Here is a 144179-nt window from a genome sequence, read left to right as displayed (position 1 = left end):
AAGCTTTCATCAATCTAAATAGTGTTTCAGTTAACTTATACTTGACAAATCAATTGGTTGTTTGATTGAACATTGTTTTGGCCATTTGTGTTGTAGTTGTGGATTGAATTTTGTTTTTAAATATTTATTGTGTATTTGATAAAATAACAAGAAAACAAGAATTCTTTAAAAAGACTTGAAAAAGGTTAAGGATTCTTGAAGAGAATTAAAAGAAATTTTAAAACTCAATTCACCCACCCCCCCCCCCCCTCTTGGGACTACACCTTGCTTTTCAATTGGTATCAGTGAGGGGTTATAGCAAATCTTAATCAGTAGCTATAAAAAGATCCTAATGGCTCACTTAGGCATAGCTCCCTTTGGAGAGGGTCAATCCTCAACCTGGCCATCCATCTTTTATGGTTTGAACTATACTTTTTGGAAAAAGAGAATGCAAATCTATCTTCAAACTATGAATTGGAAAGTTTGGGAGGTTTTCATGGAAGGTGACAAAATTCCTTTTAAACTAGTCAATGGAAAACAAGTTCCCTAGGAGAAAAATGATATGATAGACTTAGATTATAAGATGTTGCAAGTTAACTCTAGTGCCATGAATGTCTTATATTGTGCTTTAGATGCCAATGAATTTAATAGAATAATGGCTTGCAAATTAGCTAAGGAAATATAAGACAAGCTAGAAGTCACTTATGAAGGCACCATAGATGTTAGGGATAATAGGATCGATATGCTCACGAGTGAATATGAAGCTTTTAGGATGAACCCAAATGAATCCATAACTAATATGTTCACTAGATTCACTCACATAATAAATTCCCTAAATGCACTAGGAAAAACCTACACTACTTATGAGATGACAAAGAAAATTTTTAGAGGGCTGCCAACTATATGGAACCCAAAAGCCACTGCCATAACAGAAGGAAGAAATTTGAAAATCACTTCCTTAGATAAACTTATAAGTTCTCTCCTAACATATGAAATGATAATAAATGATAGGAGTGGAAAACTAAAGCCCAAGAATCAATAGCCTTCAAAACTTCAAAAGAAAACTCTAGTAGTGAAGAAGAGATGGATGAAGATGAAGTAGCCTTCATATCTAAGAAGCTAGCCAAAATTCTAAGAAAGAAAAATAAATTCAAAAGAAAATCCAAATCCAAATCAGATGAAGAATATATTAGCACAAAGAAATCAAAGAATAAAACCCCTACAAGTTATAATTGCAACAAAGTTTGACATACAAAAACGGAATGTCCAGTACTACTAAAGAAAAGTCTAAAAATAAAAACAAAAAGGCCATGAAAGCCACTACTTGGGACATGATGAGTACAAGTAGTTCGAAAAATGAATCAAGTGACCAAGAGGTTGCTTATACGTGCTTTATGGCTTGGGACGATGAGGAAAGCTTCTCATCTAAATCTTTAAATAATTCTTGTAGTGATGAATCCAATGATGAGTATATGTCATCTTATGATGAATTACAAAATGATCTATTCAAAGTTCATAAGATATTAATCAAAATAACCAACCAAAACACATCTTTGGAAAACAAGAATGAAGGTATAATGAAAGAGTTAGAATCCCTTAAAACAGCTGAAAGAGAAAAGGATTCAAGAATCAAGAAAAAAGAAAGTAAGAATAAAGCTATGACAAAGGAGTTAGAATACAAAAATCTTACTGAAAAAGAAAAAGACTTGAAAATTAAAGAATTAGAATGCAAGAATGAAAAGATGATAGAAGACCTTTGATCCCTATCCTCTACAGTATATAAGAAATATATATATATATATATATATATATGTATATATTTCTGAATTAGAGGATAAAATAAGAAAATTATCTCTAGAGTTAGAGAAATCACAAAAGAAGGATAATAACAAGAAAGACATTGAAATAAATGATCTCAAAAATCGTATTAAAGATAAAGAAAATAACATTTATAACTTTACAAAAGGAAAAGCAAACTTTGACAAAATGATAGGCTCACAAAGAATGTCTCTAAACAAAAAAGGCATTGGTTTTAATGGATTTTAAAATATAAGGAAAAAGAATCTTTATATGGGCTATTTTTCAAAAGAATCCAAAATTATGTTAGCACATCCTCTAATATCTACACTAATACTATATGCTATCAATGCAATGAAAAGGGACATATAAAGTTTGAATATCCATTCAAGAGAAAGGGTGTGAAAACTAAACAAGTATGGAGAATTAAGGAAATGTCCTTTATTAAACCAACCAGACCCAAGAAAGTATGAGTATCAAGATGAAAGACTAGTTCATAAACGAAAAACTCCATGGATTAAGTCATTCCCCTTTTAAAATTGAGAAAGTAACTTAATTCATGATCAACAAACAAACTAGTTGAAATAGAAAAACTTAAAGATGAGTTTAAGAGCTTATTATAACAAATTCAAAATGGCATTGTTGGCCAAAATCATAGGATGATTTTTACAAGGCTTAACTTAAGAAAATATTAAGAAAATATCAAATTGAGCTTATCACATAAGTACCTTGATTAAGAAAAAGATATTTGAGAATGAAAGTCTATATGCTACATGCTTACATGCCTATATGATATGCTATATGCTTCATATGTATGACTTGACTTGACTTGACTTATATTGATATTTTATGGCTCACTATGTTGAAAAATTGAGCATGAGATTATTAAGAAGAAGCATGAATTTTGATATAAGATTAATTCTTAACCATGCATGCTATTAATGAATCACATGGATAAACTTACTGCTCTTTATATTGATATCTATGAGCTATGAAAGATATAATAGTTATATTGGAATCCATGAGCCATGCATAATGTGAATATGACTTTGGTATCTATAAATTACTTTGGTATCCATGAACATTTTAATTGATATCAAAATTTAAAAGCTCACTTGGTATAACAATCTAAAAGTTCAATTTGTTTTTGAGCATGACAAGTATGATTATATCTATGAGCATGGTATGACATTGATGATATTAGCATGATATTGATATTTGATACATGATGTGAATCAATGTTTTGAAACATAGGATGATAAAAGCATAATTGGTAACAAAACTAAATGTATTGAATGTTTTGCTTATATTATGATCGTTTCTCTATTAATCAATTGATATCATGAATTAATAAAATTTAAATTAATATCATGAATTAAATTTTAAAGTGGTTTTATAAAATCAACAATTGGTATCTTGAATAATGTCAAAGGGGGAAAAAGCTGTTAGTAAAGATGTTACAACTCATATACATGACTATTAAAACACACTACAAATGCTATATTCAAAAATAATAAATTGAGTGTGTACATATTTTTGATATACATGTTTGATGATATGCTCAAAATGTGATTTTATTTGAACTTAATCATTTTTTTTTCTCTTTTTGATTGATGTCAAAAGGGGGAGAAGTTTTAAGCAAAGATTGAGCATGATATTGCAAAAATTGAGCGTGAACATAATATATATCAAAAGGAGCTGAAGTACTTGATATTGATTGATAAACTTGAACTTGGATGAAGTGATGAGTATGATTATAAAAATGAAGTGATGAGCATGATTGTAAAAGAGTTTTTGAAATTGATATTGATCTTGCAAATATTATTAAGATGATGCTTATTGAAAAGGAGTCTTTTTAAGGCTCACTTCAATTTTTGCTTCTTGTTTGTTAACATAAAAAATGGGAGATTGTTGGCCTTACAAGGTTTAATATCCCTTAATATCCTATTTTGATGCTAACAAACAAATAGAACTTAACATGCTTGGTTTAAGTGATGTATTTTCAAGACTCAATGATGAATGCAAGGTTAAAAAATTCATAAAAGATTATATTTCAAAGAAGGATGATCAATATGAAGCTTAAAGCATGGTTTCAAAAATGGATTTAAAGATAAAACTTGAAAATCATGAGAGCATAAGGATTAAAAAGAACTTGATGAAAGCTCAAAGAAATATGAAACAAGTATAAAAGCCTCAAGGAATTCAAGAATTGAAAATTCGAAAGAGTCTAGGAAATTTCATGTAAGTACTTCAAAGAATTTCAATATGGATCCATGACACTCTTAGGTTAATTTATTGGACCATTTTGGAAAAAATTTTATAAGGTCAAAAATTGTTTCAAAAAGGTTAGGATCATTTTTGGAATGAAAAGCACCGAAAAGAGGATTTCTCAATTGCTGTCAATTTTTCTACATCTGCATTGATGTACATTTTTATCCATCAAATAATATTTATTTTAAAATGTAGTCAACATGAAAGTTTAAGGATTTTCTCTTAGCTTTCATTTGAAACCAAGAATGTCAAATTTGGAGTTACACAGGAAAATTTAGACAGAAATACTGAAGGGTGCTCGAAGCTGACAGCATGACAGACAACTGTCTGTGCATTTTGAGACGCATATCCATGTTTAGACAGGCGACTGCCACCTTGCTGTCCCTTTAATTTAATTAGACAGACGACTTCCAAAAATGGATAGTCAATTGCCACGCGGCTGTTTTGAAATTTTCATAACGGTCAAATTTTTTAAATTAGGTTGCTTGGGGTTCAAACTTTATGAAAACTTGGGGAATACTCCAAGTCACTTGGGGAACAAGTTAAATACTTGTCTACATCTATAAATAAGCCTAAAAGATCACTAAATTAATCAACTAAGAACCAAGAATCAAATTCAGCACTCAATACTAACTCAATTGTTCTCATCATTCAAAGGATCTCAAGCTCACATATTGTGCACGAATTCAACTGAGTTTTGCTGATCTTCTTCCACCGGAATTGTGCTACAACTTCTAGATCTTTCAATCAGTGAAAGAATTAATTGGTGATATACTCCATTGAGCTTCAAGTTAAATTCCATATTGTTATTTACTTTGAAGTATATAGTTCTAAATTGTTGTACTACTCAGCTCTTTGTCTAAGCAATTCTTTGTATATAAATATTTTATTTGTATTTCTTAGAGAGGCAGACTCTAGCCTAATTGAAGGAGTGACCGAACGAGGGTACATTGTTTGGAGAGGCAAACTCTAGCCTACCGAAGGAGTGTGTAAATGGTATTGTTCTACCCGGAAAAGGAACTAAATTTAGTAATCCTCTGGTGGTTTGCCAAAGGCGAGGACGTAGGCTGGGTATAAGCCGAACCTCGTAAAAATATTTTCTCACTCTCTTTCCCTTACTCTTTTTATTTTCAATACATATTTAAAATTACGTGGACGATTTAATTGGTAATCATACAAACTACATAATTTAGAAGTTAAATAAACTTAAGGTTTAATTTTTGATTTGGGATGGCAAAAACCGAAAGGGAGTATGTTCGTTAAAGCATTCTTTGCGGAAACCATATGGGAGTACGTTACTTGGTTAAACACCCAAAGAAAATTAACCAAGAGGTTATTTAAATTATGAGTTGTTTAGGATGTGAGTTGTGGATTGCGTTGAAGAAACCATTTCATATATGCAAGGTTTGATTCAAATTTATATACCCAGGGCTAACAACAAAAGCTGAAAGTTGAAACTAATATATTGATTAAATTGTGGTTGAAATGTTTAAAGTTTGATTTTGATTGGAATGTGTTTATATTTCAAAGAGTGCTGAATCTTGCAAGCTTTCATCAATCTAAATTGTGCTGCACTTAACTTATACTTAGCAAATCAATTGGTTGTTTGATTTAACCTTGTTTTGGTCATTTTTGTTTTAGTTGTGGATTGAATTTTTTTAAAAAAAATTTATTGTGTATTTGATAAAATAACAAGAAAACAAGAATTCATTAAAAAGACTTAAAAGAGGTTAAAGATTATTGAAGAGAATTAAAAGAAATTTTAAAACCTAATTCACCCCCCCCCCCCCTCCCTCTTAGGACTACACCTTGCATTTCAAAGATGTTCCTATGTTCCAAGTTCGTTTAAGGACTGGCTAAAAAGTGAAGCTTGGAGTCAAGAAAAATTAGCAAGAAAACTAAACATTGTTGTATATGGGAAGGAATCCAGAAAAAATAATAAAAAAACTAAACTTTTAGGATTTATCTACAAAATAAAAAAATAAAAAAGAAAAACATATTTTGTGCATGAACAATATTTGATTTTAGGTCACAAAAAGCGAGATTGCTTTACTTCTCAAAATCCACTTAAAAATGATTCTTTTTTGGTAAAATTTTTTAATAAGTACTTTTTTTGGGAACATGCTAAACAACATTCCTTGTAGAAGCACTAATTTAAGTCAGAAGTAGCATAAGCATTATTTTTTAAGTAGTACCAAATAGTATCTTTAATGAGAGAAAATATCCTATGATTCGTTGCTTCGCAAAATCAATTAAAAAACAGTCACTTTTTGACAAAATTATTTAATAGGTTTTTTTTTTTTTTTTTTTTTTTGTGAACATGCAAACCAACACTTTTGCACAAGTACTATGTTAAGTCATAAGTACCATACATACTTTTTTTAGGGCTACCAAAGTAATGAAAGGAAATATCCTAAACTTCTATATCACTTTTTGGGATACGAGTCAAAGAAATCCTTCACCAAGGTGAAACAGTGATCGAAAAATGATTTATAATCCCATTTAAAGAGTCATATGGACATGAATGTAATGAGATGATGAGAGCATTTAATTTAAAGAATTATGAAGATGATGCTCCCTCTGAGTTATATATATATTCAACTTATGGTGAATATATTATTTGAAGAAATTTTCTTATTTTTTGAAGAAATAATATGTGATGTTTTTCCATAAGTTCCACAACACAGAAGCAGAAGTAAGCAATAGAAAACCAAATTAAGGAAAAAAAAAAAAAAAACAGCATAAGCAACAGCAGTATTGTAGCTCTGATATGCCGAAAAATCCAGATAACAGAAGTAGAAATGCCAAGAAAAAGAAATATGCCTAGGAAAAGAATAGCTCAGTATCCAAACAAAACAACCAAGAATCAAATTACGTTTTACATACCTTCTAATGAGAGGAGCCACCCGCATCATCTGGTCGAGATTGGCGCATCATTTGCTCGAGCTGCGCTTGCCTATTCATCATGTCTTGCAGCTGGGCTTGAAAGGTGGACACTTTGTCTTTCAATTGTTGGTTCTCCTTTTACACCATCTTCATTCGTCGAGCCATCTTCTCCGCATGAGACTCGGTGTCTCGATGCTCTCATTCCATGTTTGCACGAGCCGCCACACCCATGGATGATGATGCTTTTGGGGCGATGTATCCACTTCCAAGACCTTTCACCTAGCCCCTCCTATTCCCCAAGCACTTGGGAAGTTATTTGGAAATCTGTCATTTGCTAATTCCCTTCTGAAACAAGTGCATCCCTCAGCTCGACCATCAATGCCTAATTTCAATCTTGAAAATGATAAAAAGGAATTAGTAAAGAATACAACTTTGATGTTTTGAATCAAGTAATAAACTAAATATTTTCTTTCACTTACATGTTTTCCCTACGCACCCTCGTACCACTCCCCCAATCGCCGTTGGTGTGTTCTCTAATAAAGATCCAATAGCGGTTCCTCTATGCTAGTCTCGAGATCACGCTACATTATCATATAAGACATCATTAGTATTAAGTCATGTAAAGGTCAGATAGTTTTATATATAGTAATTACCTGTCGATGATTTATGAATAACCTTGATCCACCGTAATGCATCGTAGGGAGTTTGCTGTGGTTTGCAGCAATTGTTTCACATATGGCCTACAAGGAAGATGTAATAACGGTTTATTAGCAACACCAATGTGAAAAATTAGTGATTATAATACAAACACATCACTTGATAATGTGCGTCTCGGAAATGGCGACACACCACCTCATAATCCTCTTCGAATATCTTATCGTATGGTCACGCTTTTGCTTGATCTCCCATCGCCCGAAAATGCTTGCGCATTTTCAAGTAATAACTCTTAAATTTACTGCACAATTGGACGTTCACCGCCCTCTTCACATGGTCAGCCTCGAGGATGTCCATATCAAACTCCTCCTACATAGGTAATACAATTATAATGTTAGACAGTTGTTAATTGGCTAGTATATTAAAAGTAAAAAAAAAAACAAATAAAAAAAAAAGGGTTTGGGATTACTTACCAAAATGTGCATGTAAAGAACCATGCGCTGCTCCTGAGTCACCTGTGACCAGCTGAAGGCCGTGAATGGAGCATACTGTCAGCATATAATGCCGACCTCCCAGGTCCACGAGGTGCACCAATCGTTAAGTGGGGCTTTGTAGCCTAGAGGAATGTCGATTTGAATCCGCTGCTTTGTCCTCTCCAAGTGCTTCTTCAACGACATGTTCTTCACTACACCATGGCCTGACCTCACCGTGGATGTAGATGCTAAAAGCAGAGTTAAATTAAGAACAACATTATAATCATACACGTGAATAACTAACATCAATAGTTGAAATGTAAATAAATTAATCGTATCCTTACCAACACTACTCATCATGGTCGGCAACTCACCCTGCGTATCATTTGCATCTATGGTATCCATGTCTGGCCGAAGTCCGGATGGCTCAGACAATGATGGTGTCGCAGCATCACCGGCGTACTCGGCTGGTCTCAAGGTTGTCGGATAAACCTCGTGCGATGACGTAGTCGATAGCGTGGAAGGAAGTCAGCCACGACGGCCTCTTGGTGCCATGTCTGCAAAATATTAGACAAGTAAATATAAAAAGAACGAATATTAAATGGATGCATAATAAATGTATTTTTTGTTATTTACACATGTCAGATACATGGCGACAACCTTCACTTGCTTACCCCCTACACGTCCTCAATATCGGTATCATCCTCACTTTCTAAAGTTTCTTCCTCTTCACTACAGTACTTGACCCCTATTTCATCTTCCCCATCAGTTTTCTCATCGTCGATGAAGTGAACGTCTACAAAAGGTTCAATTGTAATGTCAACAGTCTCTATGACTTCTGCCGTGTCACCAACCCTATGCAATGGTATAAGATTGGGGCCATCTTCAACAACATTGAAAGCAGATTGCTGTGCTACACTGACAGATGGCTCAACTTCTTGAAATGCAGCCTTATTGGCACTTATCTCCCCATCTGCAACTTCTATAATAGCGTACAAACTTCGGGGAGGAATCTTTTGGGCCACATGCCATTCACCCTTCAATTTTGTGTCTTTAAGGTAAACCACTTGTTTTGCTTGCGTCGCTAACACAAAAGGGTCATTTTGATACCATGTCTTACTAAAATTGACGCTAGTAAAGTAGGCATCAATATTTATCCCAGACTTTTTATTGCCAATGTCCCACCAGGTACACTTGAACAGGTGGATGAGTGTGTTGGCTCAATAGCTAAGCTCTATAATGTCATCCAAGGCACCAAAGTAATCAATTTTTTCATCTTCTTCTATGCCTAGAACAGCAACCCCACAATTTTTTGTTCTTTTATGCAGTTCAAGGGACTTTGTATGAAATCGTAACACATTGACAAGGCAACTGCTATAGCGGTTAACTCGTTGATCGGGGCCACATGCCATTGCATACAAATCTTTACTTGCCATTGGTTCCTTATTGAAATACATGACTTTCATCTATTAAATAAATAGGAGTTTAGAAGAATAAACCATCAATAGTGAAAACGTACATTACTTCGTACTCAGGCAGTATTTGTTACTTACACGACTCCCAAACCAATTGATAAATTCCTTCTTATGTCTTTCGTCAACATTCCTTTTATTTTGGGCCAAAAGTTCAGTTTTATGTTTGCTATACGCCATAGTAGTACAAGTTAATGTCAACTAAGTATATAAGTATGCATATGTCAATATAATGCAAAGTAAGGAGTTTGGAACCACATACTCGATATATGGAACAGTTTCATCACAATTATTGAGGATGTAAAATTGAGCCTTTTGTAGGTCGTCCATATCAATGAAATCGTAAACTCGTGCACCGAAAGGCCAAACATTTTCTTGAAATATAGAGCTCCTCGGTTCTTCATCTTCAGCATTAATAGCATGGATGTCTACATTTCACTCCTCACGAGTGAACCTTGTGTCAATATCATGTAGATACATTGAGCAAAATGCAAGATATTCACTGTCAATGTATGCCTTAATGATTGAACCTTCAGGCCGTGCCTTATTGCGCACATACCCCTTCAAAGTGGACAAGAACCTGTGCATTTTACATAGCATTATATACTTGTAGACACAGAAAGAAAAAAAAAAAAAAAAAGGAAATCATGTGACCATTATAGAAGGACTTTAAAATTTACCTCTCAATATGATACATCCAACGATATTGAACTGGTCCTCCAATTATGGCCTCCCTTGGTAAATGGACGGTTAGGTGGACCATCACATCGAAGAATGCTGCTGAAAATATTTTCTCCATCTTGCATAGTATGATCATGATGTCATCCTCTAACCATTCAAGTACATTTATGCTCAATTTTTTGGAGCACAATTGTCAAAAAAAGGTCCCCAATTCAATCAGCATCGAGTGAACATCTTCAGTCAAGTGTCCACGAAAGAAAATTGGTAGAACCCGTTGTAGAATGACGTGACACTCATGACTCTTCATTCCTAACATCTTCCCTATGTTCGATGGATATTCATCAGGGAAGTTCACTGATTTCAACCATTCAAAGAATTTATTGTTCTCATCCTTTGAAAATGTGTACAAGCTGATGGCATGAGAATTTTGTCCCCATCATGAAACAGGTGCAACTCAGGTCGTATTCCCATATCTTCCAAATCCCGACGAGCATTTGTGGTTTCCTTTGTCTTCCTATTTATATCTAGAAATGTACCAATGACATTCTCACAAATGTTATTTTCAATGTGCATGACCTCCAAGTTGTGGCGTAGTGAAAGATTTTTCTAGTATGGCAACTCGAAGAAGATGTTTTTCTTTATCTAATTCAACTACCACTCAACGCATTTTCCTTTTCTACTGGTCGGTAGTTTCCCAAATTTCACATCTCTAATCAACCTTAACTGGTTTAATATCTCTTCCTCACTTAGTCACTTTGGCTATGACCTTCGTTTAGGTTTTCCATTAAAGCTTCTAACGCCATGAGTCCTCCAAGGATGTCCAGTTTGTAGAAAACGACAATGACACATAAAGCATAACTTGCAACCATGTTTCAAGGATAAGGACCCAGCATCCTTATTACATACTGGGCATGCTAAGTAACCTTTTGTGCTCCAACCTGACAAGTTGTCGTAAGCGGGAAAATCACTAATTTTCCATAAAATTGCAGCATGCATCCGAAATGTTGTCCCGGTTTCCACATCGAATGTATCCACTCCTTTTTAACATAGTTCTTTCAACTCACCAATTAACGGACGCAGGTAAACATTAATATCATTTCCAGATGCTCTCGGTCCAGGAATGAGTAGAGACATATAAATGAAAGGTTTTTTCAGACATCGCCATGGCGACATATTGTATGACATCATCATAATTGGCGACATGTTATACGGGTTGTTCATGTTACCGAAAGGATTGAACGCATCTAAAGCAAGGCCAAGTATGATGTTCTGAGGATCACTAGCAAACCATGGATGCATTTTATCAAAATCAACCCAAGATTCAGAGTCCACTGGATGGCTAAGGGTGCTTCCATCTTGAAGACGTTTCTCTTGATGTCATCTCATATCTGTAGCAGTCTTTTCCCACATATACAATCGTTGCAGTCACGGGATTAATAGACAATATCGCAAAAAAATTTTGGGGATCTTTTTACCCTTCTTCTGATTAGTTGTATACCTCAGTTCACCACATTCTAGGCACTCGTTCACATTTTCACGTTTACTATAAAAGAGTGCACAATCATACCTACATGCATGTATTAGAGTGTAACCGAGACCCAATTCACCCATGTATGTCTTCGTCTCATAAAAAAACTTCAGAAGTGTTTCACCATCAGGCAATGCCGCCTTAATGAGGCTTAAATGCATGTTGAATGCGCTATGAAAAAACCCATGTATTGTATTTGCATGAAGCAACTTTATCAGAAAACTCTACTTTTGAGAACTTTTTATAGTTTGGATATAGGGGCACCCGTGCATCCCTCATGACATTAGAAAATGGTTTACCAAGTTGATTCAACGTACTAGGATCACAAGGTATGGTACCTGCTAAAGTAGATTCATCACTAGTACGCGACACACCGACATCGCCCGTGTCCATTGCAATCCCTTTTTGCAAGTCACCTAACATTTCAATTACCCCTTCCGAACATGTATCACCACCTACTATATTTGCCCTTTCATCCTCATCATTATCATCATCCCTCTAAACTGCGTAATCTTCACCGTGGAACACCCATGTTGTGTAGCATTTCTCCATTCCAAAGTTTAATAAATGTGAATGGACCAAATCAATGTGTTTGAATGTTATGTTATGACATTTCTTGCAAGGACACCTTATTCTACTGGCTTTGTCTGCACAAGGACGTGCGAACTCTATGAAATCATGTACCCCTTTCACGTATTCTGGAAAAAACCTACCCGAGCGTTCATCCAACTCTTATCCATGTTTATTAATTACCCTATAACATGTTCAAGAAAATGGTATTATTATTTTAGTTCTCATAATGTTTATAACGCATGCATTGTGAATCCTATAATCAACCATCATAGTCTAAAGGGCACGGATCCTATCTCATTCAAGAATGTTGCATTTACATTGTGATCAATCGCTCAAATTCCTTCCTTGTAGTCATTATAAATTTTGGTAGCATCTCCCCATGTCTCTCCAAGTACACGAGATGGGGGAAGTAAACATGTTGCTAGTTTTCTATCACTAACAAATTGTCATGACACCCCACTATGCACCCAGAGAACACAATAAGAGACGAGCTCGAAATATATAATGACAATTGACAAAGCGTGAACGATGACAACAATGTGAATACAATTTCCTGAACTGTCCACATTGGACAATCCATGAATGGTTGAAATACAAACATTACTAATCGTAAGTGAAACAAATAATTAACATGTTCAAGTGATCATTAGTCAACATAGTATGACTTATAATTAATTAAATTATAACAACTGATTTGTCTCACATGTACGATTAGGTATGAATGTATAATAACCATTCTTGGACAGGTCTAAGTTTCAATGAATACATAAAATGACAGTAACTAATTTAGCATTTTTCTTCATATGGCATTTAGTTTTTGACTTTTCACTGTACACCTAAGATTGTTGCTCTTAGCAAAGTGTTTTAGATTTTCAATTATAAGTCTAAGATCGCCTCTTTTCTTACCAATTTCAACACGTGACAAGTGCAAGTTAGAATGACTTTAAGCTTTAACTAGTCATGCATACATTTCTTTGTACATAGTTTTATTGGAAAAACTTTAATGAAATTTTGGCAGCATGCCATCTGTAAATTGGACATATCCCAAAAAATTCCTATACTAAAACTTGATAGATTCAAGCAAACAAATCACAATAATATGCATCATGCAAATACCATTTAGTTTGAGCATGCGAGAATCTAAATCCACTACTAGCATTCAATTTACAATGTACTGAATCCGCCATGCAGTTGGCGTTCAACACAAGCATGTATTTCAGTAGTTCAATTTACAATGGAGATTAAATTAAATAAACTTATTTCAAATTGAAAATTGTAAGAATAAATTCACTTAAAATATTAAGGGTCCATTTTATTAGACGGTAAATATTTAATAATGAACAGCTACCAAAACAATCACATTCACAATCTGAAATTGCATGTGAACTTTGAATCTATAAGCCATGTTGGATCATTGAAAGCTTGTTCAAAACAAGCATGAGGCCTTGATTACATGCATGAAGTAGATTATGTTCCAGGAGACGTCTAGTTCCTTAAACCAAAAATCTTCAGGTCACAAATCCATGCTATGTCTAAGATAAGACAAGTATCCCTTAAACCTCTTGAAGATCACTAGCGAGACAATTGACCATTTTGTTTGAAATTTCATATGATGTAGTTGGTATTATACTATAACTTTGTGAGTGCAGTGGTCATGGTATTAAGTAGGAGTATTCATAGGTTAGGTGAGTGGGTTGGGCTTAAAATTCTTGTCAATCTAATTTTTTTTGTTTTGGAAGAAGCCAATCTTAAGTTGAGTTGTTGAGGATACAGTTTTGGTCGGTTTGGGTTGGCTTGAATATTGGGCGGTTTGGTTTAGCTTGATAGTTTAACTTTTTTTAAGGCAAAGTAAATAATAATAATAATAATAATAATAATAATAATAATAATAATAATAATAATAATAATAATAAAACACACACACACACACACACACACACACACACACAAAGGACACAAAGGAATATGTGTGATAACTTTTATCAAATTTAATAGAATATGTTACATTGAAAACACTAAGTAAAATAGTGTCATTCAAGTTAAATATATTAAATTAATAGGCTTTTACTAAAAAAAATCAAAAGTATTAATAGAACAACATGAGTAACACACTAAGTACCTTATAATTTTTAATTATAGGATAATCTCACACCCTCCATCCCTCCTATTCCTATCATAGGATGCACCTCCCTATCTCTCATACATTGCTATTCTCAAAAAAATTTCAACCACTTTGGTTACTATTTTTTTCAAAGCTTTCTCTCTCCCTCCCTATGGCTAGTGGTTTTAATTTTTGTTTGTTTTATAATATAATTTTTTTTGGTCCCTAATGGGTAGTTTGTCACACTGAAAATTATTGCAAGTTGGGTAATGGCTAATATTAAATAATATCAATGCTCATAAATATAGTGTTTAATGGAAACTATAATTTCTTTAATGATACAAAATATAAATTAAAATTTTTTTGACATTCAAAAAATAAGTATTAAAATAAAGATTTGCACTTGAGATTATAACACTCATTAACACCAATAATAATAAAAAAAAAAAAAACCATACTTGACTAGGGGGAGGGCAGCCGGAGGCGGGGTTGGGTGGCAAAAGACTCGACGGCGACGGTAGCGGCGGCGGCAATTGCGAGCCCAATGGCTTAGCCAGCTAGGGCTCTTGGGCGAGGATTGGGAGGCAGAGGACTTGACGATGATGGTGGCTGCGGCTCTGAGGGCTTAGCTAGCTGGGGCTCTTGGGCAAGGGTTGGGAGGCATAGGTGGTGATGTGCTTGAAGAAGGAAGGAGGGAGGAGGAAAGAAGGGAGGAGGGAAAGGAGGGGGAACGAAAATAGGAGAATCCGGAGGGGAGGATGGGGAAAGGAGAGGGAAAGATATGGGAAAGGAGGGAAGAAAGGAAGATTGAGGCAAAATTAATAAAAGAACTAGTAGTAACGAATCCAAGACTGTCACTACTAGTGGGGTAATAGTGACAAATAAATAAATTTGCCACTAATACTCTGAAACAAAAATTTTTATTTATTTTAAAATACGGGAAGTAGTAGTGACGGTTCTCAAATTCGCCACAACTAGTGGGGCAATAGGGACGAATAAATAAATTCGTCACTAATACTCTGAAACAAAAATTTTTATTTATTTTAAAATACAGGAAGTATTAGTGACGGTTCTCAAATCCGTTACTATTAGTGGGGCAATAGTGACAAATAAATAAATTCGTCACTAATACTCTGAAACAAAAAAAAATTTAAAAAATACGGGAAGTATTATTGACGGTTTTCAAATCCATCACTACTAGTGGGGCAATAGTGACGAATATATAAATAACTTCGTCACTAATACTCTAAAACAAAAGTATTGAGATTATTTTTAAATACGAGAAGTATTAGTGACGGTTCTCCAATCCGTCACTAATATTGGATCAATAGTGACGAATATATAAATTCGTCACTATTAATTTGAAACAAAAATTTTTATTTATTTTCACATAAGGGAACTATTAGTGACGATTCTCAAATCTATTACTAATATTGGGGCAATAGTGACAAATATATAAATTCGTCATTAATACTCTGAAACAAAATTTTTTATTTATTTTTACATACGGAAAGTATCAGTGATGGTTCTCAAATCAGTCACTACTAGTGGGGCAATAATGATGAATATATAAATAAATTCGTCATTAATACTCTAAAACAAAAATATTGAGATTATTTTTAAATACAGGAAGTATGAGTGACGGTTCTCCAATCCGTCACTAATATTTGATCAATAGTGACGAATATATAAATTCGTCACTATTACTTTGAAACAAAAATGTTTATTTATTTTAACATATGGGAAGTATTAGTGACGGTTCTCAAATCCTTCACTAATACTGGGGCAATAGTGATAGATATATAAATTCGTCACTAATACTCTGAAACAAAATTTTTTATTTAATTTTACATGCTGAAAGTATTAGTGATAGTTCTCAGATCCATCACTACTAGTAGGGCAATAGTGACGAATATATAAATTCATCACTAATACTCTGAAATCAAAATTTTTATTCATTTTTAAATACAGGAAGTACTAGTGATGGTGGTCAAATCCGTCACTAATAATGGACAAATAGTGACGAATGTATATATTCGTCACTAATATTCTAAAACAAAAATTTTTATTTATTTTTAAAATAATAGTAATGGTGGTTATTTATTCGTCAGTAATGAATATCTTTTAGTGACAGATCTAGTTGGTCACTAATATCGTACAAATCGTAGCAAATATTTTCCCGAGATAATTTCTACACGAAAAACTATTTCCTGCGATTTTTTTGGTTTTTAGTGATGAAATTATTAGTGACGAATTCAATTTCGTCGCTAATAGTTTTGTATTAGTGACGGTTCTCAAATCCGTCACTAATACCCACCTTTAGTGACGAAATTGAACCCGTCACTAGTAATTTTGTCACTAAAAACTAGTTTTTTTGTAGTGAATAAAAAAAAAACCATTTGTAACTTATAAACCTTGAGTTTCACATTTTCTATTTAGTTTTGGTTTTGAAGTACGATTAGTGATTTAAATTGTACAACTTGCTCTGTGTTTGAGAGCTTTTTATCCGCAAATATCCATTCCTTTCTACTAGATCTTTAACGGTTCAAGATATAGTTGGATCATTGCACCAAGCATAAGTTGTTGCTTAGAGGTTTCTCGTCCTGAAAAAGAGGTTGGTTGTTGTAAAGGTTTTTGTTCCACCCATAAGAAACAAGGTATACTGAAATCCTTAGGTTGTTGACCTAAGGCGAGGACGTAGGCTGGGGTAAACCAAACCTCGTAAAAACAGCGACGTCAATCTCTTTCCCTTTGTCTCTTTAAATTCGAGCAAAAAATATAAACTGTGTGGATTTTGTAATTCTTTCAATCATAAAAACAACATATATTGGAAATTAAATAAATCAAAGCCTAATTTGTTCTTGGGCTTGTGGAAATAGAAAGGGAGTACGTTGGTTAATCAATATTTTGTGAAAACCGTAAGGGAGTACGTTGATTGGTTAACAACCCAAAATTTATTAGTTGAAAGTTTATTTGAATTTTGATTTTGGGAAAAGTGATTGAATGTTATTCTAATCTTCAGTTCAAAGGCCAACTACAGTACTTGCACATTCATATACAGGGCTGCTAAATATTATAAAGCTAATATTGATTACTTGTACGGTGCTTGTTTGGTTTAAATAATTAATCAATTGGTTATGTATGTTTTGGGTGGATTGAATAGAAGAAGTAAGTGTTTGTGTGGATTGCCTAATCAACAAGAATATAAGAAGTCTTTAAAAGATTGTAAGAAGTCAAGAACTCGTAAAAGACTCTAAAGAATTTTAAAAAACCCAATTTACCCCACCCCTTAGGACTGGACCTTAGGTTTTAGGAAGATATGGGAATACGGCTTGAGTTGCACCTATTTCGTGATGGGGACAAACTTTTCATGCCATCAACTTGTTACACATTTTCGAAGGATGAGAAGAATAAATTCTTCGAATGGTTTAAATGAATGAAGTTCCCTGATGGTTATGCATCAAACATAGCTCGATGCATAAACATGAAGGAAAGGAAGATGTTAGTTATGAAAAGTCATGACTGTCATGTCATTCTACAACGGGTTCTACCTGTTTTCCTTTGTGGACACTTGAGCGAAGATGTTCGCTCGGTTTGTAATTAAGCTGGGGAACTTTTTTCTACAGTTGTGCTCCAAAAAATTGAGCGTAAACGTATTTGAATGGTTAGAGGATGACATCGTGATCATACTATGCAAGTTGGAGAAAATATTTTCCCCAGCATTCTTTAATGTGATGGTCCACTTAGGCGTCCATTTACCAAGGGAGGCCATAATTGGAGGACCGGTCCAATATCGTTGGATGTATCCTATTGAGAGGTAAATTTTTAAGTCCTTCTAAAATGGTCACGTGATTTCCTCGATTTTTTTTCCCCTTTTTGTGTCCACAGGTCAATAATGCTACGTAAAAATGCACACGTTCTTGTCCACTTTGAAGGGGTATGTGCACAATAAGGCGCGTCCGGAAGGTTCAATCATTGAGGCATACATTGACAATGAATGTCTTGAATTTTGCTCAATGTACCTACATGACATTGACACAAGGTTCACTCGCGAGGAGCGAAATGCAAACGTTCGTGTTATTAATGCCGAAGATGAGGGGAACTGAGGAGCTTTATGTTTCAAGAAAATGTTCGGCCGTTTGGTGCACGAGTTTACGATTTCATGGATATGCACGACCTACAAAAGGCCTATTTTTACATCATCAATAATTGTGATGAAACTATTCCATATATCGAGTACGTGGTTCGAAACTCCTTAATTTGCATTGTATTTACATATGCTTATTTATATACTTACTTGACATGAACATGTACTATTGTTGCATATAGCGAACATAAAGCTGAACTTCTGGCCCAAAATGAAAAGAATGTCAACGAAAGACATAAGAAGGAATTTGTCAATTTGTTTGGGAACCGTGTAAGTAACAAATACTGCCTAAGTACAAAGCAATGTACATTGTCAATGTTGACGGTTTACTCATCTAAACTCCTGTTTATTTAATAGATTAAAGTCATGTATTAAAATAAAGAACCAATGGCAAGTAAATATTTGTACGCATTGGCATGTGACCCCGATCAATGAGTTAACCACTACAGCGGTTGCATTGTCAATGGGTTATGATCTCATACAAAGTCTCTCGAACTGAATAGAAGAACCCAAAATTGTGGGATTGGGGTGCTATGCACAAAAGGACATGAAGAAATTGACCACTTTGGTATCTTAGATAACATTATAGAGCTTAACTATAGAGCCAACAGACTCGTCCACCTATTCAAGTGTACCTGGTGGGACATTGGTAGTAAAAAGACTAGGATAAACATGGATGCCTACTTTACCAATGTCAATTTTAGTAAGACATAGTATAAAAATGACCCTTTTGTGCTAGCGACGCAAACAGAACAAGTGTTTTACCTTAAAGACACAAAATTGAAGGGTGAATGACATGTGGCCCAAAGTTTGTACGCTATCACAGAAGTTGCAGATGGGGAGAAGAGTGCTAGTAAGGCTGCATTTCAAGAAGATGAGCCATCTGTTAGTGTAGCAGCGCAATTTGCTTTTAATGTTGTCGATGAACGAGCCGATCCTATACCATTGAATAGGGTTGGTATCACGACAGAACACGTAAGGACTGCTGATATTACAATTAAACCTTTTGTAGACGTTCACTTCATCAACGATGAGGAAACTGATGGAGAAGATGAAATAGGGGTCGAGTACTGTAGTGAAGAAGAAGACACTTTAGAAAGTGAGGATGATACCGATATTGAGGATGTATAGGGGGTAAGCATATTATGTTTGTCACTATGTATTTGACATGTGTAAATAACTAAAAATATATTTATTATGCACCAATCTAATATGCATACTTCTTATATTTACTTGTCTAATATTTTGCAGACATGACATCAGGCACTCAACCACATCGCATAAGGATGATCCGACATCCAAGAGACCAGCGGAGCCTGTCGATTCTGATGTGGCTGCACCATTGTCTGAACTATCGGCACCTCGACCATATTTGGAAACCTTAGCTCGGGATGACACACAGGGTGAGTTGCCTACTATAATCAGCAACGTTGGTAAGGTTTTCTTTTATTTATTTCGATATAAACTATTGATTTTTATTCACGTGTATGATTAAAATATTGTTCTCAATTTAACTCTTCTTTCAGCATCAATATTCATGGCTAGGTCATGCCATGGAGTCGCGAAGAACACCGCCCAGAAGAAGCACCGGTAGAGGACGGGGCAGCGCATTAAGATCAACATTCCTCCAAAGTTCACTGCCCCGCGTGACGATTGGTGTCCAGTATGGACACAATAGCTTGGCATTATATTCTGATAGTATGCTCTAGTCACCGCCTTCAGCTGGCCGCAAGTGACTGAGGCAGAGCGCTTGGTTATTTACATGCGCATCTTGGTAAGTAATCTCAAACCTTCTTTTTTTTTTTTTTTTCTTTTTTTTACTCTTAATATACTAGCCTAAAAACTGTCTAATATTCCAAATGTATTACCTGTGTAGGAGGAGTTCAATATGTCCATTCTCTACACGGACCATGTGAGGAGGGCGGTGGATGTCAAACTTTGCAATAAATTTAAGTCCTATCATTCGAAAATGTGCGAACATTTTCGTGCGATGGTAGATGAAGCATAAACCCACCCATACAATAAGATATCCCAAGAGGATTGGGAGATGGTGTGTCGCCATTTCCGAGACCTACACTATCAGGTGATGTTTTTGCATTATAATATCTACTTTAAGCTTTGTTGTGGCTAATAAGAAGTCTTGACATCTTTCTTTGTAGGCTATATGCGTAAAAAATGCTGCGAACTGCATCAAACTCCCTACGATGCATTGTGGTGGGTCGAAATTATTCATAAATCATTGATGGGTAATTGCTATATATAACACTATTTGATGATTACCTCAATTAATATTAATGATGTTTTATATGATAATGTAGCGTGATCCCACGACTGGCGCCAAGGAGCCGCTGCCAGATCTTTATTAGAGAACGCACCAATGGCGATCGAGGGAGTGGTGCGACGGTGCGCAGAGTAAACATGTAAGCCATATTAAATATGTAGTTTTTAATTTGATTCAAAACATTGAAGTTGTATTCTCATTTCTTCTTTTTTATCATTTTCATGACTGAAAATAGGCGCGGATGGTCGAGCTGAGAGATGCACCTATTGAAGAGGGGAGCCAGCAAATGACGGATTACCAGATAACCGCTTAGGTGCTTCGGGAATGAGCGGGGGGCTGGGTGAAAGGGCTTGGAAGTGGATACATCTCCCCCATAACATTGTCTTTGATGGGTGCGGCAGCTCGTGCTGAGGTAGAATGAGCGGGTCGAGAGGCCGATGTTCGGGCAGACAAGATTGATCAGCAGGTGCAAACGGTGGAGCTAGAGAACCAGGAGTTAAGAGACATGGTGTCTAACGTCACATTGGAGAACTAGAGTTTAAAATAAAATGTGTCCACCTTTGAAGCCATGCTCACAGCTATGATGAGCAGGCAAATGCAATTCGAAGAACTAATGTGCCAATCTTGATCATATGATGTAGGTGGCTCCTCTCATTAGAAGATATGTCATTGTTCTATTCTTGTGCATTGAAAATTCAGCATCTATACCGCACAGAGTAGGAATCTTTAGATAATGCTGGAAAATATGGATGCTTGAACTGATAGGTAAATCCATCCAAAAGCATGTTTGAACTGATAGGTCAAAAAAGTTTATTTCATGATATACAACATATTCTTGCTGCATACTAATTTCAAAGATTAACTTAATTTTGTATGCATGTTGCTGCATATTCTCCTACACATTAATTAGGCATCTCACTATACATAAATATATTCATCATCACATAAAGATTTGGAATCACACTACACATAATTTATTTGTATATATATGTAGAAGCGGCCTTAAACTTTTAACTATTTTATGACAAGGAGATTCAAACTCACACATGAAATACATGGGTATGCTATTATGCGTGTCCTTGCAAAACAATATTAGATAATTAAAAAAAAAATTCATTTCAAATATGTTGTGTATGCTTTAAAAAATGAATAAATTTTGTTGGTTTTCAAAACAGAGATGAAAATTATTTTGTGTTTTTTGAGTAAATAAAGAAATGAATAATAGGTAAAAGTTATATCCTTTGTTAGATGGTAATATTTATATCCTTTATTAGATTACTTCATCGGATGTTATAAATGAGTCCATTGTAAACTCACTATTAGACACATCCTTAGATGCATTTTCTTATTAGATGTGCAAGTCTTACGAGTAATAATAAATTGTGTTCTAACATTTTCCTAGTAATATTTTCTTGATGGATGGTATTTATGTTATATGAATTGTATATTGAACTGCTGGAATACATGCTTGTGTTGAATGGCAACTGCATGGCTGATGCAGTACATTATGAATTGCATGCTGGTAGTGGATTTGGGTTCTCACATGCTCAACCTCACTGATATCTGCATGATTCGTATTATTGTGATTTTTTTGCTTGAATCTATCAAGTTTTAGTGTAGGAATTTTTGGGAAATGTTCCATTAACAAACGACATGCTGCCGAAATTTCGTTAAAGTTTTTCCAGAATAAAACCATGTACAAAGAAACGTATGCATGATCAATTAAAACTTAAAGTCATTCTAACTCGCACCTCTCACGTGTTGATATTCGTAAGAAAAGAGGCGATCTTAGGCTTATCATTGAAAATCTAAAACACTTGGCTAAAAACAACAATGTATATAATGTAGTGAAAGGTCAAGAACTAAATGGCATATAAGTGAAAGCCACTTATGAACATTAAAACCCATCAAAGAATCACAACTTGAAGCCTCCTATATATTGAAAACTTTTATAGTCAAACTCAAGTTGGCAGATTAAATCCTAAGGACCAAAGACAAGCTCAAAAATCTCCAACAAAGCAAAGGCATTCTTAAAACCTTCTAAAAATCATTAGCAAAGTGTACATGAGAAACATACTTCATTCCTATGAAGCAACAAACCTTCCACAAGACCACAAGCCTCACACCCAATTAGCATTCTAATTAAGACACTTACCACCAAACTGTACGAAAAATGAAATAACAGACTACCATAAAGAAAACGGGAGATGTAAACCAAGATTCCACCACAATCATTGAATAGAAGAAAAAAAAACCATAATCCATTTCTTCAATCTATAACCACAATTTTTTATGTCCATAATTGAATCCAAGAAGCCCCAACTCAATCCATCAAAAGCCTTCTCACAATCTAAGTAACAACTTCATGCACAACCCAAGCTACATCAAGAATGCTTGAGAACCAACCTTCTGGACAAAACTAGAAAACCTTATTTGAATTGTTTTTTGACATTTTCCTGGTAATATTTTTTTTATTGATGGTATTATGTTATATGAATCGTATATTGAACTACTGGAATACATGCTTGTATTGAACGCCAATTGCATGGCTGATGCAGTACATTGTGAATTGCATATTGGTAGTTGATTTAGGTTCTCGCATGCTCAAACTCACCGCTATCTACCTGATGCATATTATTGTGATTTGTTTGCTTGAATCTATCAAGTTTTAGTGCATGAATTTTTTGCGAAATGTCCAATTTACAGATGACATGCTGCCAAAATTTCATTAAAGTTTTTTCCAGAATAAAACCATGTACAAAGAAACGTATGCATGGTCAGTTAAAACTTAAAGTATTCTAACTCGCGCCTCTCACGTGTTGATATTCACAAGAAAATAGGCAATCTTAGGCTTAACATTGAAAATCTAAAACACTTGGCTAAGAACAACAATGTATACAATACAGGGAAAGGTTAAGAACTAAATGTCATATAAGTGAAAGCCACTTATGAACATTAAAACCCATTAAAGAATCACAACTCAAAATCTCCTATATATTGAAAACTTTTATAGTCAAACTCAAGTTAGCAAATGAAATCCTAAGGACCAAAGACAAGCTCAAAAATCTTTAACAAAGCAAAGACAATCTTAAAACCTTCAAAAAATCATCAGCAAAGTGTACATGAGAAACATACTTCATTCTTGCCAAGCAACGAACCTTCCACAAGACCACAAACCTCACACCTAATTAGAACTCTAATTAAGACATTTACCACCAAATTGAACAAAAAATGAAATAACTGACTGCCATGAAGAAAACGGAAGATGCAAAACCAGGATTCCACCACTATCATTAAATAGAAGAAAAATAAACCATAATCCATTTCCTTAATCTATAACCAAAGCTTTTTATGTCCATAACTAAATCCAAGAAACCCCAACTCAATCTATGACAATCCTTCTACAATCTGAGTAACAACTGCATGCACAACCCAAATTGGATAAAAAATGCTTGAGAAGCAACCTTCATGATAAAACTAGAAAACCTTAGTTGAATTGTGTTTTAATGTTTTCCTCGTATTATTTTCCTGATTGATGGTATTATGTTATATGAATTGTATATTGAACTATTGGAATAAATGGTTGTGTTGAACGCCAATTGCATGGCTGATGCAGTATATTATAAATTGCATGCTAGTACTGGATTTATGTTGTTGCATGCTTGAAATATTTTATTTTGTGAAAACAACCATGTTTCAGGTACAGGTTTTATAGGAAAATGTCTAATTTACAAACTGCATGCTACCAAAATTTCGTTAAAATTTTTCAAAAAAAGAAAAACCATGTACAAAGATAATTGTGATAAAATGAATGTAAAAATATTTTTGAAAGGATAAGTGAAAGTTAAACGAAAAGTAATTTCATTAAGCCTTAAATTTGCATCTATTAACATACATGGCATATAATTTGCTTTTAACTATGGATAAGCATTATTATTTGTCCACAACAAGGGATACTCTGTTTTGAGAATGAGTAAAAGTTTTTACATGCGTGGTTTGACGCATGCAACTGTATATATTCATACGTACGTCATTTACATTCATTTCAGTTATTTGTTTAGGGTTAAAAATTATTGTACGGTGCATTCTCTATATATATTTTTTTTTTCTGATTTTATTGAGCGCCAGCTCTCCATTCTATTCTCCATTTATATACTAATTTTTTTATGATTGTTAATTTATAGGGTTCGCGGCTGCCATAACATCAGCACGATGTCATGCATGCACTACAGTCGTCAGATGCAACTTTTGATTATTTCATTGTAATTTTTATTATTATTTGAACAAATGGAATTTCTGTATTTGAATTTGAATTTGTATAATGTACTTGTATTTGAATTTTGAATTTTAAAATTTTTTTTTCCTTATCTGAACGGATGTTATTTTTTTTATTTTAATTGAATTTGAATTTGAATTCGAAATTTTGAATAATTTATGAATTTTGTAGTAATTATGGTTTCATGTTATGTATCCGAAAAATGTAATTACAGATTTTTACAGGAATTGATGATTCAAAAAAATTAGTATTCAATTTTTTTTTTAATTTCTTAATTATTAGTGAAAGATTCAAATTCGTCACTAATAGGAAGGTATTATTAGGGACGAATTAAATATTCGTCACTAACAGTACAGTATTAGTGAATGATTCAAATTCGTCACTAATAGTAGGGTATTAGTGACGAATTTGAGCTGAGCCGATGTAGAATTTATAGTGATGATATTAGGATTTCAGTGATGGTTATAATCAACCACTAATACTCTATTATTAGTGGCAAATTTAAAATTTGTCACTAATAGGTAGTAATAATGGTAGATATAGCAACTAATTTAAAACTGTCACTAATACTTATAAATTCCTCACCAATACTATTAGTGACGAATTTATAAGTATTAGTGACAGATTTGATCATTCACTAATACCCTTATTTTTTGTAGCGATTTATGGCCATTGAGCTTATTTTACCTATGATGCATGCAATGTATCAATTATTATAGACCATTTTAAAATTACAGACCTAAAATAAAAATGCAATTTACAGTAAATAAATGGTCTTCATTTCTTTTTGGTTCTTCAACCTCATTGCTCTTCAAATGCCATAGTTGATGCTGTCTTTGCATTCCTTATGGCTTCCTTGTGTTCCTACCCTTAGTGCATGCAACGGATGATCATGCTTAAAGAACTCAGTGCACAGGTAAGAACCATTGGATTTGTCATTATCAAAATGGGAATAACTCATAGAGTCAACATTCTCCCTTTTTTTGATGATGACAAATACAATAAGTAAAAGTGGGAAAAGCCTAATAGGCTCCCCATGAGAATATGCATAATAAAAATTTATAATAAAGTTCAAACATATGTGGAAGAAAGACACCCAAAAAACTCATTATGCAATTTTAAATTTTTGATTGTTATAGCACAACCCAATTTGATTTATTTGATTTACCCAGTGCATCACCAAAAGGACTAAGGTAGAAAAGATATAAACATTTGAAAATAACCTTGGACAGAGAGCCTTATAAGCGTGCTATGGATAATGGTCATTCAACTACAAGATATAGTTTTGGGAAGATTTTTAGAAATTTTAGCAGCATGTCATTTGAAAGTAGATTATTTCCCAAAAAAATATGTAAATCAAAGACCTGATTGATTTCAACAAATAGTTTACATTATTCCACATCAATCAGCTCACGCAGTCCAGTAGGGATAAAAGTAGTTTATACAATAAATACATTAGTTCCAACATCCAAAAGATAGTATAATCATGTAGTGCAAAATGGATAACACAAGTGATCTCATAAAATATGAAATATACAAATAATTGATATGAGAGAATGTTTAAATTTTCAAAGCTGAAATTTTCTATGTTAAGTGGCTCCCCCTCAGTTTGTGCACTCAATCATACTTCTAGGTGGCATCTATACTGTGCATTAGACCTAATTCATGTCTAATCTATATAAATCTATCCTCTTGTAGAGGTTTTGTGAATATGTCAGCCCATTGTTCATTAGTGCACACGAACTCAAGTGCCACATCCCTCATTTGCACACGATCATGAACGAAATGATGTCTAATTTCAATGTGTTTGGTTCGTGAATGTGAGATGGGATTCTTTGAGATATTTATTGCACTAGTGTTATGACATTTCATTGGATATGTATCATAGTGCAAACCAAAATCCATGTGTTGTTGCTTCATATAAAGCATTTGAGCACAACAACTTCCAACAACAATATATTCAGCTTCGACTGTGGATAAGGAAACTGAGTATTGTTTCTTGGAGAACCAAAAAACCAGAGATTGTCTTAAATAATGATAAGTGCGGCTAGTTCTTTTTCGATCTACTTCACTACAGTCAAAGTTAGCATCCGTGTAACTAACAATCTCAAATGAAGTATGCTTAGGGTGCCATAATCATAATTCAATAGTCCCAACAAGGTGCCTATGTATCCTCTTAGCTGCTAACAAGTGAGACTCCTTGTGTGCAGCCTGAAATCTAGCACGCATACAAACACTAAACATAATATCAGGCCTGCTAGCTATAAGATAGAAGAGACTACCAGTCATGCCACGATAAAGTTTGACATCAATAGGAATACCTTGCTCATCTTTGTCAATTTTAGTGGAAGAGCTCATAGGAGTTCCTAGAATTTTACCATCTTCCATATTAAATTTCTTGAGCAAGTCCCTAACACATTTTGATTGGCATATGAAAGTCCCATGTTTGGCTTGTTTAATCTAGAGTCCTAGGAAGAAGCTTAGTTCACCCATTATGCTCATTTCAAATTTTTTTTGCATGCATTTGGCAAACTCATTGCACAATTCATCATTTGTAGTTCCAAAGATAATATCATTAACATATATTTGCACAAGGAGCATGTAATCATTTTTAGATTTAATGAAAAGTTTAATGTCAATCTTGCCTTTGGTAAATTCATTTTCTAGAAGAAAACCACTAAGCCTCTCATACCAAACTCTAGGAGCTTGTTACAATCCATACAAGGCTTTAGACAATTGATAGACATTATTAGGATATTTATGGTTTTCAAATCCTGATGGTTGTTCTACATAGACCTCCTTATTTATATAGCCATTTAAAAAGGCACTTTTAAAATCCATTTGATATATATTAAAATCCTCACAAGTGGCATACGCAAGTAACATGTGAATGACTTCCATCCTAGCCACGAGAGCATATGTTTACTTAAAGTCTATTCCTTCCTGCTGACTATACCCCTAGGCTACTAGCCTAGCTTTGTTTCTAGTCACTACTCCATTTTGATCCTTTTTGTTTCTATAAACCCATTTGGTTCCAATATTAGTGTAATCATCAGGTCTAGGAACTAGGGACCATACTTTATTTCTTTCAAATTGATTTAGCTCTTCTTGCATAGATAGTACCCATGATTCATCCTTTATTATGGCTTCATTAATATTGTTATCTTCCTGAGATAAAAATATAAAATGACTAACCAGGTTACTTAAGGAAGAATGTGTGGCAACTTCACGTGAGAGTTCACCTATGATTTGTTCCAAAGGATGGTTCCTAATGAATTTCTAGTATCTAAGTAGTTTCTGAACTTCATTTTCAGCTTTATTATCTTTAATTGATTTATCATTAATCTCTAAATTCTTATCTACATTATTTTCAATGGAAATCTTCTTTAATCATGATCTAATTTCAATATCATCTTCATCAGCTCTTTTAGAAAAAGGATTAGATTCATCAAAGACTACATGGATGGACTCAATAATAGATAAGGTTCTTTTATTAAATACCCGGTAAACCTTGCTGTCAAGTGAGTAACCTAGAAAAATTCCTTCATCAGATTTCGAGTCAAACTTTCCTAGGTGCTCATTATCCCTGAGCACAAAGCATTTACAGTCATAGACATGAAAATAAAAGATGTTTGGTCTATGGTCATTCCATAATTCATAAGGAGTTTTATTAAGAGAGGGCTTGATCAAAACTCCATTCATTATAGAGCAAGCAGTGCTCACTGCTTCGGTCTAGAAATATTTGGGTAATTTATTTCATTAAGCATTGTTCTACCCATTTCTTGGAAGGACCTATTTTTTCTTTCTATAACACCATTTTTCTGTGGAGTCCTAAGTGCAAAGAAATTGTGAGATATGCCCTCTAAGTCACAGCAGTTTTCTATGCCTTCATTTTTAAATTTAGTTCCCCTATCACTCCTAATGTGTGTTATTTTGTACCCTTTTTCATTTTGGATTCTTCTACAAAGTATAGTGAATTGTTCACATGAATCATCTTTATGTGTAAGAAATAGTACCCATGTGAATCTAGAATACTCATTTACGATTACAAATGGATACAACTTTCCTTCTAGACTCTAAACTTGATTAGGACCGAATAATTCTAAGTGTAGCATTTGAGGTGACCTAGTAGTATATATGATTTTCTTTGTCTCAAAACATGATCTCATTTGCTTACCCATTTAACATGCATCACAAATTTTATTTTTCACAAAATGTGATTTTGGTAAGCCTTTAATAAGATCCTTTTTCACAAGTTTTGATAGTATATCCATACTAGCATGGCCCATGCCACAACCAACTTGCTTCATTTATAGCAGAAAAACATGTTACATGATGTGAAGAAAGTTGTCAAAACTAGTGGTGTAAACATATTTGTGACGATCAGCAGTAAAAAACAGTTTTGTTATCAGATTTTTTTTCAACAATGCATTTGTCATTTTCAAAGGACACTCTGTAACCTTTATCACACAATTGACTTAAGCTCAGTAGGTTATGTTTTAAACCATCAACTAATAGTATATTATCAATAACAAGGGAAGGTTCCTTACCAACCTTACCAACTCAGATGATTCTGCCCTTTGCATTGTCCCCAAAGGTCACAAACCCTCCTTCCTTGGGCTATATTGAACGTGATGGTTCAGGTGCCCGAGTTGGTGTGAAAGGTCCTGACACAGGTTCATTCACCCATGGAAGATACATTCATTTTGGTTCAATTTTTTGAACTCAGGTCAACATTTTGACCCCTCCACGGTTCGGTCAACCGAGGCAGTTTGAACTGCCATGTTCGGTCGCCCAAATGCATTCTAATTTTTACCTAAGGTCATTTTCTTTGCACTAATTTTTCTATGATAATATAATAACTATGTTAGGGGTTTGTGCACCTAAGTGTGGGAACCTAAGGTCCATCTAAGGTAATTTTGAAATGGTCCCAAAAATCTGGCGTTGGTTGACCTTCACTCGACTGAAGAGTAATCCCTAAGGTCAATCTATGGTCTTGAGCTTATAAGTTCCTACGAGCATGATGCACATCAATTATTATAGACCAATCCTACTTTACTATTACAGACCCAAATTAAATATGATATGAATTACAACACAAAATAAATCTTTTGGGTCTTGAGTTTTCAAGTCTTCATGTGTCATCAAATTATCTTGCTAATATGAGTGTGCACACAAAATTGACAGACATTCAATACCAAAGTATTTGTCATAATCAAAATAGGGTATGACCCGTAGGGTCAACAATCTTCCCCTTTTTTGATGATGACAAATACTTGCCTACTTCTCCCCCTTTTGGCCATAGCAAAAAGGGCCTAGATAAATCATTTAAGTATATATAGGAAAATAAGAGGAAAATTATCATTCAAATACAAATATGATTTTGGGAAAGCTTTTAAAAATTTTGACAGCATGCCATTTGGAAATAGAACATTTCCTCAAAGCAATATGTATTCCAACAACTTGATTAAGTATGAGAATACAATTTTGCCATGATAAGCAACTCAATCAATCCAATATGATCAAGATATAAAATAGAGATACAACTTTCAATCATTCAAGAGATAGAATAGTCATACAATGCAAAAAGAATGACAAAGATAATCACAGCAATTAAGCACACAAATAATAAAACTTGTCATTTAAATGATTTAAATGACATGAAAACAATGCTAGACCCTAAATATACACAAGCCATTACAATTGAAACATATCATAAGACTCGTGAAAGATTTGAGTTTAAAGCACACGATATATGATAGCAAATAGTTGGTTTGAGCATAGACATAGTCTAACAAGTTCGCATGCTTTTACATGTGAAATTATTGAACCAGTTATGCAATTTATAAAAAATATATATGTATATAATGAATATATATTGCCCTTATGATGTTTGCAAAAGGGTACTGGGGGTTGCTTGCTGAAAAGAGATCTTTTAAAATAAGGCACAAACAAGCATCAATGTTCTGGTTTAGCATTTAGGCATAATTTCATAAGATAACCAAAATATGACAACCATATGGATCCAAAAAATTTCAGATAATTTAAATGAAGGATCACTGGCAAACACAAACAACTTGTGGCAAATCAATATATTTTCATTTTAAAATATTCAATAAAATCCTAACAATTAAGCGTATGCCACAACGAGTTCAAGCCAAATCTAAGCTGAAGATATTGGTGAGCATAACAAGATAGACATTTTAATATTTGGATGCTCCCCCTATCAATTTGAATTCTAGCTTAGATGCAATAAACCACTTATACTAGATAGAGAACTATTTAATTATGCCTAGTAGTATAAGTCATCATTATGAAACTTTTAAACCAACCATACTGATTATTAATCAACTATATTTATCCTTATCAGTATAGTTGTCCCTATAGACCATAGATGCATCAGAGGATATATATTAAAGCATGCAATAATGTTCACGACCCAAAAACATTCCATATCAAATCATAAAATTTCAAGTGCAGGATATAATGTTCAAGGATATCAGAAGAGCCTCAATATTTTGATAAGCGAATTGATGCATATGTGTCCTTTGAGCCTTTTCTATAGGAATGGGTCTGAGCTCCTCTAAATGTCTTATGATTATGTCAGGATGAAGTTTAATTATTTAATTCATTTTCACTCATCCTTTCCAAAATATTTTAACTTTAATTTTATTATAATCATCTTTGGACAAGATTTTATGTTGGGAAAAGTCTATATACCCGTCCACGGTTCGGTCGATCGATGCAATTTGAACTGCTAGGTTCTATCACCCGAATGCCTTCTGATTTTTACCTAAGGTCATTTTCTTTACACTAATTTTTCCCTGATCATATGAGAGCTATGTTAGGGCTTTGTGCACTTAAGCATTGGAACCTAAGGTCCATCTAAGGTCATTTTCAAACAGTTCCAAAAATCTGGTGTTGGTCGACCTTTGGTCAACTGAAGGGTGATCCCTAAGGTCTGTCTACGGTCTTGAGCTTATAAGTTCCTACATGCATGATGCTCATCAATTATTACAGACCATTCTTACTTTACTATTACAGACCCAAAGTAAACATGATATGAATTACAACACAAAATAAATCTTTTGGGTTTTAGTCTTCAAGTCTTCACGTGTCATCAAATGATCTTACTAATATAAGCGTGCACACAAATTTGACAGACATTAAATACCAGAGTATTTGTAATGATCAAAATAGGGTATGACCCGTAGGGTCAACAGCAACCTCAGAGTCACTAGAGTTCGTGTTTGAATCATTGCTATTATGTTTGTCCCATGATGTGCCGGCTTTCATTGCTTTCTTCTTTTTCTTTGATTCCTTTTTCAACAGTAGGCATTTTGGTTTGATATTCCTGAATTTGTTATAGTTGTAGCATGTGGGAGCATTTGATTTTTCTTTTATTTTGCTTGATTCTCACTTTTTTAGATACTAAGCTCTGGAATCTTTTATATGGTTTACTATTCTTTCTAAAGAACTTATTGAATTTCCTGGTAAGCATAGCCATATCTTCTCTTGATTTTGGTTCACTACATTCATTAGAGGCATTAGCAGATATCTTTAAGGGAGTTACCTTCTTTATTCTATTTTACTCATTCAAACTCTCATTAATAGCCATCTCGTATGTGATAAGTGACCCTATTAGTTCATCTATAGACATTGTCTTTAGGTCTCTACCCTCCGCTATAGTAGTAGCCTTTGCTTTCCAAATAGATGGCAATCCCCTAAGATTTTTCCTAATCATTTCATATGTGGGATATGTTTCACCTAATGCATGTAATGAGTTAGTGATGTGAGTGAAAGGATTGTACATGCTCTGTATGGATTTACTAGTGTTCATCTTGAATGCCTCGTACACACTAGTCAACATGTCAATTCTACTATCCTTAACATCTCTAGTGCCTTCACAAATAATCTCTAATTTATCCCATATTTCCTTAGCTGTTGTGCATGCCATAACCCTGTTGAATTCATTTGCATCAAGTGCACAATATAAATTATTCATAGCAGTTGCATTTACATTTATTGCTTTTATGTCATCATCAGTGTATTCCTCCTGAGTCTTAGGTACTCTAGCCTCCTCTATAGTTTTCATGGGAATATAATTTCCTCTAGAGACAACTCTCCACACCTTCTAATCAATGTTTTGAAGGTAAATGAGCATCCTTTGTTTCTAGAAAGACGTGAAATCAGATAAATGTGAAATCAGTATTTTGGAATGATTTTCTAAAGAAGAGATCTAAATCAATTAGTCACTTGGATATGTGAAGAAGGGCAATGAAGATAAAGTTTACAAGTTGAAAAAAGCACTCTATCGCTTGAAACAAGCACCTCATGCGTGGAACATGAGGATTGATGGCTATTTCCAAGAGAATGGATTTGAGAAGTGTCCCTAAAAGTATGCGTTGTACATAAAGATGGAGATATACGAAAGCATGGTAATTGCTTGCCTATATGTTGATGATCTAATTTTCATCGGCAACAATCCAGAGATGTTTTTTGCTTTCAAAAGGAGCATGATCAAAGAATTTGAAATGACAGATATTGGCCAAATGGCTCATTTCCTTGGCATGGAAATCGTGAAAAGCGAGAAGGGAATCTTCATCTTCCAAAGCCACTATGTAAAAGAAGTACTGAAGAAGTTTGGGATAGAAAAATGCAATCCTGTGACAACTCCAGTTGAAATAGGATTAGAGTTGAGAAAGAATGAGCAAGGAGATGTTAACCCCACATATTTCAAGTGTTTGGTTCAAAGCTTGAGGTATTTGATGTGCACCATACCAAACATACTCTATTGAGTTGGACTTATTAACAGGGATATGGAGACTCTTGATCAGTCCTGTCCTAATACAGCAAAGATGATACTCTGCTATGTCAAGGGTACCATCACTGATGGTATGTTTTATTTATCAAGAGGTGATTGCAAACTTATTGACTATTCAGATAGTGATTGGGGAAGATATATTGATGAAAGAAAAATCATGAATGGATTCACATTCTTTATGGGAGATACAATGCTTACATGGTCATCAAAGAAGCATCCTATCGTAACGTTGTCATCATGCGAAGTTGGGTACTTTGCTACTAGTTCAGCTATTTGTCATGGTATATGGATCAAAAATGTATTGAAGTATCTGAGATTTCTTCAAGATGACCCCCTATAAGTCTACATTGACAATCGATCAGTGATTGCACTTGCAAAGAATCCAGTATTCTATGAAAGAAGTAAACATATTGATACTCTGTATCATTTTATCAGGGAGCATGTTAAGAAGAAAGAAGTGGAGCTGATATCTTGTAGAACGTATAATCAAATTGCTGATATTTTAACGAAGCCACTCAAGCATGTTATTTTTGCAAGACTAAAGACAATGCTCAGAATGAAAAAGCCATGAGAGTCAAATTTAAGGGGGGATGTTGAAGATTAAACTTGACGATGGGACGGTGGTAGCTTCACCAATCTAGTCATTTATGTTTAAAGTATTAAGATGCAGGTAACCTACTTCACCTACCAGCCCACCTTCGATGAAGTTAATTCCCACCTACTGTTCTAGAAATTTCTATAAATAGATGTGTGTGAATGTGTGTGTGTGTGTGTGTGATGTAATATATGGTGTAGAGAGGGTGAATAACCAGTGAGTGAGAGAAATTGTATTTTGAGAAGTTCTTTGTATTTTATTTTCAAATTGAAATCAATCAAGTGTTTTGTGTGCAATTATTGGTATTTCCTCACTGTGTTCAATCACAACAAGTGATTGAATGAGTCCCTCCACAACAAGCGTGATCTTATGGGAAATCAAACTCAAGAAATTAGAGTCAAAGCTTGCATTTTTAAATGAATTTAGATTATGTTTCGAGAGAATCATTTTGATGATCTCCTTCAAAGTAGCCAACAATTCATAAAGCAACAATTTCAAATTTTTATCTTGGAATCTTGGAGTTCGAACTTTATATCTAAATTTTGTGTAAATTTGAATAAATAATATTGAGTTCCTCGTAAAATCATATAAATTTAAATTTATGGCATAAAATTCATGTTCTCAAATAGACCTTTGCTTGCATTTGGGAGCATGAATTTGTAGTCTTTTATTTGAATTTGTGTAGATTTGGACAAAAATGTAATACAAAATTGTATTCAATTTCTTCCAAATCAACATAAATTCAAATCCAAACCTCAAAATCCATACTCTCAAACACTACTTTATAGTTTTTTGTTAAGTATACATTCAAAATGTGACATATGTAATTAATTTTCTAGTAACACATTTTAAATATTTTATGATTTATTTAAAATGAGGGTAGAGTCGTTAGACCTTGGATGAACAGTAAGATTGCTCATTTTATGTGTTTGAGTCTGAGCTAACCTCAACCAATTTATACTATATTCATACTTGAATTAATTTCTATTAGTCATTATTCTTTTAAAAAGTAAAAACAAAATAATATAGTTTTAATTTTAAAAAATCTTCAAATGATCATAACATCGCAAAACCCTCCCAAGCCGGAAAATATATTTTTTTACTTGGCAAAAAAAAAAATGCAAACAAAAACAACAAACAATATACTTAGCTACTGGCACAGTAATTTGGTGGAAGATGAAAACAATAATGGAAATTCTGTATTTCTTCGATTAAATATTTTGTACATCCCAATCTTACAATATAAAATACAATCAAGGATTCTAAATAAGTAAATAATCTTCCTACAGAATAATATACAATCTTCTACATTTACTACTTAGCTAATTTACTCAATATACCCAAGGATACTCGGGATTTCAACACTCCCCCTCAAGTTGGATCATATATATTAATCATATCCAACTTGCCAAAGAAATCATCAAAGTTTCGTCGTGCTAACCCTTTAGTAAAGATGTCAGAAGTTTGTTCCTTGGTAGGTACATAAGTCATACAGATTGTTCCTTCTTCAACCTTCTCTTTGATAAAATGTCGTTCCACTTCCATATGAGTTCTGTCATATTGAACAAGATTGAGAGAGATACTAATGGCTGCTTTGTTGTCACAATAGAGTTTGATTGGGAATTTATCTAGAATTTGTAACTATTCCAAGAGTTTCCATAACCACAGTCCTTCACATATTCTTTGTGCAACTACTTTGAATTCGGCTTCAGCATTGCTTTGGGCCACTACATTCTGTTTTTTTGCTCCTCCAAGTTACCAAATTTTCCTATACAAAGGTGCAATATCCAGTGGTAGACCTTCTATCTTCCCCTAATCCTACCCAATCCACATCTACGAAGATTTCTACTTCCTTGCTTTCACATTTTTTGAAGAGAGATACTAATGGCTACTTTGTTGTCACAATAGAGTTTGATTGGGAATTTATCTAGAATTTGTAACTATTCCAAGAGTTTCCATAACCACTGTCCTTCACATATTCCTTGTGCAACTACTTTGAATTCGGCTTCAGCATTGCTTCGGGCAATTACATTCTGTTTTTTCTCTCCTCCAAGTTACCAAATTTTCCTATACAAAGGTGCAATATCCAGTGGTAGACCTTCTATCTTCCCCTAATCCTACCCAATCCACATCTGTGAAGATTTATACTTCCTTGCTTTCACATTTTTTGAAGAGAGATACTGATGGCTGCTTTGTTGTCACAATAGAGTTTGATTGGGAATTTATCTAGAATTTGTAACTATTCCAAGAGTTTCCATAACCACGGTCCTTCACATATTCCTTGTGCAACTACTTTGAATTCGGCTTCAGCACTGCTTCGGGCCACTACATTCTGTTTTTTTGCTCCTCCAAGTTACCAAATTTTCCTATACAAAGGTGCAATATCCAGTGGTAGACCTTCTATCTTCCCCTATTCCTACCCAATCCACATCTGCAAAGATTTCTACTTCCTTGCTTTCACATTTTTTGAAGAAAAGTTCTTTGCTTGGAGAACCCTTGAGGTACTTGAGGATCTTATACACAACATCTAGGTGAGTCTTTTTTGGTGAATGAATGTGTTGGCTTGCCACACTTACTGCAAATGCAATGTCGGGTCTGGTATGTAATAGGTAAATTAGTTTACCAACCAATCTCTGATACCTTTATTTTTCAACCGGTATTCCACAATATTCGACCATCTTTACAGCTTCAATCGGAGTTTCACTAGGTTTTCGACCAAGTATGCCAGTTTCGGTTAGGAGATCAAAAATAAACTTTCAATGAGAGACGATGATACCTTGCTTTGATCTAGCAATTTCTCAAGCTAAGAAGAGTTTCCCAACAAATATATATCAAGGAAATAATATGGGAATAATTCAAGAAATACTCTCCAAAAAGATTTTCAATGAAAAACGCTAAAAAGAGAGTGAAAATACTTTGAATATTAAAATATATATACCCAAACAAACGATTCTTTAAACAATCCTAAATAGTAATGGATTTTCTAATGAAAAGAGTAAAAGAACAAATCAAATCTCTCAAAACAAATTTTCAAATGAATAAAGTAAAAGAGTATAAAGTCTTTTGTTTGATTTTGAAAATAAAGCTCAAAATTATTTTGGAGGATTTTCAATCTAATCTCATTGCTTAAAATAGAGTAATGGAGGGGTATATATAGAGTTTGAGGGAAAATTGACCGTTAGGGACAAATTAGAGATTTTTAGATTTGTTTAATTAAAAATTTACCCTAATTACTGCGGTTAAAATATGGCAACCCAAGAGATTCGGTCGCCCAGTCCTTAGGGTCGGTTGCCCAAACAAACACAGAAGGAAAAGTTGTTTTTCAAGTTTTGGTGCTTGAGGAAAGGTTCAGGTGGCTGAGCCAAGGCGATTTTCAGAACGTTCGAGGTTCGGTCACCTAGTGAATGGTTCGGTCTACCGAACCTCACAATTCAGTAACCCGAGCCTATTTTGAACTAAAAGTTTTGCCGGCCGGGGACAGTAAAAATGACAGTATTCATGGTTCGGTCGATCATGAACAGTGCGTTCATTTTGGGCTAGTCGTCCGAGCCAAGTCAACCTTTTTGAATTTTTACCTATTCGATCCACCAAGGCACTTTTAACGCATTAGGTTCAATTGCCTGAAGCCCCTCCAACTTATACATAGCTCCTATTTTTTAGTATAGTTTTCCCCTATTTGCATAATTATGACTTGTAAGATTGAGGGAATTTATCCAAGTGATGTGCAAGAACCTAGGGTCGATCTATGGCCTAGGTTTTTTAATTAGTCCCTAAAATACGGCATCGGTTAACCTTCAATCCCTAGGGTCTTGTTGTTCCCTATAGTCAAACCATGGTCACTTGAGCATCGCAATCCTATCATGCATGTGATGCATTTATTACAGACCATATAATATTACAAGCCTAAATAATTTGAATGTAAATACAATTTGAAAGATTTGTCTTCATTCCTTTTGCACTTCATGTAGTCATGCCATGCGCTAGGTGATGTTGAATTTCAGCTCATGACTTCTATAAGATCCTTACCATCCATGCATGCAAAGAGATAATCCCACTCATATACTCAATGCACAGGTAAGATACTTTGTATTTTTCATAATTAAAACGAGATAGGACTCAAAAGTCAACAGTCTCTTCCTTTTTTTATGATGATAAATACAAAATGCAAAAGTAGGTAAAGCAAAAGATGACTCCCCCTGCGAATATGCATTATTTCAATATTTCAATGCAGATCAAGCATATCTAGAAAGTGTTAGCTTTACCGTGATCCCAATAGGGGAATGAATTGGTAGTTTTAAAATTAATGCCCTAGGTCAGTACCCTAACAACAGTATTTTCACAACCTTAAAGTCAATCTAGTGCAAGTAAAATAAATCAATTGTAGTATGTAGCAAAAATTAAGTAGCACAATTTAATCAACTAAGCATGCACTAGAAAGCAGTATAAAGAAGTGACACCCAGAAGTGTTATCGAGGTTCAACAAATTGCCTACGTCCCCGCCTTGGCTAACAAGCATAAGGATTACCACTATAATGCTCACTTAAACGAGTGGAGTGGCACCTAAACAACCAGGTCAATTAGCATAGGACTGACCTTAACCTTTACACAATCCTTACCGGGTTGGATTACTGCCACCTCAGACCACATCTGAAATACAACAATATTTTCTCAATCAACTGGTATAATGACTATGCTTTCATGTAAAGCAGATATGTACCCAATACGTGCAATCACATACACATCAATAATATGGATATAGTGTAAGCTCAGTGATGCAAATAGTTGTGCTATCAACACTCAATATGTTATAATCAATGAAATGCTCAAGAGTGTTCAATACAAGCAATATCTTGGAATTTAAGCAAAACACATTTCAATAGAAAATCAATATTCCAAAAATATCAATCAGATATTCAAACTAGTTCAAGAAGATTTACTTCAACAAAATAAGCACACTACTAGTTTGAAAATATTTTTGCACAACAAAAATCAAAGCAATGGAAGTCTTGCAACAATTATGCAAAGACCCCAAAGCTTGCTAGTCTATCCCAACAATGATTTATAATGTGAAATCAGTGGGATAAGACTAAGCCAAACTTCCCAAATATAATATCACAATCAAACACACAAATGAGAGTTTCTACCAAAATCTAGCAATCACAAGCACTCTAAATATGCTCTCACAATCTCAAAATGTATCAAGGGAATGGAATTTTGAGAGTATTTGGATAAAGAGAGTGTTTTCAAAAGAGAGGATTTTTGGCTAATGAAATCACTAATTAATTACTAAGAATGAGCCTATATTTATAGGCAAAGGAAAAATTATAACCGTTTGGGACTTGTTGGGAATTCTTAGAAAATTTAAAAAATATTTAAATATAATTAACCCAAAGTAACTCATATTTACCGCAGTTAAATTATTTTTAACTCGGCGAGGTTCGGGTGGCTGAACTGTGGTTTGGTCGCCCGAACAGACACAATTATAAATGTCCTTTAAATTAGTTCAGCAGCTCGAGTTATAGTTTGGTGGCCCAAATCAAAGTGAGAAACATTTCTTTGAATTTTTGGGTGCCCGGTCCAAGATTCGATAGCACAAACTCGTGTGTTCAGTCGCCCAATGCTTAAAATGAACTAAATCTTTTAGTAGCTCGAGTTGGTGAAATGTCCTTTTCAGGTGGTTCGGGCGCCCGTGAACGGTATGCACAATTTTGGTTGGTCACCCAAGAGCCTAAGTCAACTGTTGACTTCTCAACAGTTCGGGCGCCAGAGGAGTTTTGAACACCTGGGGTTCAGTCGCCTGAGCCCTCTCAAATTCCTTAAAAATATTCAATTAAGTGCATTTTTAATACTCCTATATTTTGTATGATGTAAGTGCATGAGTGTTGGGACCTAGAGTCATACTAGGGTCTTACTGAGCTTACCATATATCCTATATGTATGATATGCAGGTAATTAATACAGACCATATACCTAGTTACTATTACAGACCCATATTACATTAATTGAATTTACAATATGAATTAAAGTCTTCAGGGTCTTTATGTCTTGCTTCAAGTGTCATTCCTTAAGATACTTATTTAAGCTTGCACAGATACTTGAAAGTCATCAAATACCTAAGTATTTATCATTATCAAAATTTGATGTGACCTATAAGGTAAACATTCTCCCCCTTTTTGATGATGACAAATACATCATGCAAAAAATGAGTATAACTTTAGAAGTCTCCCCCTAACAATGTGCATTATGTAAAACTATAAATAATTTTTCATTTAAATTCAATTCAATCCAATTTCAAGTTAACCTAATTTTTGCCCTTTCTTATCCATCTCCCCCTTTTGGCAACAGTAAAAAGGGCTATGACACTAGTAGCCTTAGGCATTGGGTAAGAATCATTTGTACACAAGAGAAGATTGGGAATTTTAAAAATTTTGGCAGCATGGCGTTTGAAAATAAGACATTTCCTAAAAATTCATGTATAAAAATGTCTTGTTTTGAGTATTTAAGAACTAACAGTTTATCCACAACTAGGCAACTCAAACAGTTTCAGTATGATCAAGACATAAAACATAAGTACAGTCATCATCATGCAGTAGATATGAGAATTATGCATTGCAAAAAAAAAAATCAATTTCATGAAGTCCAAGCCAATAAAATATATCAACAGTTATATTAGTTGTTAGACTTTAAAAATTATTTGAACGCTCCCCTTGAATTTATGCAAACTATGAAATATCTTGGAGGCATCTCTACTATGCATGAGACCAAATTCACGTCTAATTTGTATGAACTAATCCTCTTGAAGTAGGTTAGTGAAAATGTCCGCCCACTGCGCATTAGTGCATACAAACGCAAGAGCCACATCCCCTTTCTGCACATGATCACGAAGGAAGTGATGTCTAATTTCAATATGTTTAGCCCGTGAATGTGAGATAGGATTTTTAGAGATGTTGATTGTGCTAGTATTATCACATTTAATCGGTACCGTATCATAGTGCAATCCAAAATCCATAAGTTGTTGCTTCATATAAAGAGTTTGAGCACAACAACTTCCAGTCGTAATATATTCTGATTCAGCTGTGGATAAGGCAATTGAGTTTTGTTTCTTAGAGAACCAAAAAACATGAGATTGTCCTAAATAGTAAAAAATGCCGCTGGTACTCTTTCTATCAAACTTACTACCGACAAAGTCAGCATTAGTATAACTTACAATTTCAAAGGTAGTATGCTTGGGGTACCATAGTCCTAACTCTATAGTTCCAACTAGATACCTAAGGATTCGTTTAACTACTATTAGATGAGATTCCTTAGGAGCAACCCGAAACCTAGCACACATGCACACACTAAACATACTATTAGGCCTACTAGCAGTGAGGTATAGAAGACTCCCAACCATACCATGATACAATTTCATATCAACAGGGATCCCTTGCTCATCTTTATCAAGTTTAATGGAAGAACTCATAGTGGGTACCAAGGATTACAATCTTACATATTAAATTTCTTTAGCAAGTCCCTGACATATTTAGATTGACATATGAAAGTTCCATATTCATTTTGTTTAATTTGCAATCCTAAAAAGAAACTAAGCTCACCCATCATGCTCATTTCAAATTCACTTAGCATGCATCTGGCAAACTCATTACACAACTCATCATTGGTTGTTTCAAAAATGATATCGTCAACATAAATTATGTAATTGTAGACTCAGTGTATGACACAGATTCATCAACAGAGATCTCTAAGAACCGATCTTCACTCCATTTCTCCCCCTGAAGAAAGGGCTTTGGGAAGTAAGGAGTGGTTTCAAAGAACGTGACATCAAGGCTAATAAACATTTTTTCGGTGACAGGATCATAACATTTGTAGCATTTCTAAGTATGAGAGTAACCAATGAAAACACATTTAATAGTACGAGGTTCCAATTTATCTCGATTGTGAGCATGAACATGAACAAAAATAGTACATACAAAGATTTTTAGAGAGAGATTGGAGTGGAGCCGAGTGTTGGGAAACCATTCCTGGAGTTTTTAGAGAGGAGTGGTAAAAGAAAGAACTCGACTAGGCATTCGATTAATGAGATGTGCAGCTGTTAAAATGGCATCGCCTCAAAAATATTTTTTCATGTTTGTAGTGAACATTAATGCCTGAGCTACTTCAAGAATATGCCTATTTTTATGTTCAACAACCCCATTTTGTTGAGGGGTATCCACATAAGAACTTTAATAAACAATTCCATTTTCTTGAAGATAACGTCCCAAGAGATCATTGAAATATTCCATACCATTATCAGTATGTAAAATTTGAATGTGAGTTTGGAATTGTGTTTGAATTATGGAGTGGAAACTAGCAAAAATAGAACGAACTTCAGTTTTATCTTTCAACAAGTAAACCCAACAAATATGAGTATGATCATCAATAAAAGTAACAAACCATCTTGTGCGAGTGCGATTAAGAGAGCGTGAGGACCCCCATAATTCACTATGAATCATAGTAAAAGGTCTAGATGGTTTGTATGTAGATTTTGGGAAGGAATTATGTTGGTATTTTTCAAGTTCACAAATCTCACACTAAAGTTCAGAAGATGTTTTATTTAAAAAAAATGGAAGGAAATAAATGTCTTAGATATTGAAAAATTGGATAACCCATCCTAGAATGCGATAACAAAATTTCACTATCCCTACAAGTAGATGCAGAATCACAAATAGCAGTTTTACATTGTTCACATTTGCCTCCTCAAAGTAGTAGAGTCCCTCACATTCCTTAGCACTGCCAATCGTCTTCCTTGATGATAGGACCTGAAAAACACAATGAGATGGAAGAAATTTAGCAGAACAATTGGAGTTTTTAGTTAATTGACTAATAGATAGTAATTTGTAAGATAAATTAGGAACATGAAGAACTGAATCTAGTGTGATGGAGTTAGAGAGTCGGATATTTCCTTTGCTTGCGACAGACAAGAGTGATCCATCTGCAATTTTAACTTTCAAATTTCTAGCACAGGGTGAATATGATGAGAAAAGATGATAGACATTGGTCATGTGGTTGGAAGCACCAGAATCAATAATCCAAGGAGTTTTGGATTTAGAGGTTATATTCAAGGCTTGCAAAAAAATTACCTCTTTGGGGTAAAGAACCCGAAAAAATGTTTGTGGAAAATGAAGTCGTACAATAACTAAATGATGTTTGGTCCGCCAAACTAGGTAGGCCTTGCCTCAACATCTTTCAATCAATAAAAGGCTCTGCCTCGGTGACTTTAGGAACAAGGATAGAGATATGGCTAGCCTTCTTATCTAGCTTCTTTAGTGACTTCTCGAGGCTTTTCTCTTCGTGCTCGGCCAGGCAACAAGCCTTGGCTTTTTGTGCAGTGGCCTTGGTGCGCTTCTTGATATCCTCATGGTGCTTCTTGGAGGCGTGAGACTTGGTGTCTTCGGCATCGCGCCAGTACTGCTCTTCCTTCTTGTGAGCCTCGCGGTTTTTGTGGTCGACCTCGGTGGCGCTCTTGCGAGCTCTCGCCCCTTCGACTTTGCTGTTCGTGCCCATCTTCTTGAGATGGATCTCTGACTAGGAGTCCATTGTCACCGATTGGACGAAGCTATTGTGAGCAACGAGGCCGCGGTGCTTGCCAGAGGACTTGAGAAAAATGAAGACGTCGTACGATATCGACACCCATTGCGGGTTCTTCAGTGAGCAATCGACACAAATCTTGTTCGCTAATTGCAATTGGAGTTTTCCGAGTCGCTGTGATGTCGCCATTGGACCTGATCCAAGAGACCTCATGATTGAGGTGGTGTCAGAGTCACCGTTGAGAGTTTCAGAGGAGCATGACCCTCTACTGTTGACGGTGCCGTCAGCCATTGCTAACTAAGGTTTAGAAACCCTACCTCTGATACCATGAAAACAGAATGGAACTTTTGTATTTCTTCAATTAAACATTTTATACATCCAATCTCATAATATATAATACAATCAAGGATTCTAAATAAGTAAATAATCTCCTTACATAATAAATAAAATCTTCTATATTTACTATTTTCCTAATTTACTCAATATACCCAAGTATCCTCGGGATTTCAACCTAAGATTCAGTGAGAGGAAATGGCCAAAAGGTCCAAACCACCCTAGGCCGACGTGAAAAATATAAACCAAGCTATATATATACAGTCAAGCAAATAAACCCACAGCAAAAGGACAGCCGGCCCCCTCCTTAACCACATTTTTCTTTTGATGCATTATTTTCCACACTGACACAAAATGCTAAAAACAAGAGTATTGGAAAAAAAATGTGGTTGGGAAAGAAGAGGAGGGTAGCAATCAAACGCTCACCCACTCATGATCACATCTCACCATCCCAATCTCAAATCACAATAGTGCCTTAACGCGTACAACAACTACCGTGATTCGAATGGAGGGGGGCCGGGGGGGCCCCGGGGGGGGGGGGCGCGGGGTGTGTGGGAATTCCGCCCTACTGTGCAAGTAAAGGAAAAGTTAAAAAGAACTGGGCATGGTTTTGAGGTTCTCCACTCTCCCTTTGACACGTTTAAACCCTAATGCCTAGTCAAATCATTTAAGGTTCCTGTGATCGTTCAGCTATCGCAGCTGTCAGCAGCCTTTTCCTTGCAGTCAATTTGAACATGGTATTCTTTAACTTTCTTCTTATTTTCCTCTCTCTCTGAAGTACTACAGTTGTTTTTTCGTTTGAGCTTATAACCTACCTACCAAGCACCTAGGACCTACGCGGAGGAGAAAGAGAGAAGGAAGGAACTTTAAAGAAGGAAGAGAAATTAAATCCAAATAAAGTAAGTGATCTGTAGATATTATATATATATATATATATATATATATGTATGTATATTGTATTATATATGTGTGTTGTATGAAGATGATTTGTCGGTAAGTTTAATGGGCTGGCAAATAAAATATTGGATCATAAAGAAAGGAAGAATTGCAGGTAGGGAGCTAGGAATCAATATATAAAATTATATAATATGGGAAGAGGGAAGGTAGTGCTGAAGAGGATCGAGAACACGATAAATCGGCAAGTGACTTTTGCAAAGAGAAGGAATGGGCTGCTGAAGAAAGCTTACGAGCTGTGCATTCTGTGTGATGCTGAAGTTGCCCTCATCATCTTCTCCAACCGTGGCAAGATCTATGAATTCTGCAGCAGCTCTAGGTATCTCTCTCTCTTAAATTTGCTCGTGCACCAGCTAACCCTTTTGGACTTCTAATCTGAAATAATGCCCCACGTCCAAACTGTGGGGCTGAAATGGGTCCAGCAGAAAAGGAAACTTCACTGCTAGTGTGTTTTCCTACAACCTTAAAATATATACTATACTACAAGAAGTTCTAATATTTGTTTGCTAACTTACCCAAAGAAAAAAATTGTATGCATTTTAATTTTGAACGGCAATGTTCCACAAATGCAATGAAGTTTCCTGTTTGATAGTTTTTTTTTTTTCTTTTTTTGCGTGATCGGATTCATTCTCTGAATGTCCTAGTATATTTTATTTGGTTTCTTCTGATAAAAAAACTAAATATGGATGATTTTTTTTCTTTCCTGGATCTGCAATAGCAGATTGTTCAGTCCAAAAGAAGGGAAAAAAAAGTACAAAGATCGAAATATAGAAATTCCACCGCACAAGAGAAGACCCAGTAAACAAACCAGTAGAACAGAAGCTTGAACTCTTGTCTTAAAAGCCGTAACATTTGATAGTAATCATGACATATATAACTTTCAATAAAGAATTAAATGACCTTGACATATATATGAAACCATGGTTTGATCAGGTCACTGATGAGGGTACTGTACATAAAGCAATATTTGTAGACGTTATTAATATTATCTTCACAAGATTTAAACGAAGGTAGCAATCATCTATATGTCTAATGTACTTGATTCAGATCTCTCTTGATACCATCAACAAAAATTCTTTCAAGACTGGCTGCCCCCATGATTTGTGTGAATTCTAAGTGCGTGGCTCAACCCTGGTTGAATCTTATACGTGAACCTATAATATATTTTCCTAAGTAATCCCTATGACCTATTAAAGAAAGCCCGAGTATATCCATAGTGCATTTTTTTGCTAGAAGTTCTGAATATATGGAATGCTTTTACTAATTTGAATGTCTATTTGGGGTCGTCAAAATTGTATGTGGACAGATGGTATTACAATATTATCTATGAATCATCTATATGTCTAATGTACTTGATTCGGATCTCTCTTGATACCATCAACAAAAATTCTTTCAAGAATGGCTGCACTCATGTTTTTTGTGAATTCTATGTGCGTGGCTCAACCCTGGTTGAATCTTATACGTGAACCTATAATATATTTTCCTAAGTAATCCCTGTGACCTTTTAAAGACAGCCCGAGTATATCCATAGTGCAGTTTTTTGCTAGAAGTTCTGAATATGTGGAATGCTTTTACTAATTCTGAATGTCCATTAGGTCATCAAAATTGTATGCGGACAGATGGTATTACAATATTATCTATGAATCATCTATATGTCTAATCTACTTGATTCAGATCTCGCTTGATACCATCAACAAAAATTCTTTCAAGACTGGCTGCCCTCATGATTTTTGTGAAGTCTAAGTGCGTGGCTCAACCCTGGTTGAATCTTATACGTGAACCTATAATATATTTTCCTAAGTAATCCCGAGGAAATTTTAAAGGCAGCCCAAGTAAATCCATAGTGCATTTTTTTTCTCTAGAAGTTCTGAATATATGGAATGCTTTTAACTAATTCTGAATGTCCATTAGGTCAACAAATATATATGTGGACAGATGGTATTACAATATTATCTATGAATCTCATCCAAATGTCTACTGGCATGGTCTCGGCTCTTTTATACGTTCTACTTCCTTAATAAGAACTATTTATCTTCCAGAAAAAAATGACTACGTGCATTGTCAAATTATTGGTATTAATTTCGAATTAGGTAAAACTCTTGTAATTTGATGTGTCATTTTTAATACTATATTTCTTGTATTTCTTACTCTTAACTTGTACGCATATATATATTTTGAAGTGTATTTCTTACTCTTAAAAACTATAAATTTGAGACAGACAAGGTACATAAATATTATAAGACTATATTTTGTGTCAATTCTAAATGGGCAGAATTCTCAACTAAACTAATTAAAAATGTTTGTTGATTTCTCATCTAATTCTTCAAAACTAAAAATTGCTTAAGCGCCTAAAGAAAAGTTTTTGCAGTGTTTGGCTGGAGATTACACACACACAGACAGTTACACACACATGCTTATTTATTCGTCTCACATGTGTGGTTGAGAATTAATGAGGACCAACCAAATGTAATACATTTTATATCCAAATGCAATTTAAGAATATATCATATTAATTTGTGAACAAATTTCCCAAAAAGAAAAAAAGAAGAAAAGAATGTACCCCATGGCTCCAGGTAAAATAATCTGACTTTGCTTCAGGGGGATAGATGAGGAGGCAATGTGAGAATGGAGAAATAAAGTTAGTGCGAGAACATATCATATTAATTTACATACAAATGTGAAAAAAAGGGTACCATGTGGTTGAAGGTATAATCTGAATGCTTCAAGTTCACACAAATATACTATTAGTTGAATTTTTAAGATTTAGATTGTTATGCAACATTTTACAAGTTATTTGAAGGTCTCATTTGATGATTTGGTGTATAACTGGTGGAAGAGTTTACATTTGAAGGAACCAGATCATTTGTGTTGGCTAAAAATAATTAAAGGTTTTGGGCTTGTGAGCGTGGAACCTAAATGCCTCCAATACCTTATTAAGTAGAGAGAACTCTAGATGAAATTAATGTCTTGGGCATGCTTGATCAATACATAGTTCTATCTATAGGTACATAATTCATCCAAAATAAGTTTCTTCTTGGCAAAAGCCTTAAGGAAATATAGCCCCAGAAGTGATGATAAGGTATGAGATACTTATAACACATAGAAAAGCCAAAAAAAAATTAATAATAATAATAATCTTATTTCTTCATGACAAATCATTAGTCTCTCTATTATGAAGTCAATGGTCTTTGTTGAAGTATTTGGTGAATTGAAAGACACAATGACAATGATAGGTCTCTCCCTCTATTTATAATATATGTCGAGTACATTTCAACGATCATAACACCTTTACTAACTTAAACATACTAACATAACATTCGCACACTAATAATGCGAAATGACCAAAATAAAATTAAATACCCCCCTTAAGTTGGAGCATAGATATCGTATGCTCATAGTTTATCACAAATGAATTTAACACAAGCACCGCCGAAAGCCTTAGTAAACAAGCCAACAAGTCACGTCAAACTTCACATAAGTGATTGTAATAAGCTTCTTTACAAGTTTCTCCTAAACAAAGTAGCAATCAACTTTAATGTGTTATGTTTACTCATACAAGACTGAGTTGTCAACAATATGAATAGCAGCTTGATAATCACACATCAACTCCAAAAACTGAGAATGTGAAAAATATAGTTCTACTATAATGTTTTTTGGATCAAACATGTTCACACGTAGTGTAACTCGTGACCCTATACTCTAATTCAATACTTAATCTTGTCACACTAGTTTGTTTCTTACTCTTCTAGGAAATCAAATTAACACCAACAAAGATATAGTACTCAGTTGTGGATCTTCTATATGAAGATGACCTAACCCACCTACATATATATATCATAGAATACAAGTGTTCTTAATGTCAATATAAGAGACCTTACTTGTGCGCATTTTTTAGATATATATCATAGAATGTTAATTACCACATCCTAATGACTTGTCCTCGAAAAATCAAAAAATTCATAACACTTGCTGCAAAAGATTATTTTGATTAAGTGAATATGAGATTCATGTTCCCAAAAAGTCTCCGGGATAATCTTGGGTCAAGCAACAAATCATCCATGTTTGATACCAACTTGTTGTTAGGATCCATCGGTGTATCAATAGGTTTGGATCCTAACAGTTTAGTTTTAGCCAAAATATCAAGAATAAACTTCTAGTATGACAAAAAAGTTCCCATGCATATGAGATTTAATTATTTCTATACTTAAAAAGCACTTCAATTGTTCCAAATCTTTGTTTTGAAACTTAGCATGTAGAAAGTGTTTTAGGCCTTGAATGCCTTTATCATCACCAATGGTAATCACCACATATAAAATAAGTAGAATCCGACTAGATGAAGTATTTCAATAAAATATATAGTGATCTACTGCACATTGTTGAAGGTCAAATTCAAGTATTGCAATACTGAATCTGCCAAACTATGCTCTAGGAGGTTGTTTCAAGCCATATAATGATTTTTTGAATTGATATGTCAAGCCTGACACCCCCTGCCACAAACCCATATGGTTGCTCCATATAGATCTCCTCAAAATCAACATGCAAAAAGAGATTTTTTTCCATCTAAATGATGTAGAGGCCAGTGACATGTGATAGACAAGGAGACGAGCAAATGAATTGAGGAATGCTTGGCAATTGGGAAGAGTGTCAAAAAAGTCCAAACCATACACCCAAGAGTATCCCTTAATTGACAAGATGTGCCTTTAGATGAACCATGGATCATCAAGGTTAACTTTCATAATATTTACTCAGTGACAGCCACCCATAAGTTTATCAAGAGGAAGAGAAACTGATTCCCAAGTATCACCTTTTAATAATGCACTTATCTCTTCAACCCTTGCATTCCTCCACCCAAAATAGGTCAAGGCATAAAAAACAAATCTAGGAAAAGAAACAAACAATAGAGTAGCACGATAAGAGGCCGACAAGAAATAATAGCAAATAAATTTGGACATGGGATGTTGTGTACATATGTCTTTACCTTTTTCGATAGCAATTGGAGGGTCAACATTAACGTGGGAAATATGATCATCAAATAAGGGAACCAAAAGCTGGAGGGAACTTTCTTCCTTGGACCTACTATCATGAATACAGTTATAAATTAGAATGATCAACATGATAAGGTCTCAAACTACATGGAGAAACAAATGGATGACTGGGTGAGGACAACAAACTAGAATATGTAAGATTAGGTAAAAGAAAAGACACATTAAGGTCAAAAGCACTCAAGTACTGAGAATAGAATGGAGTAGACTCAAAATAGATCCAAATTAGGACTATAGAAATGATATATATCCATTTTGAGAACATGTATAGTTGTGAAAGACACATTTTATAACATGAGGTTCCAACTTATTATCCACCTCGAGGGTTAGCTAATGAACAAAGGACACACACTTGAATATATAAGTAGGTAAAGAGAATGAGAAGCATTAGGGAAGAGAATATAATAGAGAACTTTATCACTAAGAATAGAGGACTTCACGTATATAAAATAGTAGCCAACGAGCACAACACCACTGCAAAACACTTTAGGAAAATACATATGATAAAGTAATGTTGAGTGACTTCAAGCATATATATATATTGTTGCTTTATATAACCCCATTTTTTTTTAGGGCTGTGGACACAGGATGACTAATGAACAATGCTAAATTGAGTCATATAAGTAGTGAATTGGGCATTAAAGTACTCTTTAGCATTGTCAATCAAAAGTACCCAAATAGGCAATCAAATTGAGTCTTTATTTTTTATTTTTTTTAAAAAAGGCATAAAAGATATGAAATAACTTATTATAACATTCTTTTATAAAATAGAGCAAAGTCATTCTTAAATAATCATAAAAAATGTTAAAAGTATGAAACACATAACTTGGACACAATCGGACTAGGACCCCAAACTTTAGAATGGACTAATTCGGAAGGGCTTGCTACCCGTTTATTGATTTAGGAAGCAAAAGGAACATGATGATGATGTTTTCCCAACTGGCAAGACCCGTATTCAGGAGTAGAGATATAACTCAAATTAGGAAATACTAGATTGAACTCTTTCAGTAAAGGATGACTAAGGTGACAATGAATTTGGAGTGGTGTCATAGCAATAGTGTAGGTGGTAAAAGGAGATAGTAGTTAAAAGTGGTAAAGTCCCTAACTTCACATCATCTGCCAATTGTATTACCCATTTTCAAATCTTGAACAACCATAGAATTAGGGAAGAATGTTACTAAAAATTCATGTATTTGGCAATAATGTTGTTAACTAATATAGGATCAAAAGGGAATTTGGCAATATACAAAACCAAATAAGAGAAATAAATGAAGTAGGACTAACTGTTTCTATTCCATTAACAATAGTGATGGAACTATTAACATATAACACAACATAATTTTTCAACATACTAGAGAGTAAAGAAGAAATTAGGTATACATGTGATATGTTTTGTGGCAGCTAAATCTACCACCCAAAAATTTAGACAGGAAGTACTAGATGATAAGCAAGCAGTAAAATTAACTGTTGGAGAATGAAATGTGACAGGAAGGGAGAAGCCTATTGGGGTGTTTGGTACTACTAGAATTTGGAATAGTCTTCCTCTAGCATTAATATAATATGTTGCTATTTTCTTGGGTCGAAAAGTGTGGAGTCTATGGTGGTTGCACTGGCAAGATAAGGAGGTTTGTCATAAGGATCCTTACGCTAATAATATTGGCCTCATTGGCCACAACAAGTGCACTTGTATGCACTACTTAGTTGAAAATCGAAATCACCAATGTACCAAAAGTAGTCCTCCAAAAATTATGGGTTGAAACATCATATCTATAGATTGGGGAATGTATGTTGGAAGAAGCATCAAGTAAGCAAGAAGAAAAATCAACAATGCATGGGAATTCTACACTACCAAGAATAAGGATGAAGCTTCCTCAAGCTCGAGTTTCAAAATTGTTAAAACTTGAAGAAAAATTTTTTTTACTCCCTCTTCCTTTGCATATCACAATCATTGGAGGTTATGGGTTGCATGATAGTAAGCTCCCCATGAATACGCTTTAGCTTTGCAATGTACTCACTAACACTAGATCCTATCTCCTTGTTGCAACTGAAAGGACTCTAGGGATAGATTGTACGCATGTCTAATGTTATTGGAATATAGGAACTTGACATAATTTGAAATCTTCTTGTATCCATCTAGATGCATGCACAATCATGCAGTTTGTGTTTCCATTGAGTTTCATAATAAGAAGACAATCAATACATCTTCTTGAATATGCACTTGTTTTTCTTTTAGGCCCGAATTGAAACAAGTGTTCACATTTACCTAGGCCTATCAAATAGATCTTGGCAGCCTTAGACCATTGTATAATTCTTTCCATCTAGCTTCTAGGTTGTTGTCTACAACAATGGCAAAGGAAGCATAGTCCTTGGATTCATGGAGTACTCCATCCTAACACTCACAAACTTAGACCAACGATAACAAGGTTATGCCAGAATAATAGGAACAAAAACAGACAAGCCAGCCACCATGAACAAGTCACCACAAACTTAGTTACTCTAAAATAAGCTCATGCAGTTACGCACTCTAATATCGATTCTTCCTTTTCTACCTTCTCTTTTATTTCCAGTAAGTTTACATGCATCATGTTATTTTGATTCTATTGTTGCAACCATATGACCTCAAATCCTAATTATTTCACACTAAAATTATCCCTTCAAAGGCACTTATTGACTACACAGCTAATAGACTTGTACTTGTACTGGTCCTCAAATGGGAAAGACTCTTGAGATGGACAGTAGAATTGGTTCCCTATTTGAACTTGTTCATATATATATAATTTTTTTTGTTTCCATCTAGTCTCTTAGTTTCTTATGTTGATGTCATATCTCTTGGGATTCGACATTCCTAGCTTGGGCAAATTCTCTTTTTCCATATTATGTTTTTTTTTTTTTTTTGGGAGTTGCACTAAGGTTTTTTGGGATTTTCAGTTTCATTGTGATCTTATATTGTTAGGTAAGTAGAGGAACTTTCTTTCATCCTGGGGTTATTATATTCTTTTCGATATTCTCGTTAAGGGGATTAATGTAGGAGTTGGTGCTTGGATACTTTAGGTGCTTTCCCTTGTAAATTCTTCTATACTCATTGATATGTGTCTTTTCATTATTTGTATCTTACCTATGGCTTGTGGGCAGCTAAATATCCTTTAAAGTTCAAAGGTAAAGGTTTTTTGTGTGGATTGCCATTCTTAATAGCATTAATACCAACAATTTATTGTAGTTTGAAGACTATAAATGCCTCAATCTCCAAATGTGTGCTAAGTGTTGTGGTAGTATTGGGGATCATGCTCATTTATTTATGCACTACCCTATAATTCGGTGTTGATAGAGTAAATTATCTAGTTCGTTTGGAGAGTTTTGTGTGTGTGCCTACTTATTGGAGGCTGTCTTGATGGTTTATTTTATAGGTTTTGGGAGGCACAAAAACCGTAGGGATTTTGTCAGAGCATTCTATTTTTTGGTGTTATTTGGGTTATTTAGATGAAAGAAATACTAGGATTTTTTAAATATTGTGGGTCATTTGTGGATTTGATTTGGGACAGAATTGTGCTTTTAGCATCCATGTGGCTCTTTACTACGAGGTGTTTTAGAACAACTTTTATGATATCATATGCAAGTGCTTGGCTCTTTTAACATAGTATTAGGATTCTGTTCGCATTAGCTTCTCTTGTTTCTTTTTTGAGGATTCCTTATCCACTTTGTACAATTTTTTTTTATAATAAATTTCTTTTTCTATAGAAAAAAGTTGATTGCTAGAATAATTCAAGATGGTGATGTTTTGGATATTCAATGAGTGTATTTAAATAATTGGTTACTCATAATATAAATTGTTGAATATAATGTCAAAGAGATAGAATGAAAACATTCTTATAGAATTTTGGTGACAAGCTTGTTGATAGGGAGGGAAACTAACAAGGAGCAAGCAAAAAAGGTTCTCGAAGGTAGTTAGATGATAAACAAATATCAAATAAAAAATTGAGCTGGATTTTGAGTGGATATAATTAGAAAAGGAAAAAATGAGTTACGTGACATCAAAGAGAAGAAAGTGTGAAGAAATATTGAAATTCCTATACAAATAATAATGGTAAAAGGAAATCTAAGTATGGACATAATAACGTTTATACAAGAAGGTAAACATTAGCATATGTAAAAAAATGAAGAACAATTTGAAAAGATTGAAATCGTTGTTCTAAAAGCTCGAGGTGGTGACGAGAGAGTGGTGCATGTGCATGGTCATACATCTATGATAGTAGTTTTTAGTAATAGTAGCATAGAATAGTCCTCTTTTTTTTCTTTTTCTTTTTTTATGGATTTTCAAGATTGCTAGGAAGCCTACTAAAAGAAAGAAGATTTAGGCATATCTTCAAACGGGTTTAGCTTATGGATTATAGCAAAAGTGTATGCACATAGTCCTTCCATAAGTTAGCATCATTCTACATAAATTCATCTAGAAATTCAATTCAGCAACCTAGACTATTGAATGTTCGAAAGAGTAGAATTGTAGAGGGTGAAGATCAAAAGACAAATTTCCAACAAACTAAATAAAAATATCCACCAACCATGTCTTGTTATCAAAGATTACAATGCTTGAGATATAATGTTATACATCCATTGCTAGTGTTGGTGTTGTTCCTTCTAAGGATGACTAGTAGCATTGTACTATGATATGGAGTATAGTGAACTAGACCAAAGAGATGCATGCATGAGTTGAAGTTTCATGCAATTTTGAATGACAACTTTCACTTGGATTATTACTCGTTCCACTAAGAATTCGTGCTCTATATAGATCACTAGAATTTGAAATTTATTAACAACAAAAAAAAGTGAATGTACACTTCCTAGTTTCCTGCATGTTGCATTTTAACTTTTTTTTTTCTCAAGCATCAATCATAGAAAGGAGAACAAAGAAGCTAAGACATTTATTCTTTGAGCATCTTTAATTTCTAGTCATTGTTTAATATGAGAAAATGTGATTTGTTACTATCACTTTACTGTGTAAAAATTTAGCATAAGGCTACATACTATAGACCCATTGTGGTTCCATACGCGAGAGCTTTGTGCACTAGGCTTCCCCCCCCCCCCCCCTTCTCCGCGTTTTTACATCATTATTGCTCATTTTTTGATTGAAAGTAGGGATTTAATTAATTAAATAAGTGGCACAGTGGATGACAACTTCTTGAATTGGCGACACAAGTGGTGATTAGATGCTTAACTAGATGGTTTTGTGCTCTATGGTAATTGACTGTGCATGCCTTATGTCTCAAAAAGGAGAACAACATGGAAGTAGCTTACATGGACACTTAGGTGCAAATATGGTGGCGCTTTTAGTTAAGGAGTGTTTTTTTTTGTTCTAGTTGAAGGGTGATATCACAAAGTATGTCTAAAAATAAATAGTTTGTCAAATCTCCTTTAGACAATCCACATGGATTTTGTATTGGGTATTCTACAAACTCATTGAGGTTCTCGTGGATCATATTTTTACCATAATTAATATACAAACACACATATGAAGATAGAACACTTCATGCCATGTATGAAGATGCTTTTATAGTGGCATGTGGATAATTATTATTTCATCATCTACTACAACTTCATGAATTCAATTACATTTGATTGAAATTGAGAAATTTTTTGGCACTTCTAAAGGATTTCATCAAAGTTGTTTCAAACTGACTTGCACTACAATGATCCTTTCCATCTTTAAAAAGACAAAACTGCTTCAAAAAGGCAAAACAGAAGTATCTAGAGCCTAGTTTGTATATAACAACATGATGAATAGTGTCGGATTTATCGGTCGACTAATTAATGAAATAAATAAGCACACATAGAAAAATATTGACACCGGAGTTACATGATTTGGCCAAATTCCGGCCTGCATCCACGAGAGAGAGAAATTACTATATGTATTAGGAAAAATACAGAGGAGAAGGAGGATATAATAATCATTCAACTCTCACTCAACTCTTACAACTCTCTCTGCCGACTCACAACACACACAAATTTACAAAAGAATTTTCGGTGTTCCCTCTGCCTTGCCTTGTGTTGTGTTGTCTTCTCTCTTATTTTTTCATCTCACACACTCACACATATATATAGGAAAGGGGAGGATCAAAAATCAAAGTTGGTACGCTACCTAATTTTGACATTCTGGACATTCGGTGCCGACAAAGTTGAAATAGAGCAACCACTAGTAGAGCAAAGATTGACGAAGGAGCAGTCGGGGCCAAAAATGTTGAAGGAGCAGTAGCCGAAAACTCTTAATTGGCTATGGATCCATCAATTCTCCCCCTCCATACTCATAGAAGGAGAACAATATGTCAATCTTCAATTGACGTCCATCCCAGTTATATCCCTACATAGCAGGAGCTACTTATAAGTCACCACCTTTATCAACATGTCTATCGGATTCTCTTTAGTATGAATTTTGTCTAACTTCAATAGTTGTTGTTCCATCACTTCATGTATCCAATGATAGAGAATGTCAATATGTTTTGTCCGAGAATAGTACATTGAATTCTTGCTTAAATCTAAAGCATTGTGACTATCACAATGTACCTTATATTTTTCCTGTTTGACCCCTAACTCTTGAAGAAACCTCTTTAACCACAACATCTCCTTCCCAACTTCCGCTGCAGCAATATATTCTGCTTCTGTTATGGATAGGGCAACACACTTTTGCAATTTTCACTGCCATGATATAGCCCCCTTGCAAAGGTGAACAAAAAACCTGATGTGGACTTTCTCCCATCAAGATCACCAGCCATGTCTGCATCAGTGTAACCCTCCAAGGTTGGTTCAGCTTCCCCAAAACATAAGCATAGTGTCGATGTACCTTTCAAGTACTTGAGAATCCATTTCACAGCTTCCCAATGGTCTTTTCCTGTATTGGAAAGAAACCTGCTCACAATGTCTTCAGCATGGCCAATGTCTGGTCTCGTACACACCATTGTGTACATTAAGCTTCCAACTGCTGACAAGTATGGGATTGTTGACATTTCTTCCCTAGATAAGTGAGGCAACTTCTCGCTTAGCTTGAAATGATTAACCAGTGGAGTACTGACTGGCTTAGCAATTTCCATGTTGAATGTTTTGATCACCCGTTCAACATACTTCTCTTGTGATAACCATAATTTTTTGGCTTTCCTATGATGATTGATCCTCATGCCTAGGATCTGCTGAGATGGGCCTAAGTCATTCATTTCAAATGACTTAGACAACTCCATCTTTAACTTATTGATCTTGTTTATGCCCTGACTAGTAATCAGCATGTCATCAACATAGAGCAGTTGAATGACAAGACTACCATCAAGGAATATTTGAACATATGCACACTGATCTGTTGCAGTTCTCTTGTATCCATGACTCACCATGAAAGAGTCAAATTTTCTATACCATTGTCTCGGTGCTTGCTTAAGGCCAAAAAGACTTTTCTTCAACCTACAGACTATGTGTTCCTTCTCTGGAGCTTCAAACCGTTATGGTTGCTCCATGTAGATGTCTTTTTCCAAGTCTCCATGTAAGAAAGTTGTCTTCGCATCCATTTGTTCAAACTCTAGATTTAACTTGGCTACCAATCCGAGTATGACTCGGATTGTTGTCATTTTCACTACTAGCGAAAATATCTCTTCAAATTGAATACTTTTCTTCTGTTCGAAACCTTTGATGACCAATCTAGCTTTATGCGTCACTATCTGTCCACTACCATCTTTCTTAAGCTTGAACACCAATTTGTTCCTTAGTGCTCTCTTCCCTTTGGGAAGTCTTACCAATTCATTTGATTGATTCTTATGTAAAGAATTCATCTCTGCTTTCATAGCTTCTACCCATTTGATTTTGTCAGTATGAAACTAGACCTCTTGGAAACTTTCTAGCTCCCCCTCATCAGTGAGTAAAAGATATTTTGATTCTAGATATCTTCTCGATGAAATTAGAACACGGCGTCTTCCAGATCTTCTAGGCTCAACATCTTATAGAGAAGGAGATGCTTCATCATCTGACTGATATGATGATTTTGTAATTTCTGGTAAAGGGGGTTGTTGCTCCCCCTGCTCAATACCGTCTACATCTATTTCCAGAGGATCATCTTGTAGCTCTCCATAGTTTGTGGGAGAATATGATGGTGCAGGATCCGATACAATGTCTAGAGCACTAGAACTAGGCCGCTTAGACTTTGTTTGTGGTTCAAAGTCCTCAAACACATGATTTTCATGGAAAACCACACCTCTCGATCTAATAACCTGCTTCCTTTTCAGATCCCATAATCTGTAGCCAAATTCATCATCTCCATAGCCAATGAAGATGCATGGAATGGACTTCACGTCGAGCTTTTGCCTTTGCTCATTAGATATATATGCAAAAACTTTACACACAAACACTCTTAGATGAGTGTAAGAAAATTTTCTTCTGGTCCATACTTTCTCTGAAATTCCAAAATTAAGTGGTGATGACAGTGATCTGTTGATAATGTAAGATACGGCACGAATAGCTTCCCCTGAGAATGGCTTAGGTAATTTAGCCATACTGAGCATACTTTTAACTCTCTCTATAATGGTCCAATTCATCCTTTTAGCTACACCATTATGTTGTGGGGTACGTGGGACCGTCCTCTTATGCTTGATATCGCGTTCATCACAGTATGCTCTGAACTCATTGGAAGTATACTCACCTCCATTGTCTGTCCGGAGGCACTTCAATTTCTTCCTTATGTGCCTCTCCACCATAGCATGAAATTCCTTGAAATATTTAAATACCTATAGTCCTTTGTTTTTATAAAATATACCCACACCTTCCTTCAAGCGTCGTTAATAAAGGTAACAAAATATTTGTTGCCGCCAATTGATTCTACTTCAATGGGTCCGCATATGTCAGAGTGTACCAAACTCAATGGTTTTGACCTTCTCTTCATAGAGGAACTAAATGAAACTCTGTGTTGCTTCCCAAATAAGCAATGATCACATGAGTTCAAGGCAATACCTTTTGCGATTTTGATAAATGCCTTCTTCGCCAGTGTAAGGAGTCCTTTCTCACCCATGTGTTTACGTCTCTTGTGCCATAAGTTTGGTGTTACTTCATCTTCCATTGTGCTCATTGATGGCATCAGTGCAAATCTTCACTTGTGTCTTATACAGTGTGTAGCAAATACGTCCTTGGCTATTGTCAAGGCACCTTTCAACAATTTCCAAACGCCTTTCACAAAGTAGTTTTCATAACCCTGTTTATCAAAGGCTGCCCCAGAAATAAGATTGAGCCGAAGGTCTGAGACATGTCAAACGTCCTTCAGTGTTATGATGCACCCAATATTGGTTACAATCTGCATGTCTCCAATTCCCACTATCTGAGAAGAACTAGTGTTCCCCATTTTACTGTACCAAAGTCTCCAGATTTAAACACCATGAAGAACTCTTTGTTGGGACTAGCATGGTAGGAGGCTACTGTGTCTACCACTCATTCAGTGTCGTGGTTTCCAGTATGACAACATGTATCTTCATTAATTAAAATACCGAAATATCTTGGGTTAAGGTGACCGAGCTCTCACCTGTGTCTTTCTTTTGTTGCTGGCTACTTTGACCATGATCTCGAAGAAAATTTGACAATCTTTCTTTATGTGGCCTTCAATGCCACAATAGCAACAAGATATTTTTCTTCTTTACCAATTTCTACCATCACTGGATCTACCACGATCCTGGGACCTTCCTCTAGAACTGCTTCTACATCTACCTCTACCTTTGGTACTGGTACCTCCTTAAGGTTAGCCTCTGGTTTCAGCAACAAAGACTTGTGACTGATCTACACTCGTGTCTTTTCTCCTAGCCTCCTCGTTGAATAAGACATCTTTTACCATCACCATGGTAAATTTGCCATCAGGAGTTGAATTGCTGAAAGTGATACCAATTGTCTCCCAGTTGTTTAGTAAGGAGCTAAGGAACAGTAATACTTCTGCTTCATTGCCAATATCCATTAGCACAGATGAAAAATGATTCACTAGGTTTTGGAACTCACTAGTGTGTTCAGCTATAGAGATCCCGCTCTTTAACTTTAGATTAACAAGACATCTCATTAACATGGCTTTGTTGCGAGCGGTCTTGGCCTGGTACATGTTTTCCAGCTTCTCCCAAGTTTATAAGCATTAGTCTCCTATGCAACATGATGATATGCCTTATAGTCAATCCATTATCTGATTTTACCAATGGTCTTCTTATTCATTTTTCTCCAATCATTGTCTTTGACGAAATCTGGTTTCACACCTTTATAATCCAAAGGATCTGCTAGATCCCTAAAATCAATGAGATCCTCTATCTAAGACCTCCAAAGAGCATAATTAGAGGTTGTGAGGTTGATCATAGTACCCGAGTCTGACTCCTCCATTGATTTTAAGTAATAATTAAGCGCTAACTTGCTTGTATATAAAAATCATGGCAGAATCTCAAGAAACCAAATGCATGATTGCGTTTGAAACGGTCTATTTTGTTGGAAACTAGTCCAACTTTGCAAAAAAGGGCTGAAATTGATTTGGTTCAGCCCAAAAACATATCTAGACTGGTCATGGTTCAACTTAACGGAATATCCCCCTGGCTAATGGAATATTCTAACACTGTTTCCTAGCTTGTCGAGTAGGGCCCACGATGACATGGCAGCGTGGGGCCCGCGATAACGTGGCATGTGGGGTTTGCTAATGATGTGGAAAGTGGGACCCGCTTTGATGACGTGTCTGGGGGGCCATGCTGATGTAGCGCTTCCCCTTCTTTTTCACTGCAAATTAGATTTGCAGGTTCTGCAAATTTTTAAGAAGCATAGTATAATTTGCAATATTGCGGTGGCCCGTGTGACTTCGTTCGGGGTCGATTATTCATGTCATTTTAATTGTTGAGATCGTATCGGCAAGAGTTACGTGATGGTCTAATCAATTTGAAGTTTCAAGCTACTTAAAAAATCTGTGAAAGAGCCACAGATGCCTTCTTTCGTCGAGAAATTTTTTTGGAAACACTCAACAATGCTCTGATACCACTTTGTTGGGTTTACCGATCAACTAATTAATGAAATAAACAAGCACGCACAGAAAAATATTGACACTGGAGTTACGTGGTTCAGCCAAATTTTGGCGTACGTCCACAAGAAAGAGAAATTACTATATACACTAGGAAAAATACAGAGGAGGAGGATACAATAATCACTCAACTCTCACTCAACTCTTACATCGCTCTCTCTGCTGACTCACAACACATACACTAATTTACAAAAGAATTTCCAATGTTCCCTTTGCCTTATCTTGTGTTGTGTTTTCTTCTCTCTTATTTTTTCATCTCGCACACTCCCACATATATATAGGGAAGGGGAGGATCAAAAATCAAAGTTGGTAGGCTGCCTAATTTTGACATTCTAGACAGCCGGTGTCGATAAGGTTGAAATAGAGCAGCCACCGGTGCAGCAAAGATTGACGAAGGAGCAGTCGGCGCCGAAATTGTTGAAGGAGCAGCAACCAAATGCTCTTGACTGAGTATGGATCCATCAAATAGAACCACAAGGAAGGTGCCAATTTTATGAGCATGGGACTTCCAAATATAAGGTATTAGGCTCTAACCTTATGAAGGGATTGCAAATGAATAAGGATGGGAGAGGTATCTCATTTTGTATTGTTCTTGTGGGTCTCCCAAAGGAGTTTAATTTTTTTTTTTAAACATTTGTAATATATAAATAATATTGTTTCCTTGTTAAATATGCTAACATATAATATTGCAATTAGACTTATTGGGATCTAGACAATCAGTGGTCAAACAAAAGTCTTCCTAAGATTCTAGACTAACATTTGAATGACCATACCTTTGATTTAGCTATATGCACAAAGAGTAGACAAGTCTTATTTAGCATAGCTGGTGTTGGAGCTCCTTTCAAACTCCAAATTTAATTGTTTCAATAATATAAATATAAGTAAATCTTTGTTATTTTCTATTATTTTTTTGGTGATTTTAATATCCTATTAGTGTCCAAAATTTGATTGCACTTGATGCGTGATCTTGTTTAATTAATTTAGGCTCAATTTATTTTTTTTCCAGAATTTTTTATTTTTAGTTTTTGAAAGGGTGATTAGGTTTTTATGGTTTTAGGAGCGGGTATAATTTTGTTTGGCCACTGTTGCCGTGTCGTTCTCAAAATTTGAGCAATGAACTTTAGTTTTCTTGTCCCGTCCAGTTGCATGATAGTAATATGATACGTCGCAGAGACTGAAAAGTAAATTTGGCTGGGGAGACTTTGATGAAGTGGGATATGAACACTGTATTGGTGGACCAGCTATGATGGATGAGAAGTGAGGGCTCATAAATGGTACCAAGGTGCAAACAAAATGAGATCTCTTTGTATGAATAGCTTGAGAACAGTGTTTGGAACAGTGCAAGCTCGACTTAAAACAGATAATACCAAATGCGAAGCAATGTTGCGATTTGCTCAAATGAAATGATTGGTCGAGTTTGGAACAATATGGTTGGCTGATTGACTTTGTTGTGGACTTTTGACGACCTTATGGGGCCCAGTCGATCTCCGTCTGGGCAGATTTGCCTTTTTGGCAGCTTCAAATATATCCGAGAGCCATTTTGTTCACGAGCGTTGAACAGTTTCCATAGTGTTTTTTTTTTTTTTTTTTTGAATACATAAAAATATGACAATAGTAGATACCAATAGAATAAGTTATTAGGGCAAGGGAAATGTAATTGTGAAAAATTCCCTGATTACTTTACTTCCAAAGTTCTCAAACCATTCTCTGATTTCTTTACTTTCAAAGTTCTCAAACCACTACTACTGCAATGGTTAATTTTGGAAGTCCTCAAATGTGCTTGAGAGAGGCATTCCAAATGATGAGGGAATTCTCCATCATTTTAGGCATAACCTATCTTAAATTAAGTAATTGAAAGATGACATAAGATGATTCATTGACTCATTGATATCCTTGCACAATTAAGAGTTAAAATTTTGTTATTTGAGCTAAGCCAAATGAATAGAGAGATTTTCACTAGGCTCCAAATGGATTTGTATTGGAAACACTTGTGCATCCAACTCTCTAGCAATGAGATGAGAATAGAGGGAACTGACAGTGAAGTTCTTACTAGATCTCAATGACCAAATGTAGGGGACTTTGAGGACGAGGATAGTCGGGTACTGTAAAGTTTCTATATTTATGCTCATGTGTGTGTGTGTGTGTGAGAGAGAGAGAGAGAGAGAGAGAGAGATCTATAGATTAGTTTATGCAAGTCTATCTTGCTATGACCTTGATTTAAAGTTCTCGGTCCAATTTTAGTGAGTATGGTCCCTTTTGTTCTATGTCGTCGTGCAAATGGAGACATGAAGCTAGGAGTTTTTTAAGCTTGCAAGAGAATAAAATTATTTTTAGTTATTTTAAAGAATAACATAGTCAATGGTGTTACAACTTTTCAACAAATTGACAGTGTAATTATTTAAATTATTCCAGCAAATACGAAATAATTCATGACAAGTTTGGGAATAATAATTTCTTATCCATTAGATGTTATGTACTTATTAACTTTTTATGTTGTCATTTTCTTTATAATAGCAAAATTTTTTAATTAGTAGTATATAAAATTCTTTGTTAATCTCATTACATTAATAAGATTATACATTTCACAAATCAAGGAAAACTTGAAGAGTTGTTCAGTATCATAGTTAAAAATATAAAATATATGTATACAAATTGCTTCTTGCTTTTTGAGGAAATGAGAGAGTCACCAAGAAAAATAAAGAAACAAGTTTTGGACTTACGGTCTGTAGGATCTCCAACCCAATCAACGTCAAAATAAGCACGAAGTTCTTAAGTAAATGTAGAAGGGAGTAATATACTCTGATACAATGTCTCTCTGATATAACGTAAAATATGGAGATGTATCGGTAGTGGACGAGGACAAACCTATGGAGGGAGACACATATAAGGCATTAGCTTCTGATGTAGAAAGAAGCTTCTATAACTACTCTGCAATAATAGATAGTGTAGGCACGGTGGGAGACAACTCTTCTGATGATGTAATGGCTCTAGTGTGATAATGCTTAGGCTTCGAAGTCTATTGTTGTCTTTTATGTAATAATAATTGATATTGAGCTTTCCAATGATCGTTCTGCTTGCAAAAATTACTCTCATCAATGGGAACTTTCTGACGTCGATGTTGACCATTGGAAGATTGCTTAGATGAGACATCAAAAGCAATTTGAGTATGAACTGGGAGAAGATCTTTACCTATTTGTGACTTGAGGTGCACTTTTTCTGCCATTAGTTCACTAACAACTGCGCCAATAGAGGGAAGAGGGCTCCAATGAAGGATAGAACCATGAAGTGCGTCAAATTCATCTCGAAGTGCCATAGAAAAACTAAACTCAAGTTGTTGTTCCTCTCCATAAGTGTGCAGTAAGGCTTATTCAAACTAAGATCTGCAGATTCAGTTAGTGTCAATTTATCCTAAAAGCTAGTTATAAGTGTGTAAAATTACTCAATACTTTGATCTCATTGCCTTGCTGCTCTAATATCCATCTCAAACTGATATTGTTTAGAAAATTGGATTGCGTGTATAATTTTGCTTAATAATCCCAAACTTACTTAACTGTAGAAAATTTAACTAACTGCACACCAATAGATTGATCAAAAGAATTATTAATCTAGGTAATAATTTTGGAATTATTTACCTCACAAACGGCTAACAATTTTACCTAATTTTCTTTTTGGCTATCATAGGACATAGACACATTACCAGAAGCATATCCCCACAAGTTTTTTCCTATTAAAAAATTCTTCATAACATATGTCCAATATGAATAGTTATTTTCATTTAATTTAGCACTAATGACTTAGAGAGAATCATCTCTTTCACTAACTATCTTCACACCAAACACTCCAAATCCCCAAGACCACTCCTCAACCATACTTTGTTCACCACAAAATCGCCCAATTTTCAAGATAAAGGAACAAATCTAATAATCTTAACTTCAAAACTAATACCTGCCTGGGAATACAACTTAAACCACAAACATGGGGTTGCTTCTTTACTTCAACTTCCACATAAGTACTTAAATGAATAACAATATTTATCAAACACAAAATAAAGACAACTATTTTGTAAACTATTTATTTAATAATTTTACAAGAGACAATACATGCAACTTTTTTAAAATGATCTTTTGACAGCATTTTTTTTTACATAATTACAACATTACCAAACAAATTAATCCAAATTTTTAATTTTCGGTAATAATATGTTGTCAAATATTTTTTTTATTTTTTATTTTCTGGAAGAACTAGTTTTTTTTTCCTTAAAGTAATTGCGAATGGATGTCTAATTAGTGCTACACCTATAATTCTTGCTTGTATTCAATTCCAAAACATGGATGTGTCGTTACAACTTATTTACCATTATATAATACAAGTAAATGTTAAGTAAATTGTAACTACGCACCTACATTAGCAAATGAAGGAAACCCTAAAATTGCTTATTGTGCACTACATGTTATGGAAATTGCAAGAAAGATGACACAAGCACAAAATGTTTTGAAAGCAAATCACCTTTTTAATGGGTTTAAAACAAATGTTGATTCAAAACCAAACAAGGAAAAAGAAAGAAGCAGGCTTGGGTTTAATTGGCTTGAAGCAGAAAACTCAATTGAGTCCTAAGGAAGGGACAGCTCTTTATTGCAAAGTTGGTTCTGTGTGGATTGAAATACCTGTTGCCGATCAATTTCCATTATATTCTAGAGGGGTCAAAACCATTTCTTTGCCATAAAGATTTTGGTATCCTCACTGATTATTGCTTTCCATCTTTATTCTAGCATGGCCAAGACAATTGAGAAGTATCAAAGATGTTCTTACGGTGCAATGGAAGGCAGCCAAAATTCGAAACAGACACAGGTAGCTTAATCTTTCATCCAGTTTTATCTTAAGGACCCAAAACGCTTTTTTATATCCAATCATGTCTGCAAAACCATGCAACAGCTTTTGCAATTGTTTTTCCTTTTGCTTTTGTCCCTTTTTTAAAACAAAAAATAAAAATAAAGGTGCTTTTGCAATCGTTGATTGAAGTGGCTAAAATGTCTGGGACATTTTTTGTTTTCACCTTGAAATTCCACATCTAACGTTATGTCATTTCCAATAGTTGGGAATATGATTCATCTGCCCAAGAATCTTGCTTTTTTTTTTTTGAATTGATTTGATCAAATCTGAATGCTTCCACGTCTTCCAGCAGAGCAGCTATGAAGAATATGTGAGGCTGAAGACAAAAGTTGAGGTTCTGCAACAATATCAAAGGTAACCAAACTGGTATATTGCTTGCTGTCAAGGACTCTGCATTTTTGAATTTATTCAAGTTGTCTTTAGTTTGGGAATTGGGATTTGTTTTTTGAATTAAGATTGTATGAATTTGAGCAAGTTCTTACCAAACAAAGTAGAGCTTTATCAAAATCCATATAATTTTAAGTTTACAATTCTGAATTTGTATTCCTAAAACACATTCAATCATTAATACTAAAAGAAAAATGAAAAGATTGGGAATCAATGTTTTAAAAGATGAAGATGTAAGGCAAGGCGTTTTAACCCTTAGGAGACGAGAGATAAGTTTAAGGCATTAGGGTATACGCTGAAAAGGAAGGTGTACTCCCAAGAGGGGGTGAATTGGGATTAAAAATTTCTTTATGCCCTCTTTAATTAATTCTTTCTTAACCCTTTTTGGATTCAACAATTATACAATCACAGATACAACGGATAATTAATTCAAGATTGAATCTTTATGAATGAGGATACTAATATGAATACTTTGCAAGTTCCTTAGCACATCCAACAACTCAATCTAATTAATCAATATAAGCTTTCACAATATGAAACCATACAACAATTTTAGCAATGCTTCCAATATTTAGATTTAGATTTGAGCTTAAATATATAACTGATGAATAACTTTTACAAACAAGGAAGACTTGATTTCTTCAATATGAAACACAATAGAAAATTCAACCAAGTGTCCAAAACTCAAATATTGATGTTAAATATGTAACATGAAATATGCAACCAATTAATTTCTTAATGAGCTTTGGTATTGATCAATCAAAGCACTTTCTTTAATCAAGGTTTCCGAAAATGATTAACCAACAAACTCCCTTTAAGGTTTCCGCAAAAGATCAATCAACATACTCCCTTTAATTAAAGTTTCCGCAATCTCAATAACAAATTAATTTAAATAAACCTCCACGGAATTTATACATGCCGAAAATTAAATAGTAGGGAAGAAAGTGAGACGCGAGTTTTACGAGGTTCGACTATACTCATCTACATCCTCGCCTTATGCAAACACACCCAAAGATTCCACTATACCATTCTTTTACGAGTAGGAGCAACCTTAAACACTCCTTTGATGGGTAGGAGTAGCCTTTTACAATCCCTTCTTCTACTAGGGTGGAGCCCCCTCTCCAAGCGATACCCCATACTCGGTACAACGATTCAACAATCATGAACCGTCTACAAAAACAAAACAAAAACAAATTTGGTGTGCAAAGACACTCTCTTCAAGAGCAGATATAGTCAATCGCCTAACAGCTTTGACCGCCCTTCAGTATTTTGATCATAACTTTTTTTATACAACTCCAAATTAGACGTTCTTGATAACAACAAAAAGCTAAGAAATATCCTACAACTTTCATCTTGATCATTTTTGAAGATAAAAATTCGTTAATAGAGAAAATTGCACATCAATGCAGATATAGAAAAAAGAACAGAATTTGGAAAATCCACTTTTGGTGCTTTTCGTTCCAAAAATGATTTTAACCTTTTTGAAATAACTTTTGGTCATATAAAAATATTTTTCAAGTATTTTAAAAGGTATCTAGGTCCAATAAATTAATTTAAGAGCTTCATGCATCCATATTGAAATTGTTTGAAGTATTTACATAAAGACTTATTAAGACTTTGACGTTCTAAGCACTTAAATCTTCATGCTTCTCTTTCTTTGACTCCATCTTGTCTTCAAGTTTCAATATACTTTAAGTTTCATAAGATTTTTCTATCTTTGAATCCAAGCTTTTCTTTCTTCAATTTTCTTTTGTTTCATCGTGGGCTAAGCATAATCTTTATGCGAGCTTCTTTACGAACACTTAAGCTTGATCTTTCTTCTTATGAAAGCTTTTGAGTCCTGAAACATATCTTAACAAAACATGTTCTGATCCTTTACGTTGTTATCATCAAAAAAAGATTCATAAGCCTTGTTAGGCCAACATAAGCTTTTTGAAAATTGTATTTTTTAGATAAAAAAAATATGTAGATAAAGTACATACATTTTAAAAATAATAAAGAAAACTACAATTATAGCGTTAAAAAAAATTTAAATATAAGTTGCAAGCTACTTGTTGGCTATTCAAAAATTGCTAACTTGGATTCATTATGTAAATCATGGCAAGAGATAGTAATAACATCACAAAGATCAAATTATTCTGATGATGTAAGATACAACTATCAAATATTTTGGAATGGTTGAGTTTCAAGAGTTCAAGAAATAAACTCATATTATGAATTTTTTTTTTTTGCATAAACATGGATTTAAAATTTTCTAACCAAATCTAACATGAGAATCACACAACCGAGCTGCGTAATCCTCAAAAAAAAAAAAAAAAAAACACAATAGGCATTCTATTTGTACAAATGCACAAGCCTTAGCGTGCAATGCACTAGCCTTTTTGGGATTTGGCATGCATCTTAGATTGAATCTTAAAGTGTTTTAGGTATGCATTGCCTTGTAGCAAGCCTCAATAAATGCCTTGATTAAGTTTTTTAATTACTGCTTGGAATTGTGCAGAAATCTTCTTGGGGAGGATTTGGGGCATTTTAGCACAAAGGAGCTTGAACAACTTGAGAATCAGGTGGATGAGTCATTAAAGCAAATCAGGTCAACAAAGGTATTTCAAAATTGCTAATTGCACATGGAAGTGACTTCATATTTATATCTTGGTTTGGAATTAGGTCATTTAGGCATGTCACGTTATCTTAAAAGTAGTATTTTTCATGTTAAAAAACAAATAAGGAGATAAAAATTGGATCAAGACAAAATTATTAGCCATTCCCACTATGAAATTCTAGTTATTTTATTTTTTTTTATTTTTTTATTTTTTCATTGCCAAGTTAGATTACATACAAAAGTATATGATGAAAGAATGGTGGCATATATGTCATTGAAATGTATTATACTTCAATCAAGCACATAAGCAGTAGGTATCCCTATAATCAAGCCCATAAAATTTTCATTTTTATCATCATTAACAACACCTCCACCCAGCTTACCTTCCAGCTTACGAGCTTACCTTCCGGCTTATGGAGTAGTGGAAAGTAAGCTAGGTGAGATTGTTGTCATTAAGATGTAGTGTATATGTCATTATATGTTTTAGGCTTGCTTCCAACTTACGAAACATCCTTTAGGAGTGAACACATAATTAGTAATAGATCTTATTTTGTTGAGATCTCTAGCAAAATCTAAATCAACACTACCAATAGCATTGGACCTATGTCTCCGAAATTATAAACAAGCATAAAAAATATCACTTAGAAATTGAAGTATTTACCACTTTCCAAATGCTCTTTACTTGGACTAACCATGTACCTAGTCATAACACTAACCATATGTTAGATGTCTAGATAGGTACAAATCATAGCATACATAAAATTTCCAAATCCACCAGAATAAGGAACATGTGATATATAATTACTTTCAATGCTTGGTTGTGTAGATAAAATAGTCAAAAGTTGGAAATAAGCAACAAGTGGAGTGCTAACTAGTTTGGTATTTGTCATGCCAAAATGGTCTAGAACTTTTTCAACATATTTCTTTTGTATCAAATATAATAATCACTACCTTTCAATTCATGTGAATTTGCATTCCAAGAATCTTCTTCACTGCTCCTAAAATTTTCATTTCAAATGCCCTGGAAAGTTGGGCTTTTAACCTATAGACCTCTAATTTGTCTTTAGACGTAATAATCATGTCATCAACATGTAACATGTAAATAAAAGAACCATCTATTTGTTTCTTAAAAAAATACAAAACTAACACATTTACTCATTGAATAACCACTATTATATTTGGAATCAATTAAATTTTCTTTTGTGGTATTACCATATTGGTATTATTGTTTCTTTCCTACATAAGAGCATTTTGCCATCTTGCCTCCTCCTCTATAAGGATTCAAGTTATCAAAATCTTAAGAGATATATCCTTCTATTTGTGGCATATTTTGAAATTGTCTTCAAGATAGAGGTAACTTGTCAATGATTCAAGCCACAACAAGGTTGTCTCCAATTTTGATGCCTTCAAATGTAACTTCTGTCACTATCATCTAAAAATCTTGTGCTCACTCTACAAACGATTTTTCATCAACCATTTGATAGCAAAAAGATCGGCTCGCTGTAAATTTGCATTCATCCTTTTCATATTGTTCCAACTTTTAAGGCGATCAACAAACTAGTCTTCATTCATTTTGTTGGTATTAATTTTGTTTTGATGCTTCTTGGCGAGATCATAGGCAACCTTAAGGAGACTATTGTAGAAGAGCACATTGCCTTTCTATCGCTTGAAGTGGCTCTTTTAAACCAAAAGGACTTGTTGAAATCTCCAAAATTTTCATTGGGCGTTTGAACTATATATAGGCTCCTTTGTTTTTTTAATCTCCCTAAAAATTATTAGGAATATAGTACAAATATAACAAAAAAAAAAAAAAAGACTTAAACATAAATCAAATACAAACACAAATCACAACTAGGTTGAAGCATGAATCACATATATTTTACTCTCTTTAAGAAGATTCAAACCCTCTGTAAACTTTTAACTTACCTCATGAACCAGTATAGTAGAACTACATTTTGACTCGTCTCACCTAGGATACAATAGGTTGATTTGAATTATACAACTCTCTCCAATTGTACACAAATGGAAGAGTCCAAGGTACATTATCTTTTCAAAGATTAATTAAATAAAAACCTAACCACAAGGTACATGTTATTTTTAAAATGGTTAATCAACTTTGATAATATAATATTAAAAAAAATTAACAAGTATATTAACTGGATATGTGCTTTTAAAAACTAAAAGAAGCAAAAATTATGTTGTCAATGTGTCTTGGAGCAGTGTATAAGAAGTCTCATTCAATTAAGTCTCCCATTGTGTAAAAGCTGCTTGTGAAAGGCCTTATTTAACATTTGGCCAAGATATTAGCCTGATATACTGTTTACCATATAAGAATTTTTTGTAAGGACCTAGATGTAAAAGAAATTACACCGTATAGCATATACATACAAATAGGGAAGTACGTGGCTGATGGGTGGAGGGGACTCACTCAATCACTGGTTGTGATTGAAACTCAGTTAGGAAACACTCAATTGCACACAAACACTCTTTGACTTCAATAATAATATGAAAAATAAAAAAAAAAGAAAAAAAAAAGAAAAAAGAAATCTCAAAATATGAGTCTTCTTCTCTCACTGGTTACTCTCCCTCTTCCCCACCACATATATTACACACACACACACACATCTTCATATATATAGTTATGGATGGGGATGGTAGGTGGAGATCAAATTCAAAAAAATTGGCTGGAGTTAGTGGAGGTGGCTGTCGACCAAGTTTAATATTCAACAGGTTGGTGGAGGTGGCTACCCATCAAGTTTAATATTCAACTTTCCCCCTTAAACTTGACTGTACTAGTTTTGTCATTTTGAGCACTATCTTCAGTCCTACAAAAATATCATGCCTGAGTGGCTTAGTGAAAATATTAGCAATCTGATTATACATTCTGTGAGACATCAGCTGCATTTCTTTCTTCTTGACATGCTCTCTGATAAAATCATACCGAGTATCAATATGTTTGCTTTTTTCATTGAAGATTGACTGGATTCTTCGCAAGTGCAATGGCTGATCAGTTATCGATGTAGACTTCTATAGGGTCATCTTGGAGAAATCTCAGATACTTTAGTACATTTTTGATTTATATACCATGACAAACAGTTAAACTGGTAGCAACATACTTAATTTCGCATGATGACAACGTTACGATGGGTTGCTTCTTTGATGAGTATGTAAATGTTGTATCTCTCATGAAGAATGTGAATCTAATCGTGTTTTTTCTTTCATCAAGATCCCTTCTCCAATTGCTATCTGAATAGCTAATAAGTTTGCAATCACCTTTTGAAGAATAGAATGTACCATCAGTGATAGTAACCTTGACATAGCGGAGTATCATCTTCGCTGCATTCAGGTGGGACTAGTTAGGAGTCTCTATGTATTTGCTGACAAGACTAACTCCACAGAGTTTGTTTGGTCGGGTGCACGTCAAATACCTTAAGCTTCCAACCAGACTTTTAAAATATATCTCCTTGCTCATTCTTTCTCAACTCTAATCCCACTTCAATTGGAGTTATTACAGGGTTACTGTTGTCCATCCCAAACTTCTTTAGTATTTCTTTTGCATAGTGGCTCTCGGAGATGAAGATTCCCTTCTCGCTTTGCAAGACTTCTATACTAAGGAAATGAGTCATCAGGCTACTATCCGTTTTTTCAAATTCTTTGACCATCCTTCTATTGAAAACAAAAAAACATCTTTGGATTGTTGCCGATGAAGATCATATCATCAATATATAGGCAGACAATTAGCATGCTTCTACAACAACAAAAACAAGGTTATAAGTGGCAGTTCTATGTTAGTCGCCAAATCTGCAGTTACTAATACTTATTAGTGATGAATTTCCTATGCCGACACTAATAATTAGTATTAGTGACGGTTTCATTCCATTACTAAAATTCTAAGATCGTCATTATAATTTCTACATTTTTCACGACTCATAATCGTCACTAAAGCCTATTTATTAGTAAAGATTTTAAAACTAGTTATCAAACTGGTTCCAAATATTTAGTGACGATTTAAGAACCATCACTAATAGTTATGCAATCAATTACAGTTTTAAAATTGTCACTATTACTTTGTTGTGGTGTCATTAGTGACGGTTTACAAACCGTCACTAATACTTTAAAATAAATAATTTTTTTTTATATCATCCATTAATTCATGTAAAGACCTGTAATTACATTTTAGCATACATAAAATTAAACAAGAATTACTAAAATATTCATAAATTATTCAAAATTAAATTACAATCTGTTCAAAATTCAAGAACAATTTCAAATTAAAATACAAAAATTAATTTTGTTCAAATAAAAAAAAATACGAGAAAAGTCCAAAGCCGCATCCGACTGTAGTGTCTAGCATCTACTCTGGTGATCATAGAGCACAAAGCAATGGTTAGGTTCTAGGAAAATAGGATGACTTTGACAACTACCTAGTGTCGCAAATATTTGTACGCAAACTCATCCAACATTAAATTCTTTCCTAAATATAATGGAGACGATTAAAGCCACCCTACGTACTTGTGGTTCAAATTCAAAACAACGTGGTGTTTCAAATATGAACTAGAAGTATGTATGATGGTTTAATCTTCTCCATTGTGTTAGGCAAGAGTTTAATGTTGGATGAGTTTCTGCAGAAGATTGGAGTGTGCAAATGTTTGCAACACTAGTAGTTATCAAAGTCCCAACTTTTGGATCATGTCAAAGTTATCCTATTTCCCTAGCTAGGACCCTGTCGCTAGTTTGTACTGCGTCATTACCATTTACATGCATTATAATGAGAGGATGAGCCACCCACATCATCTTGACATGCTCCACGCATCAGTTGTTCCATCTGTGCTCTCTAAGCTTGCATATCAACCATCAGTGCTTTTAACATTTGGGGCTCAATTTCCACCGTCTCGACATGCTCTGTGCACCAGTGGTTCTCAAGATCTAAGGAAGGAAGACTAAACCAAAACTTAGACTTAATTGGCCAATTTGATCATATCCTTAAAACTAGAAAATGATATGAATCGACATTTACTTGATTGACTTGGTAAATATCGACTTGAACCAGCCTGAATCGAGGCCAGTTACAAGTTTTTATTTCTATACCTTAAAAAAAATAAAAATCGAAAGCTGTATTGCAATTGCTATATGTAAGTATCCTTCACATGAAATAAATAATCTAGAGTTAGAGAAAAAAGGTGAGATTTACCAAAATGCCTAAGTAATTTGTGATTTTCAACCATATATTAGCACTTGTATGGGTAGGATGAGAGGAGAATAACATAATACATAGGTATTAAAATTAATATTTTATTCATTCTAAAAATATTTCTATATATTTCATTAGAATGAACTTTTAACTCTGTGTTTGATAGAGATCTTGACAAAATCTTCTCAAATTCAAATTCAAAATTCAAAATTCATACTCTCAACCGTAGTATAGATACTTTCATTCTCATTTAATTACATTGCTCCTTAATTAACTCATTTCGCAAACTATATAATTCCTTATAAAAAAAAGAAATACTCCTTAAGTATTGAAGTTGGAATTGAATTCTCAAAGTTATTTCCATATAAGTAATAAGATGAATTCATTCTTGAATATGCACTTTTAACATCACAACTATGTTAGTATAGTAGTGATGACATTCAAAATTCCTCTCATCAACTAAGTTTAAAAGTCGTGAAGAAAACAAGCAAAATGAAGAATGGCTAGAGCTCGGATGAAGATCAAGCTTCAAGACATGAAGACTTAGTTAATCTTTCATGTGTAATGTAATATAAGTCTCATGTAAGTACTTCTCAAACTTAAGTATATTTATGAAACTCTTAGGATTAATGATTGGACTTACAGACCTGTTTCAAATCTTGAAAAATATTTTTACAAAGTCGAAATGTTATTTCAAATGGCTAAACCTAAACGTGTTAGGGCAACCTAATAGCTGAAATTAATGATGTAATCCCAAGAGGAGGTGAATTAGGATTTAAAAATTCATTAGCAAAATTTGGGTCTATATTAAACCTTTTAATGTAAACCAATCTCAACCACACACCAAAAATACAAACAACTAATTAGAAATCGTATTATACCAGTTTCTAGATATATATAAGAAACTGAAAAACACTATTCAATTTGTACTTCAGCAATTTTGTAATCAGTTAGTTCAATAGCAGATTCTTAACTACAACAACAACCAAATATCCTTAAAGATTCAGTAATCTAAGTATGATACATGAGATGATTATACTTTGAATCAATATAAATGGCCTTCACCTTAGTTAACCACAAACAAATTTAGGTTTCAGAACTTGTATGGATTTTGAGCCAATAATATGGAACAAGCAACCCTTCAAAGATACTCTTAAGTATTGAAGCTGGAATTGAATTCTCAAACTTATTTCCCTATAAGTAATAAGATGCATTCATTCTTGAATATGTACTTTTAACACCACAACTACGTTAGTATAGTGGTGATGAGATTCAAAATTCCTCTCATCAACTTGTTCTATTAAAATTCATGTGGATTTTACCCATGTGGATTTTTTCAAGCTATAACAACTTCATATCTAGTGCAGTTTGTATAAATTAACACATGTAATCCATGTATGTAAAAACCTATATTACAAGGATTAAACCACATAATCCATTTGTGCAAGCACAATGTATCGATTAAACCCTTAAGATTAGCAAAACTCACAGACAATCATTTATGCTTTCATACTTTTCAAGCTATTTTAGCTAATAATCACAATTTCATAAAATAAAAAAAATAACGCATACTCTTATTTTATTTTATTTTTAATTGACAATTGATTAAAATATAAAGGAAATTAATCTTGAAACTTTAACTGATTTTATTTTATTCTATCAGAGAACCTAAAAATTTAATGCTACAAAACAAACATACTTTAAAAGTAGAAGAAATAATTTATAAAATTAATTAAATCATGCAATAGGAAACATTGAGCACGTACACATACCTTTACAAGTGATCCTTTCAATTTCTTATCGCGCAATAATGGTAGCGTGTTACAAAAACTTTCTCTATATGATGAGGACCATATCACTACTACTTTTCCAACACTATAGTACAGAAGTCTAGAAAAGATCAAAATGTAATCCATGAGATTGAATTTATATGTAACGCCCCAAAACCGAGAGTGGGGCCCAGGGTATTATGTGTTCCATTCATAGATCTCTGATACCATAAATATCATCCAAACAGTGAAAAATAATTAAACATCTTTAAATAAAATACCAGAGTTCTATACTATCACCTATATAAACATCTCTAATAGCACTAATACAATCCTAGGATTTAGAATAAAAACATAAAGTTTCATATCCTACAACCACTCATAGCTGAAAAACTAAACCCTTCCCAAGCTTTCTAAGCCCGATCTCCAAAAGGACCTAAAAAGTTAATAATTCGCTGGGGTGAGATACTTCTCAGTAAGGCGGAATAAGTTATTACTAATGTGTGGCTAACATGAGTTTTAGTGTATATAAAATATAATCATTTCTTTAACTCGAAGAAACTACATTTATAGACTGTAACTTAGGCTTATATCATCATCCATACCAAAGAAAATTGCATACACGTATTGTACGTAATACCACATCACACCCACAATCACAATACATTTAATTCACATACAAGTACTCACATCCACAAAGGATAATGCACAAATACTTCATTTCCCATGGTTTTCAGGGCATCCCTCCCCATTGTTCCCTCTACATACTGAGCATCCCTCCCCATCGTTCTCAGCACGTACTTCACAACGGACAACTGTTACACTTTCATAAATAATGACCTATTCATGGTAATTCAGTAAAATGGCCTCCTCATTCACTACCAAAGTTTAACCCCCTTTATATAAATGACAATATAACGAACTCCTCATATCCTGCTAATGTTATATCGCGATTTATATCAAGGAAAATATAATGAACTCCTCAATTCTAGCAACGTTATATTGTGAAATACACGAATAACCACACAAAACAAATCACCCAAACATATAAGTTTATTTACCACAGTAATCACAATCAGTCATTATAAAGATTTAATCTCATGCCACACGATTTGAATGTTATATCATACCCTAATAATTTAACTAGAGAACATGTATCGTATAATACTCAGTATAATTTATTGAAACCCAGGGTACGATCACCTTTCCTATTTTAATCAAACTCAAAATATATAATTTACAAGAAAACGGAGATGACCAACCCTACTCGCTTTAGTTTTCCCAAAATAAAGGTATAACCACCAAAACCATCGATTTCATACATATATTACATTTAGAGAATACCATATGATGTTCCTATATCCACATACTTAATTTTAAATGGGTCCATTTTCAAATTAAACTGATATAACATAATCTCCATACCCATACTCAACTTCAATCGGTTGGATTTTGAAATACAACTAGTATAATGTTTCTAATATCATAAACCCGAGTTTAATCGGTTCAATTTTAATAAAAAGTTGGCATAATTTATTCCCCTTACCTTTCCCTGAAAATATGCCTAAAACGATTGGGAAGATGGAAACCTTAGCTTTAAAAAAATGTCGTTGGAACTGATTCGACAACTAAAAAATGGAGAGAGGGACGATCGCAGAGCGAGAGTAGATTCCAGGAAACCCGGGAAGAGAGAGAGACGCGTGGGAGAGAGAGAGAGAGAGAGAGGAGCCCTAGTTTTTAGAGAGAGAGAGAGGGATGAGGTTTTATAAAAAAAAAAAAAGCTTAAACCTATTTATAGGCAAGTTAGCCTGCATGAAACCATTGATGGTTTTACAAGACTTCCTTAAATCGTCAACGGTTTTGTCCTGTGCTCCTTTTGTATAGCTCTCGGTAGTTTAAACCATCAATGATTTTCTGAGATGGCTTCAAACCGTCGATGATTTGGTGCTGAACCGAACATCTTCATTCTTTTTCTTGCTTTTCTTTCCATTTTATTTATTTTCATTTTATTTTATTTATTTTCCTTTATTTCATGGGTTCTAGTCTCTACATTCTCCCCCCCCCCCCCCATTATAAAAATTTCATCCTCAAAATTTGTTAAGCAAACATTTTTCCTAAATTTGGTATTACATAACTAACTTTATACCACAATTTTCAACATACTCCATAGATACAAATAACTACGTTATCTAGTATGAAATAAAAACTAGTACTTGTCCCAACACATAAACATAACACGTAAACACACGCCTGGCTGCCGCGATGTTCTTGATTGTTCCCTTGGTTCTAATCAGGAGTAGGTGCATTATTTGGTGGTCCACAACAATCTTGGGCTATATAGTTGTATTTGCCGCACCGATAGCACACAGTACCCCTACCCTGACATTCTCCTCAATGCCTTTGATTACATCTAGCACAGTGAGGGTGTGATGAATTACCTCGATAGCCTCAATCATCCCTATTTGGCCTCTGGCCCACAGTATCACCATCTTCCCTCCATGAACCCTATCTAGTATCCGCATGGAAGCTGGGAGGCATGTGTCTCTTCTTCTGATTTGACATCTCTGCACCTCTCTACAGGCTCATGCTACGGTGGCTTTATCCACCAACTCCCAGAAATTATGTATCTGCATGATTGCCTCCTGCCCGTGGATCCTCTATTTCAGGACCCTCTCAAACCTTTGCGCCCTTTTGTATTCATTTGGGACCATGTATGGGGCAAAGCGAGATTACACCATGAACCTGGTAGTGTACTACTGAATAGTGAGGTTTCCCTGAGTCAGGTTAAGAAATTCATCCGCCTTTGCATCCCTGGTGGCGGCGGGGAAGTATCGGTCGTAGAAGACCTCCTTAAAGCGATTCTAGGTCATCACTGTGGGTACTGCTCGTTACTGCTTCAGTAGCTTCATCACTAGCCACCACCGCTCGTCCTCTCTTATAAATTTAAAGGTGGCAAAGAGAACCTTCTGCTCTTCAGTGCAACACAACACTATCAGTATCTTCTCTATCTCCTTCACCCAATTCTCAGCCATGATTGGGCATAGTAGTTAAAAGCGCATCTGAGGCGCGCCTAGGCGCAAGGCACCAGTGAAGCAAAGAGGCTTACGCCTCAAACCAGGTGAGGCGAGGTGACCTACAAGAGGCGACACTAGGCGAGACGAGGCGCACTAGGGCAACAGGGGCAGTGAGTCGCTCCTTGTGAATTTTTAGTCATTTAAAGTAGAGAAATAGCCACAGCCAGACCCGTAGCCCTCCTTCGACTCGAACGAACATAGCCCTCACCCCTCTCGACCCTTCGAAGCCCTTCATGAGTTCTTCTTGCACATTCGAACCAGCAGGAGCCTTCGCGATCCTTCAAACCAGCAATGTGAGCTCGTTTACGAGCCTTCAAACTAGCCAGGAGCCTTCGCTACTTCGTCTTCGAGCTTCGAACCAAGATCGTGAGTTCGTTTTCGACATTTTGAAGAAGCACAACCCTTTGCGACTTCGTTTCCAACTAGCAGGAGCCCTCGCGAGTTCTTCTTCTTCTTCTTCTTCTTCCTGCTCCCTACTTGTTGCGTGCTATGTGCTGCTGACTGTTGCCTTTTGCTTCTCTTTTTCTTCTTCTTCTTCCTGCTGCCTGCTTGTTGCGTGCTGCGTGCTGCTGACTACTGCGTGCTGCTTCTTTTTTTCTTTTCTTTATATGTAAGCTTATGAATTAAATATTTTCTTTAATTAATTTAAGCTTATAAATTATAACTAATACATAATATTTATTTATTTTACTGAAATTTACCTACTGTTTTTAAATTTGTAATATTTAGTTTAATTAATATAAGTTTATAAATTATAACTAATACATAATATTTATTCTTTTTATTGAAATTTGGCTACTCTTTTTCTTCTTCTTCTTTATATGTAATTAATAATTAAATATTTAGTTTAATTAATGCAAGTTTATAAGTTATAACTAATACAAAATATTTATTCTTTTACTGAAATTTAGCTACTATTTTTTAATTTTTAATATTTAGTTTAATTAATGTGAGTTTATAAATAATAACTAATACATAATATTTATTTTTTTTATTGAAATATAGCTACTATTTTTTTATTTGTACTCTTTTCTTTTGATGTTGAACTATGTTGAATTGTTAATGCTTTTGGGCTAAATTTTCAATTTTGTAATTGAGTTTTTTGGCATTTTAAATTCTAATATTACTAGATATTCATATGTTCATATATCAATTACCCCAAATAGACATTTTACCCCATTTTAATAATTGTGCGCCTCACCTTCATGAGGCGCGCACCTTTGCCTCACGCCTCGTGCCTCGGCTTCAAAGACCCTTTGCGCCTCGGCTCACCTCGCGCCTATAACTACTATGTGATTAGGTCAGTGCCACCTGCAAAAGTAGAGGGTTTCAAGCGATTAAATTGCTCAATAGAGCAGCCATGGACTGCGGGTGGCCAATCCTGAACCCTAGAGTCCCACCTCATCTCTTCCCTAACCTATCAGGCTAGACCTCGCAGCAATATAGAGGTATCAATTTCATCCCTGCTTGAAGCCCCTAAATCATTATCCGCTCTAGCGTCCATATACTTACCTCTAGGATCCATCATAAAGATAGGAGAGAAATGAATTTAGAATTCCAATATCGTAATCTAATCGATGCAACATTAAACTGAAAGCCAATATACGTCCAAGTTCTAAATTTAAGGACTAGTCTAACAACTTAGAAACTAAATCGTCTATGGTTTGCCATGGCTTTTTTGAATCCGTCGACTGCTTCAGAAAAAAAAAGCATAGAAAGTCATCAACGTATTTCCACTTTCAAGTCACAAGACAAAATCCTAAACCTTTCAACATCGAATCTTCCCATTTCCCACCCTCTTCGTCATTCATTCCTATACTCTAGTATTACTCATCCCTAAATTCTGCAGAACCTAACAACCTAAAGCTCTAATACCACTTGTAACACCCCAAACCTGAGAGTGGGGCCCGTGGTGCTATGTGTTATATTCACAAATCTCTGATACCATAAATATCATCAAAGCAACGAAAAATAATTAAACATCCTTAAATAAAATGCTAAATTTTTATACTATCACCAATATAAACATCTTTTATAATACTATTATAGTCCAAGGATTTAGAATAAAAACATAAGGTTCCATATCTTACAACCACTCACAACTGCAAAACTAAACTCTTCCCAAGCTTTCTAAGCCTGATCTCCAAAAGGAGCTAAAAGGTTAATAATTCGTTAGGGTGAGACACTTCCTAGTAAGGCGAAATAAGTTATTACCAGTGTGTGGCTAACAAGAGTTTTAGTGTATATAAAATATAACCATTTCCTTAACTCAAAGAAACTACATTTATAAATTGTAACTCACGCCTATATCATCAGCCATACCACAGAAAACTGCATACACGTATTGTACGTAATACCACGTCACACCCACAATTATAATACATTTAATTCACATACAAGTACTCACATCCACAAACGATAATGCACAAATACTTCACTTCCTGTGGTTCACAGGGCATCCCTTCCCATCGTTCCCTCTACATACTGAGCATCCCTCCCCATCATTCTCAGCACGTACATCAGAACAGATAGCTGTTACACTTTGACAATGACCTATTCATGGTAATCCAGTAAAACGACCTCCTCATTCACTAGCAACGTTTTACCCCCTTTATAAAAATGCCAATATAATGATCTCCTCATATCCTGCCAACGTTGTATTATAATTTATATCAAGGACAATATAACGAACTCCTCAAGCCTGCCAACATTATATTTTTGAAATACACGAATAACTACACAAAACAAATCACCCAAACATACAAATTTATTTACCATAGTGGAGAGAGAGACGATCGGAGAGTGAAAGCAGATCCCTAAAAGCTTGGGAAGAGAGAGAGACGTGTGGTATAGAGAGAGAGAGAGAGAGAGAGAGAGAGAGAGAGAGAGAGAGAGAGAGAGAGAGAGGGAAGAGGTTTTCTAAAAAAAATGAGCTTAAACCTATTTATAGGCAAGCTGGTCCGCACGAAACCGTCAACGATTTTCCAAGACTTCCTCAAACCACCGACGGTTTGTTCCTGTGCTCCTTTTTTATAGCTTTCAGTAGTTTAAATCGTCGACTGTTTTATGAGATGGCCTAAACCGTCAACAGTTTGGTGCTGAACCAAACTATCTCCATTCTTTTTCTTGCTTTTCCTTCCCTTTTATTTATTTTCCTTTTCTTTTATTTATTTTCCTTTATTCCTTGGGTTTGGGTCTCAACATTTTATATATATATATATATGTTCAATATGTACCCTATATTTTGGAGTATGAATTTTGCAGTTTAAATTTAAGTTTTTATGCATTTGGACATTGAATATGATTTTGTAATGAAAACATTGCATTTGATATTCTGGCTTAGATCTATTGTGCAATCTCACACACATTGTCACACACACATAGACACACGCATGCACACACACTCACACTGTCACACACATGGACACGCGCACGCACACACTCACACACACATAGAGTCACACACATACACACACACACACACACACACTCACACAAACTCACAAACACACACTCACTGTCACACACTCACACACACTGTTACACACACATAGACACGCATGCTCACACATGCACACGCGTACAACCATTTGAAGAAGAAGAAGAAGAAAGAATACGAACCTAGACAGGGAAGCTCAATGGCGGTGGCGGAGGAAAAAATGGCAGAAGGTGGCCAAAGAGACGTGCGCAGGGAGGAGGAGAAAGGAGGAGGAAATGATCGGGCGTGGGGTTGGGAGGAGTGTCGGCGCACATGGAGGAGGAGGGAAGAGGAAAAGGAAAGAATGGGGAAAATCTGCGTGGGCTAAGGTTTTAACATTTTAAAGTATTAGTGACATTTAAAATCGTCACTAATATTTTAAAAAATCGTCACTAATACTTAAAAAATTATTTATATAATTTTTTTAATAAATAAAAAAACTAGTAGTGATAGTTTTTATTAACCGTCACTAATAATGGACTGTTAGTGACAGTTCGTACAAACCGTCACTAATATTCTACCTAATTTTTTCATATTTATATTTGTCCCCTTTTGTGCATCGTGGGTTTTTTTCAATAATAAAAAAATGATAACAACAAGGATGAAAACAATTATACACAACTTTTTTAAAAAATAATAAATATATGTATAATCATTAATATTGTACAAAAGAAAGAAGAAGAAGAAGAAGAAGATAGAACATTTATTACATGAAAAGCCAACCTTACCAAAGCTCTGCAGAGACTTTGTTCCAAATAGGAAGTAGCAGAAAAGAGAGAGAGAGAGAGAGAGAGAGAGAGAGAGGGAGAGAGAGAGGCTTCGAATGGTTTTTCCAAAAAATGAAAGTGAAGAAAGCAAATGTAGCGTTCTGTCTATAGAGCTGCGTATTGGAAGTCTTTAAGCTGACTAAAGTGCACCCGCAGCAAATTGTGCACTGCTCTTTCAACAGGGCGACGTCTTGAATAATCGACGTACATATAATAAGGGTTAAGAGGATAATTTATTCTCAATGAGTCTGCGCATAGACTAGTCCTCTATTCTTGGTAACCTCTTGACCTTTCTCCCCGTCCTACTAGCCCTATTGAAATTGTAATCATCTTTACGAGCAACCCACCCATGCATAGATATTTGAACGTACCAAGCTATTTCTTTTGTGCATCTCATTCTTTTTGCCGTGATGAGCAATTTCATAAGATCTCTCAAACTCTATTGCATTTAAAAAATCAATTCAATCATTGCAGAACTTCACCACAACTCCTTTGGTCTGTACATGGTCATTCGAAAAGGTATGAACTTCAATAGGTTTAAATGAATTTAGAGAATATTTTCAACCAATAATATAAATTCACTATCAATATCTACAGCTCTTCCATCTTTTTCGTCCACTATGTTAAGAACAATCCCAGTCCTTGGCTAGGCATATATATCATTCCGCTCTAGATAGTTTGACATATGGGTATTGCTGGTTTTATAACAAGGCAACGTGTTTGCTCTTATCGTTGTATTTTATCTTCAATTAACTCATCCAAATTCTAATTTGTATGATGTCAAGCACATGCACTAGCTAGGTCAGCAGCTATTTTTATATGTCCACTACTACGAAGATAGCGTCCTAGCTAGCCTACTGGCCCTTCTGAATTGTAATCATCTTCACGAGCAACCAACCCATGCATAGATCGATATTTGAACCAAGCAATTTCTTTTGTGTGTTCCATTTGCTTTTTACTATAACAAGAAGCTTCAGAAGATCTCTCAAACTCGATAGCATGTAAAAAACTAGTCCAATCATTGCAAAACTTCACCATAGCTCCCCTGGTCAGTACACAGTCATTGAAAAGGTATGAAATTCAAGAGGGTTTAAATTTAGAGAATCTTTTCAACGAATAATATATATTCACTATCAATGACAACTCTGATCCATCCTTTTTGTCCACTGTGTTAAGAATAGTTCCACTCAGCCATGGCCAAACATATATATCATCCCGCTCTGGAGTTTGAGATATGGGTATTGCTAGTTCAAAAAGGCGACATGTTCACTCTTCTCATTGTATTTTATATTCAACTCATGAACGTACTAATTTGTGGTTTCAAGCACACTAACTAGGTCAACAACTCTTTTTATATGTCCATTGCTACAAAGATAGCCTCCTAGCCTACTGGCCTTACTGAATTGTAATCATCTTCACGGGCAACCCACCCATGCATAGATATTTGAGCCAAGTTGTTTCTTTCATGCATCATATTCCTTCTTACTGTGATGAGCATCTTCATAAGTTCTCTCAAACTCTATTGCATTTAGAAAACTAGTCCAATCGTTGCAGAACTTCACCACAGCTCCCCTGGTCTGTACACAGTCATTCGAAAAGGTATGAACTTCAAGAGGGTTTAAATTAATTTAGAGAATCTTTTTAACCAATTAATAATATATATTCACTATCAAAGACAACTCTAATCCATCATTTTCGTCCACTGTGTTAAGAACAATCCTAGTCATCCATGGCCAAACATATATATCATTTTGCTCTAAAGTTTGAGATATAGGTATTGCTAGTTCAACAGGACGACGTGTTTGCTCTTCTCATTGTTTTTTATCTTCAACTCATGCACGCACTAATTTGCATATGTTGTCAAGCACACTAGCTAGGTAAGCGACTATTTTTATATGTCCACTACTATGAAGATAGCCTCCAAGTCTACCGACCCTCTTGAATGGTAATCATCTTCATTAGCAACCCCCATGCATAGATATTTGAACCAAGTTGTTTATTTCGTGCATCCCAAATATATCATTTCGCTATGGAGTTTGAGATATGGGTATAATATTATGGTCACAACATTATTTCTATCCTGTTTTACTTCCTAGACAATATCGGCAACTGTTTTTATTTGTCCGCTGTTACGAAGCCGGTCTTTGATTGACCGACCCTTCAAAATTGTAATCATCTTCACGAGCAACCCACCCATAGAACCCAGCTAATAAATTAAGCATGATATTTCTTTTTCGGGCATCAAATTCCTTTTTACTATGATGAACAACTTCAAATTATCTCACAAATTCTATTGCATTAAAAAAATCAGTCCAATCATTGCAGAACTTCACCACGAATACAATACTAGTACATACTATTAATGACGGTTTAAAAAATTGTTGTTAATAATAGATTATTAGTGACAACTCAGAAAAATAATCGCTAATAATAGGCTATTAGTGACGAGTCTCATAAACCTTCACAAATATTGTTAACTTTTTCTCAGTCAAGAAATGCATTATAGTAACTGTTACGTAAACCGTTAGTAATACAAGACAATTAGTGATGATTTAGAAGAAACGTTACTAATAATGCATTATTAGTGATATTTTTTTGGAACCATCACTAATATTGTTTACTTTTCCCAGTCAACATGAACTATTAGTAACGGTTTATAAAACCATCAATAAAACAATACTATTAGTGATTGTTGATTAGTCGTTTACTAATAAAGGCTTTTTAGTGACACCTTGAAATTGTCACTAATACCCTAAGAAGCGTCACTAATAATTTCCCGGGTTAGTTTCAGCACGAAAAGTGGTTTCCCGCGATAGTTTGAGTAGGAAAATTGGTTTTTAGTGACGAAAGTATTAGTGATGGTTTCAATTTCATCATTAATTATGTTGTATTAGTGACGGTTGTCAGAATTGTCCGCAATACGTACACTATTAGTGACGATTTTTAAAAATCGTCACTAATACCTGCTTTTAGTGACGAATTTCAAATCGACAATAATACTTTCCTCACTGAAGAACAAGATTTTTTGTACTATTCCATCTATCTCCATCTTCATGTATAGCTCATGCTTGTAGGGACACTTCTAAAATCTATTCTTTTAGAAATAGTCATCAATCCTCATATTCCACGCACAAGGTGCTTGCTTCAAGACATAGAGTGCTTTCTTCAGCTTGTACACTCTATCTTCCTTGCCCTTCTTCATATATGCAGGTGGCTAATCAATATAGATCTCTTCTTTTAGAAAATCGTTCAGAATTGCTAATTTCACGTCTAAGTGGTAAATCTTCCATCCATTTTGTGGAATGAGTGAAATTAGTAATCTGATAGTGTCAAGCCTGGAAATTGGGGCAAAGATTTGTCCATAATTAATCCCTTCTTTCTACATGTAGCCCTTGGTGACAAGTCTTTATTTGTATCTCTAGACTTCTCCTTAAGCGTTCTTCTTGGTCTTGTAAACCCATTTCACACCAATAGTCTTGTGGTCCTTCAGAAGATTTGTCAGCTCCCAAGTATTATCTTCTCGATGGATTGAATCTCCTTATCCATCGTTTTTCTCCATTTTTTTTCTTTGTTAGCCTCCTCAGAGCTAACTGGGTCACTAGTCAACAATAGACAGTATAGAGTAACACACTCTTCTATAGGTTCTGTATTTTTTATACATATCAGCAAGGGTAGGGGCTTCTCTAGGCCTCATGCATGAGATTTCAAGCTTAATTGGTGATGGAGCTCCCTTCCTCTATGGTGAATGGAAACTATGTGGAAGTTACTGCAATTCGGGAACTTATGACTCAATATCCACTTCTCTTGTCTGTGTAGGTCTTCTCCTTCAAGCGTCAATTCTGCATCTCCGAAAGATTCAAGTTGGTCCTACTTCTATGATTCTTTTTCTTCAAAAATGACATCCTAACTGAAACTGAATTTCTTGTTGATGGGATTGTAGAGTCGATATCCCATGGTGTTGTCGCTGTATCCAAGAAGGATACACTTATCTCCTTTTTCTTCAAACTTTGTCCTTTTTGCCTCTGAGATCATAACGTAGGCTATGGAGCTAAACACTTTAAGATGACTAACACAGGGCTTGTGAGTACTCCAAGCTTCATGTGGTGTCTTTGTATCAAGACTCTTAATAGGACATCTATGAAGAAGATAGGCTGCACATAACACTACTTCTACCCAAAAACTTTTGGGCACATACTTATTCTTTAACATGCTCCTGGCCATGTTAAGGATCGTGCATTTGTTTCTCTCAGCTACACCGTTCAACTGGGGGGTGTAGGCCGGTGTGAACTAATTTTGAATCCTTTGTTTCCTAAGAAATTCTTGGAAAGTTTCTTCCTTGTACTCTCCTACTTGGTGTGATTGAAGTGACTTGATGCGATAGCTACTCTATTTCTACACGAGAGTTTTGAACTTTTTGAATTTTTCAAACACTTTTGACTTCCTTTTTTCAAGAAGTAGACCCAAGTCTTCATATTGTAATCGTCAGTGAAGGTGAGGAAGTATTGGTTCTGTTCATTTGAAATCGGGTTCAATGGACCGCACACATCTATTTGTACTAGCTGGAGCGACATGGTAGATCTCCAGTCGACTTGCTTTCCAAAGCTGTTTCTATGATGCTGGCTCAGAACACAACTTTCACATATCTCATTTGGATGTTGGATGTTGGGTAAATCGTTCACCATCTCCTTAATTGCTTCCCAATTGCTTCAAGCTTTGAAAGTTGAGGTGTCCAAACCTCAAATGCCATAACCAATCTTTGTTGTTGATCATAGGGCTTAGACATCTTGGCATATCACGATAGATGGTGATAGAGAACATCTGTTTCTCCTCCATAGTGACTTGAGTGATGAGCTTACCTTGAGCGTCTTATATCACCATATGCTTTTCTCTAAGGCTAATTCGGTAGCCTCTCTCTACATGCTATCCGAGATTCAGATGCTGGTCTTCATATTTGGCCCATAATAAACATTGGAGATGAAAGCGTGAAATCTGACCTTCGCTTGATCAGAACATCTCCTCTCACTCAAACTGAGACTTTAGAGAGATCGCCAAGAGAGATCTCCCCCTGAACTTTCTCATCAAGTTCAATGAATAGGTTCTTTCTACCAGTCATATGGTTATTGGCTCTAGAGTCGAGGTACCAAACACTTTGGTCTTGAGTTAAGCTATGCGCCATTAGCATCAACGACTCTTCAACTTCATGTTCAGTTTCAACAAAGTTAGCCTCCTCCCTAACCTTTTCTTGTTGTTGCCCCCAACACTCGTTGCTATAGCTGCCGAACTTATGGCAGTTATAACACTCACTGTTTCTTTTATCAATGTTCTTATAGTTATTGTAACTGCCACCTCTTCTTCCACGTCCTCCTCTTATGGAACCTTGTCTACCTCGGCTTCCTCCTCTGGATTCAGTATATCCAGATCCTCTTCCGTGAGATTCTTGACCTCGCGCTTATCCTCGATGCGACGTCCACCCTTGGTCATGTCTCCCATCAATCAAAGATAGTTTTAACTATAAGACTTGTTCCAAATACTTAACATCACTTTTCTTGTTCACCTTCTGCTTGTGAGTTTGCAAAGATCCTATGAGCTCTTCTACATACATGGTCTCCAGATCTTTCGTTTTTCAGCATGACGACTATGTAGTCAAATTTTGGATCCAAAGATTACAAAATTTTCTCACATATCCTCATATTTGTGAGATTCTCTCCATTTGTCCTTAACTAGTTCGAGACAACCATTATCTGAGTATAGTATTCGACAATGGACTCAGAAGACTTCAACCATTATCTCACATATCTCCATATATATAGCTATGGATGGAGATGGTAGGTGGAGATCAAATTCAACAAAATTGGCTAGACTTTGTGAAGGTAGCTGCCGACCAAGTTTAATATTCAACAAGCTGGTGGAGGTGGCTGCCCATCAAGTTTAATATTGAACAGTGACTTCATATATATATATAGTGAAACAAGTGAAAGAAACTGTTTTATGAAAACATAAGAAATTGTGTGTTTATGAAATTGTGATTTGAACAAATTAGTAATCTCAAATAGAATATTTTAACTTCGAAAATTGTTTCTGTAGATTAAAAGCTTGCATGGGTAGAATTAGGTATGACACTAATAATTGTCAACAATATGCTAACTAGTTTTTTCTTCATCTATCAGCTCTAATATTTTAATTATTAATCACATACTAATTTTAATATCCTGACTTTAAATGTTACGTGAACTTCATTGTATATAACCCATTCTTTCGTGAATATAAATATTTCATTTAAAAAACTATGTACTTGACCAAGAAAAAGAAAGCCATGTGCATTATAAAAATGAATACATCATTTCTTATTTTACTAGTTTGAGCTTCTAGAGTAACCGTTTTTTTTTTTTTTTCACAATTAAATGTTTATTAAGTTAATGAGTTGCTTGGATATTAGTTAATATTATAATAGAGAATTGCACTTTCTTGACAAAAGTACTTAATGGGTTATCATGTTTTGCAGACCCAATTTATGCTTGATCAACTTTCTGAACTTCAAAGGAAGGTGTGTGTGTGTGTGCATGCCTAATTATTAATTAATCTAGTGTATCATATATTCCAATTTTATATAATATAAATATTGCGCTTTGCTAATACTTATGCCGGAACAGATCTTGCTGGAAACGAATGAAACCTTAACGAGTAAGGTGGTCAATTTCTTGCTCATATTTAGCTTGTCCTAGTTTTAAGTGATTAGGCAAGTTCAGATGCATGCTGTGTTCTTAACTCTATTGAAAACAATAAACCAATTAAAATGCTTTACCTCAGAGAGACTTTTAAACCTTTCAAATTATAACATTAAAAAATAATATTACAAAACTAATAAAAAAATTTGTTAAAAAATATAAAGATGTTTTTATTATTAAATGTACAGCTTAAGGAGTATTTTGGAAGTTTTTAAAAAAGAAAAATACGTGGCAAAATTTCCATTTTGAAGTTTGAATAAGGTAAAACTTGCGTATTTTTCATGGCATTGGGAGCATTGATTTTGTGTTTTAGATTTGGAGTTTTTGTGAATTACGATTTAAAGTAGTCAAAAATTATATTAAACTTCTCCTTAATTAACACAAATCCAAATTCATATAAAATCCTAAAGTCATGTTTCCAAACTATATGTGAAAATAAGATATAGTTCCCAAGACCGGGGGGGGGGGGGGGTGAATTGAGTTTTAAAAATTTATGTTCATTTTTTAAAAGGTTTTTATATTACAACAATAAACAAAACACAATCACAAAATAACAATAAATACAACACAAACACAATCACAAAATACTTGTAAAATAATTAATCCAAATCAACCACAATCAAGCACTTGATTCCTATGGGTTTGCTTTCTTCTGTATCAAACTTTTTCAACATATCCTTAATATTTTTTGTTTGATTTATATATGTTCCATTCTTAACTTGTTTAATTTGTAACCCTAGGAAGTAATTCAACTCTCCCATCATACTCATTTCAAAATTTCTTTGCGTACATGTAGCAAATTCTTTACATAATTCTTCATGTGTTGCACCAAATATGATATCATCAACATAGATTTGTACTATTAGCATATCTTCGTGTTTAGTTTTTGTGAATAGAGTGCTATCTACCTTTCCTCTTGAAAAATCATTTTTGAGTAAAAATTTGCTTAGTCTTTCACACCAAACTTTAGGAACTTGTTTCAATCCATACAAAGTTTTTGTTAACTTGAATACATGATTAAGTTTTTTTGTGTCTTCAAAACCTGGAGGTTGTTTAACATAAACTTGTTCATTTATATATTCGTTTAAGAACGCACTTTTTAAATCCATTTGATATAGTTTAAAATCCTTATAGGTTGCATAGGCTAGGAGCATCATTATTGCTTCCATTCTTGCTACGGGGACAAAAGTTTCTTCATAGTCAATACCTTCTTCTTCATTATAACCTTGTGCTACTAGCCTAACTTTATTTTTGACAACTTCTGCATTTTCATCCTTCATATTTTTCTAAAGACCCATTTAGTTCCTATGATTGAATGTTCTTTGGGTTTAAGTACTAGTTGTCATACTTGACTTCTTTCAAATTGATTTAGTTCTTTTTGCATAAGCATAATCCAAGAATCGTCATTTTAGGCTTCTTCAATGTTCTTGGGTTCATCTTGAGATAAAAATACATAATGATTGCATATATTTTTTAATGATGCTGTAGTAGTTACTCCTTTTGATGGTTCTCCAAGAATTTGATCTTTTGGATGACTTTTAACATATTTCCACTCTTTTGGCAGTTCTTGGTTTTCTGTGGGATTTTCATTTGAAGTTTCATCATTGTTTTCCTTTTTTATTTCAAGATTTTCTTCTTTTTGTGAGATATCTTCTCTTTCATCATTCTTGATTTCTTTTGTAGAGTGATTTGTTTCATCAAAAGTTATATGCATGGATTCTACGATAGTGAGTGTTCTTTTATTATAAACCCTATAGACTTTACTATCTGTAGAATATCCTAAGAAAATGCCTTCATCCGATTTTGCATCAAATTTACCTAAATCATCTTTATTATTGAGAACAAAGCATTTACATCCAAATACATGAAAGTAAGCTATGTTGGGTCTTCTACCTTTTCATAGTTCATAAGGTATTTTATCTAGACTTAATCTAATAGACACCCTATTTAGAACATAACAAGTTGTATTTATAGCTTCCGTCCAAAAGTATTTAGGTAAATTATTTTCATTTAACATGGTTCTTACCATTTCTTAAAGAGTTCTATGTTTCCTCTCAACAACTCCATTTTGTTGTGGAGTCTTAGGTGCTGAGAATTTATGGTTTATACCATGATCATCACAGAATTTGTTAACATCTTTGTTTTTGAACTCTCTACCTTGATCACTCCTAGAGTTAGTTACGTTATAGCCTTTTTCATTTTGTAGTTTCTTACATAGAGTTATTAACATGTTACCAGCTTCATCTTTATTTGCTAAGAACAATACCAAAGTATAATCATCTACAATCACAAAGGCATATTGTTTGCCTCCTAAGCTTTGTGTTCTAGTAGGACCAAATAAGTCTAAGTGCAAGAGGTCTAAGGGTCTACTAGTTGATATGTACTTCTTTTTGAAACTTGTCTTGACTTGTTTTCTTTTTTGGCATGCATCGCAACTTATCTTTTATAAATTTTTTATTTTGTAATCCTTTTACTAAATTTTTCTTGGATAGTTTAGATAATAGGTCCATGCTTGCATGCCCTAGTTCTCTATGCCAAAGCCAACTAGTTTCATTCATTGCAGCCAAACATGTCACATTTTGATTAACTAGGTTATCAAGATTTATACAATATACGTTAGTTACCGTATGAGCTCCGAATAAGGTTTCATCATCCTTAGGATTTTGAATAATGCATTTGTATTTCTTAAAAATTATTTCAAAACCTTTGTCACTTAATTGACTAATACTCAAAAGATTATGTTTTAAACATTCTACCAACAACACATCATCAGTTGTAAGAGAAGGTTCTTTACCTATTTTACCAATGCCAATAATTTTACCTTCGACATTGTCACCGAAGGTCACGTATCCCCCATATTTTGTTTTAGTGTGGTGAACTTAGTCTTATCTCCGGTCATGTGTCTTGAACACCAGCTGTCCAAGTACCGCTTTTCCCTTGATGGTGTTGTCCTAAAACACACCTACAATGAAGGATTCATGGTGTTAGTTTTAGGAACCGAAATCTTCCTAATTTTCTTTGAATTATTTCTAGTTCCATTGTTTACTTTCTATTCATTTTGAACTTTAACATATTTCTTTTTGAGTGGGTAGTTAAACATCACATGTCCTTTATTCTTGCACATGTAGCAAGTAGTATGTTTATGTATATTAGTTGAGGAAGTACTAGCACAGTACTTTGCTTTTTTAACAAAATATCCCATGAATAACTTCTTACTTCTTTTATTTGTTTTTCCATTATATCCGATTCCTTCCCTATTTCCATGCAATCTTTGTTGATCAACCATCTTTTCAAAATTTTCTTTACCTTTGGTAAAGTTATAAATGATTTTCTCTTTATCCTTTATTGACTTCTTAAGTTTAATTATTTCTAAATCATTTTTATTTTGATCATCTACTTGTATTTTGACTATTTCTTGAGTCATATCTTTTATTTTTTCTTCTGACTTATCAATATGAGATTTTTTTCTCCTTTTCAATGGATTTAGAAAATTCAAGTTATTTAATTAGTTTTTCATTTTGTTCTTAATTTCAAATTTATGTTTCTTTTGGAGATTTTAGTAAACATTTTATGTAAAGCAAATAACTCAGCTTGTAGTTCTTTATAGGAGGGCATGCTATTACAAGATTCATCACATGATTTGTTACTACATTCCGTCGATGAGTAGTAAGAATTTACCTCTTTATTATTTGCCATGAAGCACATATTAGCTATCTCTTGTCCAATTGACTCGTTATCCGTTTCGCTTGAGCTTGAATCATCCCATGTAGCTTTCATGGCTTCCTTCTTCTTCTTTTTATCCTTCTTGAGTAAAAGGCAGTCCGGCTTGATGTGTCCTAGTTTATTACAATGATAACATATAGGAGAGTCATTTTTACTTTTGTTTTCTTTTCTACTAGTTTCTCCTTTTTTAGATTTCCTTTTACTAAACTTTTTAGTGAACTTTTTATTTTTCTTATAGAACTTGCCAAGTCTTTTAGTGATGAATGCTAATTCGTCATGGTCTAGATCATTAGATTCACTTTCATCTTCACTTGAGCTTTCACTAGCTGCTTTTAAGGCAATGGACTTCTTATGCTTAAGTTCAGGATTTCTTTCTTTTAATGCCATTTCATAAGTGAGTAGTGAACCTATAAGTTCATCTAGTGAGGTACTCGTAAGGTTCCTACCTTCAGTTATTGCAGTGACCTCTGGTTCCTATATGGAGGGAAGGCCTCTTAGTATTTTCCAAATCATTTCATAGGTTGTGTAAGTCTTTCCTAAGGCACTTAGAAAATTTATTATGTGAGTAAATCTAGTATACATGCTAGTGATTGTTTCATCCAGACTCATCTTGAAAGCTTCATACTCACTAGTTAGCATGTCAATCCTATTGTCTCTAACATCTACCATTCCTTCATAAGTTACTTCTAACTTGTCCCAGATTTCTTTGGCCATTTTGCAGGCCATGACTCCATTAAATTCATTAGCGTTTATAGAATAATACAAGGCATTTATGTCACTTGAATTTATTTGTAGCATTTTGTAATCTATATCGGTCATGTCCTTTTTCTCTTTAGGAATTTGTTTTCCATCCACTATTTTGGTAGGAATTAGGTCTCTATCCATGACAACTTCCTAAGCTTTCCAATCCATATACTGAAGATAGATTTGTGCACATTCATTTTTTCCAAAAAGTATAGTTATGTCCACAAAAGATAGGTGGTCAGGTTGAGGATGGGCCCTCTTCGAAGGGAGCTACTCCAATGTGTGCCATTTGATCTTTTTATAGCTTCTTGTTAAGATTTACTATAACTTGGCTCTGATACCAATTGAAAATAGGATATAGTTCCCAAGAGGGAGGGGGTGAATTGGGCTTTAAAAAATTTATATATTACAACAATAAACAAAACACAATCATAAAGTAACAATAAACACAACCCAAACACAATCACAAAATACTTGTACGTAAAATAATCAATCCAAATCAACCACAATCAAGCACTTGATTCTTGTGAGAATAGTCCTGTAGTAATATGCAATGCTTGTTGGATTTGTATAAGCCTTGTGTTGAAATTCACAATCACACTTCTTCGCAATGTTTAACTTTTAAATAAGCTTTCAGTTTAATAAGTTTAGGATGATCAACCAACAGAGTCCCTTTCAGTTTCTGCAATCAATGCTGATTAAAAATAAATAAATTATCTTCAAATCTATTTAATAACCAAACACTCAGAATTCAAGAATTATAAAGCATACATTCAATTTGTAAAATATGCTGAAAGGTAAAGAGTAGGGAAGCAAGAGAGAAACACAAGGTTTTACGCGGTTCAGCTTATACCCAGCCTACGTCCTCGCCTTTGGAAAATCACCAAAGGATTTACTATGTCAGTTCCTTTACCGGATGGAACAATATCGTTTACAACACTCCTTCGATTAGGCTAGAGCCCGCCTCTCCAAACAATATCCCCTCGCTTGACACAATGATCCAACAACCTTGAATCATCTAGAAACAAGAAACAAGTAGAGAAAGATTTGTGTAGAAGAGACACTCTTACAACAGAGCTGGTTAGTATAATATTCAGCACACATATACTTCAATGTAAATCAATATAAAGAGAGTGAAGCTCAATTGAATTTAGATCACCGAATTTATCTTTCAAGTATTGAAAGATTCAGACTTTGAAGACTCAAATTCGGAGTTGGGATCAGCAATAATTCAGTAGTGAATGTAGGATGAGCGCAAGAGAGATTAAGAGCTTTTGAGAGTACTTTGATTGCTGAAAAATTTCTTGGTACATAAAATCATTATAGCTGGGGCTATTTATAAATGTTTAAAAGATAATTCCTTGTCCCCCAAGTTTTCTTGGAGTAAACATCAAGTTTTCAAAAAGAGTAAAGCCTAAGAAATCCATTTAAAAAATCTTCCCGTTAAGTTTTCTAAAAATCTGTTCGAGTGGTAGTCGCCTGCCATAGCCAAAACTATATATCTAGTAGGCTTGTAGTCACCTACCAAGACATAGGTAGTTGCCTGGCTTGACCACTCAGGCGCCTGACAGGGTTTAGGCAGTCGCCTAGGACCCTACTGCCTCCTAAGTTTAATTTTTTTAATTTTTGGCAGTCGGCTGGCTCTTAGAAAATCCTTTTTTTTACATTGAAAACTTTCTTCCTTTCTTGAGACCTTTATTTTGATTTAAAACATTATTTAAGGTCTTTCAAAAATTGGTTTCTTAGTTTCTTTTTATTCGTACGAGCTTCAATTTAATTTATATTGAGGTTTACATGAAGTACTTACATAGAGACATCTTTAAAACTCTAAATTTTTTATCTTCATGTAAATCCTTGCCTTTTCATGATCATATATCATCTTTAAGTTTTCAATCATCTTTCATTCTTCAAGCTTTTATAAAGTATGTCCATCATGTGCTTTATTGGCCTTTGAGTTTTGCTTTTGAAATACTTGAGCTTTATCTGCTTCCTGAAATAGTTTATCTTGAAAACTATATCAAACTTGTCTTGATTTGTTATCATCAAATTAAGAATCGTATGCCTTGTTATGTACTTTTTTGGTTGTCGTAAACTTCAAAGTGAATAGAAATATTCTGATGATAGACATAGAAATATTCCATGAACTTCTGAACTTCCATGAACCAAATAGAATTATTGCTTACAGGAGAATTTTTGCGGGTGATCAGTTTGATATACATGGGTGAGTACCAATTTGATGCAAAAGTTGTAATTTTTTTTATTTTTGATCCAACCACATATATAAGCACCCATTCTCAACTTTATTTTTCCTATGTTAGATAAACTCACAAAAGAAATCCTCAACAATATCTTTCCCTTATTTATGAGTTCCAACCACGCTCCCTTCAATTGAATCCACTCTTGATCATTACATCTCATTTAACCAACTAAGAGTCATTACCCAACTATGGGAGAAGCCAGAAACCATATGAGTCTACTCATTTATTGAATTATCATCCATAGGATCCATCACTTTTCTATGGGATCAATATTTGCAAGAACAAATGCATGAACATTTCATCCCAATTCAAACCATCGGTTCTGTTACCACTCATGAGGATCAGGGGAATCCTCGTGGACGGGATCGATTTGCATATATTGGTGAGTGCTAACTTAACCCATAAAATTTAAACCTTTAGGTCTTGGTCCAACCATATACATAAGCACCCATCTTCAATTTTTTTTTTTTTTGTTTTTTGTTTTGAAAGGTAAAAGATGGAATTAATTTAATAGTAGAAACAAGCAGTTTGACAGGCAAGATGCTTGCAAACCATTCAAAGGAGTCAAAGCAATAAAGAGAAAATAGAAAAGAAACTAAGTTTCCTTAAAAGGAATGTATACCATGAACTAAGTTTTGTCATATCAAAGGTGTCTATTAGCACCTGAGTCTCCCTACCACCCTTCAATACCATGGATCACATTTATGTTTGTAATCATTTCGACAAATGGTTCAACAACTATATTGGCTTGAGGATTAGGTCCATGTGTTCAAAATTTTCAAATTCAAACAATATGCCCACTTTTGCCACAAACGAAGCAAACATTATTGCTTTAATTTTTTTGATTATGAGGGGGTCCTTGGTTCAATTTTTTTTTTTTTTTTTAATTAGGGTTGCCCCTATTAATTTTGTGAAGTCTACCATTATTTTTCACATTTTTCTTCTTAGGTTTTAATTGCAAGTTTTTAGGAAAATGACTATTAGGCAATTATTATGTTTAGAAGCAATTAAATTTGTCTTTTTGGTATTACCATTATAAGGTATTACTGTTTCTTTCCTACATAAGTGCATCTTGCCATCTTGCCTCCTCCACTACATGGATTCAAGTTATCAAAGTGTCGAGAGACATATCCTTTTGTTTGTGGAACATGCTCTTTTGAAATTGTCTCTAAGATGGACGTAACTTGTCAGTGATTCCATCCACAACAAGATTATCTCCAATCTTGATATCTTCAAATGTAACTTCCACCACTATCATATGAAAATATTGTGCTTATTGTACAACCGATTTTCCATCAACCATTTGATAGTGAAAATGTCGGCTAGCTGTAAGTTTCTTTGCCCCTGCCTCCTCGGTATTATATTTATTCTGCAAAACGTTCCATATATACACACACACACACACATAGGAATATGTGGTATCATAATAATGATCAATAAGATAGCTTAAAATATAAAATCAACATTTGTATTCATCCTTAATTTTTATATTATTCCAAATTTTAATGGTGGTCGACAAATTAGTCTTCATTCATTTTGTTGGTATCGATTTTGTTTTGAAAGTTCTTGGTGAGAACATAGGCAACCTTAAGGAGACTGAAGTAGCAAAGCACACTATCTTTCTATCTCTTGAAGTGGGCCTTTTAAAACCCAATGGAGGACTTACTCAGATGTCCAAAATTTTCATTGAGCTTTTCAACTATAGGCTCCATATTTTTTTTTTTTTTTAAATCTCCTTAAAAAATTTTAGGAATATAGTAAAAATATAACACCCCCCCCCCCCCCCCAAAAAAAAAAGACTTGAACACAAATCAAATACAAATACAATTCTACTTAGGCTGAGACACGAATATTTTACTCTCTTTAAGGAGACTCAAGCTCTCTGGAGCTTTTTTACTTAACCCATGAACCGATGCAGTAGAACTACATTTTGACTTGTCACCCTCAGGATACAATAGCTCGATTTGAATTATACAACTCTCTACAATTATGCACAAATGGAAGAGTCCAAAGTTACGCAAAGAACATCATTATTAAGTTATCAAATTCTCTATACTTGGATGATAACATATTTTGATGGAAGTGATGTAAAGCAAAAGTGTGTATAGAAACTATGTTTCAAAGCTAATGCTTTAGGGTATTTATAGACACACAAAACCTAAAAATAAGGTGCACTTAATATTTTGAATTTAAGAAATGTAAGAAAAAAAAACTTAATAAATAGATGTCTAACTTTAAGGTATATGCTCTTTCCAAAGATTCAATTAAATAAAAGTCTAATTCCAAGGTACATACTCTTTTTAAAGATTAAATAAAAATCTAACTCTAAGGTATATGTCATTTTCAAAATGATGAATCAACTTTGATGATATAATATTAAAATAAATTAACAAGTATGTTAACTGGATATGTGCTTTTAAAAACTAAAACAAGCAACAATTATGTTGTCAATGTATCTTGGAGCAGTGTATAAGAAGTCTCATTGAATAAAGTCTCCCGCTGTGTGAAAGCTGCTTGTGAAAGGCCTTATCGAACATTTGGCCAAGACATTAGCCTTATATACTGTTTACCATATAGGAATGTTTTGTAGGGACCTCGATATAATACTGTTTACCATATAGGAATGTTTTGTAGGGACCTCGATATAAAAGAAATTATACCGTATAGCATATACATATAAATAGGGAAGCATGTGACTGCATATATATATATATATATATATATATATATATATATATATATATAGTGAAGCAAGTTTCATGAAAAAAATAAGTAACTGTGTGTTTATGAAATTGTGATTTGAACAAACTAGTAATCTCAAATAAAATATTTTAACTTCGTAAATTATTATTTTTCTAGATTAAAAGCTTGTATGGGTAGGATTAGGTATGACACTAATTATTATCAATAATATGCTAACTAGTTTTTTCTTCTTCCATCAGTTTGAATTGTTAATCACACAATGATTTTAATATAACGATTTTGAATGTTATGTGAAATGTATTCTATATGATCCATTCTTTTGTGAATATAAATATGTCTTTTAAAAATCTATGTATTTGACCTAGAAAAAAGGCCATGTGTGAGGACGGTAGGAATGCATTATAAAAACGAATAAAATATTTTTTTTATTTTACTTGTTTGAGTTTTTAGAGTAACCGAATTTTTTTTTTACAATTAAATGTTTATTAAATTAATGAATTTCATGGAAATTAGTTAATATTATAAGAGAGAATTGCACTTTTAGACAAAAGTACTTATTGGGTTATCATGCTTTGCAGACCCAATTTATGCTTGATCAACTTTCTGAACTTCGAAGGAAGGTTTGTGTGTGCATGCCTAATAATGAATTAATTCAGTGTATCAGATATTCCAATTTTATATAATATAAATATTGCCCCTTGCTAATGCTTATGCAGGAACAGATCATGCTGGAAACTAATGAAGCCTTAAGGAGTAAGGTAGACAACTTCCTGCTCATATTTAGCTTCTCGTACTTTTAAGTGATTAGGCAAGTTCAGATGCATGCTCTGTTCTTAACTCTATCAAAAAACAATCAACAAAATAAAAGGTCTAACGTCAGATCGAGAGACTTTTAAACCATTCAAATTATAACATTAAGAAAATAATATTACAATACTAATAAAAAAAATTGTTAAAAATTATAATTATGTTTTTATTATTAAATGTACAGGTTAAGGAATATTTTGCAAGTCTTTTTAAAAAAATACGTGGCAAAATTTCCATTTTGAAGTTTGAATAAATTAAAACTTGCACATTTTCCATGCGAGTATTAATTTTGAGTTTTAGATTTGGAATTTGTGCCGGTTACAATAAAAAGTAGTGAAAACTACATTAAACTTCTCCTAAATTAACACAATTTTGTAGCCTTTTGGGTGTCTTAAACTTCAAAGTGAAGGGAAATATTAACTATTCTATGAACTTCTGAACTTCCATTAACCAAATACAATTATTGCTTACTTATATTTTCCATATTGCAAGAGGAAAAAAGTTTAATATTCACTTCCTTAAGCAGCTATAGGGTGCACTAATATTCATATGCATCACAAGGTGTCACTTTGATGTTTCCTAATGTTAGGATGATAATTACATAAAAATCTCTTTAAGGAAGGGTGAGTGTTCATCAGCCAATGTAAAACTCACTAGCTATTGTCAATGTGTTTAGCCTACTTGTCTCCCTCGTTAAACACACATTGTCAACGGAGGTGTTGTTAAAGAATTGCGTAGATTCAATGTTTGCTTCTTGCTTGCCACTACTTTCATAAATGCTTAATGTTTCCGCTGCCATTTGATTGAATGCTAATGAATCAAGAGTGTTTTAGCTAGCGTTTCGCGACTTTTTCACAACGGTGTGAAAATAGTCAGCCCGTGATACTTGGTATCAGAGCCAAAGCTCAATTTCTACGAGAACTCAGTTACCTTCATTGTGAGATTTGGATAGCTTTGGTAAGTGACCATGGCACAAACAATGCTGAGAGAATTAGCATGCTGGAAGCACAAGTTAAGGCAACAATCAACAATGTAGCCGCAGAGGTGGCCCAAATGAGAGAACTAGTTGATGAAGTGATGGGATCACAAAAGCATCAAGCAAATTTTCTAGATGAGATGTCAGAGGACTTTTTCCATATAGTGGAAACTTTGCAATCTCAGATGGTGGATCTAGATGCAAAATTGAATCTGATGGTTCCTGCTATGGGGAACTCCAACACTCTAGGAGTTAGCAAGACCAAGGTACTAGAACTCAGAACTTATAGGGGTGCCCGTGATGCTAAAGAGTTAAAGAACTTCTTGTTTGATGTGGAGCAGTATTTTCGCACTGTGAGGATGACCTTAGAACAGGAAAAGGCGGGTACTGTGACCATGTACTTGGTTGGTAATGCCAAACTGTGGTGGCGTACCAAGTGCAGAGATATTGAAAATTGAAACTGTGTAATCGATAGTACGTTGGGTAGACTTGAAGAGAGAGCTCAAAGCCCAATTTTTTCCTAAGAATGTTGAGTATAGTGTAAGGAAAAAGTTGAGAGACCTCAAGCAGGGTGGGTTAATCAGGGAATATATGAAACAATTTTCTGTTTTAATGTTTAATATTAAGGACATGTCAGAGAAGGACAAGTTGTTCTCTTTTATAGAGGGGATGAAACCGTAGGCAAGAACTGAACTTCATAGGCAAAGAGTTCAAGACTTGTCTACTGTACAAGCTGCTATAGAACGCTTGATTGACTATGTTGGTAATAGCCCCGCCTCGTCCAAAGGGTTTGATGAAGAGGGAAATAGTGGGAATTATTTCAAGAAATGCAAACCCAAGAGTGGGGAAGCCAACTCTAAATAATCAATCTCAAAGGAAGCTTCGTCATCTCAAGGGATGAACACACCCAATGTAAAGGGGAAGAGTAAAATTACATGTTATTTGTGTGGAGGACCTCACTGAATGAGTAAGTGTCAACACAAGGGATTAATCAATGCCTTACAAGCTTTGACTTTGGGACAAGTGGTGGAAAGCAAGGAGGAAGAGGATGATGCCCCGAAGGTAGGTTCAGTGTGGCTTGTGAGTGCATTGAAAAAGCAGGAAAAAGCACCAAAAGTTACATAAGAAAAAGAGTTAATGTTTGTGGACTTAAGGATAAATGGGAAGAGTACCCGCGCTATGGTTAATACGGAGTGTTGGAATTGGTGTATTCCCAAGAGGGGGGTGAATTGGGTATTGAAAATTTATCTCATATGTTCAACTAAATCAGCAGTATAACCCAACCTAGGGTCTGGCTATGCAATCCCAAATGCGTAAATAAATATGACGTGTGGTAAATCATGTTAGCATTCACTGTTTATTGAAAATAATCATACATGTGCAGTAAATAAATTTCATAAATATAAAGTGCACACATGATATATTATCGGGGTTTGGCAAATACTGCCTACGTCCTGGTCTCAGTTCGCTAGCCTAAGGATTTCACTAATGCTCACTTAACGGATGGAGTGGTACTGGTTACAACACCAGGTCAAATTACTAGGGCTGGCCTCAACCTTTACAAACTCTCCTTATGGAGCGTGAAAACTAAGGTGTAGTCCCAAGAGGGGGGTGAATTGGGTTTTAAAAGTTTCTTTTAACTTCTTTTATAGATTCTCAACTTATTGTAAGTTTAGTACTCAAATAAGGATAATTTGAATTACAACATTAGCTAGAAATCAATGTTCACTTTTTAAACTTTAAGAATGAGTAAATCAATTTGATCTTACAGTAATGTCAATTAACACCCAACCAATAGATTGATTCAATCAACATAGACCAATCATTCACAATGTAATGCTTTCAGCTTTTGAATAATTCAATCCTCTTAACAAGATAACCAAAACAAGATTCACAGTAAAGAATGAATTCAGCAAAGCTTCAAAGATTCAGTGTTTGAGTAACTCAAAGCAGAGTTTGATAAAAGCCCTGTTTTAATGAAGCACAATTGAAAATTCCAACACTCTTCCAAAACTCAGGTTTTAAATAAACTTTCAATTAATGAGTCTTTAGTGTTAATCAACGTACTCCCATACCTTATGGTTTCCGCAATAAGTATTGATCAACCAACGTACTCCTTTTTGGTTTCTGCAATTCCAAAGTCAAATTAATTTTTTGTTTATTTAATATCCAATCCACACAATTTATAGATTTGAAATTAGCAACCACGTAGTTATATATGTGCAGAAAATTAAAGAGAGTTTAGGGAAAGAGAGTGAGACCGAGTTTTTTACGAGGTTCAGCTTATACCCAGCCTACGTCCTCGCCTTAGGCAAGACCACCTAAGGATTCCACTATAGCGTTCCTTTATAGGCGGAACAAACGGTTACAATCCCTCCTTTAGGGTGGAGCCCCCACTCCAAATGATACCCCACGTTCGGTACAACAATTCAACCAACCTTGAATCATCAAAAATTATAAAAGAAAGAAGAAACAATTTGGTGTACAATGACACTCTCAAAAGAGTAGATTAGTATAATTTTAAGCACAAAGTATACTTCAAAGTAAATATAAATATGCAATGAAATTGAAGCTCAAAATAAATTTATCACCGATATGATTTTTTTATGATTGAAAGATTCAGAATTTATGCTCAATCTTGGTGTGAGAATTTTAGTAAAAACTCAGTAGAGAATATCAGCAAGATATGAGCAAGATGTGAGCAAGATAGCCTTTGAAAATTGAGAGCACTTGAGAGTATTTAATTGCTAAATAATTTCTTGGTGATTTAAAATCTTTGCCTTGGGGGCTATATATAGAAATTAAAAAGTGTATTCCTTGTTCCCAAGTTTGCACGAAGTTTGGAGCCAAAGAAACCAAATTTAGAAACTTTCCCGCACTGAACTTTTAAAAACTTTCAAATGACAATCGCCTATCTTGTTCAAATCCAGTTTTATTTAAAAAGTCAGTGTACAATCAGTCACCTGGAAAAACAAGGTCAGTTGCCTTAGTTGTCAAGGTCAGGCACCTACTAGGTTAAGTTGAGGTGCCTGGCACCCTTCTGTTTGCCAATCTTAAAAACACAAAAAAGTCAGTCGCCTGAGCATTTGAAAAACTTGTTTTTTTAAGACTTTAATTTCAAAAACTCTTTTTTCTTTTTGGGCCTTTTAATTTATAACTTTGAAAAAAAAAAATTCAAGGTCTTAAAAATAGGTCTCTAGGTCTTTATTATTCCTAAAGAGTTTCAATGCATTCATATTGAACTTTAATAAATTGAAGTACTTACAATTGAAGTACTTACATAAGACTTCCTTAAGACTGTAAAACATTTAATTATTGAAGTTTTGATGTATGTCCTTGCTTGGAGTTCATCTTGCTTAAGTTTCAACTTTCTTTGAGCTTCTATAGTATTTGTCAAACTTTGAGCTTTCATAAGATTTGTCAAACTTTGAGCTTTCATAATATTTGTCAAACTTTGATCTGAGCTTTGTCAAACTTTGATCTGAGCTTTGTTTGAATAACTTGTTTGTAGGTTTACAATGTACTCTTGTGATTACTTGATCTTGAATTTTCTAATACTTGATTCTTGAAGCATCACTACTTTGAAAGCATATTAAATTCCCTTGATTTGTTATCATAAAAATAAGATTTTAAGCCTTATAAGATTTATAATCTCCCCCTTTTTGATGATGACAAACAAGGAGCAAAAATGAGTAAGCCTTAAAAAGGCTCCTCCTTACAATAAGCATCAACTTAACAATATTTGCAATAGTCAATATACATGCTTAGGTATGTCATGCTCAATTTTTGCCCAAAAATTCTCTCCCTTTTGACATCAATAAAAAAGAGTAAGATATCAAGAAAAATATATAAATGCTAAGGTAAAGAACAACCATAAGCAAAAGTATATATCAGGTGAAGACACAAAACAAAAACTTTGCATTCATCATGCATAAAAAGATAGAGAATAAGTCCCTAAAATAACATGATAAAATACAAACGATTGTATATCAGATTTTTCAATAATTTCCATAAGTCATAATATCATTACATAACAAATCTAACCCCCCTCCCCCCTTGAATGAAATGTATTTCATATTCAATAAATTTATAATTTCATTCATGAAATATAAACTATGTATTCATGAAGGTGCATAGATTATCAATCGTGCTTTGAATTTATCATGCCATGCTCATGCTCAATTTGCTTACATTCAGCTTTGATAAATTTTCTCTTCCTTTTTATATCAACCAAAAAATAAGCTGAAAGAAATATTATGCAAAAGTATTAAGGACCAAAAAAAGTTCCGCATTTAGATCACAATAACAAGGTCCATAAGTCAGCATATATTTTAATCAAAACATGGTCATTCATTATTCATTATGCCAAAATTTATATATAACATAATCCAACATCAGCATGTGAGCTAAGATGGTCAAGAGAAAAACAAATAAAAGAACTAAGCACAACAAAATAATATTTCAACCTAGCTTAGTGTTTGGTTTCACAAATTATATATGCATCTTGCATTACCATTAGATTTGTATGCTCATGCTCATGCTTTCTTCAAACACTTATCCTTATTCCTTATTTGAATTTTTTATGCAATAAGCTCAATTTTGCTTCATATTTTCTTTCTTTTGATTTTAAATAATTCTTTTGCATATGAATACCAAAATTTATATGGCTTATCAAATCTCAGTACTTTCTAAGTTAAGCCTTATACAATCCAAGCTTTCTTGATTTGTGGCCAAGAATGCCATTCTTGTATTCATTTGTTTCAATGTTATAGTCGTCAATAAGCTCATAAATTCTTCTTTAAGATTTTTCATTTCAACTAGTTCAATATCCATATAGTAATTGAACAAAGAGAAATTTTCTTCTCATATTTGAATTTCCTATCTTGAATCTTGTAGGCTATGGAGGCATCCCTTTTCAGTTTAGTATAAATTTAGCCTTCTTAATTTCTAAAAAGGAAAGTGCTAATCCTAATATCTTTGGAGTCCTTAGTTTGTGAACTAGGTTTTTTATCTAGGTACCCATACTTTCTTGGGTCCAGATGGTTTACCAAGAGTTTATTCTTTTATTCTCCAAACTTGTCTGATTTTTGCACCCTTTCGTTTGAATGAACATTCAAACTTAATGTGTCCTTTCTCCTTACATAGAAAACATGTGGTATGTGTGTAAGCATTTGAGGAGGTGCTAGCATAATCTTTGGAGGCTTTTGCAAAGTAGCTTATGTAGATGTTCTTTTTTCTTGTATTCTCAACTCCATTAAATCCTATACCTTCTTTATTCAAGGATATTCTTTGTACGCCAATCATTTTATCAAGATTTTATTTTCCTCTAGCGAAGTTGTAAATTATTTTATTTTGATCCTCAAATTTACTTTTAAGATCACAAATTTTTGAGTCTTGTGTATTTTTACTCTTTTCTTGCAGCTTTACTTGGTTTTGAGACATCTTGCTGATTTTGTTCTCTAGTTCATAAATATATATATTGATCTTTGTCTTTATCAATGCAAGTTTGGGATTTTAGATCTTCTAATTCTTTTATCACCTTTTCATTCTTGCTTTCTAATTTCCTGATTTTTAAATCGTTTTCTCTTTCAGCAAGACTTTTACATTCTAATTCTTTCATAACAGTTTCATTCTTATTTTTCAATGAAGTCTATCGTTTAGTTACTTTAACTAGAATCTTACGAACTTTGAATAATTTTCTTTGTAGTTCTTCCTAAGATGACATACTCTCGTCATTGGATTCATCAGCTGAATCATTACAAGAATTATTAAATGATTTGGATGATGAGCTTTCTTCATTATCGTCCCATGCCATAAAGCAAGCAATAACCAGTGCACTTCAATAGGATAGGAAGTATAAGCTCAATGAAGATATGTGAATCTAAACTCAATATTGTGTCAATATGCAATCAAAGTGAGAGAGTGTGTTAGCAAAGTTTTTTTGAAGCAATGTATATAAATATATCAACCACAAATAATGTTTCAAAGATTTCAAGTGTACAATCAAATATCTCAAAATAAATTTCGGAAATGCAAGCACAAGGGATATTTAGGAAAACAAGCTTGTCCAAAAATATTTTCTTCAAAAACACAAGACAAGCTCAAAAGTCTGGCAATAAAAATGCAAAAACTCACAAGCTTGAAAAGTCTTTTTCAAAAAATTATATTGATTAAATCACTGGGGAAAAACTTTAGGATTAACTCTCTCTAAAATCAACAATCAATATGAGAGTATAAGCTAGTGGAAACAATGTAGGATCTCTCAAAGCACTCTCACCAAATTTGTTTTAGCAATGGAATAGGAATGGGTGGAGTATATAGGCTTGTTTGGGAATGAAAAGCTCAACGAGATTCAAAGAGAAATTTTGTTAACTAAGGCACTAATCTCATCTTGGCTTTTTCCAAATGAAGGTATATATATAGCCTTCAATAAAAATATGACAGTTAGGATATAAAGGAAATTATTAAAATTGTTTAATAAGCCCTTAATCAAATTTACCTCCAATTAACCACAATCACCACGGTTAAAAAATATGGTAACTTGAGAGTTTCAGTCGCTCATACCTCAGGGTTGGTCGCCCAAACACTCACAATTGGAAAAGTTAAATTTTCAACTTCGAGTGCCTGAGGACCGGTTCAGGTGGTTGAACCAAGGTGATTTTCCTAACACATGAGGTTCAGTCGCCTAGTTCAATATTCGGTCTGCCAAACTTCTCATTTCAGTCGCTTGAGGTATATTTGAACGTAAGGTTTGGGCACCCAGGGAAGGTGAAAAAGTTATTATTCATGGTTTAATTGAGTATGAAAGTTTAGTTCAATTTCGATTCAGTCGCCCAGGCCAAGTCAACTATTTTGACTTTTCACCCATTCGGTTGACTGAGGCGTTTTCAATGCACAAGGTTTGGTCGCCCGAAGTCCTTTTAAGCTTAAGAAATGGGTCCTGCTTTTAAGTATGGTTTTCCCCTGATTGCATAATTATAATCTATAGATTTAGGGGATTTATCAAAGTGATGAGCAGGGACTTAGGGTCGATCTAAGGACATTGAGCTTATAGTCCTACCATGCATGCAATGCATCAATTATTACAGACCTTTGATTATTATAGACCCAAAATGAAAATATAATGCACTACAATACAACTTGAAACAAATAAGAAATTTCATGCTCTGCTCCTTTACAAATTCATGGATTGCGCCGAATGGTGAGCGCATTTAAGTGTTTTTCGGCTTCCATTGCTCATTTGTCATCCGTGCTTAAAAAATAAACTTGTTCAAACACTTAACACACGGATGAGATACTGTGGTTTGTCATAATTAAAACAGGGATCAGACTCAACAAGTCAACAATCTCCCTCTTTTTAATGATGAAAAACACAAAAGCAAAATTTGGGTTCGCCTGACAAGGCTCCCCCTAACAATATGCATTAAAAGAATGATGTTCAATAAAGTTCACTTACAAGCATGAATACTTTTGATTTGTTCAAGTTGTGCAATTAAATACAGCTATCATTTTCTATTTTGAGTAACAAAAGTTCAGGGAGAAGGATTTAATTTTGCTCTTATAAAACGTCTCCCCCTTTTGTCATCAGCAAAAGAGCAGGAAAAAAAGTGTGACTGTTTTTAAAAAAGTATGGCAATTGAGTACACAAAACAGTATAATTGGTCATTAAAAGATTTAAATGATATGAAAAACATAGCCAAACCAGAAATATCCTCAAGCAATTGCAATTTAAGCATTTCATAAGACCCACAGAAAATTGGAATTAGAAGACATGCGGCATATATAAAAAATAAGTTTGAGCATAAACATGATCTAATTAGTTCGCATGCATTTTTATGTGTAGTTATAGAACCAGTTATGCAATTTAAAAATATATATTTATATAATAAAAATAAAGCAAGAGATAAAGAGTTTTAGTTTTGAAATTAGATCCTACCATAAATAAAAATATATATATATATATATATAATTAAATATACATGTATATATAAATATATGTCCCCCTTATGCTATTGTCAAAAGATACTAGGGGTGCTTGCTGAAAAAAAAAAATTTAATTTAATGCAAGCAAGCAACATTTTTCTGGTTTGTCAATTAAGCACATACTTATAATATAACTAGAAAAATACAACCACAATGATCCTAATGGCGTCAAACAATTTAAAGCAAGGATCATATGACAACACAAATGACTGTGGCTAATCAACATAATTCAAATTATGATTTTCAATACAATCATCGCATTTAAGCACAAGAGTCACAGAGAATTCAAGAACTGATCTATGCAAAAGTTTATGAGCATAATAAGATAGACATTTTCATTTTTGGATGCTGCCCCTATCGATTTGAATGCTAACTTAGATACAATAAATTGCTTATACCAGTTAAAGACTAATTTCATTATGCTTAGTAGTATAAGTCATCAATCTAAATCTTTAAAATCAACTATACTGAATAATTATCAATTGCATTTGTCATTTGATCATTGTAGTTGTCCTTATAGACCATAGATGCATAAAAGAATGTATATAAAGGCATGCTATATAGTTCATGACCCACAAACATTCCATATCAAATCATAACACTTTAAACACATAATATAATGTTCAGGAATCCCAGAAGAGCCTCAATACACAAAAAGTGAGGTGATGCATATAAGTCTTTTATGCTTTTTTCTAGGGATGGAGCTGAGCTCCCCTAATCATTTGATGATTATGTGATGATGAAATTTAATATTCAATTAGTTTTCACTCATCCTTTCAAAAGGATTTTAACTTTTATTCTATTATAATCATCTTTGTACAAGATTTTATTTTGGGAAAATTCTAACGAAAATTTGGCAGCATGCCGTCTGTAAATTGTACATTTTCCCATAAAACCTGTACCTGATAAATGGTTGTTCTCAACAAAATATTCATATAAATCATGCAACAACCTAAAATCCACTACTAGCATACAATTCAATCCACTGCATCCGCTATGCAGGAGGCATCCTAGACTAAGCATGCAATCAGGTAGCAATTATCAATTCATGAATAATAATCTATTCATCAAGGAGATTTAATCATTTAACGCATTATGGATATTAATTTGCAATGTTGTTCATACATGCATATAGACATGTGGTATGATTACAAGAGCATTTAATATATGTAGTCATGTAAAGAGAAATGCTCCCCCTGAGTTATGCACTAAACCCTTTTATGCCTTTATCTTACTTTAAAAAAAAAAAAAATTCAGACAAGCATACAAAATTTTTCAATGATTTGAACATGGCCAATAGTGCTTTGTCTTAGAGGACCAAAAAGTCACATACAATACTTCTTCAGGGTTATAAGACAACATATGCCTCTTTACTTATGAATTTCAATATATGATAGAGGCCTAAGTTCAAATGGCTTTTAGATTTAACTACTCTTGCACAGGTTTCTTTTGGAATTAAATTAGAAACCTAGTGCAATTAATTTAGCCATTCAACTTCACTAAAAATATGAAGCTCTAAAGATTTGACTTGAAGGATTGAGAGTATGATAACCTGTTGAAGAAAGGCTTAAAAAGATTAGATGTTACTACTCATATAAACAAGGTGCACCTTTCTTTTCGGGAGCCTTCCCATAAGAACTCCACTTAAGTGTGCTTAACTTGGAGTAATCTTGGGATGGGTGATCTTTTGAGAAGTTTTCTCATTAAGTGTTTAAGTGAGGACAAAACACACTAAAAATGACATGTGTTGATCTATGGGGCCGGTCATTAGTCCGATAAGGTCTGCCCCTTGTTGTCTGGTCTAGGTGGAGGAGGAGAGACACACTACTTCCTGACAGACCTAGGTTGGGGTGTTACAGAGAGCTTGTGAAGCAAAAAAGAATATATACTCTCAACGATTAAATTAACATTAAGTTCAGAAGAGTATTCAGAAGTGAGCACATGTGGACAACATTAAAATAGTTTTATGATAGTGAATATGTCCAAACACTAAGGCAAAGAGCATTTATGAGTATATGATTTTTCTTTAACAATGCTCTTTGGAGAATTGAAAGTATCCTATAGATATGATCATGATTTGTAGCAAGGATACAAACCGATGGATAGGTATAATCTTTAACAGATATGATCGTGATTTCGTAAAGAGTCTTATAGATGGAATGGTGAACCAAAATAGAGGCATTTTATATTTTAAGCTCAAAGGTAATAATTTGATTCAACGATTAAATATGAATCCCTTAGTGGATACCTCTAAATTTGATTGCGAGGGGAATGACTTTTAATTAGTACTATTATAATAGAAATTAATCATCATTAGTGCTTATACCTAGAGTAATGACTAGATTTTTATTTAGGCTTTTCATATTCAAAAATGAGTTTAGGGTATAATAATATATGATATAGGATGGATCCTTACAACTCAATCTTATGCAATGGACAACAGTGGCTTAACTTAAAGTGTTATATTTAAGCATGGGTTAGGCATTTGAAATTAATTACCTGGAAAAGATGCCATGTCCAATTGGAAGTGGATGTAGATACTAGGTTTATATATTTTAACCCCGAACCACTCCCTAAGCCTACAATCATCACAACCCCTAAACCTCAAAACTAAGGGAAGATTAAAATATTTATATAATTTCTATTGGATTCTGATCTTCCTTAGACCCTATGGAGTTTGCCTTCATGATTACCCACAACATTTCTTTATTTAAGCCTCTGGCACTTTTAAGTAACCAATTAAACCATACGTGCCACATAGTTTTACAACATAAGAAGGTATTGAATATACATAAAAGATTATGCTTATTTATTCTGTTTTTACTTGATGAGGCATGACTGTGGGTTTGATAGATAGAACATGAACTCTTTTTGAAAATATTTTTCATTTTAATTGCGAAGGGTCTATTATGATTATTCTTTTCATTTTTAACTTTGATTATAACTCTTGAATAATCATCCATTTCTTCTTCTAAGCATGTAATTTTTAATATCTTCTTAATCTTTCTCTTTTCTAAGATGACATAATAATCTTTTATCTCTCCTAATTGCTTTGCCAATCTTTTTGCCTAGAAGTTTATGCATTTTCAATGAAACATTTTCAAGCTTTTTATAAGAAAGCATGCTTTTAGTATTCATTTCACCGCTTGAGTCATTACAAAAACTATTATAATCATTTTCACATCAATCATTGCATGCATCATTCTCATGATTATAAAATGTGCTATCAGATGATTCACCACCCAATTTAACACAATCATTATATGAATCTTTACATGTGTCATCAACAAGATTATCACAACATTCAACAGATGATTCCTAAAATAATGTGTTGCGGGAATCAATAGATGAATCATCACGTGCAATATTAATTAAACTAGAAGGAGATATATGTATACCTCCTCATTAGTTATTGCGGTTAGCCCATGATCTGCCTCTACCTAATCATTTGATCTTGGAGTTTTTGGAGTGGCAATCTCCTTTTACTGGGTCTCTCCATATTTCTTTTCCAGTTTATCTCAGATTTCCTGTACACTTTTACAAGCCATAATCTCAAGGAAAATGTTAGACCCTAAGGAGCAGTATAGCATATGCATGGCATTAGAATTAATCAAGTTAAAATCATTTTCAAAAATTTGTACACCACTTCCTTTAGCAATCACTTGCCAAGCCTTTTAGTCCATTACTTTTATAAATATGCTCATTCTAAATTTTCAGGCGGTGTAATCAACACCACAAAATAATGCAAGACTGGAAGATGATCGTCCCTCTCTAAATGGGTATACACCAACTCGAGCCACTGCGATCTTTCGCAAAAACATTTAAGTCTATGCAATGAGGCTCTGATACCAATTGTTAGAATTGGTGTGTTCCCAAAAGGGGGGTGAATTGGGTATTGAAAATTTATCTCCTAGGTTCAACTAAATGAGTGGTATAACACAACCTAGGGTTTGTCTATGCAATCCCAAATGCGCAAATAAATATAATGTGTGAGAATTAAATCATATGTAGCATTCATAGTCTATTGAAAATAATCATACATGTGCTGTAAATAAATTGTAGAAATGTAAAGTGCACACATGATATGTTATCGGGGTTCGGCCAATATTGCCTACGTCCCCACCTCACCTCGCAAGCTGGAGAATTCCACTAATGCTCACTTAACGGGTGGAGCGGCACCGATTACAACACCAGGTCAAATTACCAGGGATAACCTCAACCTTTACAAACTCTCTTTACAGTAGGGAGAAGACTCAAGGTCACATTAACAGGGTTGACCCCAACCTTTACAACCCGATCCTTACGCGCTAGATCAACACCCTCTCAGGCCACACCTGGAATTCAACAATGAATAAAAAATATATGTACAAATAAAGATGCTTCTAACACAAGCAGATTTGTACTGATACACACAAGTAATAACCAATGCACTTCAGTAGGATAGGAAGTATAAGCTCAGTGAAGATATGTGAATCTACTCTCAATATTGTGTCAATATGCAATCAAAGTGTGAGAGTGAGTAAAGTTTCTTTGAAACAATGTATATAAATATATTGACCACAAATAATGTTTAAAGATTTCCAGTGTATAATCAAATATCTCAAAAAAATATTCGGAAACTCAAGCACAAGAGATATTTAGAAAAGCAAGTTTGTCTAAAAAAATTTTCTTCAAAAACATAAGACAAGCTCAAGAGTCTTGAAATAAAAATGCAAAAACTCAGAAGCTTAAAAAGTCCTCCCTAAAAAGATTATACTGATTAAATCATTGGGGAAAAATTTTGGGCTTAACTCTCTCTATAATCAACAATCAATATGAGAGTATAAGCTAGTGGAAACAATGTAGGATCTCTCAGAGCACTCTCATCAAATTTGTTTTAACAAAGGAATACGAATGGGTGGAGTATATAGACTTGTTTGGGAATGAAAAGCTCAAGGAGATTCAGAGATAAATTTTTTTAATTAAGGCACTAATCTCATCTTGGTTTTCCCAAATGAAGGTATATATATAGCCTTCAATAAAAATATAACCATTAGGAAAAATTGAATTTTCAACTTCAGGTGCCCGAGGACAGGTTTAGGTGGCTGAAAGCGATTTTCCAAACGTTCGAGGTTCAGTCGCCCGGTTCATAGTTCGGTCTTCCGAATGTCTCATTTCGGTCGCTTGAGGTATATTTGAACATAAGGTTTGGGCGCCCGGGGAAGGTGAAAAAGTTAGTATTCATGATTCGGTTGATCATGAAAATTTACTACAATTTTGGTTCGGTTGGCCGAGCGAAGTCAATTATTTTGAAGTTTCACCTACTCAATCGACTGAGACATTTTCAACGCACAAGGTTCGGTCTCCCGAAGTCCTTTCAAGCTTAAGAAATGGGTTATGTTTTTAAGTATGGTTTTCCCCTGCTTGCATAATTATAATTTGTAAGATTGAGGGGATTTATCAAAGTGATGTGCAGGGACCTAGGGTCTATCTAAAGTCTTTGAGCCTATAGTCCTACCATGTATGCAATGCATTAATTATTATAAAACTTTGATTATTACAGACCCAAAATAAAAATATAATGCACTACAATACAACTTAAAACAAACAAAAAACTTCATGCTCTGATCCTTTGCAAATTCATAGATTGGGCCAAATGGTGTGTGCATTTAAGTGCTTTTCAGCTTCCATTTCTCATCTGTCATCCGTACTTAGAAAAATAAACCTATTCAAACACTTAACACACAGATGAGATACTATGGTTTGTCATAATCAAAATAGGGATCAAACTCAAAAATTCAAGATGGGGACTACTTATAATTGTGTTTCGTAGTTGGAAGCTTGGAGAATCAACTTATCCTTAGAGAATGATACAGGACACATGAAAGCAGTTAATTCTGTAGCGCAGGGAGTAGCCAAGCAAGTGACTATGAAGCTTGGACAGTGGGAAGCTCATGTAAATTTCACAATGGTGCCATTGGATGACTTTCTAGTCATTATAGAAATGGAGTTCCTAAGGGGGCGAAGGCATTGGTGATGCCTTTGACTGGTTTCCTGTGTCTGATGGGAGATCACTCATGCATGGTGCAAGTCATTGCTACGAAAGGAGACGACGGGAAGTCCTTTTCAGCCATACAACTCAGTGAGGGATTGGGTCAGGGTGAGCACGTCTAGCCATGGTGGTTGTAGATAGAGAAGTAGGCCAAGAATAGGTGCCTACGACCATCCAAGCGGTGTTGGATGAGTACATGGAGGTGTTGTCGGATAAGCTACCTCACAATTTGCCTTCACGATGGACTGTGCAGCATGGGATCGAGTTATTATCAGGAATGAAACCACCTACTAAAGGGCCATGTCGTATGACACCTCTAAAGATAACAGAGTTTGGAAAACGTTTTGATGAATGGGAAGCAGGATGTCTATGCTCTTCCAAAACAACATTGGGAGCATCGTTGTTGTTTCAGAGGAAACATGAAGAACATATATGGAAGGTGTTCAATAAGCTAAGGGGAAACAGTCTGATGTGAAGAGAGGGAAATTCTCTTTCACTCAGTGGAGCAACAAATTCCTTAGTCAGGTGGTTGAACAAGGTCATATCCAGAGGGGTATTGAGAAGGTAAGGATGATTCAACAACAAAAGATCCCCACTACAGTGAAGGAATTGCGTTCCTTTCTTGGCTTTACTAACTATTTCAGGAAGTTCGTTGAGGGGTATTTGCGGAGAATGACTCCAATGACAGGACTACTAAGGAAGGGGTATTGCTGGCCGTAGCTGCGAGATGATGTGGTTGGTTATACCCAGATTTGTCTCATTTTCCAATACAACAAGGGGGAGCAGAGGAAGTTTGGTATGTTCATAGCTGCACCAAAGTACTGTTCGGCAAAGGAGATGACACAATTGTTCCTTGTGACTATTGTGAAATTTTTGGGTGTTCCCTAAGTTAATATTTGTGACCGAGACTTAATGTTCATTGACAACTTCTTGACAAAATTTTTCAAGATATTCAGGTCACATCTTGACATCTCTTCAAGTTATCACCCATAGATAGACGGACATATGAATAGATTCCGAGAGCTATTAGAAGAGTGCTTGCACCATTTTGTCAAATACAACCAGAATTGGGTGCAACTACTTGATGTGGCTCCATTCTGTGGCAATGCCCAAAGGAGCTTAACAACAAAAAAAAAGCCCTTTTGAGTTTGTTACAGGCTAGAAGCTGCTGTTACCTCACATAGTGGGCGATCAGTATAGACGAAAGAGTCCCAGAGCGTACATCTTCACCAAAGAATGGAAATAGAATGCAGAATTTGCCCGAGCCTATCTGGAGAAAGCTTCTAAGCAGATGAAGAAGTGGGCAGATCAGGGGAGAAGACCACAATTTCATGTCAATTGCCTCAAGCCATTCAACGCTGATACCGATGACCTGAGTAGAAGTTGAAGAAAGTGCAACCTAAGAGACGTGAAGTTAAAAAGATCTTTGTAGATAGAAAGTTCATATCCTCAAGGAGGAAGAGGTAGAAGTTCATAATGAAATGAAAATTTCATGATGACAAAGAAAGCAGCTAGATTTATGCGAAAGATATTCAATCGTTCATGGACAAACTTGAAGTGTACCTACCGCCAAAGTCTTTGAGGACGTCGACCGCATAAGTGGAGGAGAGTGTCACGAGCTAAGTTTGTTCAGGGCATTATGCTTGCCAGTGACAGCTTATCTCACATGCTTGGGATGGGCTTTCATCATGTAAATACTAGTGTAAGGTTATTTTCTTCTAATAATGTCTTTGTATGCCAAATAAGACAGCATGACTCTTCAGTCACTTTGATATTTCCTAGTGTCAGGATGATAATTACATAAAAACCTCTTTAGGGGTGGGTGAGTGCTCATCAGTCATTGTAAAACACACTAGCTTTTGTCAACGTATTTAGCCTACATGCCTCCCTCGCTAAACACACATTATCAATGGAGGTATTGTTAATGAATTGCGTAGATTCAATATTTACTGCTTGCTTGCCATTGCTTTCATCAATGCTTATTGTTTCCGCTACCATTTAATTGAATGCTAATGAATGTGTTTCATGGATGAATGTTGATAAATGATAGGTTGACTAGTTAAACAAGAGTGTTTTAGCTAGCGCCACATGACCCTTTCACAACGGTGTGAAAATAGTCGGCCCGTGACACAAAGCAATGTATCGTAAAACGTAAAAGATTATGTTAGGAGTTGAAAATCTTCGTGGATGAGTTTGATATACATGGGTGAGTACCAACTTAATACAAAAGGTATAATCTTTTGATTTTCGATCCAACCACATATATAAGCACCCATTCTTTACTCTATTTTTCGTATGTTAGATAAACTCATAAATGAAATTCTCAACAATCTTCCAATTTTTTATGAGTTCCAATTACTCCCCCTTCAATAGAATCCACTCCTAATCACTACATGTCATTCAACCATCTAAGAGTCATTACTTAGCTATGGGAGAGACCATAAACCATAGGAGTCTATTCATTAATTTATCGAATTATCATCTGTAGGATCCATGACCCTTTTATGGGATCAACATTTGTAAGAACAAATGCATGAACATTTGATCCCAAATTGAACCATCAATTCCTCATGGACGGGATTTCCGTATATTGGTGAGTGCTAACTTAACCCATAAAATTTAAACCTTTAGTTTTTGGTCCAACCATGTACATAAGCACCCATCTTTATTATTATTATTTTTTCTTTCTTTTGAAAGGTAAAAGATAGAATTAATTCGATAGTAGAAATAAGCAGTTTGACAAGCAAGATGCTTGCAAACCATTCAAAGGAGCAAAAGCAGTAAGGAGAAAATAGAAAAGCTACTTACAAACCCAATGAAAAGAATATAGAAAAGGAACTTGTAAAATTATGTCATAAGATTATGCGTGCAAACAACAAAGACAAAAAATTAGAGAAAGGTAAAGGAAAAAGAAGAAGATGAATTTACATGATCTGGTAATGTGCCTATAGTACGGAGTCCCTGCGCAATTTTCCTTATCAAACAAAAACTACTTTAAATCCATTTGGTCTACAAATTATAATTTTCACATAAAAAAAAAAAAAAAAAAAAACATATATCCTCATATGATATATATTTACATTGCGCAGTAACTAAAATGTAATGCTCCGTACTACGGGATACCCGTTTAACTTTGTTTTAGCAAGCAGAGAGGTTTCATGCATTGCGGAGGGACCCTAAGCTCTCCTATTTGTAACAGTCTTTAAGTGAACACCTTATGAATATGAGTCACAACTTAACACAACTTTACAACCCATACTCTAAAGCAATTGAAGAAATTCTTCCTATGTGAGATTGTGGAATGAGTCACTACTTAACACAACTTTACGACCCATACTCTAAAGCAATTGAAGAAGTTCTTCCTAGGTGAGATTGTGGAAGAGAGAACAAGTCCTTGACCAGAGTAAAATAGGATTGTAGCAATATCTACAGTAAAATTCGTGTCTCTAAAGAGTTATCCTAAAATGTTCATGAGTTTACTTTTTTTAAATTTCCCAATATTATCATTACTAGAATAGAAAATTTGAAATATTTATACATTGCTTTGAACCGAGATTGCTTTTAGGAACAAACCAAGCCCTGAACTAAATTCAAAATAACACACTGCATGGAAGTTTGAAAATGTCTGACCATATAAAGTAATTGTATTTAGATTATAAAATGTCTAATAATCATTCATTCTATTCTTTTAATGTGGGACAAATTCAAAAATTGAATTCTCAGTAAATTATCATGAATTTTTAGATAATGAATTGTAGATATAGCAGTAGTTACATTTTTATTTTTAAGGAAATCTCATTTTCTCCACTTCTTCAATTGACTGCTGAACTTTCCCGGCGCCTACATTTCCATGTTTGGCAGTTGAGTGAGGGTGCACCCTCTCTATCATCATGGGAAGTTGAGCCATGCAATGTCCCATACAGTCGCCAGCCGCCTCAGTCTGAGGGATTTTTCGTTCCTTTAGAATGCAATAGTACACTGCAGATGGGGTAATTAACTACTCTCCTCCCTAGTTAAGTACAGTGCATGGTTGGCTCTCTGCCACTTAATTAAATCATTTCCTTTCCCTTTGTTCCATTAACAGTTGCAATCCTGTGGCGCTCAACGAGATGAATGTTGCAGCCTCCGCACAAACTGGTAACGGATTGTTCCCTGGATGGATGCTTTGATATATATATATATTTGGAAGCTTTAAATTGCATGAAGAGAAGCTAAGTGTGCATGCTTTCGTAATAAGTTGATGTTGCGTTCTATATTTGACATCATTTACCTATCAAAAAGCTTAATAATGAGATGCTTAGTGGTGTAAATATGAATTTTAAGCCTAGTGCAGCACAAAATATGACTTGTAATAAACCAATTCTATGTCTTGGTTCTTACTGTGTTCTGAATTTTAATTGAGAATGCTGAGGAAGAATAGTCCCTCCTAAGTCTTGAAATGTTATGTTGGTAGAGGAGAGTGTTGAACTAGGTATATAAATGTAATATAGAAGTTATGTATAAGTCAAATCACGAGATTGATATTGTGTAACTGTCTGGATCATTAAAAATGTATGGAGACTCATATCATAAGGAATTAAACCAGTGCTTGCATTCCACTTGGGTGAACCAAAAATTAAGTGAAGTCAAGTCGTACATGTATAGATGGTGTTTCTCACATATAACGTTATTAAACTATGTTAGATAATTTTTATTTTTATTTTTAGACGATGTTGATTCCTTAGATTGGTTCAATGACTTGAGAGAGTAAAAGGTGAGGTTGATTGAAAGCGTTTAAGAAAGAGAGTGGCATGCGTACCAGCCACACTGTTGCCCATAGAAAGCTATGGTGGATGTGTGATATAAGTAGCTTTCATCATCATTCTTTGTTTTGTTAAGTTGCCAAGTAGAAATGGTTCTAGCATGACCATCAAGTTTCAACTTGAGGTGGAGGAAAAGCTACACTGTCAAGTGACAAGGCCCATTGCTTCCTGTTTACCTTTACCAAAACATACGACGAATTGATCAAAAGCAAAAATAAGGAAAAAAAAAAAAGGAAGGAAAATTCCCCATAACCATTACTTCTCATGTCGATTTTGTGCTTTGTTTTGTTTTGTTTTGGTTTTGGTGTTTTCATTTCAAAATCAAGCAGAATATTTATTAAGCAATGAGATAATAATTTTTAGACATGATTTTCAAGCATTTGATGCCTTAAAGATTAGTTTGAACCGACAGCCTAGGACTTGGTTTCCTTTGATATAATTATGACTCTGCTTTTGGCTTTTCCTTTTCTTTTCCCCGGCAAAATTGCATGCAGAGTGTACAAATTATTCGTGTGATTGTGTCCATTGTGCAACACACTTTAATGCAGTAAATAATAGTGTGTGCATGCTCTATAAAGTCCATTCTATTCATAATCATGTCACTCAAAATTCACCCATTCAAATTAAAGTATAAAGTTCTTTACCAAATGAAAAATGATTAAGCTATGGGGAAATACATTTTTTGTATTTTATTGGGTAAAATCTGGATGTTGAATATGAATTGCATGAATTTAGATAAAATATAATATAAAATTAAATTAATTTTTTTAACAAAATTTATTTAGAGACTATAACCTAGACACATTAACAAAGAGACTAGATTTAAAAAATGTGGCCTTGATTAAATGAACATAACTCAGCTAAGGTTTTGACAATACGGGCCTAACTATAAAAGGACATGTGGACCTAACCCAAAAAAAATATTTACGGACTCGATTATGGATAAGACTCAAATGACAAGGACTTTCATAATAGGGGTTTCTTTTCAGGGATTCATTCACGGGATTTTGCTTTTCAATCAAGACTCAAATGAATGTTCCAAATGTGATCTTCAAAGTTTCATTGACCGTAGGCACATGACCTCATGGGGAGACCTAATAAAAATTAGGGTGTCTACAATATGAATACTCATTTCTATGTGCGCGCGTGTGTGTGTGTGTGTGTGTGTGTGTGTTTGGGAAGGGGAACTAGTCCTACTTCAAACGAGCCAATGGTTCCCAAGTTTAAACTATATGACCTAAAACAAGTCAAAAATGGGGTTCTAGGTATTGCATATTTTTATCACAAAACAACTATTGCCACCGTAGTTGTAAGTAAAATGATTCATGGGAACCAAACCTATGTCAAACGTGCCAACGGTTCTTATGTTTATACCATAAGACCTATAAAACAAGTCGAAAATGGGGTTTATGGTGCCCAAAACATGGAACATACATGTTTTTCTCAAAAATCGATTACTGCAACCGTGCTCGTATGTAAAATTTCCTATGAAAACTAGTCCTTAATTAGATGAGCCAACGGTTCACAAGTTTGTACCATAGGACCTAAACACAACCCCAAATTGGGATTAAGGAGCCCAAATGTGGAATATGCTTATTCTCATCACTAACCAACTACCTGCACTATTTTCATAAGTAAAATGTCTTAAGAGAACTATTGTTGCATCAATTGAACCAATGGTTCCCAAATTTGAACCATGTAAACAAGCTAAAAATTTGGGTTTCAAGGGCCCAAAAGGTGAAATATGCATATTTTTGTCACAATCCAACTTCCACTGCCATAGTCGTAAGTGAAACAACCCATATGAACTAAACTTGCATCAAATGAGCCAATGGTTCCCATGTTTGTATTGCATTATCTAGACAACAAGTTAAAAATGGGGTTCAAGTTCCCCAAAATGTGGAATATGCTTCAAGTCAACAAGCTAGTACTCTTGTTGCAAACGAGCAAGTAGTTCCAAAGTTTGAATCGTATGGCCTACTAAACCTATATGAAATGAGCCAACAAATCCCATGTCTTTAGCATCTAACTTACAAAAATGGGTTGAAGGGATCCAAAGTAAGGAACATGCATGTTTCTCGGGCATACGAGATCCAAACTGAGTGGGTGATGGGGATCAGCAGCCCTTACCCTTGTCCTTTACTGACACGGTGACACGTGGACGACCACCCGATGTCCACATTGGTTTATAACTCTTGTAGGTATACATGGAGTATCTGGAATATTTTCAACATGAGAAGACCCAAGTTGACATACTATTGCAAGTTCGAGTTCGAGACCCATGAGGGTCCCACACAGCTCAATGGGCCCCACACGATTTTGGTTTTCCTTTTGGAATATGTTTAAATCTCAAATTTGAATTGTAATAATGTAAGACAACTAGGTTTTACTTGTGTGCTTATGTGTTGGAGTTCCTTGTTTTTTAATGAGCATTATTTGTGTTAAGTTAATAGTGATCCCATGAGTTCATCTAGTGAGGCGTTTTTAAGATTTCTTCCTTTCATTATGGCTGTGGCTTTTGGTTCCCAAACGGGTAGAAGTCCTCTAAGGATTTTACGTATCATCTCATAAGTGGAATAAGTTTCCCCTGAAGCGTTTAGGGAGTTTATGATATGTGTAAACCTAGTATACATGTTTGTGATGGATTCATCTGGATTCATCCTAAAAGCTTCGTATTCACTAGTCAACATATCAATTCTATTGTCTCTAACATCAATGGTACCTTCGTTACCTTAGGTCTATCCCATATTTCCTTTTCCGTTTTGTAAGCCATGACCCTATTAAACTCATTTATATCAAGAGCACAATATAAGTCATTTATAGCACTATAGTTGATTTGTAACATTTTATGGTCTATTTTGGTCATGTCTTTTTCTTCCTCAGGAACTTCTTTTCCGTCCGCTAGTTTTGTAGGAATTTAATCACCACGTGTGACAACCTTCCAAGCTTTCCAATCCATGGTTTGAAGATAAAATCTCATTCGTTGTTTCCCAAATGTATAATTGAAACCACAGAAGATTGGTGGTCTAGTTGAGGATTGACCCTCTCTAAAGGGAGCTACTCCCATGTGTGCCATTTAGATATTTATATAACTTCTTTTTAAGATTTTTTATAACACGTCTCTGATACCAATTGAAAGTTGAGGTGTAGTCCCAAGAGGGGGGGAGTGAATTGGGTTATTAAAATTTTCTTTATAAACTTTTTATGAATTCACAACCTTTTTAGCAATCACACAATAATATTTAGATATTTAACCAATCCACAAACCATACTCAATCTCAACACAAGCAAACAACAACGAACTAATCCACTCAACACAATAAACAAGTAGCAACACTTTGTTGATTCCAAACACTCAATGTAGAGTTTGGTTATAACCCTATGGATATTTGATTCAAGCCCTATTAAGAATGAAATTTGTTTACTTTCTTTCAATTAAGATTTCTGAAAACGATCAACGTACTCCCTCTAAGGTTTTCACAAAAGATCAACGTACTTTCTTAAGCCAAAAGTCTTCTTAATCTTGGTTTTGACTTCCTGCACTTTGAATACACACCACACAATTTATATATGCAGAAAATAAAGAAAAAAGTTAAGAGTGAGACCGAGATTTTTATGAGGTTCGGCTTATCCCCAGCCTATGTCCTCACCTTAAGCCAATAGCATCTAAGGTTTCCACTATTTTGTTCCTTTCAGGGTGGAACAAACCTTTACAAACCTCCTTAAAGGTAGAGCCCCCTCTCCAAGCGATACCCCATGCTTGGTCCAATGATCCAAATAACCTTGAACTATCAAAAACTACAAGAAGAAGATCAAATATGTGTGTACAAAGAATGCTCTCAGATAGAGTTTATTAGTACAATTTGAAATGACTAATATACTTCAATCAAAATATCAAAAAGAATGAAGTATGAAGCTCAAGATTTATTTCACCGGTATTCTTCTCTTGATAAGATTCAAGAACTCAGCATTTTTGCTCAAAGAAGATGTCAGAAGCTCAGAATATTCTCAGTTGATTAGCAGCAATATAGTAGGCAAGAAAGCTTTGAGAGCAAGAAAGCTTTGAGAGATGATTTTCAATTCTTGGTATAATTTGATTTCATAGACCATGTATTTTTAGGCTTTGTCTTATTTGTGCTTCCCAACATTACTTGGGGTGTCCCCAAAGTTTCTAGAAAGTTTGGGGCACAAGAAATTTAAATTTGAAATTAAAACATTTAAAAAATATAGTCGTTGTCGAGGTTTGGTCGCCTGAACTATATATAAGTTCAGTCGCCTGTGCCTTTCGCACACTATTTTATTTTTCTGTTGAAAAGTAGAGTCATGCGCCTGAGGTCCAACTTCAGTCACCTAAGGCTATACTGCCTCTTCAGAATTCTTTCAAGAAAATCTTCAGTCGCCTGAGGCTTATTCCTCAGTTGCCTAAATAGATAAAAAAAAAAACTTGTTTTTCCCTTCGTTTTTAAAACCCTTGGCTTTCTTGCTTTCTTACATTTAAAATATATTTTTCAAGGCTTTTAAAATAGGGTCTGTAAGTCCATTTTATCTCCTAATGAGCTTCATCTCATCCAAAATGATATTTAGAGTTGAAGTACTTACATGAACCTTCCTAAAACTTAAAAACTTATTTGTTCTTTGAAGTCTTCATGAATATCCTTTCTTTTTCATTGAGCTTGATCATTCTTTGAGCTTTATTTGCTTTAACTCCCTTGAGTCTCCTTGAGCTTCCACTTGATCACTCTATAGATGTAGAATGACTTTAAGCACTTGGTGATCTTCGGTCATTCTTTCTCGATCTTTTTGGACTTGTCATTTTAGAGTTCCTAAAATTTCATAACTTGAACCCGAATTAGTTAAACCATCATTTATTTGTTACCATCAAAACAAGATGTGAAAGCCTTGTTAGGCGAACAAAAACATTCATCATTCGGTCGGCTATTGCATTAGGATGGTTGGCCAAGCACCGAAGGTCAGTCAACTGAGCACATTATGTGCTCACTTCGCTGGTCAACTGAGCACATTTTATGCTCACTTCGCCAGTCGACTAAGCACATTCTGTCGACTAAGCAAAGTGTCCGTTGACTGGCCTTAAATTAATTTCATATTTTCTTGGCCATTAGTTGACTGAGGAAGGTTTAGTAAAAAATCGGTTGGTCAACTAATGGTCAATCAACTGAGCTAAATAAGTCACTTATGAGTCTGTTGACCGAGGTCTGTGTAAATGAGATTTTTCGCCCGAATTTGATTTTAAAATAATTTTTAAAGCCTTGGTGTGAACTTAATCTTTTATGCAAAAAACTTTTTATGAAAGTGTTGGTCCTTAAGGTCTGTGTATGGTTGTCTAAGCTTTTCATTCACATCATGCTAGACATGGAATTAAAACAGACAAATTTAAACTAAATGCATTTACAATTCAAATCAAATATGTCTTCTTCTTCTTCTTCTTCTTCTTCTTCTTCTTCTTCGCTCTTTTGTCTTTATGGAATATGCTAGACTCTGATGGTTATTAAGTCCCTCAAGCTTCCATTTATCCTCTTCCATGTGTGCATTCTGAATTATTAACATGTTCAAGTACTAGGCACACACATGAGATATGATTGCTTCGTCAGCATCAAAATAAGGATTGGAGTCAAAAAGTCAATAATCTCCCCCTTTTTGATGATGACAAACACATAAGAGCAAAATGGGTTGAGCCTAAAAAGGCTCCTTATAAGAATATGCATAGCTTAAAAGATAATCAATACAATTTAGGCATATCAAGTAAAGAAGACATTTCAAATAATTTGCGTTTAGATTTAGCAATAAGACACATATATGTAGCATGCATTATAGCTCAGATATTTACCGCATTTAAAATTGTTTGCCCCTTTCAAAAATATTTTCCCAATATTCCGCATTTTGCTCAAAAACATTCTCCTCCTTTTGGCATCAGTAAAAGGGTTAAGCTAAGTATAAAGCTATTTAGGCATTTTTAAAAGAAATCTTAGCTTAAAAGAGAACTCCCCTCTTTAAAAATTTGACTTAAAAGACTGGATATAGCAAATAGTTTTGTAACTATTTAAAAGATTTGACATTTTTGCACAAAAAATAGTATAACTGGTCATTTAAGATAAAAGATGACATGATAAACATGGTCAGACCAAAAATATCCTCAAACCATAAATATCCGTAGACAATTGAAATATAAAAACTACATAAGACCCATAAAAGACTTGAGTTTAAAAACATACAACATTTGATAGCAATTGAGGTTTGAGTATGATTTTTGTCTAACTAGTTTAGCATGCATTTCATATATGCATGATCAATGAACCAAGAATGCAATGCCCTTTTCAAGAAAATCATAAAAAATAAAAATAAAATTCATGACAATCATTGGATTTTTATAAGATTAAGAACTGCACGTCATGAATCTTTTGAGACAAGAGAAAAGAATTTTAGTTTAAAAACATTTCTTGCCATAAAAAATATTTCCCCCCTTAAGATTATCAAAAAGTTTTGGGGACGATGCTTATTGAAAAAGAAACTTTAATATAAAGAACAAACAAGCAAACATTTTCATGATTAATCATTTAAGAGCAACTCATAATATGACTAGAAAAATCAACCATATGGATCCTAATGATCAAACAATTCAAATATAAGATCATATGGTGAAATATGAGAACTTCGTGGCTAAGAAAGATATTTCCATTTATGATTTTCAATAAAATTATCATAATTAAGCTTATGCCACAGTATGTTCAATGAATAACTAAGCTTAAAAATGGGTGAGCATAACAAGATAGAACTTTAATTTTAGATACTCCCCTTTTCTATTTGACTCCTAGCTTAGATGCAGTTAACTGCTTATACTAACAAGAGACTGATTTCACTAAATATACCAAGCAATATAAGCAATCATTTTAATTTTCTTAAACACGTATATTGGTTAAAGATTATTTCATTCTATCATGCAACAAGTATAATCATCCCTATAGATCACAGATGTATCAAAGAATATATATTAAGGCATGAAATAGTGCACTTAACCAATAATAATCCATATTTATTCATAAAGCTTTAAGAGCTAGATATGATGTTCAGAGTTTCTAGAAGAGTCTCAATAATTAAAAAGCTAAAATATGATGCATATGAGTCTTTCACGCTCTTTTTTCTAGGGATGAAGCTCAGCGTCCCTATATGTGTTCACATGCATACATTATCAATCAAGGATGAAGATCAAATATCCATTCACTGCATAGTCATCTTTTAATGTAAGGTTCAAAATGCAACATATTATGACCGTTCAGCACATGGTTACTGTATATTGCATTCTATTTAGCACTAGATAGCCAACAAGGCTATACTCAAATAATTATGCAATAATTATGCATCGAATCATAATCGTTTAAGCACATGATATATGGATTTTGATTATTTTGGGAAAGTTCTAACGAAATTTCGACAGCATGTCGTCTGCAAATAGAACATTTTCTCATCAAAACCTGATAGATTCAAGTAAGCAATTTATAATAATATGCATCATGCAGATGCCAATTAGTTTAAGTATGCGAGAACCTATATCCACTACCAGCATTCAATACACAAGATACAACATCAGCCATGCAGTTGGTATTGAACACACGCATGCAACAACAATAGTCAATAACAGTTCATACAACAACCATCCATCAAAGATATTTAATCATTTAGTACATTATGGATATTAATATGCAATATTGTTCAAGTAAAGGCATATGATCATAAAATAAGAGTATGAGAGCATTAATTTTATAGAACTATGAACATAATGTTCCCCCTGAAAGATGCATTCTACTCATTTTATGCCTTTTGCATGCTTTTCAAATTCTTTAAATTCTTGGCCAAATGTCCTAAGATTCTCCATGATTTAAACTTGACTTTGAATGCCTAGGCTTAGAGTACCAAAAGTCACAATGAATATTTCTTTAGATGTACTAGGCCTACATTGCCTCTTTTCATATGAATCTCAATACATGTGAAAAGCTTAAGTTAGAATGGCTTTCCATTTATGTTCTTGTGCATAGGTTTCTCTAAACTGAAGCCTAGTGCCGTCATTTTAGCCATTCAACTTATTTCAAGGAGATGAAGCTCTAAATGATTTGCTGTTAATTTGGGAGCTTATAAAGTGAATAATAATAAATACTCTTAAGAGTTAAAACACTGTTAAGTTTAGAAGAGTATTTAGAGGAAGCCGGACATTAAATAGAATAAGCTAGCTAGCGAATATGTCATTACTGTTTTGGCAAAGAGCATTTAGGAGTATGAATTTTTGAGCACTGCTCTTTGGTGATTACTCCTCTTTTACAATTGGAGGGTATCCTTTGAGTATGATCAGCAAGTAGAGCAAGGATACAACCCAGTGAAATTATGAATCTTTACCAGATGTGATTGTGGTTCGGTAAAGAGTTCCTGTGGAGGAGATGAATAAAAATTAGAGAATTTTTATATTTTAAGCTCGAAGGTAACATTTTGGTATGACTTGAATCCCTTAAAGAAAGCCTCTAATTTGATTATGAAGGATGTATTTTAACAAGCACTTAAAAGATATAAAATTTATGATAACTAGTGCTTATGGCTAGACTGATGACTGATATTTGATCAGACTTTTTTGTTTAAGAATAAAATTAGGGTTAAATGATATACAACATAGGTTGAATTCCCTGAGACCAAACTTGTGCAATGGACAAAATATGCTTAACTTAATATTTTTATATTTAGGCATGTAATAAGCGTTATGAAATATTTATCAGGTAAAGATACCTTTGTCGATTTGGAAATGGATTTAACTTAGCATGCTTCTGAGGTGTTATTCAAGATAATGATTTATGGTTAATATCTTAGAAATGAAAGGTTTTGGATATTTGATAGTTAAGTTCTCAACCTTTACTTTGAACAATATGAAGGAATGATATGAATTATGGTGAGACTAACATCCCATTCAAGCAAAGAGTGACTCATTCCATTTCAGTTCGAAGTTTGCATGCTATGGCCAATAATTGCCTATTTTAACCAACCATTATGATTTGTATGCTCAAATTGGATATATAACTTAGATTTTTGTATTTGGCTTGATTTTTTCAAAGATTCTTAGTATAATAAAAAAGTAATGAATGCATAGACTAAGTGTAGGAATTGGTGTAATCCCAAGAAGGGGGTGAATTGGGTATTTTAAAAAATCTTCTTAGGTTGAATCCAAATCATAGACAATAATGCACAACCTAGGGTCTTTCCATACAATTTCAAAACCCAATACAATATAATTGAGCAGATATTAAAATCAGAGAAAGCAGGATCAGTGTTTCCCAATCATTCGCAATATTTAACACATGCACACATTAATAATAAATTTAAACAAAAGCATACATGTATAGGAATTTAAGTGCGGAAAATAAAATAGTGCAAGGAAAGAGAGAACGACACACGATATAGTGTCGGGGTTCGGCCAATACTGCCTACGTCCCTACCTCAAGCTTACAAACAAGAGGATTCCACTAATTGCTCGCTTACGGGAGGAGCGACACCAATTACAACACCCTCTCCTTGCTGAGCGATGGAAACCCCAAGTCAGATTCACAAGGCTAAGCTTAACCTTTACAACCACACCTTAGAAAGGTGCTCCTGATTTTCTTAACCAGGTCTAAACCATCTGATGCTTTCTTAACTGGGTCTAAGCAATCCGATGCACGTTACAGGGCAATGCAATTCTCTTTTGACCACACGCTGGGATTTACAACAATAATATAGAAATTTGTGTAAAAATAAATTGGTTCTAACATAAGCAGATGAAGTACAACAATAGGCTTATATGCACTCACGTATGATATGAATTAAAGCTCAAGTGAGTATGTGTATTTTTCACACAAAAATATTTTCAATTAAGATTAAGAGTGTGAAAAATAATTTTCTCAATACTAAGAGTATGAGACCTTTCGAGCAAAGATATTATAGTTTAAAATATGCTCAAGGCTATTTTCAATAACCCATAGATTTTTCCAAAAGTGATTTTTCAAAATAAAGCTTAAGGGAGGCTAGGTTTTTGTTTTCTAATGATCTTCAAAGATAATATGTATCTATGTAAACATGAATGCATTAAAACTTTCCTAACACAAAATATATGAATATAGGTATGTGCTTATGTCTTTAAAAAATGATCAATAAAATTTTTTCTCCCAATAATATTTATCAAAAAAAATATATATGGGCGAACCAAGAAGCTTACTCTCAAAATATAATGATTTTCAAAGTATAAATATTGAGAGCAAAATGCTTTGAATGAAAATGCCCTAAATATATGCTCTCTTTCCAAAATGGATTTTTCAAATAAATGTAGAAAAGGGAGTGAGATGAATTTTGCGATGAAGAAAGAATGCCCAAAATATAAGCTCTCTTTCAAGATATTTCAAGAGAATAATAAAGAAGAGCGTAAAAAATGAATGAAGAACAAAAAATATTTTGGGAGGATTTTTCTCTCTAATTCTTGGTTAAGAAATGAGTAATGAGGGGGTATATATAGACCTTGGGAAAAATATGACCGTTTGGGAGATATTAGGAAATTTTAAAATTGTTTAATTAAATTTAAACACATTCTAAGCACTGAAAAATCTTGAAACCCGAGAGGTTTGGTCAGCTGAGGGATACCGTTGGTCGGTCAAACACAAAGAGAGATTTGATATTTATTTTGGGGTTTGGCTGGCTGTGGGACGTGACCGACTGTTGGCCGAGGCGATTTTCCAAACCTTTGTAGGTTCGGTTGCCCAGTCTTAAGGCCAGTTTGCTGGTTCATGAAGGTCGGTTGGCCTAGACAAATTTAAATTAAATAGCTGGTTCGTCAAGGCATAATAAACAGGCCAGAGTACAAGGTCGGCCGACCGAGGTGATTATAACACTATAGGGCCGGTCGATCAAGGCTTTTTAATTAAGCCAAAAAATGCAACGTTGGTCGACTAAGGTCTTTGTAAATTTAATTTTGGCCCTATTTTTTTACCTCAAAGCTATTCGAAAAACTCTTATAAGATTTTAGCCTTATAGAAAAAGTTTTTGATGCAGGTGTTGGGTCCCCTATGGTCAGTCTATGGTCATTGCCGAGCTATCATCCACATCATGCATGCGATGCATTATTACCGACCAAAACGAAAAATGCAATTACAATTGAAACAGTTAAATGTCTTCAATCTTCTTTGTTCTTCGGTCTTTCAAGGAGTGTGCCAGATTGTATAGTCTTCAAGTTTCTCTTGGCTTCCATGACCCTTTAATCTTATGTGCATGCCAAGATATAAACATGTTCAAGCACTTAAACACACATAAGATCCGTGTGCTTTGTCAGCATCAAAATAGGGATCGGACTCAAAAAGTCAACAATCTCCCCATTTTTTATGATGACAAACACACCAAAGCAAAATAGGGTTTAACCTAAAAAGGCCCCCCCTCTGAATATGCATAAATTAAAACATGAGCATCGAATCTCAAGCATATCAAGAAGAAATTAAGAAATACATTTTGTTTTAGTAGTAAGGCACAAATACATAATGCATGCAGCTCAAATATTTTTCCCTTTAAAAAATTCCCCCTTTTGGCAAAAAAAAAAAAAAAAATTTATCAGTTTGCTAATAAAAAATCGCCCCCTTTTGTCATCAATAAAAGGGCTAAGTTAAGGGTTAAAATTTCCCCCCTTTTTAATGTAAGATGTGGGCATTTTAAAAATTCTTAGCTTAAGAAAAAATATATTATTTTCATGACACAAAAATTTAAAACAGGATAGCTCATGTCATGAATCATTTAAGCACACGTGCAAGAAACATGATACGTCTTATTTAAGATCATTTCTTGCCAAGAAAAATATATGTATACACACACACACACACACACACACACACACATCCCCCTTTTGACTTTATCATGAAGTACTAGGGGCGATGCTTGCTGAAAAAGAGACTTTAAAGATCATATATATATATACACACACACACACACATCTCCCTTTTGACATTATCATGAAGTATTGGGGGCGATGCTTACTGAAAAAGAGACTTTAAAGATCATACACGCAAGCAACATTTTTCTGACTGAGCATTTAAGCACAATTCATAAAATAACCAGAAAAATCAACCAAAAAGATCCTAAACTTATCAGACAATTCAAAATGAAGATCATTTACAATAAAATCACTACATTTAAGCACAAGCCATAGTGACTTCAAAACAAGATCTAAGCTAAACTATTGGTGAGCATGATAAGATGGAAATTTATTTTAGATGCTCCCCCTGTCGATTTAAATCCTAACTTAGTTAAAATAGCATGCTTATACTAGTTAGAGACCAGTTTTACTATGCTTAGTAGTATAAGCCATCATTGTAAATCCTTTAACTCACTGTACTAGATTTTAATTAATTCATTTTAAACAAGCAGTCGGTATAGACTCCCTATGGACTACAAATGCATCAGAAAAGTTGTATTAAGGCATAATTTTGTGCTCAAAACCAAGAACAATCCATATCTATTCATGTAGCTTTAAGAGCAGGATATGATGTTTAGGGTTCTCAGAAGAGCCTCGATATTCAAAAAGTTAAATGTGATGCAAATGATTCTTTTATGCTCTTTCTATAAGACTGGAGCTCAACTCCCACTAAATATTTGATGATTATGTAAGGATGAAGTTTAATTTTTATTTAGTTTTCGCTCATCCTTTCAAAAATATTTTAACATTCATTTTATCATAATCATCTTTGTACACGGTTTTTTTTTGGGAAAATTTTAGTGAAATTTTAGCAGCATGTCGTCTGTAAATTAGACATTTTGCCAAAAAGCATGTGCCTGAAATGTGGTTGTTTTCAATAAATAAATCTTATTGAATCATGCAACAACATAAATCCACTACCAACATGCAACTCACATCACTGCATCAGTCATGCAGGAAGCATTCAATACAAGCATGCATTCCAATAGTCAAAAGCAATTAAGCAAAATTAACTATCCATCATAATAATATGAACAATAAATAACAGTGGATAGTTATGGATTATGTGTAGTATTTGTTTTTCATAAAGGCTTATGGGCATACAATATGAACATGAGAGCATTTAATATATGTTGTAATGAAAAAGAGAAATGCTCCCCTTTTGTTATGTACTCAACCATCTTATGCCTTATTCATATTTCAAGATCTTAGCCAAGTGTTTCAAGATTTTTAATGATTCAAGCTAAGCTTTGAAAGCTTTAGCTTAGAGGACCAAAAATTAATAAACAATATTTCTCAGGGTCATAAGCTTGGTTCTGCCTCTTTTCTTATGATTTTCAAAACGTGTGAGGCAAAGTACGAATGGCTTTGGATTTTTATTGAACATGCATAGGTTTCTTTGAACTTTGCATTTTTATAAAGATTGAAACCTAGTGTAATCTTCTTAGCCATTTGATGCTAATCAGAAGCTCTAATTGATTTGATTTAAAGTTTGAGAGCTTATGAAACGAGATAGGATAAATACTCTTAACAATTAAATTATCATTAAGTTCAAAGGAGTATTTAGGAGGATTAATATGAGTGGATAAAATTTAAAATCTATTCGTGGAAGATAACATGTCCAAACAGATTGGGCAAAGAGCATTTATGAGTATATGAATATTGTGAACAATGCTCTTTGGAGATTGGAAGGTATCCTTTAAATATAATCAACAAGTAGAGCAAGGATATGAACGAATGAAAGGATGAATCTTTGTCTGATGTGATCATGGTTTGGAAAAGGGTTCCTATGGAGGAAATGAATCAAAATTAGAGACTTTTACAAATTAAACACAAAGGAAAAAAATTTTGATTTAACTAGATGGAAAAACTTGATTTCCTAAGTGGATGCCCCTAATTTTGATTAAGGAGAATGATGTCCTTAAATAAGCACTTAATGGATTAGGAATTTATGGTAACCAGTACTTATGGCTAAAGTGATGACTAATATTTAATCAAGCTTTTATGTTCAAGTATAAGCTTAGGGTTAGATGATATATAACATAATATGGATTCCTAAAACTCAATTATGTGTAATGGACAAAAGATGCTTAACTTGAGATATTCATGTTTAGGCAAAGGTTAAGCATTAAGAGTTATGTACCAAGCAAGGATGCTTTTGTCGATTTCGAAGTGGATTTTTTTTCAAGCATGCTTCTAAGGTGTTATTCAATAATGAATTTATGTTCTTCATCGCAGACACCTCAACTTTTACTTTGAACCAATTAGAGAAATATGTGGATTATGTGGAGACCGACGTCTCACTCAAGTAGAGATTACCATATCTCTTTTCAGTTCAAAGCTTGCATCCTATAGCCAATATTTTCATATTTTAACCAATCATTGTGATATAAATACCCTAAGTTTGGATTGGATAATTCACTTTGAATTTCCTAATTGGCTTGATTCGTTATGATTCTTAGTATGGCAATAGTGAATAGTGAATATATATATACACTAAGATTTAAAATGTTAGGCTCACATCACTTCCTGAGCCAATAGTCATCACAACCCCTTATTCTAACTAATCCTAAATTGTAAGGAAGAAAAATATAATCATGCAATTCCTATTGGAATCCATTCTTCCTTTGGTTCTAAGGGGTTTGCTTTCATGATTAACCACATCATCTCTTTATCAATGCCTCTAGCACCTCTACATTCACACTTATATCGAATGTGCCCATTCGTTTCACCAAATAAGCAATCTTTATGAGCATACAAAATATTTTGCTTATTTGTTCCATTTTTACTTGACGAGGAATGATTATGGGTTTTAAAAGATGACCCCTTTTTGAAAGATTTGTTTCTTCTAACTCCTAAGGGTTTATTTGAACTATTCTTCTCACTTGCAACCTTGGATGTTGATCCAAAATCATTTTCCATTCTTCCTTCTAAGCAAGTGATTTTTAGGGCCTTTCTAATTTATCTTTTTCTAGGATGGCATGATATTCTTTCAAATCTCCTAATTGTTTTGCCAACCTTTTGTTTTCTTTTTTCATGATCATTTTCTATTTAGACACCCTAACTAGAAATTTATGCATTTTCAATGAAACATTTTCTAGTTCAACATTAGGCAGTATGCTTTCATTAATATGCTCATCACATAATTCAACAGAGGATTTATAATAAAAATTACTACATGAGTTAATGCATGCATTATTAGTAGGATTGTAACTAGATTCAGAAAAATTTTCAAAAGAGACATTAGATGATTCGGCGCATGACATATAACATTTTTCAATACGGGAATCATCAAGAAAAATAGAATGAGGATCATCTACCCATTTGTCTGCTAATGCTACTTGCCCACGATTTGCCACTACTTGATCATATAAGCTTGAAGCTTCCAGAGTGGCTATTTCCTTTTCCTTGGTATCTCAATACCTCTTTTCTAGCTCTTCCTTTATATCCCTCGGACTTTTACATGCCACGATCTCAAGAAAATCATAGGAATCTAATGCAAGATATAATATGTTCATAGCATATGAATTTGCATGCATTAACATACTATCATTTTCATATAAGGGCATACGAATTCCATTTACAATCACCCACCGGGTCATCTAATCCATAGGTTTTATTAAAATAATCATTATAACTTTTCAAGAGGTGTAATCCACACCACAAAACACTGGAGGCCTGGTAAATGACTATCCCTCTCTGAATGGGGATACACCAATATGAATCATTGCGATCCTTTGCAAAGACATTTAAGTCTAGTGCAATGAGGCTCTAATACCAATTATAGGAATTGGAGTAATCCTAAGAGGGGGGTGAATTAGGAATTTTAAAAAATCTTCCTAGGTTGAATCCAAATCACACACAGTAATGCACAACCGAGGGTCTTTCTATGCAATTCCTTTTGACTTTTTGAGTCTGATCCCTAGTTTAGATAATAACAAACTGCAAGTTACTTATGTATGTATTCAGTGATTGAGCAGACTTAATATGTTAGCGCACACATGAGGAAGAAATGGAAGCCAGGAGGAACATAAAGACCATATCATCAGGCGTATTCTATAAGGAATCAGAGGAGAAAAAGTAAAAGAAGAAGAAGAAGATATTTGTTCTTATTGTATTGTATTTAGTTTATAATTTGTTGGTCTATAATAATGGTTTGTAATATTTTCATATCATGCATGATGGGGTGCATATGCTAAAGAGGCCTTAGAATGACCATAGGAACCATCACCCATATATATCTTGAATGCCTTATGCTTATGCACACTAGGTTGATGAAGCATAGAGACAAAAACAGGACTTAAATGCATATTTTAAATGGTATCAGTCCATCGAACCGGTCAGAAGTCAACTTGTTGACTTCGCTCGGTCAACCATTTAGTTTTTGAACGTATCATCCTAGGTCGACCGAGTTGGCACGTGTCTGACCCCCTGTTGTTCAACCAACCAAATGTGTAGTTCATTTTGGCATCGGTCGACCGAACCATATGAGCAGTCAACTGAACCTTGGCCATGGTCGACCGAACCTACGAAGGGTTCAAAATCGCCATGAGATGGACGACCATTTCCATAGTTCAAAATTGCCACGGTCGACCGAATTAGCAATATGGTCGACCAAACCTTGAATATTGTCGTCCAAATCTCTCGGGTTGGCAAAATTTTTATTGCAATAAAACAGGGTTAATTTTTGTTAAACATAATTAAACAATTTCCAAAATACCCTTGTTGTCCCCAACGGTTATATTTTTTTGCAAAAACTATATATACCATCTTATTTGTCCTAATTAGCACTAGATTAGTACATCAATTAGCCAATTTTTTCTCTAAATATTTTATTAGGCTAAATCTTTCATACTCCCACCTTATACAAGAATATTGCTAAAATCTCTTTCTCACGCTCATTCAATTACCTATTTTTGAAAGAGATCATTTTTGTTCTTCATATACTTTCTACAAGCTAAACTCTCTCTCATACTTGCATTTGTTTATTGTTGATTTTGGAGAGTAGCTTAAAGTTTTTCTCATTGTATTTTACTTATAAATATTGGATTGGGAAAAATTACTCATTTGGATAAGAACTTGCATCCTTATTGCAAGTTTCATAAGCTTGTTTTGTGTTTTGATAAAAAAAATTTCAACAAGGTTAAACCCATTCATTGTGCTTGATATTTGAAAAATACTATTGTGACATTTGCTTATGGTTGTAGAGGCTCTTTGACTATTCATTGTGTGAATATATTAGCTCAGATCAAAGGTATCACTTACTCGCACATATACATATAGATAAACAAATTGTTGTGAGTTGATATACTAATTAAACCATATCTCACTTGAGCTTAATATCCCATCGTATGTGAGTGTGTTGAGCATACTATTGTACATCGTCTGCTTAGTTTAGAAGCACAACTGTTTGTACACAAAATTTTTTGATTATTTGTTGTATTTCTGACAGGTTGTCGGAAGAGGGAGACTAGCCCTATGAATAGTCCCATATTGCTCTGACTCATTTAGGAGAGCACTGGATTCGTTTAGACCCGGTTAGGAGAACTAGGTGCACTAGCCTATAAGGTATTGTAAACGGTGTCACTCCACCCATGAAGTGAGCAACTAGTGGAATCCTCTTACTTGTGAGCTTGAGGTGAGGATGTAGGCAGTATTGGCAGAACCCCGATAACATTTCTTGTGCCTGATTTTAGTGTCCGCAATTTAAATTCTTGTACTTGAATGTTTATGTTTTATTGTTGTGTATGATTGTTAATTATTGAATCTGCTTACTTGCTTTGATTACTTGCTCAATTAAATTCATGTGGGTATTGGAATCCATTTAGAAAGACTCTAGGTTACGAAATACTGTTGATATCTGGTTTAACCTAAGAAGAAATTTTAAAATTTCAATTCACACCACTCTTGGGAATACACCAATTCCAACAATTGGTATGAGAGTCTCGTTGCACTAGACTTAAACTTTTTTGCAAAAGATGGCAATGGCTCACATTGGTGTATCCCCATTCGGAGAGGGACAGTCACCTACTAGCCCTCCTTTGTTTTGTGGTGCAAACTACACCCATTGGAAAATTACAATGAGGGTATTTATAAAATCAATGGATTGGATGACTTGGTAGGTGATTGTTAATGGAATTCGTATGCCCTTGGATGAAAATGATATTAAGTTAATGCATGCGAATTCATATGCCATGGAATTATTATATTGTGCTTTAATTTCTCATATTTTTCATGAAATTATGGCATGTAAAAATGCGAGGGGTATCATGGAGAAGCTTGAAAAGAAATATGGAGAGTCCTAGGAGAAGGAGACCACCACTTCGATAGTGTCAAGCTCAAATGATCTGGAAGTGGTAAATCATGGGGTTAGTGCATTAACAGAATGGGAGGGATATGATTCTCTCTCTAGCACAATGGATGATTCTTGTATTGAATGTTGTGTTGCTTCATGTGTTAAATCATCTATTGAATATTGTGATAATTCTGTTATTGATGCACTTGATGATTCTCATGTAGAATATGAGAATATATTATGTGTTGAATCATTTGTTGAAAATTATGACTATACTGCTAATGTTGCATGCAATGATTTTTGTGATAATGATTATAATAATTCTTTTGATGAATTATGTATTGAATTGATAAATGAAAGCTTGCCCTTAAACAAAGAACTAGAATGTACTTTATTTAAAATGCACAAATTTCTAGTTAGGATGTCTAAACAGGAAATGATCTTGAAAAAACAAAAATAAGAGGTTGGCAGTACAATTAGAAAATCTAAAAGAATACCATGCCACTTTAGAAAATAAAAAGACAGTGAAGATATTGAAAACCATCAGCTTGGAGAGAAAAACAGAAGATCATTCTAGAGTGTCACTTAAGGCTAAAAGTGAGAAGATCAATCATAATGAATCCCTAGAAATTAAAAGGAAAAATCTTTTCAAAAATTATTTAGGATTATCATGTTATTCCCTCAGTTATGCCTCAACGAGGAATCATAAGAATTGTAAGCATAATCTTTCACGTATTTACAAAACCTATTTGCACTGTAAAAGAAAAAGGCACCTTCAATTTACTTGCTCATCCATAAGTGCCAAAGGCTTAGAAAAGGAAATGATATGGTTAATCTTAAAGGCAAACTCCTTCAGACCTGAGTAAGATTAGAGTCAAATAGGTGTAACATAATTATTTAATTGTTTTTCCTTAGAGCATAAGATTGGCTATAAGGGATAGTAATGACCGAAGGCTTGGGAAAAGAAAAGAAAATAAAGTAAAAGCAAATGGTGCATGAGTACACTACATAAGCAAAAGAGAAAGCACATCTAAAGATCCGAAGCACCTAGTTTATCCTAATAAGAGTCAAAATTAGAACCAGAACTGGTCAAGCAAGGCGAGGCGGCTACTGCTCTAGTGGCATCTTGGTCCCGTGCCATTTCCTCCAGAAGACGATGCAATTCAGGGGTAAGAGAGAAGGGTGGTGGTTTGCATGGCCTAAGGATACGATGAGGCACCAGCTCGTCAAGTATGTCCACCAGAGGCCCTGCAGAAAAATCATGTGGCATGGTCGGCCTAATCGTATGTAATAGCACCCAATGAGCAAGCATGTCCTCTGTAAGCCCCCGGGTAATGTAACATCCTGCTAAATTAATTGAGATTTCCCTTACTCTTTTTTTTAATAATAATTACTGTGAAATTCCACTGCTCTGATACCATAATGTAACGACCTACTAATAAAATAAAATTTTTTCCCCTATTTTAATACCAAACATTAACCTAAATAGCGGAAAGCCATATACATAAACATAACCACATAAATTAAAATACCAGAGCGTCTATTTATCACATAAATTATGTATATATCACTGTTCTCCTCAAAACTATTCCTTACTAACGTCAGGGCATATAAAAATGCTACCCAAAAATACTACTCACCCTTAACAAGGCAGACTAACAACCTTTCTACCTACGAGCCTGATCCACTTGCCTAACTGGTTCACCTAAAAAATAATTCAACATTGGGGTGAGACGACGCTCAATAAGACGAAATATGCTATTACTAGTGTGTGGCTACTGAGATATATTTCTATATAAATAATCTAATTTAAAAATAATATCATGCATAACTGAAATTGTAAATGCTGGTATAAATAACATATATTAAAACTATATAAATTTACTTATCATAATACTACTATTATTTTTGGAAATCTACTTATACTTGTAATATTTGAGAAAATTTCCCCGGATGGCTGTATGTCATGATTTAACCCCTCATGACAAGGTTGTGCGACCCGAAGGTGGGACCTATCCTGGCTAGCCGACCAGGGTAAGTCAAGTGAACTCTGACAGTCTGATCGGCTCCCTCAATCCATATTTGATGGAGAGCCTATCCCGACGTGGGCACGATCGACCTCGTACCACTTTCTGCCTGAGTAAAGTGATTGCACTCTAAACTGAATGTCTGTAGCTACGGTACCATACTCTACTGAATCTGATCCATTAGGGTCTGATACTATATAGGTAGCTAATATCTTTAACATACTGTTTTACCATGATTTCTGAAATAACCATAAGCCCATAGAATTTATCTGAAATTCTAAATTAACTAACTAAAAATCTGATTTCTATATAACTGAACTATTATCTATACAACTAAATATTGGGGCGTTATGGTACTGAAAAACTGATTATTCTGAAATTACTGGAAATATATTTTTCTAAGTATATTGTATACTGAAAGTCCTTTATTGTATAAGCATGTAAATATCATGGTATTTCTGTTCATAAACTATGGTATTCATGGTTTGTATAAATATGGTACTGAACTCTAATAAACTCAAGTGACTCACTCGAAAAATGAGCAGCTCAAAAGCTATCCCAAGTATAGGAGTTACGTCGTGTAATATTAAGCCCAAGGGTTAGATTATCTCCTCAGGGAATGCATTTTAATCTTAGATTTTACGTTCTTCCAATCGAAATTAAAAATGTACTGAACTCAGTTCAGATTCGGGATTTCAAAATTGTTCAATTTCACTTTTGACAAATTAAATAACACGCAATTTAAACCCTGAAATTAACATGCACTAAATAAAAGAAAATAAGAATAGAAATCCTAGTTTACTTGAAGAAACATTGGGACACGCACTAATTAAAACTGGAAACTACAAATAAAGAATTAAAACACGCTAGAATGGAAACTCTAATCTACCTAAAGAAACATTGACACACGCACTAATTAAAGATGGTAACCTAGAACATGGGATTAAAACACACACTATGGAAACTCAATCAACACATACATGCGTAATAAAAATCGAATCTTTAACACAAATCAAGAATGCGAATTAAAATTAAAATATCAATCAACCTAAACAATAACATGACACAAGAAATAAACTTTAAACACATAAAATCAATAAACTTTAATACTAAAAAGAACTATAATTGAAAGAGCATCTAACTAAATGATAAAGCAAGAAAAAAAAAAAACAAGTCTTTAATAAAATCCAATGAGTAAAGACAAAATAACAATTAACACAGAGTAAATAAATAAATAAAAACAAGAAGAAGAAGAAGAAGATGAGAAAGAGAGAGAGAGTAAGAGAAAATAGAGCATGGCCGAGAGGAGTCCTGTGTTGCTGGAGTTGGCTATGAAACAGAGGAATTCCGGCTGAGGAAGACTGCTATGGTGGTGGCTCTCGGTGGTGCTAGTGTTGGCCGAGAAGGGCTCTTCAATTCTGCAGCTTTCTGCTGTGTTACTGTGACTGTTGCTGTTGGTGTTACTCTGGTTGCAGCAGCTGGTCGGGGGTGGAGATAGACCTGCAGGTAGCAGGGACTGCTGCTGGCTGCTGGCGGTTTGCTGTGGAGGAGGAGAACTGCTGTGTTGCTATTTTTGGACAGCAAAGAACTGTTGTGTTGCTGTTTTTGGACAGCAGACAACTACTGTGTTTGTTGTGTGAAAGGCCGAGAGGCTTACTGCCGCTGGGAGTTGCAGCTGCTGTGCAAAGGCTGGAGGTCGGGGCTACTGTGTAGAGGCTGGTGTGGTGCCACCGGAGATCTGCTGGTATGGCTGAGAGTAGAGAGAATGAAGGAGAGGGCAGAGGGGCTGGAAGAGCAGGGGAAGAAAGAGGTCTGAATTTGAAGCTGAGCAGGAGAGTTTGAGAGAGTTCGGAGGAAAGCAGGGGGAGTTTAGGAAAAAAACTAATTGAGAAAGAGGGAGAGAATCGGGAAGGAGGGGCTAAGTGAGTGAGGAAGGGAGAGAAGGTAAAAGCAGTAAAGAAAAGAACAAAAAATACAAACTAAAGAAGAAGAAGAAGAAGAAGAAGAAGAAGAGGAAGAAGAAGAGAACAGAGGAGAGCCGGCTGGGGCAGCACCCAACAGCCAAAGAAAGGAAAAAAGGAGAGAATAAAAAGGGGAAATTTGGGTGCCCTAGGATCCGGCGTGGAACAACCCGACCCGGCCATGCATGGCCGGGTCACATCAATAACCCAATTATTATATTTTTTTCTCATTTTATTTGTTCTCTATTCGTTGCAAATTATGCTCTTCTGGAGCCCTTATCTTACAAAACTCAAAACATAAAAATTGTAGATAATCCTTTTTTCTTCCTCTAGAAATTTGAATCATCTCGATCGGAGCTTAGACAGAAAAGTTATGCATGAAATACGAACAGGTGTCGGTTTTGATTCTCAGGAATTTTCCTGCGACAAAAAATTACCAAAATCTCATAAATAGTGCAATAAAGTTCAATAATGATGATTTTGACATTTTATTAAAATATTGGACAATTTTGGACATTTAATTAAAAATATAAACCGTAAAGCCCGGGTTAAACGTCCAATTACGCAGTTTCGGCGTGTAATCATCAAGCCACACTAATAAATATTATTATAATCAAACTCTTAAAATCGTATATATAATTTGAATAATAACTTTATAACAACCTATATTTTGTACTAAAATCATAATGAAGTTTCCTAGCATAGCATGTTCCCCTTACCTGACTACTGGAAAGCCCCTACTGAATATCGGTCCTACACTCGCAAGGTTTCCCACTTAACTCCTTAAAAACAACATTCTCCGGAACAAAACATCATTATTTCTCTGTCTACTTCATTTCCTATAACTGTTGGAAAGCTTAATTTCAAATAAAAGACCTTGCCCTGAACCTGGGGAGAAATTCAACTCGATCCTACCAACGATCCGCCCCGGTAATATTGGAGAGAACTTCGCCAGGAGCATCGTGGTGGTCTCATATCATCGATACGGCAACTGACAGGGCCGGAATCGAAGAGAGAGGGAAGAAAAACCATAAAAGAGAGAGAGAGGGGGGAAGACCTTCGCCCAGTTTAGGGCTATTTATTTTGTGGCCTTCGTTGGCGAACCACATCATCTCATTGACAAGGTCCAGAAGGAGGTTCGTCGACGAATATCAATTCCTCGTCGATGAAATTCAAAATTAAAAAAAGTATCGCTCGGTATTTTCTTGTCGACGAAAAGCTTCCTCATCGACGAGGTCCTCATGTACCCTCGTCGACGAATCCCCTGTGTTCGTTGACGAGGCCCTAGGAAAATTCTTGGGTTATTACATCCAAAGTGCAATGCGTCGACGAAGTCTGTTGTCTTCTTTTGTTTTTGTTTCCATTTCCCTCCCTCTTTATTATTTAAATACCATTATTCTTTGGGTCATTATTGGTAACATTCGAGGATTGCTCTCTAATGGGTGGCGTAGCAGAATATGCTGGAGGCAACTACACATCCTCAAAAGTCACCCTTGGTGCTCTCATCTTATCTGAAATCCATTCGTGCTCACTCAAGGCC

At 34.4% G+C, this 144179-nt stretch overlaps 2 protein-coding genes across 20 annotated transcripts; one reads left to right on the top strand and one right to left on the bottom strand.

Annotated features, from left to right (window-relative positions):
• Positions 1 to 43760: 43760 nt before the first annotated feature.
• LOC131153756 (uncharacterized) lies at positions 43761 to 44078 on the bottom strand. Its single transcript, XM_058106201.1, has one exon. It carries the CDS (start codon positions 44076 to 44078, stop codon positions 43761 to 43763), a length of 318 nt encoding a protein of 105 aa, XP_057962184.1.
• Positions 44079 to 45132: 1054 nt separating this feature from the next.
• Positions 45133 to 120175, top strand: LOC131153445 (agamous-like MADS-box protein MADS2). Of its 19 annotated transcripts, none has more exons than XM_058105752.1 (11): positions 45137 to 45334; positions 45487 to 45708; positions 66242 to 66320; positions 66655 to 66716; positions 69250 to 69349; positions 90130 to 90171; positions 90278 to 90313; positions 100359 to 100400; positions 100497 to 100538; positions 119439 to 119566; positions 119662 to 120175. In XM_058105752.1, the coding sequence occupies exons 2-11, from the start codon at positions 45524 to 45526 to the stop codon at positions 119744 to 119746; spliced, it is 801 nt and encodes a 266-aa protein (XP_057961735.1). In that variant the 5' UTR covers positions 45137 to 45334; positions 45487 to 45523; the 3' UTR covers positions 119747 to 120175. The 19 variants fall into 19 exon arrangements, with proteins under 19 accessions (XP_057961748.1, XP_057961735.1, XP_057961743.1 ...); XM_058105749.1 differs by having other exon boundaries at positions 45158 to 45334; positions 66652 to 66716; XM_058105745.1 differs by having other exon boundaries at positions 45158 to 45334; positions 66652 to 66716; positions 90130 to 90172; positions 90273 to 90313.
• The last annotated feature ends 24004 nt before the right edge of the window (positions 120176 to 144179 follow it).

This window comes from Malania oleifera, chromosome 4, assembly GCF_029873635.1.
Source record: "Malania oleifera isolate guangnan ecotype guangnan chromosome 4, ASM2987363v1, whole genome shotgun sequence".
Classification (NCBI taxonomy): domain Eukaryota; kingdom Viridiplantae; phylum Streptophyta; class Magnoliopsida; order Santalales; family Ximeniaceae; genus Malania; species Malania oleifera.
Note: the sequence above shows the minus strand (reverse complement) of the source record. Positions and strands in the feature narration are given on the sequence as shown.

What these genes read in the sequence shown, in the direction of transcription:
- LOC131153756 (XM_058106201.1), bottom strand. Translation starts at nt 44,078, where the DNA reads ATGGGCACGAACAGCAAAGTCGAAGGGGCGAGAGCTCGCAAGAGCGCC.
- LOC131153445 (XM_058105745.1), top strand. Translation starts at nt 45,524, where the DNA reads ATGGGAAGAGGGAAGGTAGTGCTGAAGAGGATCGAGAACACGATAAAT. An exon ending in AGCAAATCAGGTCAACAAAG is followed by an intron (nt 69,350 to 90,129) that starts GTATTTCAAAAT and finishes CATGTTTTGCAG; the next exon opens with ACCCAATTTATGCTTGATCA. An exon ending in TTTCTGAACTTCGAAGGAAG is followed by an intron (nt 100,401 to 100,496) that starts GTTTGTGTGTGC and finishes ATGCTTATGCAG; the next exon opens with GAACAGATCATGCTGGAAAC.